This window comes from Monodon monoceros, unplaced genomic scaffold (assembly GCF_005190385.1).
Source record: "Monodon monoceros isolate NGI ecotype Baffin Bay Population unplaced genomic scaffold, NGI_Narwhal_1 Super_Scaffold_4, whole genome shotgun sequence".
Classification (NCBI taxonomy): Eukaryota; Metazoa; Chordata; class Mammalia; order Artiodactyla; family Monodontidae; genus Monodon; species Monodon monoceros.
This window is the reverse complement of record NW_021703781.1, coordinates 49388943-49532473: the sequence shown is the minus strand read 5'-3', so window position 1 is coordinate 49532473 and position 143531 is coordinate 49388943. Positions and strand designations below refer to the sequence as shown.

General features: G+C 39.9%; 2 protein-coding genes across 5 annotated transcripts; one reads left to right on the top strand and one right to left on the bottom strand.

The window, feature by feature from the left end:
• The first annotated feature begins 24508 nt into the window (after positions 1-24508).
• On the top strand, positions 24509-74679 carry LOC114883340 (protein FRA10AC1). 3 transcript variants are annotated; one of them, XM_029201043.1, is made up of 16 exons: positions 24509-24699; positions 29159-29278; positions 33370-33487; positions 34542-34611; positions 36169-36245; positions 37583-37678; positions 37791-37836; positions 41453-41529; positions 42610-42693; positions 43287-43371; positions 55543-55588; positions 57641-57754; positions 58861-58903; positions 60711-60829; positions 71535-71613; positions 73843-74679. In XM_029201043.1, exons 5-16 carry the CDS (start codon positions 36169-36171, stop codon positions 73883-73885), a joined length of 909 nt encoding a protein of 302 aa, XP_029056876.1. In that variant the 5' UTR covers positions 24509-24699; positions 29159-29278; positions 33370-33487; positions 34542-34611; the 3' UTR covers positions 73886-74679. The 3 variants fall into 3 exon arrangements, with proteins under 3 accessions (XP_029056876.1, XP_029056875.1, XP_029056877.1); XM_029201042.1 differs by lacking the exons at positions 24509-24699; positions 29159-29278; positions 33370-33487 and adding an exon at positions 34208-34309; XM_029201044.1 differs by lacking the exons at positions 24509-24699; positions 29159-29278; positions 33370-33487 and adding an exon at positions 34255-34440.
• Positions 74680-78147: 3468 nt separating this feature from the next.
• On the bottom strand, positions 78148-138412 carry PDE6C (phosphodiesterase 6C). Of its 2 annotated transcripts, none has more exons than XM_029245536.1 (22): positions 137795-138412; positions 131338-131490; positions 131142-131231; positions 129986-130126; positions 126682-126756; positions 125619-125683; positions 125449-125515; positions 117856-117903; positions 113195-113344; positions 112464-112607; positions 111190-111258; positions 106257-106403; positions 105912-106019; positions 105448-105557; positions 98105-98192; positions 85756-85856; positions 83932-84039; positions 83783-83846; positions 81214-81288; positions 81019-81102; positions 80489-80642; positions 78148-78482 (listed from the first exon to the last, which is right to left on the bottom strand). In XM_029245536.1, exons 1-22 carry the CDS (start codon positions 138272-138274, stop codon positions 78421-78423), a joined length of 2583 nt encoding a protein of 860 aa, XP_029101369.1. In that variant the 5' UTR covers positions 138275-138412; the 3' UTR covers positions 78148-78420. The 2 variants fall into 2 exon arrangements, with proteins under 2 accessions (XP_029101369.1, XP_029101368.1); XM_029245535.1 differs by having other exon boundaries at positions 78225-78482; positions 83932-84054; positions 137795-138274.
• Between the last annotated feature and the right edge of the window lie 5119 nt (positions 138413-143531).

Genomic DNA, 143531 nt, shown 5'->3' with positions numbered 1-143531 from the left:
ATTATGAGATGAGAGCATAAATGCAGATGTCAGTGGGAGTAATTAGAGGAGAGGGTAATGTTCTAGGTTAAAATATCCTCTGCAGTTTTTACTGTTTGCAGGAAGACATTGGAGGTCAGCATGGGAAAGACTGTTTTTTAACTTGGAACTGTGTACCAGGAAAATGGCAATAAGGGTGTTTTAAAGCACCCATTCTCAAACATGGCTGCACTTTGGAATCAGCTGGGAAAATAAAAAAAAATACTTAATGCTTAGGTTACATCCCTAGAGGTTCTGATTTAATTAGTCTGGAGCATGACCTGGACTTTGAGACTTTAAAAATCGCATTAAATTCTAAAGTGCAGCAAAATTTGAGAATCCTTGTTTTTGAAGGGAAATATTCAGGTGTAGTCATAATGATGAATCAAATTGTGACTAGCTCAAGGAAGCCTTTAAGAAAAAAGAGAGGGAGACACTCTAGGCTCTAAAAGCAGTGGTTCTCAGCCCTGGCTGTACATTAAGATCACTAAGGAAATGTTTTCAAAAAAATACAGATACCTCACCCCAGACCAACTGAACTAAAATCTCTGGGGATGTATTTTAGTGCTGAAGCAACCCCAGAACAGTGGTTCTCAAAGTGTGTTCTTAGATTAGCAGCATCAGCATCACCCAGAAATTTGTTAGAGATACAAATTCTTGGGTCTTACCCCAGGGTTTCTGGGGTGGGGCCCAGTAATCTGTGTTTTCATAAGGCTTCTAGGTGATTTTGATACACTTTCAAGTTTTGAGAACCCCTGCCTTGGGATGTAAGCTCCAGGCAGGAACCTGGTCTAACATGTTCACCAGCAAGCCTTGCAAAGTGTTAGAATGTGCTTTTTTAGTCTGTTATGTTAATGGCGCTCAAGGAACCACACATCCCAGTGTCCATGCCCTGTGCCCCCTCCCCTGGAAGCCAGCCAGGCTGGTCCTCCTTAACCAATAAAATGTGGCAGAAGTGATACTGTTCCAGTTCCAGTCCAGAGTCCCAAGAAGACCCAACAGCTTCTGCTTTGGGGCTTTTAGGAGCCCTGAGGTGCAATGTAAGATGTCAGGCTCCTTGTGAAAAGGCCATACAGAGAGTTAGAAATCCTAAGACTGTAAAGAGAGATCCAGCCACCCTATCATCCAGGCTGAGTTCAGCCCCAAATAGATCTGCCAGGTGAATGCAGCCACAAGAGTGACCACTGGCAAGACCAGCAGAAAAAACTCCCAGCTGAGCCCAGACCAGATCAAAGAGCTGTGAGCAAATAAAATGATTGCTGTGTGAAGCCAGTGAGTTTTGGGTGGTTTGTTAATGCAGGAACAGGAAAAAGAAAAAAGAAAAAAGGAAAAGAAAAAGAAACACTGCTCAATAAATAGTTGTTGAACTAATGGGTAAAAGTGCTATACGGACATGGAGCTGGAACATAGCCTCTCTCCTTTGTCAAAGGAGGAAAAACAGGAGTTGGAAAGAAAGCAGGGATATTCTATCCAGTTGATGAAGAGGGTGGCTAAGACGGGAATTTTGACCAGAAGCCAATAATGCTATACCCATACCCAGACAGCAAAGGCCCACAATGCCCAGCCAAGAATAGAAGAATTAAAGGTACTCTTCTTTTTAAATTTTATTTTATTGAAGTATAGCTGACTTACAATGTTGTGTTCATTTCAGGTGTACAATGAAGTGATTCAGTTTTATGGGTATGTATACATATATTTGTATATGTGTATATATATATATTCTTTTCAGATTCTTTTCCATTATATATTACAAGACATTGAATACAGTTCCCTGTGCTATACAATAGGAACTTGTTGTTTATTCATCCTACATATAATAGTTTGCGTCTGCTAATCCCAAACTCCCAATCCATTCCTCCCCCACCTCTCCTCCCCCTTGACAACCACAAGTGTGTTCTCTATGTCTATGAGTATGTTTCTGTTTCATAGATAAGTTCATTTGTGTCATATTTTAGATTCCACATATAAGTGATATCATATAGTATTTGTCTTTCTCTTTCTGACTTACTTCACTTAGTATGATCATCTCTAGGTCCATCCATGTTGCTGCAAATGGCATAATTTCATTTTTTTATATGGTTGAGTAATATTCCACTGTATATATGTACCACATCTTCTTTATCCATTCCTCTGTCAGTGGACATTTAGGTTATTTCCATGTCTTGGCTATTGTAAATAGTGCTGCAATAAACATTGGGGTGCATGTATCTTTTCGAGTTAGAGTTTTCTCCGGATATATGCCCAGGAGTGGGATTGCAGGATCATATTTCAACTCTATTTTTAGTTTTTTGAGGAACCTCCATATGTTCTCTATAATGGTTGCACCAATTTACATTCCCACCAACAGTGTAGGAGAGTTCCTAAAGGTACTAACTCTCGCTACCACATATTGAGTACTGATTATGTGCCAGGCATACAGATGAAACTTTTTTCCTATATTAGTGTTCACTAACAATATTATATATTTATAATATATATTATACATATGCATTATATAATATATAAATAGTATATTATGTATAATATTATGTAATTACATATATTTGAATTATATATTGATTCTTCTCAACAAGTTTGTATGATAAGTACTATTATTACCCCATTTTACAGAAAAGGAAATGAAAGAGCAAAGAGATTAAATCACTTGCCCAAAGTCACACAGCTACTATTAATTGGAACTCAACCCGTATTTGTCTGATTCCCAAATTTAAGCTTTTAAGCACACAGTAGGGCCAACCTATTCAGAAAAACTGAATAGTGACCCAGATTGTAGAATCTGATAGATCTGAGTTCAAATCTCAGTATTGCCACCACTGGCTGTGGGATCTTGTTCGAATCACTTAACCTCTCTGGGTCTCAATTTCTTTGTGTAAAATGAGATTAATAATGCTGACCTCACAGGCTTTTGACAAGGTCGGGTGAAATTGTGTCAATGAAAGCATTTGATATGAGTAAGTTATCAAATAAGTATGAGGGGTTATTATCCTGTCCTAATCTCATTTACTGAGTTAAATTCCATCCTCCCTCCCCAACTGGCTCTTGTCTCTGATTCTTCCTCCTCTGTTTTATCTCCCTTTGTTGTAAGGGTACCCAAGATTTATTTTAATCAGGTGCGATAAGACATGCAGACATGGAAATAACTGTCATGGAGGAATAAGTTGTGATAGTTTCCTGGAGTGTAAAACAGGAGGCATAGCACACCATGCAGGGGGGCCATGTGGGGAAGCACTAGGGTTGGTCAGGAGGCAGAGGGAGTAAAGAAAAAATGTGGACAAGAGCCTTTATTGCACTAGTTGAATAATCTCAGTGGGCTTTGGGGCACTGGAGCTGTCCCTAATTATCTGGTACCTGCCTCTGAGATGATTAGTGGCCCGGAATGTGAGAGCCCAGCAGAGGAGGTGGTTGGAGATATGGGCTCTGCATTGGTTGGTTTACATGTGAGAGATATGTTCACAGGTGAGTCATTTACTATCTCTAGGAATTGGCTAACCCTGGGAGGGGCAGTCCTTCCAAAGTCAGCAAGGGCCCGGATGTCAAACCTTTAGAATAAAGAAAATAAAAAGACATGCTGAATACATCCTTCCAGCCACTCCTCAACAGGAAGCAACTGACTGTGCTCTAAGAGCACTGGGAACAGCACGGAAGCCTGGGTAACCGCCCATTAGGAGTGGTGGTCTGCAAGGAAGGGAGTAGGAAGGTCAGTGATTCCGGGAGAATTTCAGCCCTGGCACTATTAGTTTACCAAGATTCCAAGCCCATCACAGAGTGGAACCTAGGTAAGCAGGGTGAAAGGCAGCAAGTTGTACTGCTTATGAAAGCCTCCTTGAAGGCAGGACCCACGATTTATTTATCTTTCTATTTCCTTGAATGAATGATTATTCAGTAGGAAAAACAGCTAAAATGGCCTTATAAAAGAGAAAAGATAGAGCTGTGGGCTGGTACTTTTCTTTACTCTAAAAAAAAAAAAGAACTTTGATTTGCTTAATTTTTTTTTTTTTTTTTTTTTGCGGTACGCGGGCCTCTCACCGTTGTGGCCTCTTCCATCGCGGAGCACAGGCTCTGGACGCGCAGGCTCAGCGGCCATGGCTCACGGGCCCAGCCGCTCCGCGGCGTGTGGGATCTTCCCGGACCGGGGCATGAACCCGTGTCCCCTGCATCGGCAGGCGGACTCTCAACCACTGCGCCACCAGGGAAGCCCTGATTTGCTTAATTTTTATTCCCAAAGGTAAGTAAGCTGAGTTTACACATTTTCATAACTCTCTTCAATATTGAGAAGAAACTGAATTAGCTATGGATTGGAGAACGTTGCTTATGTCCCCAAATGAAGAGCCCCTTCTGGCTCATGATGGTGGGAGAAATTGAACCAGCCATGCTTTCTTTCCCTGGTTAAATTTTCAGGTGAGGAAAAAGGATGTAATTGATGATGAAGATGTTGGTGATGATAAGGATAATGACGATGATGACCACTGACACTTAACAGGTGTTTACAATGTGCCAGTCACTGTTGTAGGTGCTTTAGAACCATTACTCCATCTAATCTTAACTAATACACTGTTTGGCTATTATTGACTCCCAATTTATAAATGAGGAAACTGAGACACAGAGTCTAGGCAGCTTGCTCAAGATTAAGAGATTAATCTGGCTTTAAACTGAGGCATTCCACGCTGCTAATCACTCCACAGCACTGTTTCCTTGCTTCAGAGTGGTTTCTTGAAACAAAGATAGTCTCAGCTTATTCACACCCTGGCAGGCAAGAGGTGTGTAAGTGCAGAACCCCAGTGAGGTGACGTGTATTGAGCCTTTGTGCTAGCCTGGGCATGTAACCAGGGTTGATCCTTGGAAGAGCTGTGGCGTATGGGAAGTTTGTCTCTGGGACATGGAAGGAAGAGAAATGGGCTAAGATCTGGTTCTGTCATGGATGAGTTGTATGACATTGGGCACAGCTCTTGAGAACTAGGTTCTGGTTTTCAAAGGAAGCTCTTGCACTGGATGATCTCTACGGATCCTGTCCATGTCAACTGCCCCTGCCAGAAATCCTATTAGAGGCTAGATTATTAGAAAGGCAAGGAGAGTGTTGAGCAGGTTCTTGAACATCCAAACATAGTAGGTAATAGCTATTTGGGTGCCCTGAGGAGGTCTGAAAACCTGCGGCTTAGTTGCCTCCTGCTTCACTTTGTGCCATATGCCGGTAGCTGGCGAATGGATAACATCACTCGTGGCTATTCCTGGATGCTCAGAAAACCTGAAAAGAAGGAAGGAATGATTATTTAGTGAGAAGAATATTACAGGAGACACTGGGGAGGGCAGGGGAGGGAGGGAGGACTTTTCATTATTTTGGTCTTAGAACACCCCAGTGGATATCGACTAAGGGCAGTACTGCCTTCCTGGGAAGTGTTTGGAAATGGATAAGAGCACTTCTGTTCTCACCCTGGCTGCAGTTGTTGGACTGGAAATGCTAACATCCTGAAACTCTTGGGACCTCCACACACAACGAAGAATTGTCCAGGCCAGCATGCTCTGAGCGTTCCCACTGAGGAAGAATAAAAGAAGTTCTCATAGTGGGGAACATAAAAAACTTCTTTGTGCATTTTTCTGAACATTAATCAATAATCCCATTAACTCGGGGAAGCTGAATGCTCTTCACAGAATCCAAAACAAACTGACAGATATCCTCCGGCAAGAACTCTGGAGAGGCTGTGTGGCCTTGGACAAGGCGTTTCATTTCCTTAGGCCTCAGTTTCTCCATCTTTATAGCACTAACATTCTATAACTTCCTAATTCCTCTCCTCAGAAAGGAGAAATACCTTGTAAAAATCGAGGCTTGGAAAGCCTTTGTTTTTCTCATTTTGTGTATGGCAGATACATGTACTGTAGTTAACCGAAATGCATATGGCAAAGCTTAAATCAAAAGTATACAGAAGCATACTTTATTGACTCTACTGACTATAGTTAATAATACAGTGTTGCATATTTGAGAGTAAATCTTGTAAGTTCTCATCACAGGAAAAAAATGTTTGTAACTATGGACGTTAACTAGGCTTATTGTGGAGATCATTTTGCAATATTTACAAACATGGAATCATTATGTTGTACACCAGAAACCATACAATGTTATATGTCAATTATAACTCAATGTTTTGTTTTGTTTTGTTTTCGGTACGTGGGCCTCTCAGTGTTGTGGCCTCTCCCGTTGCGGAGCACAGGCTCCGGACGCACAGGCTCAGCGGCCATGGCTCACGGGCCCAGCCGCTCCGTGGCATGTGGGATCTTCCCAGACTGGGGCACGAACCCGTGTCTCCTGCATCGGCAGGCGGACTCTCAACCACTGCGCCACCAGGGAAGCCCTATACCTCAATTTAAAAAAAGTATTCAGAAGGGACTTCCCTGTTGGTCCAGCGGTTAAGACTCCATGCTTCCACTGCGGTGGGCATGGGTTCGATTCCTGGTCAGGGAACTAAGATCCCGCATGTTGCGTTGCGCAGCCAAAAAAAAAAAAAGGTATACAGAAGCAAATGATCCCAGACTGTTTTTGATAAAGTATGATTTTAGCCATTTAGAATTTTCTCTGGAAATATATTTGAATTTTTCAGAGTCAAACAACAAAAATGTAGGCAAGACCATGGTAGGCCAACCTTCTTACTGGCTCAAAAAAAAAAGGTTATTAGGGAATAAAACAAGCATAATTCTAAGTCACGGTCAAGGTGAACATAATTGGTCAGAAAGCGGTGGCTCTAAGAGGCCTTGCCCCGGAGTGAGACTTGTTTATTAGAATATAAATTTGAAAATATGATTACTCACCTTCCTTCTTCTTCTATTTTATGCGTGAATTATTCCCAAGATAGTTATTAGCAGTCTTTTTTTTCTTAAAAGAGACACTCCTTCATCCTTTCAAGGAGACTATTAACTGCCTTTTTTGTTTGTTTGTTTGTTTTGCTTTGTGACTCTGAAATTAAAAGGAAAAACATGTAACTAGACTGCTCATGCTGGAAACTTGAACTTCATGATGTTGGATTTCAGGCTTGTTGTTTTTGTCTTATCCCTTTAGAAAGGCTCCGTTTTGTTTGGCTTTATATTCTCATTCGGGAAAAACTACGAGCTTTCCATTGCTATCCGTGACTTGTGGCCTTTATTACACTCATTCGTTTCAGTAGAAATGATGACCCAAGAAGGTTGGAATTTGACCCCAGAAAATGACAAGGGAATGACGGAACTGGTTTTGACCATAGGATTAGTGCCCTGCTGGTCCAGGGCAGGATGGGCATCAACAGTGGAAAAGCACTGGGCTTTGACGCCAGCCCCGCTCTTGGCCTCACATTTGCACTGCCCCTACTGCTCCCAGCAGTGGAGCGAGGAAGATGCAGGAATCAGTACTTGCTGGGCCTCCTATGGGCCAGGTGCTCAACTGATCATCTTACCTGGCTTGCAACTGAGGCATTATCATCCTTACTCTGAGGAATCAGAAGCTCACAGTGATTAAACAACTTGCCCAAGACCATACAGCTTGGTTTCAAATTGACTTCTATCAGTTTCCAAATGTTTATCATGTAATTTCTTACTTTTGTTGTATATGAAATTATATAGACAGTTCTTGAGGCCTTGTCTGTGTGAGGCAAGTATTATGTAAAACGTCTGTATGACATTGTTTGTATATATATATATTGTATGAGGCACAGAAGTGACCGAGGCTGACCCAGCCCTGGCTCTGGAGGCTCTCTGGGGAAACCTGGGGGACTCCTTGGTCATCCCAATCCAGTAGGATGCAGTCTAGTGTTGTGGCTACAACTCAAGTCCTAGCTTTGCCACTTACCATCTAAGTGACCTTGGGAAAGTTTTTATACTTCGTCATCCTCTGTTTTCCTCATCTGTAGAATGGAGATAATACTAGTACCCACCTCACAGGATTGCTATGAAGAGGAAATGAGATACTGTAAGATATGTTTAGCATAGAAAGTTATTATCATTCTGATCTGTCTCCTGCTATTCAAGGTACCCTTATAAGAGCCTCCAACTCCTGAAGCTGTCAGAATGACTGAGGGAGGGGGATGAGAGGAAACATCAGGCCTGAGGATGGGGGAGAAGAGACTAGAATGGCAGCCTACCTGACCCAGACTATATCCCTCACCCCCAGGCCTGGGTAATAGGTACCCTAATTCTAGTCTGAGGGTGAATCACAGCCCAGAGATGGCACTTCCTTCTGTCCCCCTCCTAGAATAGAGCCAGATGTCAGAGGGACTCTCAAATGAGAGCATCAACACGCTGAGATGATTGTTCAAGTTTTTTTCAGGAAAACAACACTTTCCCCCTTTTGTCCCTCTTCTGGACCAACATTGAAGTGAGTTGTGATGGACATAGGCTTAAGTGGAGTATCCATCATCTGACATTTGACTGTAATTATATTGCTCAGATTAGAACTAAGTAAACACTGGATTTTTTTTTTTTTTTACTATGGACAAATGAATCTTATTTCTTACTCAGCATATTTGTCTCAGCTGACTCATTCAATAAGTGTGTATGAAGTGTGTTCTCCATATGAGGCACAGCATGGCACCCAAAGAGCTCCTGCCCTCAAACATCACACGGTCTAGGGGAGGAGACAAGAATTAAACAAGAGGAAACAAGTGAGGTGAAGGATGAGTTAGGGGACATTCAGGCTGGTGGGGCAGCAATAGCAGCAATAGAATCCAGACTAAGGTGTCAGGAAAGTTTAAACTAAACAAGGGGCTCCAACTCTGCCTTAATCTATAGCAGCCTCCCCAGGGGCCCAGCTTCCCTGTGGATGTCAGATGGCTGCAGCAGTAGAGAGTGTCTCACTGCAGGCCCTCTGCTCCCAAAGACCTGGGAAACCTCTTCACTCTTTTGCTTCCAAATCCTCACAAAGATGGCCAAGGTTCTAAGAAATAGTTTCTAGGGAAAACCAGGGAACAAGGAGAATAATGCCAAAAAAAAGTTGCAAGAAGAAAAAGTTTTCATGCCTCTGTAGGGAGAGATAAACTTCTCCTCTACTCTCTTAGGTTCAGTACCTAAGACGGTGCAAATTAAACTGACAAAAGGCAGTTTAATAAGAGTGAAAAAAAGTATTTAATTACATACTTATGCACAGGCGTTCACAAAGAAATGTGACTCAAGGAGGTGTAAGAATTTGGGGCTTATATATCTTCTTAATAAAGTATGGAGAAGAGGCTAAACAAAGTAAAAAGGGGTTTGGGCCCTCTGGGGGGGTGGGTAAGTTCTGGGAGGTGACTAGGGCATGTGTGGTAGATAAAAGTTGTTTAGTAAGGTTTGTTGTGCAGATAAGGGTCCTCTCAGGTGATAAGAATTTTCTCCCTAGTAGTTCTTTTCATGGTACTAGAGACAGAGACACATTTAGAAATGGAAATTTATGTTACCTTTACAAAGGGAAATTTATACTCTGCTTTTAGGTAGGAAGGGACAGGGCAGAGAGATAATTGCTCTCAGCTCAAAACAATGCTAAAAAAAGTGGCATATTTTGGGGTTACATACTCTGATCACCTTCATTGGGCCGTGTTTGGGTATTGTGCTTAGAACCTTTCTATCTATATTACATTATATCATTTCTTTTTTCTTCTATTTTCATTTCCAGTTTTATTGAGGTATACTTGACATACAGCACTGCATAACTTTAAGGCATACAACATAATGATTTGACTTACATACATCATGAAACTATTACCACCATAGGTTTAGTGAACATCCATCATCTCATATAGATACATCACATGTCATTTATTTTTCACAACAACTCTATGAGGTAGGTATTATTGATATGCCCTTTTTTTTCAGGTAAGAAAATTGAGGCTAGAGAGGTGAAACGAATAGGTCATAAACCTAGCCAACGGCAGAGCTAGGATTTGAACCTAGGAAAATGAAAAAATTAATTGATCATTTCTTAGTAAGGGCAATTTTTTTGCAGGAGTGGAGATGGGAGATATTATTGTTCCTAAAAAAGGGGTCTTTAGGGAGAATCAAGAAAGGGATCCTTGGGAGGAATTGTAAATCCTTCAGCATCTGGTAGTGCTGGTCACAGAAGGAGCCCAATAAATATGAATGGAGTAAAACAGTGAGGGAGGGCATGAAGAACAGAGTGAAGGAATGAGTCTCAGATGGTCTCTCTCAACTTATCAGGATCCATGCAGCCTTTTCTCCTACCAATCCTAGTCACAGGCCAGCTGGCTCTATCTTCTTCTCTTGCATGTTGCAGCTCCCAGGAATTTGGGAAGTATGGTGGTTGGTTTCCCCCACTCTCTCTGGTCCCTGAAATTCTGACTTTCACAGTGCTGGCTGTGGCTGGAACTCAGTCTCCATGGCTTCTCCAGACGATGCTTCCCTGGAAGACAAGACCATAGGATCTTTCATTTCAAGCATCAGAAGATTATAATAAAGAGCAAATATCAGGAAGTTATAGAGGCTGTGTAACCTTAACAAGATCCTCTGGAAATGGCCCACCTTTAGCTCCTGACGTCCTATAGCATTGTCTTCCCAGAGTCAGACGACAGCCTTGCCACTTGCTACCTGGATGATCTTGGGCAGTTATTTAACCTCCCAGACCACGTCTGTAAAACGCACCCACTTCTTCAGGTTGGAGTTAACACTCAAGAAGTTTGTATATTTGAAAGTCTTAACACAGAGAAACTGCTAAATAAATGTCATATAGACTGAATTGTACCCCCCGCCCTCCAAATTCAGATGTTAAAGCCCAACCTTCAATATGACTATATTTGGAAATAGGCCTTTAAAGAGGGAATTAAGCATAAATGAGGTCATAAGGGTTGGGTCCTAATCCAGTATGACTTGTGTCTTACAACAAAAGGAAGAGACACTAGGGGTACGTTAACAGAGAAAAGACAATTTGAGGACATAGTGGCCAACTACAAGCCACGGAGAGAGGTTTAGGAGAAACCAAATCTGTTGATACCTTGATCTCGGACTTCTCACAGTCTCCAGAACTGTGAGAAGACAAATTTCTGTTGTTAAGCCACCCTATTTGGAATATTTTGTTATGCAACCCTAGCTGACAAATGCAAATGTTAATTACAGTTCTTTTTCTTTCCTTGTTTTTTGAACACACTCAGACATTCAAAGGCAAATCAGAATTTGAACTAGAAAAATTTGACCTGCTTGAGCCCAACTTGAGCCACTAGGACTCAAAACTTGGAAAGACAGCAAAGGGAGGGCAGTCTGTCTTCTCAGTGTCATAGTGAAACACTCTTTACAGGCCTGCCAAGATTACTGAATGATCTAGGCTGAGTAGTGGGCCTTTGCTTGAGTTTCTGTTCACTATTGACCAAAGGCCACTTTGAAGTTACACCAGAACCTATAGACTTGTATCCTGTAGAGATGTAAATGAATCATGAAAGGTAGAAAACATAATCCTCAAGTTATGGCTCTATTGCTTGTAGGACAATCAATTTTTTGTCTAATCCAACCATCTCATGCCAACATCCTTTCTCCAATGCCTGTATAATTCCAGTTCCTCTAATTCTCTTTGGAATCAGTTTTACCACCCTTCGCTAATGAATTGAATAAATCTCCAACATGTGTTCATTCTATACTTGTATAAGAGTTATATTTTTGACTTTTTGAAGAGTATACTTTAAGTGCAAGGAATTCTAGTATTTCTAGAATATAAAGATCATACTTCAAGGTAATAGAAGGCCTTCTTGGATTGTAATTTGCTTTTTTATTTCTAGGTTTTCTGTTTCCATATTAGCAGTTTTAAAGCACTAAGGTTAAGGAAGCATAATAATCTATTAGTTACAGAAGAATTTGATTCCCTCAATAGACAGAGCAAACCTGAAGCCAAATGGTTTTCATCTTTTATTTACTCCTTCTCTCCTTCCCACCTTGCCATGTACTGACAGAGCCCTTTAATCTGGGCTTGTTATTCTAGTTCTTTGTCTCAGGTGGTGGGAAATATCTGATAGGATACAAGGTATAAATGACAGCAAGAGGTTCCTCCAAGGCCAGTTGTATTGAAATAGGGGGTGGAAGCTTTAACTTAGTGGCTTTTGGACTGTAGTTCTTGGGCTTTGCATCTACTTCCCTAAAAGTTCCCTCTCTGCCTCTCCTCCCCATAAATACACGTCAGCCAGAACAACTCCATTTATACACTAAGATTCAGGTAAGATTTCATTTGAACGATCCGTTTCTTAGGAGATTCATTTAACCCAAAGAAATGAAGTTTTAATGATGGCAGAGGCAACTGTGGTATAGTGGAAAGAATCCTGAAGTTTAGGACACATGGTAAGTCCTTGCTTTGCCCTTTACCACCTGTGTAATCTTGTGCCGATTACTTGATTTCACAGTCTTGAGGTCCATATTTATAACCCTACCTTGCAAAAGAATTGTGAGTGTTAAGAGAGATCACGTAAAGTGACGTGTGATTGTGAAGCGTCGCTATGAACAACTTTTCAGGCATTGCCAACATGCAATGGAGGAGATGTTTGGGGACCATAGGAGGAGCCCCTAGAACTCCTCATATCATGCCAATTAGGTGGCCACCTAGTCATATGGCTATTGATTTTAACCTTAGCATATGAGCAATTGCTCCCTCACTAGCTTATATTCCTTTTGCCACCCATCTGGTTCTCCAGTTTCTACTTAAAATTTGGAAGTTTCATGGAAACTCGGCAGGAACAGTTTTATGAAATGTTTTCTCCAGTGGAGCAGATTGTGCTGCTCATCCGAGTCAGTTCTCAAATGAATTTAACACTCAGCCCTGCAGCCTTCATACGGAAAGGCAAGGAAGGCAAAAATGGAGGTGTGATGAACGGTGCCAACTGGGCTGTCTCATGCTTCTGAGTCATTTCAGAACCATTATCATGTCAATAGAAACATCCCCTCTATCCCCTTAGTTTTTGCAAGGAAATGCTATTAGTAAAACAAGGTCGAGAGAAGCAGCTCATTAACACTGTGCTCAGGCTTAAAGACAAAGCAGGGATAAACATACAGAGATACCCTGGTCACTGGATGAAAGGGAAGAAGTAGCATTGGAAAGGTGGGAAGGGAAAAGTCTATGTACATAAAGTAGGGCAGATATCACACAATAATAAATAGCTATTAATTACTAAACATTTACTATGTTCCTGACACTCTGCTTAGACATAAATTATCTTGTTTGATCCTCACGATTGCTGTATTAGTCAGGGTAGGCTAACTGCCATAACAAACAATCCCCAAATCTCAGTAACTTAATAAGGTAAAGGCTGATTGCTTACTCACATCCCCATCCTCCCCAGGACCTTGAAGTTCTTTACTGGACTCGATATCCTCCAGCAGGTGAGGGGAGAGGGAGAGAGTGCTCATGGGGAGGATCCCATGGGAGGGTTCTTTTTTTTTTTTTTAATTATTTTTTTGGCTGTGTTGGGTCTTCGTTGCTGTGTGCGGGCTTTCTCTAGCTGCTGTGAGCAGAGGCTACTCTTTGTTGCTGTAAGCGGGCTTCTCACTGTGGTGGCTTCTCTTGTTGCGGAGCATGGGCTCTAGGCATGCGGGCTTCAGTAGTTGAGGCACAGGGGCTCAGTAGTTGTGGCTTCTGGGCTCTAGAGCGCAGGCTCAGTAGTTGTGGCACATGGGCTTAGTCGCTCCTCGGCATGTGGGATCTTCCCAGACCAGGGCTCGAACCCGTGTCCCCTGCGTTGGCAGGCAGATTCTTAACCAGTGTGCCACCAGGGAAGCCCATGGGAGGGTTCTTAAGGTCGAGGCCTGTATGTGGCGCACATCACTTCTGCCCACATTCCATTGGCCAGAGCTCAGTCACATGGCCCTACCTAACTGCAAGGGAGGTTGGGAAATGTCCACTACGAATATGACCAGGAGAAAAAGGAAACAAGGCATGGTGAACACATAGCGTCTGCCATAACAACTCATCATTACCCCCATTTTACAGATGAAACTTGAGTTTTAGACAAGTGAAGTAACTTGCCTAATAGCACATAGCAAATGAATGGTAGAACCTGGATAAGTTCTTGGTATGATACATTCTTGGTAGAGCCCAAGAACATGACTACAGATTATTAGACTTTGCAACTAGAAAAGAAACTGTCTCTTCTCCTGAGCACTTTCCCTAAGCTTTGGCATTTCCTGAAATTTGCAAGGTAACATGTGGACCTTATGGTTTTCAGGACTGTAATGGAGAGACAATAGTGGGTGAGGACAAGCTAATCCAAAGGTTGTACCTTCGTAATGTACTTGATTCCCTCCAAAGGTGCAGGTCTGGCTCCCTGGCTTGGTCCCAGGTGTTAGATGATAAAATTGAGCTCATCTTGTGCTGCTACAGACCGTGAACCCTTAACCATTGTACATTTTCTCAAAGATTTCTTTAAGATTCTCTTGTTTAATAGCATCTGCTGTGATATAGGTGCAGGGACATCTACCACATTTTAGACTTGAGGACAGGGAATTAGAAGCTACACCACCACTTCCATGTCCCACTGAGCAGTGGTGTCCCAAGTGTGTCACCTGAGGCTTTTACTTCCCTATTCTGTGTTCCGGTCATGTAGAACTATGAATATCTCCATAAACTCACCCTGTTCTCCAGGCCTTCTCATTCATTGTTTCTTCAGCCCAGATGGGTCTAGAATCACTGGGGTGGGCCTAGACATTGGGAATTTTTTTCACTCCCTTGGTGGTCCTATTTTATGGCCAGGGAAGAGGACAAACGAAAGGATTGGTCTAAGCTGATCGTGGCCAGTCACATTCTCCTTGGCCAGATGGACAAATGAATGTACTCCTTATCATTCAAGATAGATAAGATTTTGAGGAGTTCACTCTCATGACCACAATTATTTTTCTGATTGTCCTAGACTGGCTTGAGTATCTTTCCAAGGGCTCCTATAATACCTTTAACCCATTCCTATCATAGAACTAATTAGTCCATATTACATGATAGACCAGTCTAGGAGATGCCACCCTACCAGTTTGGAAGGCTGTCTATTCCCAGTGTGCTTTTGTAGCTCTCTAAGGCCTCCCTGAGGCTACCACTGCTCTACAGAACACAGAAGTGTTGGTGGTGGGTTCTGGTTCCTTGCCCCAAGTCTAAAAGGTGGTACAAATGGCACCTTTCCAGGGTATCTTTATATCCCATGGAAAGAATGACAGCTTTTAAAAATGTTGACCCCTCTATATTCCCCTATGTCTCCCAATTTTAGACCCCTCCAAATGGCCCTGCCTTTCTATGACATCCCCAGCTCCCTACTCCTGCATGAATTCCATGTCCAAATGAATGAAGGTTGCTTGAGGCCAAGATTACCCAGTACCTCACCGAGGAGAAGGCCCAGGCTGGTGCCATCCCCAAGGTCAGCGCTGTGAGGTGTAGATGCCTGGGCAGCCCCCTCACTGGGGAACCATCATATATGTAGGACTCACAGATTTCAAGCCTGGCTACTAGATTGTTGTCCACTATGATGAGCCACCAGAGGAAAATGATGATAGTGTGAATGGGAAATAATTCTTTGAATGCCAGGCCAAGTATGGCACCCTTGTCAAGCCATGAGTTGTGACAGAAGGGGACTTCCCCGTGAGGACTATGGATTGGATAAGATGTGATGCCCAAGAAAGGACATCCCCCTGCTCCAGGTCCTGACCCATCCACTCATTGCCCTTCCCTATGTGTGCCCAAAACCCATTTTTATTTTATTCCCCTTTTTTTTTTTTTTTCAATTTATTTATTTAGTTTTTACGTGGGCCTCTCACTGTTGTGACCTCTCCCATTGCGGAGCACAGGCTCCAGACGTGCAGGCTCAGCGACCATGGCTCACGGGCCCAGCCGCTCCGCGGCATGTGGGATCTTCCCGGACCGGGGCACGAACCCTGTCCCCTGCATCGGCAGGCGGACTCTCAACTACTGCGCCACCAGGGAAGCCCTACCATTGACTTTTGAGACCTATGCATTCAATTTGCCAGAAACCTGGGGGAAAAAAACCTACTGTCTTTGGTGATACTGTTTGTTTTTCTAGCATGCCCACCTCCTCTTCTCCTTCCCAGCCTTGAGGTTCTGTTCAAATGTTATCTCCTCGAACTTGAGCTCAGAGTTTTTAAGCTCTCCAGGGAGAAGAGAATCAAGGAAAGGGTTCTGGGAACATTATAAGGCTGATGCTGGGCCTGCTGATCCAGCTACCAGGTAACGTGGACATGCCTTAGAGACAAGGTGGCTCTGTGTGTGTGTGTGTAAACTGAAAATTCTGGGCGCTGTAACACCAGAAGCACAGGCCTGTTTGGTGCAGAGGTTGCAAGGTGGGCGCAGAGAAAGAGACATTATCTCCTGATGCTCCCTAAGCATCTCTTAGGACTGTCAATGGTTGGCTGTCTTGGTACTGTAGCAATATCCAAAATATACAGAGGCTCACTCTAGACAACTGAACTTTACTTCTTTCACGCTAATGTAAAGCAGGGCAAACAGCAGACAGCAGAGCCCCTTGGTAGACTGACCAGACTTTCTGTTTTCTTCTTCTGTCAGGCAGTATTAACTAATTAACAATTAATAGGTTAACCACTCTGGACTGTGTTCTCCCAGAGTTCTTGCTCTTATTAACGGGACAAGTACACTAGTAAGAGTAGAATAGACTCTCCTGATCAACAAGACGAAACTTTAGAATCGTTATGGTTTGAGCACTGAAACAAATGTGGCTTCATTTTGCACCAAAGGCAGATGAAGCAACACATGCCAATTAAATTGATGAAACAAAACCCCTTTAATGTGATATCTTATTTTCTTCTTCATATCGCCCATGTGCTGAACTCATTCGATAAACGTAGACTGAGTGCTTGTTACGTGCCGGGCACGCTTGTCGGCACTGGAATGTGGCAGGGAACAGATAGAGACGTTTCTGCCCCCAAGGAGCTTCTTGACTGTGAGTGGAAGTTCTTACTCCATTCTCAGAATCTCTCCTTTGCGGGCATCTATCTGTGTTAGAGGGAATTCAAAAGCAGCTTTAATATTTCCCCTGAACAGGTAATCAGTATGGGAGGAAAGGAATTGTGACTTTGACCCCTACGAATGGAAGGATGGATGTCTTTGTTTCATGTCTGTTTTCTTCGTATAAGAAGCAATCAGCTTCACTGATTCTGTACTGTTGAGGGTGACCTTTCCATTTTTCTGTCTTGGAAACACGTTATTTAATGTGAAGCATGTACTGGTGGGCTGCAAGTACAAAGAATTCTCAGGATAATGTGCTTGATTTTCCCCCTTGAAATCAATGCACATTTATTAAGCGTCTTTTATAAAAGCGGCGTGGAACAAGGTGCTTCACATACATTATCTCATTTAGTCTTATTTAAGCCTCCCAATCACCTCTGATGTAGGTATCATTAGCCAGCGTTTTCAGACAAGATAAAAGGGGAACGAGGAAATGTGCACTCAAGGTTCTGAAAAGTGCTAATTCACTTCCAGGGGATGAATACGCTTCCTACCCAGTTTCTATTAGATGGATTTCAATAAACATTTTTAATATTAATACCTGCCTCACATTTGCATAATCCCTTCAACTTTTCAAAGCACTGTCGCCTCGTTCACATCTCATCTGATGCTCATACTAGCCCTGTACTAACAGTCGAGAACTATTTGATGGCATCGTTTTTTCGAGCCTACATCTCTGCAAGGGAACTTGCTTTGGTTGCCATAGCTAATGTTCATGATGAAGCCAATAGGAATCTTGTTTCCAGAAATCGAATCCACATCTTCATTTGCAGGGTCTCCCTGAGAGGGTGTGATCTGCTGTTCAGTACAGCAGTGCACATCGGTACTCTCCTACCAGAGCTAATCACTATGGTTACATCTGCCCCCAACATTCCCTAAAGCTCTAGATTTTAGAAATTTACGTGTCTTTACTACCCTGTCCTTGTCTGGATCTTCCTGCCATTCAGTTTGCCCCAGTTAATGACAGCAAAAAAAAAGAAGGGAAAAAAGAGGTTTGTGTGCTTGTGCAATTAGGTGCATTTATTCTCCAAAAAACCAGAAACCAGCCTAAATGAAGCAGGGAGGGGGTGACAGCAGATGAAGCATAAAGCAGGTGCTTACTTATTGCTGCAGCTGGTGCCAAGTATTTGGCATAATTTTTCTCCTCATTTCCAATTATTGGCACTGGTGCTTATTTAAATTTTTAGCTGAAGCATCTGAGAAGAGTCTAGGAACTGCTCTGCCCCTCTTTTACAGGAAAGCAAGCAGGCAGTTTCCTTACAAATAGTGTAAGTAAATACAATCCTGAGGATTTTTCTTTTTTCTCTTTTTTGCCTCAAAAGGACTCATTGATTATGGAAAGGGAAATTGGTTACATGTCAATGTCAGATTGGCAAGTGGACATTTTATTTGACTCTGCCCAAATTGCCATGGGTTGAATTTTTAATTTGTTTCCCAAGGCTTGATTCCACTGTTCAGACTCATCTGTGAGATTCAGATTTCAGAACTGTGGGTCTGAGCCCACAGCTTCCTCGGGTGTTTTCTTTAGAACTCACGTTGTTAAATTCACCAGTTGATGTGGCACATTCATTTCACTATTGGACTTTCCTCCTTTAAGTGGTGAAGGGAAATGTTGCAACAATATTGAATGCAAGTCATTTGTTGCCCTGTCATTCCACAAATATTTACGAAGAGTGAGCACTGTGCCAAAACCTTATGAAGAACAAACAATTGTGCTCCAACAATACCAAGAACCAGGAGGCACGCAAAGATAAATACAATAAGGTCTTTTCCTTTCAGCGGGTTTGGTCCTGAAAGAAAATGAGACAAGAACAAGGAACAACACAATGCAGTTCTAAAGGGAGGAAGGGTAAAATGATAAAGAAAAGCACGGGGATCAATCACTTCTGATGGCAGACATAGCATAAAGGGAAAAGGTCTTCGTTCCCCCCCATTAAGGTAATTTGACTTAGAGGATGCTATTCAATTACTGTATTTAAGGTGATATTTGATTTCTGTGTGTTTACCTTTATCTCCTTCTATTGGCTCTAATCTGTGTTTGAATATGTATATAGTACAGTTATATACACACACACACATATATATATACACACACACACACAAATGTATGTATGTATACAGAAAAAATATATATAGTACAATTTTGAACTGACTTTTAAAAAAATTTTGGAACTATATTTCAGGTTGCATTTGAGGGAGGGGGAATGAGAGAGGAGAGGAAAGTTGTAGTTCAGAGAAGGCATCAGGAGACGTGGGTTCCGGTCTTCTTTTTACCTGGGTCACCTGTGTTCCTGGGTCCCTGGGGGCTTAGCCTGGGTGACCCCCAAGATGCCTTTCAGTCTAAATGGTCTGAATATGATACCTCTCGTCTCGTGCTGATGGGAGCAAAGGACATCGGAGGCTTGAGGGCATATCAGAGGTGCTGGAAGTGGGACAGAAAGAGTGGTATTTGGGTGAGACACTCTCAGCCTCTCTGCTTCCTCAGCCTCCTATTTAAATGCCACATCATTTGTAGAAAGCTATAAGTTCAGAGCCACTCATAGTTTATAGTGGGCCTGACTCCTTTCAGTTCCCAGTGGGTATAGCACTGGCTCTGAAGAATGTAGAGCATGGCCTAGGAAAACATGTCTAAAAGATCTACAAGCGGGCTAAAGTTTGTGCTGAGCTGTGTCCACAAATCAGCCTTGAAGGCAAAGAAGTGAATTCTGAGGAACAGACAGAAGGAAATTGGGGAAAGTGTGGCGTGAGGGATGCCATGTCTCTCCATAGTTCTTTCCTGTCTCATTTCACAGCCATTAATTGGGCCCAGGCCCTAACTGGCCACATGCCCAGAGGTTGCTGCTGGTTCCCCAACAATCCCCTCCCTTCAGACTCCTCCTGTCCAGTTCACACATTAGTGTCCTTCCTCAGACATGCCACTCACCCTGTTGCTTCCCTGCATGGCGATTTATCATGAGTCCCTGTTACCTAGTGCATCTCATCTCAGCCCAAGTTTCGGGGCCCTTCATCCAAGAAGCATGGTATTAAAACAGGAGCCCTGGGCTTCCCTCGTGGCGCAGTGGTTGAGAGTCCGCCTGCCAATGCAGGGGACACGGGTTCGTGCCCCAGTCCAGGAAGATCCCACATGCCGCGGATAGGCTAGGCCCGTGAGCCATGGCCGCTGAGCCTGTGCGTCCGGAGCCTGTGCTCCGCAATGGAAGAGGCCACAACAGTGAGAGGCTCGCGTACCACAAAAAAAAAAAAAAAAAAAAACAGGAGCCCTCACTTCAGCCTTGGCTTTTGCAGCATTAAAGCTGTGTGACTTTGGGCAAGTGGTTAAAGTTCCCTTGCCTTCATTTTCCTTCTCTGTAAGATGACTGGGGACTGAGGTCTCCAACTGTAAATGATATCTTGGAATTATTGATCCAACGTGATGGCCCTGGTCTCACACAACCCAGGAGTGCCCAGATTCAAATATGCTGACCCACAATCCCAATGGCATCTATAAACTTGGCAGGCCTCAGGTCCCAGGTTTTGGTTTTGGAAAGGTCACCATGCTGGCTTTCCAAGGCCGTCTCCTATTATTCTCCATAGTGTTCCTCTGTTCCAGACAAGTCTGTGGTCTCAAGAGCTCTGAATAAACCTGAATGTTTCCATCCTATCTGCTCTGGCTCTGAGCCACTGCGACTGCCAGGAAGCTGCCCCTGGTCCCCTACACCACCCCATGGCAGTCAACTTCCAGGTTAAAGCCCAGCTAATCCAGAAGCCCTCACCAGTACCTACACCTAACAATGGCCACTACTTTCCATGGTGGCAAACTCAATAGCCATATCCTTGGTCTCAGGGGCCTTTGGCAATCTATGTATTTAAAACTTCCAATCATTCCCCCAAGAGTGCTTTTTTAAAGAAACATAATTGTCATTGTGCAATAATTCAACAATGTATCATAGACGTTTTCTCTCACTGTCTCAGTCTTCAGAGGGTGTTACTGATGCCTTGGGACTCTGCTAATTCTTCCCCTGTTATTTTTTATTTTTATTTTTATTTCTTTTGGCTGTGTTGGGTCTTCGCTGCTGTGCACAGTCTTTCTCTAGTTGCAGTGAGCGGGGACTACTCTGTTGCAGTGCACGTGCTTCTCAATGAGGTGGCTTCTCTTGTTGCGGAGCATGGGCTCCAGGCACATGGGCTTCAGTAGTTGTGGCGCGCGTGCTCAGTAGTTGTGGCTTGTGGGCTCTAGAGCACAGGCTCAGTAGTTGTGGCACATGGGCTTAGTTGCTCTGCAGCATGTGGGATCTTCCCTGACCAGGGCTCAAACCCATGTCCCCTGCATTGGCAGGTGGATTCTTAACCACTGTGCACCAGGGAAGTCCCTTCCCCTGTTATTGTTGGGCAATTGTTTAGTCTTTCAATATCATAACTATCTCAGTACATATGACTTTCTGAATATTTTACATTATTTTCCTAGTGAACTCAGATGCATTGTTATTGTAAGACATAAGCTTTTTGTGGCGTCTTGTAGTTCGGCAACACTTGCACGTATCTCTAGCTGACTCGCGTGCGTCCACCTCTAACAGGTGTCCCAGACCTCCTTCTCTGTGCCTTCAGCCTCCACGTACTCCCCCTGCCACCCTTACACTCAGAAGGTGGCCTTGTCTAAGGCACTGCATGACTTTGCCTCCAAGGTCCCGGCCTCTCCAACTATTGCCTGATTCAGTTGTTCTCAAACTCCAGGTGCATTGAATTGCCTGGAGGGCTTATTAAAACACAGATTGCTGCCCCCTTCCTTGAGTTTCTGACACAGTAGGTCTGGGGTAGAGCTGGAGAGCTGCATTTCTAACAAACTGCTGTGGTACTGAGGCTGCTGGACCGGGGTCCACACTTGGTGAACTCCTGCTCTAATTCTTTCCTCAGATATCAGGGGAAATAGGTTAGCTTCTCTAGCTTGTATCCACCCCACTACCTGTCCTCTGAACCTCCTTCCCATCTTCTCCAGGACTGAACTCCTACTCCTAATCTGTTTTTTTCTAGTGTCTTCAATCTGTACCATTGAAACTTCCCTTACTCCATCCTTCAAGCCCCCTCCCATCACTGCTATTTTATTTTATTATTTTTTTAACATCTTTATTGGAGTATAATTGCTTTACAATGGTGTGCTGGTTTCTGCTTTATAACAAAGTGAATCAGCTATACATATACATATACATATATCCCCATATCCCCTCCCTCTTGCGTCTCCCTCCCTCCCACCCTCCCCATCCCGCCCCTCTAGGTGGTCACAAAGCACCGAGCTAGTCTCCCTGTGCTACGCGGCTGCTTCCCACTAGCTATCTATTTTACATTTGGTAGTGTGTATATGTCAATGCCACTCTCTCACTTCATCCCAACGTACCCTTCCCCCTCCCCATGTCCTCAAGTCCATTCTCTACGTCTGCGTCTGTATTCCTGTCCTGCCCCTAGGTTCATGAGAACCTTTTTTTTTAGATTCCATGTTATATGTGTTAGCATACAGTATTTGTTTTTCTCTTTCTGACTTACTTCACTCTGTATGACAGACTCTATGTCCATCCACCTCACTACAAATAACTCAATTTCATTTCTTTTTATGGCTGAGTAATATTCCATTGTATATATGAGCCACATCTTCTTTATCCATTCATTAGTCGATGGACACTTAGCTTGCTTCTATGTCCTGGCTATCGTATATAGTGCTGCAATGAACGTTGTGGTACATGACTCTTTTTGAATTATGGTTTTCTCAGGGTACATGCCCAGTAGTGGGATTGCTGGGTCGTATGGTAGTTCTATTTTTACTTTTTTAAGGAACCTCCATACTGTTCCCCATAGTGGCTGTATCAATCTACATTCCCACCAACAGTGCAAGAGCGTTCCCTTTTCTCCACACCCTCTCCACCATTTATTGTTTGTAGATTTTTTGGTGATGGCCATTCTGACCGGTGTGAGGTGATACCTTATAGTTTTGATTTGCATTTCTCTAATGAACAGTGATGCTGAGCATCCTTTCATGTGTTTGTTGGCAATCTGTATATCTTCTTTGGAGAAATGTCCATTTAGGTCTTCTGTCCATTTTTGGATTGGGTCGTTTGTTTTTTTGATATTGAGCTGCATGAGCTGCTTGTAAATTTTGGAGATTAATCCTTGGTCAGTTGCTTCATTTGCAAATATTTTCTTCCATTCTGAAGGTTGTCTTTTCGTCTTGTTTCTGGTTTTCTTCGCTGTGCAAAAGATTTTAAGTTTCATTAGGTCCCATTTATTTTTGTTTTTATTTCCATTTCTCTAGGAGGTGGGTCGAAAAGGATCTTGCTGTGATTTACGTCATAGAGTGTTCTGCCTATGTTTTCCTCTAAGAGTTTTATAGTGTCTGGCATTACATTTAGGTCTTTAATCCATTTTGAGTTTATTTTCGTGTATGGTGTTAGGGAGTGTTCTAATTTCATTCTTTTACATGTAGCTGTCCAGTTTTCCCAGCACCACTTATTGAAGAGGCTGTCTTTTCTCCATTGTATATTCTTGCCTACTTTATCAAAAATAAGGTGACCGGGCTTCCCTGGTGGCACAGTGGTTGAGAGTCCGCCTGCCGATGCAGGGGACGCGGGTTCGTGCCCCGGTCCGGGAAGATCCCACATGCCGCGGAACAGCTGGGCCCGTGAGCCATGGCTGCTGAGCCTGTGCATCCGGAGCCTGTGCTCCGCAACAGGAGAGGCCACAACAGTGAGAGGCCCGCGTACCGCAAAAAAAAAAAAAAGGTGACCATATGCATCACTGCTATTTTAGTAATAACCTTTCTCCTACCAACATTACCCAGTTCTAACTAACAAGCCAAATGTCTTTCCTCCTGCTGCAAATTTTTCTGAGCTTGAACTTGATCTTCACTTGCTGCTTCTACTTCTTATCCACGTATTTCCTTTTTAATTCCCGGAAATTTCCCAAGCTCCACTACTGAAACTCTCTGGAAAATTTAAAATTACCCTCTTCCCAAATCCAGTGGCCTTTCTTTATTATGTAATAATAGCAGTTAACGTTGATTGACTTTTAACTGTGCTCCAGGCATTGTGCTAAGCACTGCCTATATATAATATATATATAAAATCTCATATGAAGATTGTCCTTATATCAATTCTATGTAGAAGGTATTATTTCAGATTTTAAGAAGCTAGGGCTCATAGAGGTTAAATAATTTGCCTAAAAGCTGAAGCGAAGGAACCAGAATCAGACCCAGCTCTAATTCTATATCCCACGCCTTTAAACACGACTTGGAACATACATCCCTAAGCACCTATTAAAATGCCAATTCCTGGCTCCAGAGACAGAGGTTCCAAACCAGGGGTGGCTGAGGCCTAGGAGTCTGAATTCTTAATAACCCCCCACGTGGTTCTGAGGTGGGTATTCCCAGAGGCACATACATTCTGAGAAACAGTCCCTCTGTATTGACATAATGGGCCACTTCCTTTCTTTAAACACTTCCCTCGGTTGCTATGATACAACATTTTTCTCTGGCTCTGTGGGCTCTCCTAGTCTGCTGTTCTCAATCTCCTGCTTCCTCTCCTACCCAGATCAATGCCTCAAACTCTGCCCTCTGCCTTCTTCTTCCTCTCCTGCCTGTCCCTAGGAGCCCGTTCACTTGCAGTGCTCCAACTTGGGCAGATGGTTCCCAACCTTGCCCTTCGTGTGCCAGCATCCTGGTGAGAGTCACGGAGCAGCACGACATGATTTTGGAACAGTGATGACCTATTGCCCAGACCCTGGACAAAAAGGTGAGGCAGGTGCCATTGATCCTGGTGCCGCATTGCCCCACACCACCCTTGGACTTTTCCTCTTGCCTGGAAGATCCCTGTGTTTTGCAACTTTCTGATCAAATCAGTTCAGCAAAAGAGCTGATTATTTTACACAGTCACAGTAATGTGTTAATTCTCCCACTCATTTGCATTGTTAAAGCCGTTTTTCTCTTTTTCTGGGTTCAACTGTTGTTTGCATGTTGACATTTCAGGCTTCACTTAGCAGGTAGGGGGTATTTAGAGGAAAACTGGGACCAAAGAGGAAGGAGGGTGAGTTGGTTTGGGAGGGCTCCTTCTCTTCCCCTTGAAAATTTTTGAACCTGAGACTCAAAGGCAGCTGGGAGGGCAGGCTCTGGCCTTTCCGGCCTCCTGCACACCAGGGCAGCGGTAGACAGTAATCGCGGCTGCTGCAGACCTGTCCTAAAAGTGCGGAGGGTGAGGACAGACTGCAGAGCAGCTACTTGGCTGGCTTCCTGCCACACTCCACACTCGGAATGGCTGGCTTCTCTTCATCTTTCAAGTATCAGCTTCAATGTTCTCCTCCGAGAGATCAGTCCTGACCACCCCGCTTACGTAGGCCCCTCTGGGCGATTCTCTGTGATGGCAGCTGTTTTCCTTCATTGCATTTTTCACAGTTTGTAATTATCCTACTTGTTTATTCATTTGTTCTTCCTGTCCCTGTTTGGACAGTAAAGCTCAAGAGGACAGAGACTATTCAGCCTTGTTCCCCGCTGTGCTTGTAGCATAATGCTGGCTCACAGTAAATATTCAGTGTTTGTAGCAGGAGTGGCTGGATAGCTACACCTCCGCCACCTGGCCCTTAATGACTAGTCCTTGAACTGAACTAACTGCCCCCCGCAGCTATCCCAGTGCTGAAAGAGTGGAGGCAGTTGGAGAGCAGCTTGTTCACCTCACTGCTGGGATAATGCTGGGAGTGGCCTGGGGTGGCATCGGGAAAATTTATGGAAGACTTTGAAAAAGGAAAATGGATTACTAGGTATCCTGTCTAGCACCCAATCAAGTTATGAGACTTTCATTGTCTTTGAGCTATTTTATACAACTTTTTAAGTTGTATAAAACTGATAGCAATACAAATGAGTCATGTCAATAGGGACGGAAATGAATTTTGTCTAGTGGAGGTGCAATTGATTATTGCCCTGTGGGTATTGACCAGTTTTGCATCCATTTGTAAATTCATATTAACTTTCCTGATTGCCTATATATGTGTGTTCTCTAAATTCTCCTTTGAACTGGGGGGTAACATCTTGCTGCTTGCCTCATGAATTAGGTAAGTAAAAATCTCTGATGTGCAGTAATTTTATATGTGTACAAGAGTCATGATTTTAGCCTTTTAAAAAAATTATCTTTTTAAATTGGATTTTATCAAAATCAAGAACTTTTGTGCATCAAAAAATACTATCAAGAAAGTGAAAAGACAACTTATAGGATGGAGAAAATATTTGCAAATTGTTTATCTGAAAAGAGATGAATATCTGGAATCTATAAAGAATTAAAACTCAACAACAAAAAAACAAAAAACCCAATTCAAAAGTAGGCAAAGGACTTAAATAGACAGTTCTCCAAAGAAGGTATTAAATGGTGAATAAGCACATGAAAAGATGCTCAATATCATTAGTCATTAGGAAAATCAAATCAAAACTACAATGAGATACCACTTCACACCAATTAGGATGGCTATAAAAAGAGAAAAGAAAAAAAGGGGGGGAAAATAATGTGTTGGTGAGGATGTGGAGAAGGTAGGAATATTAAATGGTAGCTGTTGTGGAAAACAGATTGGTGGTTTCTCAAAGGTTAAGCAGAGAACTCCCATATGACCCAATAATTCTACTCCTAGGAATATATCAAAAGAATTGAAAGCAGGGGACTCGAACAGATATTTGTATACCAGTGTTCATAGCATTATTACTCGCAGTAGCCAAAAGGTAAAAATGACCCATGTCTGTCAACAGATGAATGGATAAACAAAATGTGATATAGATCGATAGATAGATAGCTATGATGAATATTATTAAGCCATTAAAAAGATATAAACTGGGGGCACATAAGCATGTAGATGGTCCTCTGAGCCATGGAAATGGCTGATAGAGTAGGGAGAGAAGAACACCCAGCCCCAACCCTGCAGAACATCAGAGCCTATGAAGGCATAGGCTGAAGATGAGGAAAAACTTGAGTGTGGTATCATGGAAGACAAGACAGACTAGAGACCTTACTCCTGACGTCTAGCGTCTCACTGCCCAGTGACTTGGGGTCACTTCAGTGGCTGCTTAATTCTTGTCCTGTGAGAGGGCATCATTCACCAGATAATAATTCTGTTCATAAACAATATTTTATTTTTATTATTATTTTTTTTTTTGCGGTACGCGGGCCTCTCACTGTTGTGGCCTCTCCCGTTGCGGAGCACAGGCTCCGGACGCACAGGCTCAGCGGCCATGGCTCACGGGCCCAGCCGCTCCGCAGCATGTGGGATCTTCCCGGATCGGGGCACGAACCCGTGTCCCCTGCATCGGCAGGCGGACTCTCAACCACTGCGCCACCAGGGAAGCCCCATAAACAGTATTTTAAACAGCACAATTTATTGTCAGAAATTGTGCAAAATATTTAATATAGGATGCATAAGGACATGATCAAACAAAAAACAAATCTTGACTTAGCTGGGAGAGACGTTTTTCAAAAAAATTTTGCAAGGGTAGGTAGAGGGACTATTGTGAAAAGGAAGGAGGGAGGACAACTGCAACAGGGAGAACCTGCAGGGGTCTCCAGGGTCATGCAAATACAGGGTTTTTTGGCTTGCTTTTTGGTCTTATTTTAATAGAGAGGCACGAACAGGGCTGGAAAGAACCAAATGTGGGAAATTTGAATGAAAGGGTGGTACGATCAGACTGTAGATCAGAGAATATTTTATGCTGAGCCCAGTCTGTTCTCTGTATGCTGGCTCAGGCTGATGGTGGGCCAAAGTTCAGGGGCTTGGAGGGAGGAAAGCAGCTCAACCGAAGTTTGGTTAACAAGCATTTCGATCCACTTGATCAGTGGGGATGAGCAGTTTAGTTCATCATTTATGAGGCAAAGAATGGGAATTTGCGGGGGTCTATGTGTAGCTTTGTCATAGGTTAAACAGGGGGCATCTGAGGCTTATTTAAGTCATACAGGAAAGAGTGGTTCTTTGCAATAAGCTCTCTTCCAGATCACAAAATCTGGGAAATTCCTTTAATTGGCCCTGTTTTCCAGGAGCAAAGGGCTCAGGCAAAATTCAGCATTGTCACTGTGTGCTGGGATGTGAGGTCCATGCCCCCAGTCGGGGTGACACCCTGGGTCTCTCAATTGGCATAGATATTCCTCTCCAGGGACTTACAGATTACCCCTTGCTGTGAACCCCCTTTCCCGAGTGTTTATTTAAGTCTTTTGATTCCTTCCTTGAATGAGTGTCCATGCCTGACTTACCAGGAACCTGTTTTATTCTCACGAATGCATCCAAAACAGGCTCAGAACCTTTGCTTGGAAAACCACCACCGCCGAAGTGCAGTCCTGAGGTCGAAGGATTACCCCTTGGAAACCTGCATCCCATGGGCTGAATTCAGCTCACAGAAGCGCTTTGGCCCAAAGGGTGTTTTGCTTTGATTTTTAAACTTGAATTGGATGCCAATATTAAAAATCAGAATATTGAATCTAAAAATCCAGATTGCCACCTTCTCTAGAAAAATGGATTGCTCTAGCAATCCTGGCCTACATTTCTATTGTATGCCTCCTATACTATTGAACAAAATTCCTGACAATAAAGTATGCCATTGAGAAAGTTCCATTTATGGATCCCAGTATTACTTTGGGTGCTGTTGCTTTTATATGGCCCTCCATCTCCTGTTTACCACTGTTCCTCAGAGCCTATTCAGTCATTTAGCTTATCCCTCTGTGTTTAAGTGTTTCCACTTCCAACTATCAGTTATCACCTTCAGTATCAGAACAGCTAGTCAAAGAGGCTTTAGTTTCAGAGAATATGTTAATTAAGGGATCATTGAGGAAAATTGCTTACTATTTACATCTGGTTGCCTGACCCCATAATAATATGTATCCTTAAATACACAGCAGACCTACCTCACTGGACGTTTCACTTGACTATACAACACACTCTCTACACAGTTAATTCGTGTTCACAAACTGTGAAGTCGTGTGATATGTATTCTTATGAAACCTTGTACATATGTAATTAAATTTGACTTTCTCCTGGTAATCTGTCTCACGTCAATTTAATTCTTAGACCAGCCAGAAGAACTTAGAAAGATAGAGGTTTTCTTTCCTCCTCTATAGCCTCAATGGGGGGAATTATGTCTTTTCCATGATTATAGGCCCAGCCAGCCCTTGAAGAAGGATCCAGAGTTACAGCAGCCAACATCTTTCATTATTATAATGTCTCCCTACTTTGCAGTTTCCTGAATGAGGCCTGAAATCTTGATACCCACAGATATTATATGACAAAAAATAAGTGCCTCAGTTTTCCGGTGACATTTAGAAGTAGATGGCCTCTGCTTCTCATCTCATTGACCTGGTAAGTGTCTCCCTATCTCTTAATCACAAGGCTCCTTCTCCACCACTGCCTCAGAGAGGTGTTTTATAGACATCCTGTCTCTGATCTCGCCTCCTGGGAGCAGGCCTAGAAATGACAGTCAATTCATTTGGCTAACTGGTATATTGCTGTCTCTCTACTTTGCTTCTCAACTTCCATCCAACCACAGTGTTCGTGCTCTGGCTGCCTCTTCCAGGCACTTACACAAGCGAGTGACCAACCGCTGACCAGATCGCAAAAGAAAACAATTAGATTGTGTCTCTGTCCATGGGCTGAGCTGTACTACAGAGGTTGTGGAGCTGCCTTCTGCCAGATCCTGGCTTATAAATGTACAGGAAGTAGAGCTGACCGTGCCAAGTGTTCGAGGCCTGGGCAATGTCAGTCCTTTGGGTGCTGACTAGGGTCTTTCTCAGCACTTACAGAGCCCCCGTCTGCCTCCATCTTGGTGCCTACAGGAAATTTGTCTTTGGCTATGCAAGCATTTATGTGACATGAATTCTGAGACCCCAGGAAATCCCACCTATCTACTCCCTAACTTATTCTGCCATGCCTGAAATCGCTTTAATCACCAACACTTCCATTGATCAATTAGAGTCAAAGTTATAAAAACTCTAGGAACCGTTAAATTTTGTAAAATGTAAATTCTTTATTGAAGCACAGCATACATACATAAAAGTACACAAATCATAGGTAGAAATGAACCACTCATGTAGTGAATGCCAGGGTCAAGAAACATTTTCCCAGAAGCCCCGTCCCGCCACGGCCTCGTGCCCCCTTCCAGTCACCTCCTCTATACCCACCAGGGAAATCATTATCCTGACTTGTCACAGATAGATTACTTTTCCTGTTGTCTTTTATATGAATAGGACTGTGTCATATGTATTCTTTTGCATATACAATGCTTCTTTTGTTCAGCCTTACATTGATGAGATTCATCTGTGCTAATGCATGTAGTTGTGGTGTGTCTGTTTTTATTGCTGTATAGTATTCCATTGTGTTAATAAGTCGTAATTTATTTAACTATTCTAATGCTGCTGAACATTTGGGTTGCTTCCAGTTTTTGACTTATAAATAGTGCTAGTGCTTTCTAATTCAGGTCTTTTGATGAATATATGTTCACTTTTCTGTTGAAGGTATTCTGAGGAGTGGGATATATGAGACATAGAATATACCCACATTCAGCATTAGCAGATACTACTGAACACCTTTTTCAAGGTGATTGTACCAATTTACACTCCCATCAGCAGTATATAATAGTCATAGTCATACGACATCTCCATCAGCACTAAGTCTGTCTTTTCCAGTTAGCCATTCTCGTAGGTGTGTAATGGTGTGCATTGTGTTCTTAATTTTCATTTCTCTGATAACTAGTGAAGACAAGCCCTTTGTTTTATGTGCATTGGCTATTTGGACATCTTTTTTGTGAACTGCCTATTCAAGTCTTTAGCGAATTTTTCTATTGGGTTTCTGCCTTTTACTTATTTTTAAAGTTCTTCATATAATCTGACAATTTGATAAATGTGTCTACTGTAATATTTTCTCCCACTCTGTGACTTAAATTTTTTTCTTTTTTTTTGGCCACGATGCATGGCATGTGGGATCTTAGTTCTCTGACCGGGCATCGAACCCGTGTCCCCTGCAGTGGAAGCATGGAGTCCTAACCACTGGACCACCAGGGAATTCCCCTTAACTTTTCATTTTTTAATAAAGTCTTTTAAATGAACCGAAGTCGGTAATTTATTTTTGTCCTTTATGGTTAGCCTTTTGTGTGTCCTATCTAAGAGAATTTCTCCTGCCCTAATGAAGAGATCATGGAATATCATGAAGAGGTTTTCCTGTGTTTTCTTTGAAGGTGACTAATACGTATGGTGTGAATCAAGTTAGGAGTTGAGGTTTTTTGTTTTTTTTTTTACCGTAATATTAAATTGGCTCAGAACTATTTATTGAGAAGTCCATACTTAAACCTATGCCATTAATCATAGGATTATATAAGTGTGGATCTGTTTCTAGGCCATACTCAAGAAGAAGTTAATTTTTAAACTAAATCACAAGAATTCCCTCAAGAAATGCTACTTTCCTCAAGTAGCATTTATTATATTCTTATTATGAACTATGCATCATTCTAGGCATTTTAGCTGCATTGTTTCATTTTAAACCTCATAACCCACTATGAGATAGTTATTACTGTTATCTCCATTTTATAGTTGAGGAAATAAAGACTTACTCAATTAAAAACGTGCCCATGATCTCCTAGCTAGTAAGTGACAGAGACCTAACTTGATTGTGGGTCAGGCTGATTTTGAAGTGGAGTTCTTTATTGTGCTGTTTCCCAGAGCAGCATTTTTTTTCTGGGGGTGGGGGGAAGGGTGGCAGGGAATAAGGGTGTGTGTGTGTGTGAGAGGAGGGTGATGGCGTGGAGTGGGGACCAACTTCCCTCACCCCCACCACATACCTATCGTAGTATTTTTTTGCTTTATTTGAGTTATATAACATTGGTGTCCATGTAAATTTTCATATTCATTAAAATAGAACATTTTATAGATTGGGAACCATAGGTTCATGCCATTTACCAGGCACTTCATATATGATAGAATATTTTATTGTTTTTTTTCTATACATTCGTTCTTTCTTACTAGTCAGCCTTTGAGAGTAAGGAGTGACTTTTAGATATTTGCAACCCTGATGATTTTGACAGTTCTCTGTCCAGAGCAGGCCCCTAATAAATATTTGCAGTTTTTATAGTTGTTGAGCTGTAATTGCTAACTTGATATTTCCTGATCAGGTGGGTTGTCTATCCTGTATTAATTGTTCTTAGTTCAGATCATGTGATCTATCCCTAACATATATCTTCTATTTTCTCTCTTTCAATAACTGCTGCCTCAAAGGGAGAAATGCAGATCTTTGGCTGAATGATCTGGTAGCAACAGATCTGAAATTCTTAAAGTGTTAGAACCAGAAGCTATTTCTCACACAGTTGATGAGTTAAAAAGAGAGAGAGAAAGAAAGAATTTGGGGCTTCCCGGTGGCACAGTGGTTAAGAATCTGCCTGCCAATGCCAGGGGACACGGGTTCAAGCCCTCGCCCGGGAAGATCCCACATGCCGCGGAGCAACGAAGCCCGTGCGCCACAACTACTGAGCCTGCGCTCTTGAGCCCGCGAACCACAACTACTGAGCCCGTGTGCCACAACTACTGAAGCCCACGTGCCTAGAGCCCGTGCTCTGCAACAAGAGAAGCCACTGCAATGAGAAGTCCGTGCACCGCAAGGAAGAGTAGCCCCCGCTAGCCTCAACTGGAGAAAGCCCGCACGCAGCAAACGAAGACTCAATGCAGCCAAAAATAAAAACAAATATGTAAATTTAAAAAGAAAGAATTTGACAGAGAGAGAGCCACAGAGAGAAAACAGGGTCTTGTAGAGAATCAAGTATTCCCAGTTTCTAGACCCTCACCAGGCCTGTGGCTCTGAGTTCTGTGCTTCTATTTCTTACGTGCAAAATGGGGCTAATAACACTGCATGCAGCACAGGCTTGTTGTAAGAGGAAAATGAAGCAACAGACAAAATATATTAAGAATGGTAGAAAATGCTATTAAAGGTCACATATTGGTAGAAAGGAAATGAATACCAGGTACAAGTGTGTTTGGTTTTATCAATAATAAATAAAAGAACAGAATAGATATTTTAGATATTTACTAAAAAAGGAACTACTTGACAAAATAATTCAATATAGTATAATGTTAAATCGTGAGGCTTCCTACTGCTTTAAATATTTTAATAAACGTTTTTACTGAAGTTTAATCTGATTGCATTTTGAAATAATTGAATTTACAATAATTTAACTTACAGATTTTTAAAGATCATATTTACTGCATTGGGTAAAGCAGGTTGTATCTGTAATTTACTGTCAGGGATAGAAGGAGGGCTTGAACTGGTATATATTGTTATCTACTGTTTGGTGCAAAAGATGTAAAATGAATGTTACGTGCTAAGGTTTTCACTAAAATGAGCACGCTGTGAAAGTCAGTGGCGTGCCAGTTCAATTCAACAAATATTTAATTAGCGCTTTTGATTTCCAGGGAACCATGTTGGGTACCGAGGAGGAAGCAAGGATGAATAGCATCAGCCGGAGGGAGACACGACACGAACCCAGTAACTAGGCTGTAAAGCAGAATGGGGCATCCTAATTTAGAAAAGGTAAAACACAGGGAGAACCCGGCAGAGCTTAAAATAATTTAACTTTTCCTGCCTGCATTTTTTTTCTTTCCTTCTTTCTTTTTCTTTCTTTCTTCCTTTTTTTTGTTTTTAGTAAATCTAAAAAAATTTGGATTTTTTAAATGTGGATCTCTTTTCACCTGTGCCAAGTCACTTGTCTGCAGAGGATTCGCGACCCTGTGAAATCGCTACTATTGCCTCTCCTCGCATCTTCGATGAGCTCCTCTGCCACCAGCACTGCATTTGGAATGGCATCTACTGTGTGGGTGGTGAAGCGATGGAAAGCTATTTCTGTTCTAATTATGAGAACTGTTTTATTGGGAGGAGTGGGGCAGAGGGAGGAGAGGCAGATCGGAGACTGAGACGCTCAGCAAGGTTGCTCCGAGGAGGCGTTTCTAAGGTTACTAGAAAGAGGACGGCAAGTGATATCCAGGCAGGGTTTTTTCTAAAACGAAATAAAATTTCAAACGAGGGGCGTGGGCTTAGTATGAGCTGTGCCACACGAGATTAAATGTTGGGCTTCCCAGAGGGTAATGGAAGAAGGCCCAGGAAAAAACCGAGCGAGGCGACTTCGGTAAAGCTGGGAGCCTCCACCTTCCCTTCCGGCCCTGTTCTCCCGCGGCCTTTGTTTCCCGGGGCTGTTTTGGCTGTAACACAAAGTCGGCGCGCCCGGGAACGGTGTCATTTAAGTGAGACGCGCGGCCGAGCCGGACCGGAAGCAGCGCCCAGCTGGGACCCGTAGGGAGAGGCGGGGAGCGGGCGGCGGCGGCGGCTCTTGTGGCTCTGGCAGTGGCGGCGACTGTGGTGAGGCTACGCAGCCGGGGCGACGGGTTTGGTGCCGCAGCAGCTCGCTCAGGCCGTGGGTCGTCGCTGCAGACGCGGGCAGAAGAGGGAACAACGACTCAGCGGGAGCACTTGGCAGAGGAGGGGAAGGGGTGTGTGAGAAAGGCCATGAGTGCTTGGGGTCGGGGAGAAAGATCTCGAAACTTGTTTCTTATGTGCTACGAGTTGATTTTTTTTTTTTTTTTGATGGCAGATTCAGAAGACACCCCGCGCCTCCCTTCTCGAATTTCTCTTGGTTCTTGTCAGTTGATTCGTAGCCTGAAGTGAGTGAGAACTTTTTAATGCAACTACTGAATTCAGATGGGTATGGGATGGACGAGAAAAAAACGAGACAGGGGGAACAAGGGTAGGAGGTGGTGTCCCAGGGTGTAGGAACATCATGACGGTAATAGTAGTTAAAATTGGGAGGGTTGTACTGTACCAGACGTTGTTCTAAAACCCTTTATATGCGGTAACTCATTTAATGCCCAGTTCTGTGAGACCGGTACTTTCTTTCATTAGCCTCCCTTTATGGAGGGGGAAACAGGCTCCTAGAGGTTAAGGAGCATGCCCAAAGAAAGACATGAAACGTGCAGAGCCAGGGTTTGCATTCTGTCAGGCTGACTCCAGAACTTATCTCTAAGCTCCCCACAGTGGTTGTCCCCCATCAGAATGTGAAGAAAGTGAGGACATAAGACAAGGTGTGAGAGGCTGGTATGGTTTGAACAGATGTGATAAAACAGCGGAAGCAAGGAGTTGACATGATAAAAAGGTGTGCGATCCAGGTGTGACTTAGTGAGAGTAGAGTTGAAAGTGGCCTAAACCTTCGCCTCAACCTTGGCTAGGGCCCGCCTCTCCCGAATTCTGTGGGGCAGGGAAGAGAGATATGCACCCATACACGTAAGTTTGAAAATGGAATTATGAAGATCACAGACTCATAGGATTTAAAGATTGTTTGATGTAGCCACCTTATTTAGCAGATATAGTCAAATAATCCATCCATCCGTCATTAATGTATATCCCAAATTCTATGTAATGCTGAAACCAGGAGCTGCTTTCTAACACAACTGAGTGACAATTGAGATCTTTCAGTATTTCTAAGAATTTTGATTTAAAAATGAATAGAAACAAGATAAAGTTATCTAGAACAAAGGACAAGGTGGTTTACCTTGAAGAAACTGTTTCAAAGAAAAAGGAAATCTTGAAAGAAGATAGGAAAATTTTTATCAGTTGATCGTACTGTTCACAAATCCATTAAGTCTAATGGAATACAGTAATCAAAATGTTAGCATATTCCAGAGAGTCAGTTTGTAGTAGTTGAGATCATGGGCTTAAGAATCAAGTAGATCTGCTTAGCCACGTATTTGCTCTGTATAATTGATTTACTTAACTTTGTCCTTGATTTCTTTATCTCTAAAATGAAGGTAATAGTTCCTAACTTGCAGAATTAGAAGCAGTGTTTGTAAAGAACCTAGCATAATGTCTGGAACAAAGTTGATAAATACCAGCAACCATTATTACTCTGAATCAAATAAAAGTAAAGCATTGCTGAACCTTGTATGCAGTGACATGGCAGCTTCTAGACCTGGTTTTACATGGAAAGGTCAAAGAGTAATCTCCCTTGTTGGTAATTAAAGTGAAAAACATTGATTCATTTTCTGAAGGGTAAGTTTGTTACTTCAAAGTGATTGAAAGTTTTAGATGGCTAGATAACCCCTGATATGCCCACCACAATCCTTTAAAACTATTGTGGCTTTTAAAGATAACTTATTTTTGAACTATTCTGTTTCCTGAACTGTGAGCAATTTAGGTTCTAAGTAACTGACTATACTCCTTTACAGATGCATGGTCATGGAGGCTATGACTCTGATTTTAGTGATGATGAACACTGTGGAGAATCTATCAAAAGGAAAAAAAAGTAAGTAATTTTTTATTGATCTCTGCTTCCGATCCTTTCTAAATTGAGATGAGGTATAAATAATATTTAAAGTTTTGGCATTGTGTTTACATGAGAAGACAGCGATGCTCTACTGAATGAATTTTTGTTTATTAAACTATAATGAATTGACTCAAAAATTTGAGAACAGTTATGTAAAAGATAAGAAAGTAATGTTTGTGCTGTGAAGGGATTTATGGAAAGGGAAGCATAAGGAAAAAACAGAAATCAGTTAAAGTTCTTAGATTTCTCTGTTGCATCTATTTTTCATTCAACTGTCAAGGACTCTACTTGCAACTGTCATAGCTAAGAAGGGGCTTGGTTGGTTGTCCCTTTGCTAGTACTTGACTGCAAAATGGGGTTCCTGTGGAGGATGAGATTGTGATGCAGCACAGTTCTTAGGATTTTGTGAATGAGCAGACTAAGTGGCCAGAGGAAGGAGTTCATGGAAGTCTTTATTTAATGGAAGAGGTAAGAACTCTTAGCAGATAAAGCCTGAACCTTACAAAGGAGACCAGATCTTGGTGGAGTAGCTGTGTTTAGGGAGGGGCATTGTTTTCAGCCTTCAGTGCTTAGAAACTTGATTTTATCCATTAACTTAGGAGTGGTTGACTGATTCATATTAACCAAACTTATAAAAATTGGTTTATTATTTGACACTGAAAACAATATATAGGCATACTAATTGGGGCTGAACATTTTTGTTGGGTACTCAGTCTTCATGGATAACCAAAAGAATAGAAATCATTATATAATAAATGACATTTTTATGTAATGAAATGAAATTAAAATGCTTTACATTTTCAAGGTTTTTCATTCAAAAATATTACTTTGTAAGAATAGAATTTGAGCCAATCTAGTTGGATAGTCTTGTGTGCTCTAGGATTATATCTATTTAAGTAACTAGGGCTGATCACCTAAAGTCTGTATCATCTATAATCAGCCCTTCTTTTTCCGTTATCAGTTACTGAAAGCTTTGTTATCTCTACTTTGCAAACAAGGAAATTGTGGCACAAAAAGATTAAGTAATTTAAGATTAAGATAATGAATGACAGAGCCAAAATTTGAACCAAGGACCCCAGGTGGTGTGACACCAGAACCCATGCATTTGTTAGTCTCGTCTTCTCCACTTTATAGGTATTAAATAAAGTCAAGATATTAATTAAGCTGTTAAAGGAGATGTAAAATATCTCATTGAAGATCAGTGAGTCTTTAAGAGTTGAATTCTTTAAAACATGTTCCAATTATGAAAATAATAAAGAAATAGGAAACACTCTGAGAAAAATGAACTCTTCTAATTTTTCTTCTTAACAAACCAGGACAGTTGAAGATGATTTACTGCTCAAAAAGCCATTTCAGAGAGAAAAACATGGAAAGGTGGTCCATAAGCAAGTTGCAGCAGAATTGCTGGATAGGTATGGTACTTCAATGTACATTACTTTTTTTTGGTTTGAGATGTTGGTGATTTGATTATATTAATTAAATATAGACATTTGAATTTGCTTGAAATAAAATTTTTCTTAACAGGGAAGAAGCAAGAAATAGAAGGTTTCATCTCATAGCTATGGATGCTGTATCCTTTTATATTTCTAGATTTTGTGACTAATACAACTTTTTTTTTTTCTAATACAACTTTTTAAATCTATTTTATTTCATAAAATCTTGTGAAGTCAGATAGACATAAATTTTATATTTAAAGATAAGTGTTTATTGATATGGAATTTTGCCATATATACTTCTGAGTACAATTCTCTTTTACTAATATATAAGAAAGATTTAGAGGCAAAAAATAATAAAAACATATTACTAATCTTCTATAAATAGGTTTACAAAGTCCATGTACTTGCAGATATTTTTTCCAATCCATTTTTGTCAAGCTGTCAGTATTTCTCATTTTTATACTATTATCTTCAGTCTCATTTTAACTCTTACTCTTTTTTCCTACCTGGTTCTTGGCTATTTAATGTCTTTGTAAAACTGTGTTTAATAATAGGTCTGTTTGATCATTAGAGAAATGCAAATCAAAACCACAATGAGGTATCACCTCACACTGGTCAGAATGGCCATCATCAAAAAATCTACAGACAATCAATGCCAGAGAGGGTGTGGAGAAAAGGGAACCCCCTTGCACTGTTGGTGGGAATGTAAATTAATACAGCCACCATGGAGGTTCCTTAAAAAACTAAAAATAGAATTACCATATGACCCAGCAATCCCACTGCTGGGCATATGCCCTGAGAAAACCATAATTCAAAAAGTCATGTACCACAATGTTCATTGCAGCACTATTTACAATAGCCAGGACATGGAAGCAACCTAAGTGTCCATTGACAGATGAATGGATAAAGAAGATGTGGCCCATATATACAATGGAATATTACTTAGCCATAAAAAGAAATGAAATTGAGTTATTTGTAGTGAGGTGGATGGACCTAGAGTCTGTCATACAGAGTGAAGTAAGAAAGAGAAAAATACTGTATGCTAACACATATATATGGAATCTAAAAAAAAAAAGGTTCTGATGAATGTAGGGGCAGGACAGGAATAAAGACACAGACTAGAGAATGGACTTGAGGACACAAGGAGGGGGAAGGGTAAGCTGGAACGAAGTGAGAGAGTGTCATGGACATATATACACTACCAAGTGTAAAATAGGTAGCTAGTGGGAAGCAGCCTCAGCCCAGGGAGATCAGCTCGGGGCTTTGTGACCACCTAGAGGAGTGGGATAGGGAGGGCGGGAGGGAGACGCAAGAGGGAAGAGATATGGGGATATATGTATACATATAGCTTATTCACTTTGTTATACAGGAGAAACTAACACAGCATTGTAAAGCAATTATATTCCAATAAAGATGTTAGAAAAAATAAAAATGAAAAAAAAATAATAGGTCTGTTTGTGGACTGTCTCAGGCCTACTGTGGCTTCAGCTTTCAGGCATGAATTGGGGCTGTCTTTAAGTTATACCTTGTTTCCCTGTGATAGCCATCTCTCAGCTCAACTTTTTGGTAAGACTGTGGCTTATTACACAAGCCGCTACCACTGGCCATCCATATTACTGTTGGGAATATTGGAGAGTGAAAGTATTTCTGGGTATTTATTACTGCGGTCAGGATAGGGAGAAGGAGACGACGTCAATTAGATTATACCCACTATCTTGTAGTCACCACTTTCACTTTATTGTTCCTGATCCTTTTCTTTAAGTTATAGAAGTTCTCTTGTCACCACTTTCACTTTATTGTTCCTGATCCTTTTCTTTAAGTTATAGAAGTTCTCTTGTCACCAATTTTTTTATTCCTCTTATCTCCTAACCCAATAGCTTAGCTGTCCCATGGATCTCATCTGCCACTGCTCCTTTAGCATTTCAACATCTGCTCCTCCTTCTATCACACCACTCAGTTGGGGATGTTGGGGCATCTAGTTACAGCCTGGTGAGGGTGAAAGTCTAGATCCCCTTTTCTTGCATGGCTGGAGGTGGGGCCATAGATTTTCTGGAGTGTTTGGCTGGAATAGAGTAGTTACTGCCTATAAGTTACCTTTCCTGTTAGGCTGCCTCTCTCCTGATTATTTTGTTACAGGGAACAGACTTTTGTTGGCACTTCTTTTGTCTGTGCTTGTTGGTATTTCCAGCTATCCAGCTTCTTCACCTCCAAGTCTGGCATTTATTAAGCAAAAAGAAAACCTGGGGAACTCAGCACCATGTCATACCATGGGTCCTGAGGTCCGTAGCTGGTCTGCCTTCTTCTCTCTACCTTTCAGAGTCTTCTTATGTTTGTTTTATATATAATTTCCAAGGTTTTTAGTTCTCAGTGGGAGGAATAGGGAGAAGTGCAGTTGACCCTTGAACAACACAGGGTTTGAACTGTGAGGGTCCACTTATACAAGGATTTTTATTTTACTCTATTACTTGTGTAAATATGGGTATTTATTTTACTGTAGTACTAATGATCTGCAGTTGGTTGAATCTACAGATGCAGAGGGCTGATTATACATTATGTGCAGGTTTTGGACAATGAGGAGGGTGGGTGTTCTATCCACCCTGTTCAGGGATCAACTGTACATCTTTGCTCCATCTTCCAGGAAGCAAAGTCCCACCTACCAGCTGCTTTTGTAAATAAAAGTTTTATTGGAACACAGCTGTGCTCATTCATTTAGGTGTTATCTGTGCCTACTTCCATGCTAAAGTGGCAGAGTCGAGTAGTTTTAACAGAGACCGTATGGCCTGCATATTTACTATTTACAGGAAAAGTTTGCTGACTTGAGCTCTTGAAAGATTTAAGTGACTTGCCAGTGTCACATGACCAGTTTGTGGTAGACCAAGAGCTAGAATCCAGATCTCTGGGTATCTGGCTTTTCTCTTTTTTCTTTTCTGAAATGTTAATTGCTTTCTTGCTCGTTTCAGAATTATGTTTTGATTAGCTATTCTGCTGGAACACATTGTGATCAATTAAATAACTGTTTGTCTTTAATATAATAGGCTGTAGTCACAGACAATATTATGTCAGTTCTGTTATGTGTGTGTTCAGCTCTAGAGAGAGTACCATGGAGCTTTTTAAAACAAGTAAAATGCTCATGTGTCTTGTTGTATTGCACTGAAAACATGACTGTAGCTTCATTGAATATTAAAAGAGAGTATAAAAAATAACGTGATCTCTTATATTTACTTCTTTTTGAAAGCCTCATGTTAGGATTTAATATAATAAAAGTTACATCTTCTATTTTGGAGGCTTTATTGTTGCTGATGTAGCTAAATTATATTTTATAATGAAGAAAAATTCTCACCTTTAATTTTGGAAACTATAATTTGTTATAGTTATAGGAAACTATAATTTATAGTTATAGGAATAACTATAATATATAGTTATAGGAAACTATAATTTGAAGCTATAAAATGAGTGGTGGTGTGAGGCTGTATATAGGAAGCTGTCCTTCTCTCCAGAGAGTTATTGCTTGAAAATGTTCAAAACAATATAGAGTATTCAGTAGGAAGTGAAAGCCCCTCTACTGTACCGTGTTCACTCTTAACAGTTTAATATTTACCCTTTTTTTAATTTATAAGCATGTATAGTATATATTTGTATATTTTTAAAAAACTAAATAGACTCATACTATGTTTTTTTTTCGCTACTCACTAATATGTCATTGACACCCAACTACTGAACAAATAAAATCCTTAATTTTTTGCATTTCAGTATCAAAGGCATACAAAGTTTGTAAATGACTATATTTTATACTATGGTGGCAAAAAAGAAGACTTCAGGCGATTGGGGTAAGTGTCATAAAGTTTATTTTACATAATGGGAGGTAGGTATGGGTATCTTTGAAGACTCACAGCTACTATATCTTCTGATTCTGTCATGTTCTCCTGCTTTCCATTCCAGTTTTGTTGTTATAAGGTGGAGAGGCCATTCGAAGCTTCTAGCTAAGCAACTCATCATGAACCCTATTTCTCTGGCAACAGGCCTCAGGCAGCCTGCTGATTCTGGCAATAACAGGATTGTGTGAGGAATACTCACATGCCTGATTATGCAGTGATTTTTTTTTTTTTTCCCCCACAAGGATCTTTGAAATAATGAACTCTTTAGACCTCAGGTTTGGGATTGCTTTTTTTTTTTTTTTTTTTTTTTTGGGATTGCTTTTTAAAAGATAGGACAAACAAGAGACCTCACTGTAATATTTCCCACACATGAAATTCCTTCTTATATCTCAGGCTTTTCTGTCAGAGCCTCTTGGTTTTGTGTGGGTTTTTTTCTCTTTACTTAACGATTTTCCGAGTTGATAGTGCCCTAAAAAACTTTATACCAGCTCATCAGCCCCAAACTTAACTCTCCTGAATTTAGCCTGTATTTCTCAACAATCCCTTGTTCTGTCCCCAGTCTGTTATCATCTTGAAAAATCATCTCCTTCAGTTCTCTTCCTTACTCAGTCTTCCTAGGAAGATGTAGTAAAATGAGGTGTGAAAAAATTTTTTATATATTTTTAAAATTAGATCACAATAGGATGGTGTTACTTATTTTAGATTCTGAAACTTATTTTCATTCATCTTCCTTATCCATTTAGTGTTCATTCAGATTTCTCATCCTAGTTTTGGTAATTTAGCACCCTTTATATAATTGAACCAGCTCTAGAGATGGGTGGATTCCTTATCCATTTGTTTCTGTAGCAGCACTCTTTATAACTGCCTTTTGAAAATACTGAAATACTTTTTATAAATATACATACATATGTACATATAAAACTATCTTTGTGTATCTTATTTTTACTCAGGTGCTCAAAAATCTCACACACTGTTTAACTTAAGTTTGACTAATTTTGTTTTCATATTGAATTTAAAATTGTTTTATTTCAGGGAAAATGACAAGATAGACATGGATATTATACGAGAAAATCACAGATTCCTATGGAATGAGGAGGATGAAATGGACATGAATTGGTAATTGTACCCGTGTGAGACATAATGCATCAAATGCTATAATCCTATCTCTCCTGCTCCCTGAGTGTTTTCTTGTTTTGTCACCTGTCCAAAGCATTTGGCCCCTGCATGGAACAGTTCTGAATCGAGAACATAAAACCGTGCCTCAGATTATTGAATCTGGTTCGATTCTTTTGGTAATTTTTAACAATTTTAACTGACTTCTTATTGCTTGACTTTGTCTTTAAAAAATAATTTATAAAATTTTTACAGTATTATTTGTTGTCTAGTAGTACGCTTCTTTTTAAATTTTAAAAATATTTTGGGAAAACGTAAAACCTGAAAATGGTTTTAAAAATTCAAACATTACAGAGAGTAAAAAGTGAAGAGTCAGTCTCCTTCTCATCTTTGACTATTAGTCTTCCAGCTTCCCTCCCTAGAGACCCACTATTAATAGTTAATATTCAGATATTCTATGCACATGTAAGTAATGACCTCTTTTAAAACATTAATGTTTATATCATATGTGTTATTTATTTGACATTGCCTCCAAGTAGCAAACAATGGTTGAATTTCTAAATATGTAAGATTTATATATTTTTTAATGAATCTAGGGAGAAGAGACTTGCAAAGAAATACTATGATAAATTATTCAAGGAATACTGCGTAGCAGATCTCACCAGATACAAAGAAAATAAGGTATGCCTTCCAGATATTTATAGAAGAAGGTTCTTATTCACGTATAGTATTACTGGTTAATATACTATTGTGCCCTGTATTATTCTTTTAAGATGCTAATTCAATTCTAAGTTGTCCTCCATCTATGAAGTATCAATTGGACCATTTAACCTCGATAGCTGTGGAATTTACAAAGGGCCCTGAAGTCAAGGGTGACTCTTTGTGAGCTGAGATATGAAAAGTCTAAAATGAAACACAGGTGGCTACTGAATCTTGTTTTATCCTGACTCTAATCCAGAGCCTCTAGTGATTATGATTTGACACTTTGAATGATGTCTTCTTTCACAAATGATGTTTGAAATTGATAGGCTTTTTTTTCAAATGGATTACCATATAAAGAGGCAGATGCACATCTTCTGTTATGTAAATATCTATTCTAGTAAAAATAGCTCTTATCAGTGCCAATTAGTAATGGCAAATTTCCCTTCCCGCTTTACATCTTACTTTAATTTTTTTTTTAATTAATTTTATTTATTTTTGGCTGCATTGGGTCTTCGTTGCTGCCTGCAGGCTTTCTCTAGTTGTGGCAAGTGGGGGCTACTCTTCGTTGCAGTGCACAGGCCTCTCATTGTGGTGGCTTCTCTTGTCGCAGAGCATGGGCTCTAGGTGCACGGCCTTCAGTATTTGCAGCACGCAGGCTCAGTAGTTGTGGCACATGGGCCCTAGAGCACATGGGCTTCAGTAGTTACGGTGTGTGGGCTCAGTAGTTGTGGTGCGCAAGCTCTAGGGCGCGCGGGCTTCAGTAGTTGTGGCATGTGGGCTCAGTAGTTGTGGCGCACGGGCTGTAGAGCGCAGGCTCGGTAGTTGTGGTGCACGGGCTTAGTTGCTCCACAGCATGTGGCATCTTCCTGGACTAGGTATTGAACCCATGTCCCCTGCATTGGCAGGCGGATTCTTAACCACTGCGCCACCAGGGAAGTCCTATTTTAGTTAATGTTAAAGTGATTTTTAAAAAATAGAAGTAGAGTTGATTTACAATGTTGTGTTTCAGGTGTATAGCAAAGTGATTTGGTTATATATATTTTTTCCTTTTTCTCGATGCTTTTCCATCATAGGTTATTACAAGATATTAAATATAGTTCCCTGTGCTATCCAGTAAATCCTTGTTGTTCATATTATATATGGTAGTGTGTGTTTGTAATCTCATACTCATAATTTATCCCTCCCCCCATATTCCCCTTTGGTAACCATACTTTTGTTTTCTGTGTCTGTGAGTCTGTTTCTGTTTTATAAATAAGTTCATTTGTACTATTTTTAGATATCCACCTATAAGTGATATCATATACTTGTCTTTCTCTGTCTGTTTTACTTAGTATGATCATTTCTGGGTCCATCCATGTTGCTACAAATGGCATTATTTCATTCTTTTTTATGGCTAAATAATAGTCCATTGTATATATATACCACATCTTTTTTATCCATTCATCTGTCGATGGACACTTAGGTTGCTTCCATGTCTTGGCTATTGTAAATAGTGCTGCTATGAACGTTGGGGTGTGTGTATCTTTTTGAATTAGAGTTTTCGTCTTTTCCAGATACATGCCCAGCAGTGGGATTGCTGGATCATATAGTAACTTTATTTTTAGTTTTTTAAGGAACCTCCATACTCCATGCTGTTTTTCCACAGTGACTGCACCAATTTACATTCCCAACAACAGTGTAGGAGGGTTCCCTTTTCTCCACAACCTCTCCAGCATTTATTATTTGTATACTTTTTGATAATAGCCATTCTGACTGGTGTGAGGTGATACCTCATTGTAGTTTTGATTTGCATTTCTCTAATAACTAGCAGTGTTGAGCATCTTTTCATATGCTTGTTGGCCATCCGGATGTCTACTTTAGAGAAACGTCTATTTAGGTCTTCTGCCCATTTTTTGATTGAGTTTTTTGGGTTTTTTTATATTGAGCTGTGTGAGCTGTTTGTATATCTTGGAAATTAAGCCCTTGTTGGTCTCATCATTTGCAAATATTTTCTCCCATTCCATAGGTTGTCTTTTCGTTTTGTTTATGGCTTCTTTTGCTATGCAAAAGCTTTTATGTTTAATTAGGTCCCATTTGTTTATTTTTGCTTTTATTTCTTTTGCCTTGTGAGACTGACCTAAGAAAATATTGCTATGATTTATGTCAGAGAACATTTTGCCTATGTTCTCTTCAAGGAGTTTTATGGTGTCGTGTCTTATATTAAAGTCTTTAAGCCATTTTTAGTTTATTTTTGTGTATGGTGTTAGAGTGTGTTCTAACTTCATTGATTTACATGTGGCTGCCCAGTTTTCCCAATACCACTTGTTAAAGAGACTGTCTTTTCTCCATTGTATATTTTTGCCTCCTTTGTCGAAGATTAATTGACCGTAGTGTGTGGGTTTATCTCTGGGCGCTCTATTCTATTCCATTGATCTGTATGTCTGTTTTGTGCCAGAACCATGCAGTTTTGATTGCTGTGGCTTTATAGTATTGTCTGAAGTCTGGAAGGGTTATGCCTCCAGCTTTGTCCTTTTTCCTCAGGATTACTTTAGCAATTCTGGGTCTTTTGTGATTACATATAAATTTAAGGATTATTTATTCTAATTCTGTGAAAAATGTCATGGGTTATTTGATATGGATCACATTAATCTGTAGATTGCTTTGGGTGGTATGGCCATTTTAACTATATTAAGTCTTCCAGTGCAAGAGCATGGTCTATCCTCCAATTTCATTGAGTCATCTTCTGTTTCCTTTATCAGTGTTTTATAGTTCTCAGCATATAAGTCTTTCACCTCCTTGATTAGGTTTATTCCTAGATATTTTTCTTTTTTTTTGGATGCGATTTTAAATGGGAATTTATTTTACTTTCTCTTTCTGATATTTCATTGTTAGTATGAAGAAATACAACAGATTTCTGTATATTAATGTTGTATTCTGCTACCTTGCTGAATTCATATATCAGTTTTAGTAGTTTTTGTGCAGAATCTTTAGGGTTTTCTATATAGGGTATCATGTCATCTGCACATAATGACAATTTTACCTTTTCCCTTCCATTTTGGATACCTTTTATTTTTCTCATCTGACTGCTGTGGCTAGGACTTCCAGTACTATGTTGAGTAGAAGTGGTGAGAGTGGACATCCTTGTCTTGTTCCAGATTTTAGCAGGAAGGCTTTCAGCTTTTCACCATTTAGTATTATGTTGGCTATGTGTTTGTCACAAATGGCTTTTATTATGTTGAGATATGTTCCCTCTATACCCACTTTGGTGAGAGATTTTAATCATGGATGGATATTGAATTGTACCAAATGCTTTTTATCTGTTGAGATGATCATGTGGTTTTTGTCTTTTGTTGATGTGATATATCAGATTGATTGATTTGCATATGTTGAACTATTCGTGTGACCCTGGAATGAACCCAACTTAATTATGGTGTATAATCCTTTTTATGGGTTGTTGGATTCGGTTTGCTAATATTTGTTGAGGATTTTTGCATCTATATTCATCAAAGATATTGTCCTGTAATTTTCTTTTTTGTTAGTGTCTTTGTCTGGTTTTGGTGTCAGGGTGATGGTGGCTTCATAGGATGGCTTTGGGAGTGTTCCCTCCTCTTCAGTCTTTTGGGAGAGTTTGAGAAGGATCAGTATGAGTTCTTCTCACTATGTTTGGTGCAATTCCCCAATGAAGCCATCCAGTCCTGGACTTCTGTTTGCAGGGAATTTTTTAAATTACAGATTCTATTTCACTTCTAGTGATAGATCTGTTCAAATCATCTGTTTCTTCTTGATTCCGTTTTTACAGGCTATTTCTAGAAACTTGTCCATTTCTCCTAGGTAGTCCATTTTGTTGGCATATAACTGTTCATAATATCTTATGGTTTTTTGTATTTCTGTAGTGTCGGTTATTATTTCTCCCTTTCATTTCTTATTTTATTTATTTGGGTCCTCTCTCTTTTCTTCTCGGTGAGCCTGGCCAGAAGTTTGTTCATTTTGTTTATCTGTTCAAAAAACCAGCTCTTGCTATTATTGATTTTTCTGTTGTTTTTTAATCTTTATTTTATTTATTTCTTCTCTGATCTTTATTATTTCCTTCATTCTGATGACTTCAGGTTTTATTTGCTCTTCTTTTTCTAGTTCTTTTAGGTGGTAGGTTAGGTTGTTTATTTGTGAGTTTTCTTGTTTTTTGAGGAAGGCCTGTATCGCTATGAACTTCCCTCTAAGGACTGCTTTTGCTGCATCCCATAGATTTTGTATGGTTGTGTTTTCATTGTTGTTGTCCCGAGATATTTTTTATTTCCTCTTTGATTTCATTGTTGACCCATTGGTTTTTAGTAGCATGTTGTTTAGTCTCCATGTAATAGTTTTTTCCCTCGTTTCTCTTTGATTTCTAGTTTCATGTGGTTGTGGTCAGAAAAGATGCTTGAAATAATTTCTATCCTCTTAAATTTGTTGAGCCTTGTTTTGTGTCCTAGTATGTGGTCTATCCTAAAGAATGTTCCATGTGTGCTTGAAAAGTATGTGTTTTCTGCTTTATTTGGATGTAGTATCCTGTAGATTTCAATTAAGTCTAACTGTTCTATTGTGTCATTTGGGATCTCTGTTGCCTTATTGCTGTTCTGTCTGGAAGATCTGTCCATTGATGTGAGTGAGGTGTTAAAAGTCTCTTGCTATTATTGTATTCCCATCAGTTTCTCCCTTTATGTCTGTTAGTATTTGTTTCATGTATCTAGGTGCTCCTGTATTGTGTGTGTATATGTTAACCAGTGTGATATCCTCTTCTTGTATTGATCCTTTTGTCATTATATAGTGTCCTTCTTCGTCTTTCTCTATGGCCTTTGTTTTAAAGTCTGGTATGAGTATTGCTACCCTCGCTTTCTTGTCATTTCCATTTGCATGAAATATCTTTTTCCATCTCCTCACTTTCAATCTATATGTGTCTTTAGCCCTAAAGTGGGTCTCCTGTAGGCAGCAATATTATAGGTTCTTGTTTTATTATCCAATCTGCCACTCTGTGTCCTTTGATTGATGTTTTTAGTCCATTGACACTTAAAGTAATTATTGATAAGTGTATTTATTGCCATTTTAAACCTTGTTTTCCTGTTGATTTTGTATTCTTTGTTCCTTTCTTCTTTTTGTTTTTCCTTTTGTGCTTTGATGGTTTTCTTTTGTATTATGCTTGAGTTCCTTTCATTTTGGTTTTTGTGAATCTGTTGTATGTTTTTGATTTGTGTTTACCCTGATTTTCAAGTATGTTAACCCATAACTCTATCTACTTGCTTTAGACTGGTGGTCATAACAGCTCAAACACTTTCTAAAAGATCTACATTTTCTTACTCCCCTCCTCCACATTTTGTAGTTTCAATGTCCTGTTTCTCATCTTCATGTTTATTTTTTTGCTGTTCATTGTGATTATAATCGCTTTCACGGAATTTTTTGATTGTTTCTTTAATCTATGTACTGCCTAATTTAAGTAGTCTTCAATCTTTTTATATGTTTACTTTTCCTATTGTGATTTTCCATTTCTTATAGATTCCTGCTTCTTTTCTATTTAGAGAACACCTTTCAGTATTTCTTTTAGAGTAGGTTTAGTGTTGCTGTATTCTTTTATTTTTTTCTTTGAGAAATTCTTTCTCTCTCCTTCCATGCTTAATGATAATCTTGCTGAGTAGGGTATCATAGGTTGCAGGTTTTTCCCTTTCAGGACTTTAAATGTATCTTGCCACTCCCTTCTGGCATGCACAGTTTCTGTAGAGAAATCAACTGATACCCTTATGGTGGTTCCCTTGTAACTGACTCTTTGTTTTTATCTTGCTGCCTTTAGAATCCTCTCTAACTTTTGCCATTTTCATTATGATATCTTGGAGTAGGTCTGTTTGGGACCCTCTGTGCTTCCTGTATCTGGATATCTGTTTCCTTCCTTAGGTTTGGGAAGTTTTCAGCCATAATTCCTTTGAATAAATTTTTGATTCCCTTTCCTCTTTCTTCTTCTGGGATTCCTTTTATGCATAGATTGGCATGCTTTATATTATCCCATAATCTCATATGTTGCTTTCATTTTTTTCTTTCATTTGTCTTTCTGTCTGCTGTTCTGATTGGGTGATTTCCATTATTCTGTCTTCCAGATCACTTATTCATTCTTCTACCTTATTTAGTTTGCTATTTATTTCCTTTAGCTTGGTTTTCATCTTGGCAGTTGGGTTGTCTAATTTTGATTGGCTCCTCTTTATAGTTTCTAGTTCCTTGTTATGGTGATCTGCATTTCTATCAATAGTCTTTCTTAATTCCTTCAGCATTTTTATTACCTCCTTTTTGAGCTTGGGGTCGGGTAGACTGGAGAAGTCTGTTTCATTGTTCTTTCAGGGGATTTCTCTTGTTCTTTTAATTGGAAATTGTTCCTTTGTTTTTTCATTTTACTTATATTTCTTTGACTCTATGAATTTAGGAGAAACAGTTATCTACTGTGGCTGTTTTTATGTCAGAGCGACCCTGTGTAGACTGTGGGAATCCAGTATTCTTGGTGCAAGGGTTGTTTTGGGTAGGATTCTTGCCATATCTTTTCTCAAGGTGTGTTGGCCCTTGTCCCCTTGATGGCAGTGTGTTTGGTGGTGTTGTGATCAGAGCCTGCACTGGATGTTGAGTAGGGCCTCCTCTTTGCTCTGTGGTTGTCACAGCCCTGTCAGGGGCAGGGTCTGCTTCCCAGTTGTAGGAGTAGAAGCCCCCACCCAGGTCAGGTTCTAAGCTGCAGTGTGAGGTAGGTGGGACTGGAGCACTCTCTCTGGGAAAGGAGCTGCTGTGTATTCTTCCCCAGGAGCTGTCCACTGGGACATGCAACTGTGATGCTGCCTGCCACCTGGTGCATGCGCCCACAAAGATCAGTGTTGTTGGCCCTGCCTTCAGTGGCTGGTTCCTCTGTGGGAGCACTGGTAATGGGCTTGGAGGTCCCTTAGGCATGTATGCATGCTTACAAAGCCACTGATGGAAAACCTCCTGAAGGTGTGCGCACTGTGGGAGCTCCGGTCACTGGCTCAGACTTCAGCCCTGCCTCCGCGTGCGTGCACCCACAGAGTTGGCAAAACCCGCAGTGGCCGGAGCTATGCCCCATTGCAAGCATGCTGATAATGAGCCTGCTGTGGCAGAACCACTCTCTGTCCTGTGCACACCCCCAGTTTTGGCCCAAGCCACACTCCTGGCCCTTCAGGCTGTCTCCACGCAGCCGAGCCAAGTCCTCTTCCCAAGTCTGTCCACTGAAGCCCAAGTTTCACTACCCAGGTGCTGTGCACTTCAGGCACGTGTCTCTGGCTAGGAAGTGCAGCGACATGGCGGCGACTGTCTATACTGGTCTTTCTTTACCCTGCAGGGCTGCAGACCAGCTCCCATGCTCTTCTCTCGAGCCTCTGAAGCTCCCTATCTGTCCCAGCATACCTCCCAGCTGGTGAAGGAGGTTCCCAGGGTGAGGGGACCTTTCCTTTTTCACAGCTCCCTACCAGGGGCGTAGGTCTCATCCCAATTCCTCTTCTTCTCCCTGTTCTCTTTGTCTTCCCCAGTTATGTGGGGATCTTTCTTTCAGCTCTGGTTGTATAGGATCTTCAAGCTTTCAGTAGGTATTCTCTGAGAATTGTTCTACGAGTAGATGTATTTTTGTTGTATTTGTGGGAGGAGGTGAGCTCCGTGTCTCTCTGCCATTTTGATCGCCTCCTCTAGGATGATTTTTGTTCCTATCTCATTTTTCACATTTTTACCTACTGATAGATAAATTGACCCAGAAACAAATGATCTCAGTTTGAAATGGGAGGGGAAGGAATGTTGCATAAATCTGTATGCTTTGGATAGTGTACATCTGTATTGTATTAAAGACAACCTATTTAAAAAGTTTTTTTAAAAAAAAATTAATTTATTTTTGGCTGCGTTGGGTCTTCGTTGCTGCTCACAGGCTTTCTCTAGTTGGGGTGAGTGGGAGCTACTCTTTGTTGCGGTGTGCGGGCTTCTCCTTGCAGTGGCTTCTCATGTTGCGGAGCACAGGCTCTAGGTGCGTGGGCTTCAGTAGTTGTGGCTCTCGGGCTCTAGAGCACAGGCTCAGTAGTTGTGCACATGGGCTTAGTTGCTCTGTGGGATCTTCCTGGACCAGGCCTCCAACCTGTGTCCCTTGCATCAGCAGGCGGATTCTTAACCACTGCGCCACCAGGGAAGTCCCTAAAAAGCTATCTTAGATTTGTTTATCTGAAGGATTTCTTTTCATTTTAATAGTTAAATCTCAGAACCATAATTGGTTTAATAATTTTTCACTAGTGCCTTTAACATGTGGATTGCTTCACAATATTCTTATAGATAGTAGTAGTGTGCATTTTTATAACCCCGTTTACAAACCCCAGCACTTCGTGTATCCCCAAAACTTCCTCAGTTTCTTGTAAACTAGCTCTCATCTCTAATAGTTATTGACCATATTGAATCCAAAAAGCATCACAGCAGTTGGAGTTACTTGAAGGTATTATACTGCAAGTTGAGGGTGAAGTATAAGTCTTTCAAGGAGCACATAACAACACTTTTTCAACCCTGGTTCATTTGTTGATTGTCTTCCAGTATTTATAGAGGACTGGGCTGGGTGCTGTGGGTTAAAGCATGGTGTCTGCCCTCAAAAAATAACTATAGTTGAGGGAAGAAAGTGGATATAAATAAATAGTTAAATATTTGTATTCCCCATTTATTTTGTTTTCATTTTTGTTTTTGCGGTACGCGGGCCTCTCACTGTTGTGGCCTCTCCCGTTGCGGAGCACAGGCTCCGGACGCGCAGGTTCAGCGGCCGTGGCTCACGGGCCCAGCCGCTCCGCAGCATGTGGGATCTTCCCAAACCGGGGCATGAACCCGTGTCCCCTGCATCGGCAGGCGGACTCTAAACCACTGCGCCACCAGGGAAGCCCTGTATTCCCCATTTATAAAAACACAGTATATTACTGGAAATCATACTTTATAGTGCATAGGGACTTCCCTGGTGGCGCAGTGGTTAGAATCCGCCTGCCATTGCAGGGGACATGGGTTCAATCCCTGGTCCGGGAAGATCCCACATGCCACGGAGCTACTGAACCCATGAGCCACAACTACTGAATCCCGCGCGCCTAGAGCCGTGTTCCGCAGCAAGAGAAGCCACCGCAGTGAGAAGCCCGCGCACCGCAACGAAGAGTAGCCCCCACTCGACACAACTAGAGAAGCCCGCGTGCAGCAGCAAAGACCCCATGCAGCCAAAAATAAATAATAAATAATTTAAATAAATAAAGTGCATAATCTTGAAACAAGTTGTGTTTTTCTATTAGAACATGATGAGTTAGTTAGATACCAGGGTAAGTGCAAGTAAGAAATCACATATGACTTGCAGGTTTTGAGTATAGATCCTAGAGAAATAGGAAGTATGGAGAGAGGGACATCTTTTTTCTTAAGGCTGTTTTTTAGAGCAGTTTTAAGTTCACGGCAAAATTGAGGGAAAGGTAGAGAGATTTCCCATATCTTGCTCCACACATACCAGGGGGATCTTCTTGGCAAAGATAATGATTGTTTTTTTTGGCATAGTATTTTGGAGAAAGAGTAATGCTGTTGACTTTCTTGCTACTATGCATTTTCTCATAGTTTTACTTACACAAAGGCAGTGTTTTATTCATTTTTAATTAACAAGCTCCTAGCTAAGTGCCTAATATATATATAGTAGATACTTAGGGCATTTTTAGTGAATTCCAGCCTTTGTTTCACACCCCCATTTCCTTCTTTGTTGCTTTTTCCCTTTCATCATTGAGAATTTGGTTGGATCATTGTATCAGTTAGGGTAAGATTCAGCTACAGGGACCAGCAAGCAGTTCCAAATAACAGTGGCTTAAATGAACTACAAGTTTGTTTTCCTTTCCCATAAAAGTCCAGGTGGATGGTCATGGAACTTTGTGTTGTCAGGAAGTCAGGATACTTCTCTTATTGCTTGCATGTGTGACCTCCTTGTTCTAGAGGGTAGAGTGAGAAGAAAAGGAGGCTAAGCACCACACCCTGAGTAATTCAAGTGTTTAATCCAACGTGTCAACAGGAGTATTTGTCAGGAAAGAATAGAAAAACATATTGAGGCAAAACCTCTATGCAGTCTTTAACTAGTAGGACATATTGTAGTTGTTACATTTCTTATCCGCCATAAGATTATAACCTTCTTGGTGACAGACACTTATTTTAATAATCACTTTATACTCTCAGCAGAGTGCCAAGCCAGTAAGTAGTTGCTTAATAATTATTTGTTGAATAGATTAATGAATGAAAGAAAAAGTTTGGGAACTGTTGCTGTACACATTTGACTATGCTTCAGTAGACATTCCAACATCTGTTGGTTGACAAACAATCCTCACATAGATGTATGGGCTTAAAAATAGAATTAAATACAGAGTTATTTTGAATTTTTTATTTCTTTTTTTCCTAGACTGGGGGATTTTATTTTATTTTCAGTTAGAATATTTTGAAATATTTCGAGCCCTTATTTGTGTTTAAAATACAGAATTGCCTAATTCAAATAATAGATGATTAAAAAATAAAATAAAAATAAGCAAAGTTAACCAGGCATTGAACGCTTCATCTGAATTATCTTTCTTAATTACAACAACCTATGAGATTAGGATTTTACTCATAGAAAGGAAATAGACTGAGAAATTAAGTAACTTTCCCAACCTCACAGCTAGTTAATAAATGATAGAGCTTGCATTGGGTCAGCATGATTCTAGAGCTGAGCTTTTAACTATATGGTAAATTGAATAGAAAACTAAACTATTTACTAAAATAGTAATTTAGCATATGAATGTGAGTCTTATAAGATAGTGGAGAAAACATTTTAACACTGTATCATTTTTAGCCAAAAAGCAAATAACAGTTGACCCTTGAACAACATGGGTTTGAACTGTGTGGATTCTTTCACTAAATACGTACTATAGTACTACACAGTCTGTGTTGGTTCAGTTTGCAGATGTGGAACCCTGGATTTGGAGGGCTAAGTGTAAATTTATGCTCAGATTTTCAACTGCGTAGTGGTCAGTGCCCCTAAACCCCATTTTCAAGGGTCAACTATAAAGTTACGTTTAGGAATCTGGAGGGAAATTTAACAGCTTTCCACTTTAGGGCTCCAGACTGGTACCATTGCTCTTTCCTGTTCATTACTATTCTGTTGTAGTGGGAAAAGAGCTATACACAAATGAATGGTTGTGGTTGTGTTCCATTAAAACTTTATTTATAAAAATAGGCAGCAGGCCTGTAGACCATTATCTGCTAACCCCTGGTGTACTATACACCAGATACTATTATAAGTATTTTATATGTATTATTCCATTTAAACGTCTTAACCCAAAGCAGTAGTACTCGTGTTATCTCTGTATGAGGCAACTGAGCCACAAATAGATTAAATAACTTGTCCAGTATTACATAGCTGTGAAGCGATGGAGCTAAGACGTAAACCCAAACAATCTGACTCCAAAGACTGTACTCTCATAGTATACTGCTTCTTTATTGTACTAGAACTTCTTTTTTTTCTGTCAGTGTCATAGAACAGTATATATTTTTTGTTAATTTACATATCTTGTGCCTGGCACCTATAACTTTTAATAAGAAGTCTAAAAGTAAAGAGGATCGGACTTCCCTGGTGGCGCAGTGGTTAAGAATCCACCTGCCAATGCAGGGGACACAGGTTCAAGCCCTGGGCCAGGAAGATCCCACATGCCACGGAGCAGCTAAGCCTGTGTGCCACAACTACTGAGCCCACACGCCACAACTACTGAAGCCCATGCACCTATAGCCTATGCTCTGCAACAAGAGAAGCCACTGCAATGAGAAGCCTGTGCACCGCAATGAAGAGTAGGCCCCACTCGCAGCAACTAGAGAAAGCCCGCACACAGCAATGAAGACCCAACACAGCCAAAAATGAATAAATAAACTTTTTTAAAAAGTAAAGAGGATTGTTCCTTAACAGAGAAGTTGGTAATTGTTCAGATGTACTTTTAAGTACCTGGAATCCTATAAGGAGAGAAAAAACTATCATGAGGTGAGTTAGGTTTACTTTTTAGATTAGTAAGTGTCATTATGTTAATTGTTGGCTCCATGATAAGATTTATCTACAATTTAAATATTGTTTAAATTTACTCTGGCATAAATGTATTTTTTTTTTCTTGTCAGTTTGGATTTAGGTGGCGAGTAGAAAAAGAAGTAATTTCAGGGAAAGGTAATTCTTTTTTTTATTTTAGTTTTTAATAGGATAAGGTTATTTTGTTATATTATTGAAGTCACTGGGTAAGATTATTCCTAATGTATACAATAAGTGATTATCTACAAAATACAAAGTAAAATTAGAGAAGGTGTATTAATGATATATTGCTAACAAAGTTCAGAATATAATGCTTTAATGGTTTTTACGTTTAGAATTTTTGCTTCTAGGATATTCAGTTGCAGATAAGTAGAAAATGTTCAAAGAGTTAAAAGTTTCCTAGGAAGGAAACTATCAACAGATGAATACTTGAATTTTTCTCTTTATTAATTTTTGGAATAATGTGTTGGTATTACTGTATTCCAGTCAAATCCACATTTTGCAGATAGAAATTAAATATTACTTTGAGCCTAATAATTTTCAGACAGGCTAGTTCTTAGGGAGTCACTGAGTTTGAGCCCAAATATTTAGTCTTACAGAAAAAGAACAAGCATTTGGTAGACAATCAGTAAATGCTTTTTCTATGCAATGTAATCTATTCATAAAATTTTTCTGAAAATTTAATATTTCTGTACTGTCTCATGCTATAAAATTAGCTTTGTATTATTGGTGATTGCATTTAAGTGTTAATCTTTATACTGTCTCACGCTATAAAATTAGCTCTTTATTGGTGATTGCATTTTAAGTGTTAATGCTTCTGAAAACTACATAGGAACATTAAGGAAATAATTTTAAACTAAAAACTTTTAAAAATCTTTGAAAATAAAAGTTTCATTTTTAAATGATTAAACATTTATGCTGTCAGTATGGCTCATATACATCTTCCATAAATTAAGATCAGCCCTAAAGGTACTATAGAGGAGAAGGAAAAAGAATAATTTTAAAGCTATTTTAAACTTTTCTTAGCATTACATTTTAGTTTGTGCTTTTACCTAAGACAATGAGAACTGTTGAAATGTCTATCACAATTTTAAAATTTTATACTTTTATTGAATGGAATTTTCAAGTGACAGTAAGTAATGCTGCCTTTAAAAAAAATTGATGGACATTCTCTAAATTCATGTAATTGAAAAAAGTTTTAATTGAGAAGGGGAAAGAAAGCTATTTGCTGTGACTGAATCTTGGTGCTTTTTTAACAATAGAGCCATTGCTAAACACATACAGATTTAATGAAGTATTTATTTGGAATGAGTAAAACAATGCCAATTTAGAAAAGTTATCAGCCTTTGAACTGGTAATTTTCAAAATTCATTTTGACAGTTTCATTTTTATGAAAAAAAAGCAGTTCCTGTTGGTGCAAATTATTGAGATATAAATGCTTTTTTTAGTTTGTGCAAATAAGTTTGATCTTGTCTTTTTCTGTTGAAGTTAATAATTGTTGAGCAGTTGTTTTTTTTTTCCCCTCTTGGATCATCAGTATTAGTCCTTTTTTGCATAGGTTTTAATATACAATGGATATGATAATAAGGCATTGATTTTAGTGTCAAGTGATTCTAAAATTTAGAGCATCAGGTTTGATTACCCATTCTACTTAATCTCAAAATGCTAGTTAAAATGTGTTTTAAATGTCATTTTATGCTGGTACTTAAATGCCATATTAAAATTTTCAATTTTTATCAATTTTAATATTATTAAATATTGAAAAAGATTGTCCCAGTTGTAAGTGCATGTACTTTGGAAAATATACTTATTCTTTTAGGGTATTAGTGAGTACACTTTTCTAGTACTTCCATCTTCCAAAGTGTAAGATTCCCTTACACGGAGTCACTAAAACTCTGTATCTTAATATAAACAGTCAACTTGATAGGTAGTCAACTATCTATCAGGTAAAGAATTTTGGAACTGTTTTTTTTTTTTAAACAGTTCATTCAGCAATTTGATTTGATTGTTGAACATACCACAATTATTGTGGTCAGTTTTTTAATGATTATTTTATAAAGCTAGGAATTTATATATGTATGTCATGTATGTTATGTATGTATGTTGAGTAAATTTCAGAGGTAATACCAGATTGTATAGATAAATATTGTCACCAACCATCATAGCTAATATTCCTTCCTTTATTTGCAGGCCAGTTTTGCTGTGGAAATAAATGTTGTGATAAAAAAGAAGGCTTAAAGAGTTGGGAAGTTAATTTTGGTTATATTGAGCATGGTGAAAAGAGAAATGCGCTTGTTAAATTAAGTAAGTTGACTTTAGGTGGGGTATGATTGATTTCTTCAAAGTTTATCTAGTAATTTAGATTTTAAAATATATAGGCTAATTTAAGATCCAATTAAAAATTTTTAATGTATCTTCTTGGGAACTCTTTTTTTCTCAGAGCTTCTGAAAGTTGCAAGAGTGACATTAGGGGAAATAGTTCTAATGCCAAAGGTAAACCAGTAATTCGTGAAGTGAAGACCTCTTTCCATTAATTTGAGAATGTCACCAGTGCAGAGTGAGATGCAAAGTATCAGAAAAGGCAATATAAAATCTCGCATTAGCTGATAGCCATATTGTTATGGTGTAGACTTTATTGACTGTCAATAAAGAAAAAATTTTAGAAGGGTAGATTTTTCTTGATATTAGTCTTAAAAGCTTAGGATTATAACCCAGAATACAGAAGTTTCTCTTAATATACATGTTTTAGGATCTGTTGCTTATTCTTTTTTTTTCTCCTAAGCTAGTCTTTTATGTGTCAGCTTCTTCTCTGCCTCATGTTAACAACCTTCTCTGGTTCCTAAATACGTGTGCCCTTAGAGTGTTTGCCCACTCCGGGTAGAAATCAAGGATTTCCCCATATGCTACTTGGTACACACCAATGAAGGTTGGTGTCTGAGTTCTTCCTGGAAGTGCTTATGAGGAAGAGTCAACTAGTGTGAACTGAGATTAAAGCAAAAAAGAGACCACAATAGAGGAACTTTTTTGAAAGTTCTTTTACATTTCAAAACTCTTAGAGTACTTCAGAGGAAATGACTATACCCACACTATTGTTATTAGATGTCTTTGATGTGAGATACAATTCTGCCTGTGAAACAGTTTGCTTTTAGAATAACTTGACAGCACCATTTTCTAAAGCAATGGCAGAATATTTTCAATTTCTCAAGCATTCTAATTCAATTTTTATTATATATATACATTTTTTGAGGTGGGAGAGAATCAGATTGTTTTCTTCAGATTATTTGTTTCCCCTCTTACAGTAAAGGAATGTAAAGAAAAATGACAATTTATGATATTAAAAGTAAAGTAGCAGTGCAGTTATTAAAATTTAGCAATTCTGTGCTGTTACTCTTTTTTTTTTTTTTTTTTAGGATTATGCCAAGAATGTTCCTTTAAATTAAATTTTCATCACAGGTAATATGATCTTTTAAAATGTGGTTGTTAATTTTAGTACTCTTGGACGTAGTCACCTGCACTGGATGTCTAAAGTAGACTTGAGTGGTTGATGGTTTAATTAGTTGGTTGTATATAAAATCCGCCATTACCATATGACCACATAAACCAGGGAACTGGAAGTTCGTCATGCCTAACTCTAGTCAAGCAGTTTTAAATGTGAAGGCCTGTGCAGGGTGGTAGATAGATGCTAGAATTTTTGGTTTGGAATCAGTGTTCAGATACTGTAATATTCTTAGAAACTATATTGTAAAGCAGGTCTTCATAAAGTGATTCCTATGTCTCATTCAAGCATTGTTTTAATTAGAGTTTGTCATTCTTACAAAGGATTATACCTCTATACTCATTTTAGATGTTAAAGTCAGGCTCCTATTGAATGAGCTAGACTGTGTCTGCCATACTGAATGGGGAAGGAGTATCATTGTTCTGCATTGTGCAGTATGTATAGATAGTAGGCTTTCCTATGTATTCCTCTCAGCTAATCCACTTGCTAGTCTTCTTGGGCAAGCTATGTAACCTCTGTAAGACTCAATTTTATTATCTCTAAAAATGAGTATACTAAGGTTATTGTGGGGATTAAATGAAAATGCATATAAAACGCTTGACACAGTGTCTGACGTATGGTAAGTCAAGCATAATGAAGTCCCTGGCGTTGCAGATGTTCAGACAAAATCTGTGTAACCTGGCATGATTGTAGTGGTCAAGTTTCATGTCCTGAGTAACACTTGAAAGTCTTAACAGTAAGATTCTGCAACTTTATAAAATGTATATATTAGTATATTAATTTAAAATCAGCTGTGTTCTAAATGAGCCTTATCTAGTATTTTAGCTATTAAAAATAAATAAAAAATTTTAAATTCTTAAAATTAGCAAAGTTTTTAGATTACTTGATTTCCCCTCTCTATCAATGATACTGGAAGATAACAAAGTTTTATTTGACCTTGAGTTTCGAGCTTCATTTCAAGATTGAAATTATTCTTACAAGAGGCAAGAAGTTATTACTGTCTTAAACAGTATTGTAGTATTTGGTGTATCTTAATTTGAAAGGTCTGATAAGCAAATTTCTTGAAAGTAATCCACTCTGTTGTCTCTTCATCCTCTTTCCCAGTCCCAGTTTCAGCATTATCACCTTTTCCTATTTCGTGTTTCTTTTCTTAACCAATTAAAATCAGTTGTTTGCCAGCTATGGCACTGACAACCTTGTAAACTTGGCCTAGAAGAGATAAAGCTACAGCAGTAAAAGGATAAGTGGTCTAAAGTAGATATATGAGTTAACAGTAAGCTTTTCCATCCTCTTTCTATTATACCTTTGCTGTATTCCTTTATTCTTAAGAGTAGAATTTTCTATTTACTGGTGGTTGAGAACTGTTAGAGTGGTTTCTTCTTGTATGTGTTTTTTCAAAGTGTAGGTAGATATGAATTATGTGGAGGAAAATGAGATTTGATTTTGTAATTTTTTTAGAATGGCTAAATGATAAAATATAGAAAAGAAATGAGTAAAAGCTGTGATTTACATTTACTAAGGTTTGTACACAGAACTTATAAAAAATAATCCTTTGTGTCAGAGTGTTCAGGCTTCATAATCTTACAGAATTGTTTTAATTAATACACTAACCTAAAATATTTACAGACTCATTTAAGGGTTCCTTATTATGTAAGCTACATTTTAAAAATGAGTACTTTAACTGATTTGACTTTTTTACCCATTGATATTTATTTTTTGTAAAATTCAGTTGAAAAAGTTAACTTTATATTATTCAACATAAAGGAGAAAAGAAGTCAAGTCAAAAAAAAGAAAGGATAAAGCCAGAAAAGATTGTGAAGAGTCATCACATAAAAAATCCAGATTATCTCCTGTAGAAGAGTCCTCTAAAAAAAAGGATAAAGGTAAAAGGGAATTAAAATAGAATATTTACTCATATTTCTGAACATGAAGTATAATCTGCCGTATGTCACAAATGTTGAATTTAATTAGTAAATGCATTTAGAATTCTGTTTTATAGTAGTTGAAAGGAAACTGGTTGGAGAATTTAGATATGAATTTACAGTAACTTACAGGAGTTTCAATAACAAGGTTGGTTTTGATTCATTTTTGGCAGATGGTATAATATTGCAACAGCATTCTAATTTCTGGATTTGTTACTTACAGACTTGTTACCTTGAGCAAGTCACTGAATTTCTTGAGTTTCACTTTCCTCGTGTACATAGTGGTGATATGAATACCTGCTCTCTATACTGCTGGTGCTTATTGTGGAGAATCAAATAAGGATGTGAAAGGCACTTTGAACACTGTAAATCAGTACATAACCTATAAGTCAGTTTAACATTGTAACACTATGATTTCAATTATCATGGTCTGTGTGATTTTTCTCACTAGCTTATGAGCTTCTTGAAATGATAGAGGTTGATATGTATGTGTCCTCAGAACCTAACATGGTGCTGTGCACATACAATTAGTAAATAACTGTTACATTCAAATCCAAGTCAACTGCTACTTCTTCCTCAGCAGTCCTTAAGCTAAGCCTTAGTTTTCTCATGTGTAAAATGGTCATGATAACCTTACCTAGTAAGTCATAGGATTTTTCAGAAGTTGAAATGAGATAATGCATGTAAGCAGTTTGCATAGTACTTGGTACATAGTTAGCTATTACGAAGGTTACTGCTAGTTGCTTTTTTAGTCCATAATAAAGTAGAGTCAAATTGACTATAACTTAGAGTGAATTGGACTTAAATTAGGTAGGTAATGGTAGATTGAATTAGATTCCAGCCTATGTTAACATAATACTTGAACAGGAGAGGGCTGCCTTGCTCCAGCTATGAAGATCATTAGATATGTTACGTTCTTACGTACACTTTTTTCTTCTAACATGTCATGATACATTCAAGTATATGTATTGCCAGGTTTTTGACTTGGTAAAATCGATAGATGTTGAGAGGAAAAATACTGATATTCTATTGTTTATTGAGAAATGGTATTTGAAACAGAATACCTTTTTTGTCTCTAAATCATGTTTCAAATTTCAAAATAAATTTTAATTAAGTGTGAGAATCTCATTTGAGTTTTTAAAAATTTTTATTTATCCTCATGTGCCAGTAAAATATTTAGTGTATTATATCTGGAGATTTTGTAGCATTTACTATTATATAATATATTTATATCATAGTATGATACTATGTTAATCATTGCATATTCCAAATTAAAGAAGTACTAATCCCTGCCTTATAAAAGTTTATTCAGTACCTCCAAAACAGATAATTAGGTAGCTGGATACTCAGGACTAGGGATGGGGTTGCACCCCTCAAATTATAATATATATATGCATGTGATCTTCCTTATAGATGTTTTTCCTTTAGTGTTCTATATTTTGGTAGGTGATACCTCTGTCAACCTAAAAACTAATATCGGAAATTGGGAAATTATCCTTGATGCCTTCTTTTTTTCTCGTTACTTATGTAAATACTATCAGTTTTACCCCCAGGGTATGTATTTCTCATGTTCTCTCTAGTCTAGTTCAAACTACCATGTTTTCTCATCTAGGCTACTACTATATTATCCGTACTGATTCTAACACTGTCTTGTCATCCCACCTCCCTCTCCTTAATCCATTCTCCGTCTAGTAGTGATTTCCTATGTTCTTAGGATATAACCAATATCTGGACAAAGCCCAAAGGCTCTATATGATCCAGCATACAAGGCTTGTTTATCACTACTCTTCACCTTACATTCACACTCCACCCACATAGCCTTTCAGTTTCTAGAAAATGCCAAACTTCTTTCTGTTTAAGGACTGTATAGGTGCTGCTTCCTCTCTAAAACCTCCAGTCCCATCCTAACTCATCCTTCAGATTTAAGCTTAAATGTCACTTCCTCAGGGATCCTTTCCTGACCATGAATCTAAATTAGGACTCCCATTTATAATGCTTTCACAACCTTGGAACTTTTCCTTCATTACACATATGACAGTTACATAAAACACAAGGAGAACAGGGGTTCTGTCTGCTGTGTTCATTGCTTTATCCCTAGCACCCCACTAGCACAGGTAAGGCATAAATAATAAAGAATAAGAAAATGAAAGACTTGAAGATTGTTTCAGGGCAACTTCAGAGATAGAAAACCAAAGCAGAGTGGAATTGAGACATCTGTGCCTTATATACTCTTTATTCAGAGCACCTTTCATAGCAGAGAGCACAGGGTATAGTTCTTTTTCTCAGCTTCTTTGGTATAAAGCAGAAAATGACAACATCTTAGCAAACTTTTAGGAAAACCATGTAGACCTCTTTAATATCTTCTCATCTGGGATCGATCATCTGGAATTAGGTTGATCTTGATATGATACTTTCTTGCCAGGCCACCTTAATTTGGCCCAGACTTGAATAGTAATTAGTAAATGCTTAATATCGCAGCTGCATTTGGACTGTTGGCATTCCTCAGAACAATTACTTTCTTGATCTTTTTCCTATCTTTTCAGCCTCTCCTCAGCCTCTTGACTATAATTCCTCCTCCATCTTACCCTTGTTGGAATTGCTCAAGGCTCTTACAGAGCTTCTCTTTATTCTCTCTGTTCTCCCTGTGTGATCTCATCAACCCCAATAGCCTTAGGTTACCATCATACCTAATGTTAAATGTTAAATGTTAAATAAGTGGATGGATGGATGGATAATTGGATGGCTAGATAGCTGAATGGATAGAGAGGAAATGTAAGAAAGATCAAAGCTTGACTTTGAGGACCAGTCTGCTTTGGCAGGTGTGAACAGAACAGGATATTTAGGTAAATTGTCTTGGCAGGAAGTTCAAGATCTTACCCCTCCCACCTCCACCCTGCCCCCAAGCTCAGTTCCTTGGGTAGGCATTTTCTGACACCCTTCACCCCACTCCTCCAGGCAAGATTAGGTCCCTCTTAGCACATTCTGATAGCATCCTGCACTCTCCTTTAGAAATACATATCACTCTTGGAATAATTTTTCTGTGAAGGAAGGGACTGTGTGACTTGTTTAATTCTCTATCCCCAGTTCCTAAGCACAGTGCTTGCCCCACATAGTAGGCATTCAGTAAATGTTAGGTGAGTGAGTCAGTGAAATCAACCAATTTCTCAATGTTGAAAGGAACATCAGAGATCAGCCCTGGAATCATGATCAAAAAGATTTTCTGTGGTTTCACCTTTCAAAATATGGTCCTTTGCATTGTCATCACTTGGGAGCTTGTTAGAAATGCATAATTTCAGACCCTTCCAGATCTCCTAAATCAGAGTTGCACTTTAAGTTCCCAGAATGATTCATATGTACAATAAAGGTTAAGATGCACTGCTCTTTATCATGTATTTGTTCTGCTTTAGCTTCAACACCTCCAGGGAAAAGGTACCCATTATCCAAAATACCCCTTTACATTTCAGACAGCTGTAATTGCTAGCAGGTTTCTCTTAACATTTAGCCCAAACGTACAACTTCTTCCTTCTGGTTCCAGTTCTGTCCTTTTTTTAACCTATAGACACTTGGAAGCAGGTATCATTGTTCCTTACATGACAGAGAAGATGACAGAGAAGAATACATTTCTTTTGCCATTGGAAGTTTAGCTGTGTTTTTATTTGCTCTCTGATGACTAGGAAATAAGTAGGAGTGAAGAAACAACATAAAGCAGTTGTTGCAGTCCAGGCCTTGGCTTCCTTTGGAATCTTGACCCCTGTAGTTCTCACACCCTCTTGTCTGGCCTTAAGGGGCCATTCATGCTACAACTTGGGCTAATTATGAGACCTGTCCAGGGAGGTTGGAGGAATTGTTACTCTCCATCTGTTTTCTGTTCTTTTTTGAGGTAGCAGCCTTCAGAAATATTTCCCCTGAGGTCTTACTGCAGGAGATTGTATAATGATGATTTTTTTAGATTAATAGATCTTCAGTACTTTTTCTGTTTCCCTCACTGGGTAAACCATTGTAGAATTGAAAATGTTTGTTTTATGACATAATTTTTTGTGTGATTTTCAATTACAGGGAATTCTCACCTGTATATGATCTTCAAAAAAGATTAAGAAAGATTTTTTTAAATCTTTTTTTTCTTAAAAGATTAAGAAAAGGCATTTATTTGTAAACTGCTTTCAGTTGTTGAACATCTGTAGATAAAATATTGTTTGTATTGCAGCTAATCTATGAGGGTTTTTTTGGCTTTTTTTGTCCTAGCAACATGAGATTTTTTTTTTTATAGGTGTTCATTATTTTTTATGTTTTGTGCTAGGTATTCCAGGCTGTACAAGAGCATAAACCACCCCTCCCTAAAAGAATCTAACATTTTAATTAGGGAGATAAGTCTAAGGAACAGGAAAGATTAGAAGACAGTGAAGTGCTTTCCTGCAAGTCTATACACTAGACTATTGGGAAGAATTCCAGTTATAGCTATAGCTGTTACACCACTGCAAGATGATTCTTGACAAAACAGTGCTGGGTTTTTTGTTTTTGTTTTTCATCACATTCACTCTCAGTGAAATCAGAAAATTCTATCAACAGTATCAAGTTTTTATTTAATAAAAGTATACAGATTCACGTTATTTACAGTTTAGGTTTCCCACAAACTGTAACTTGTTCTGATGTAAATTTTTGTTGTTTTTGTACTGTGTGAGAAAAATCATAGAAAAAAGAGCAAAAGTGTATTTCTTCCCCATATTAGAACATTTAAAAGTTTCTTATGTCAAGTATAGAAGAGCATAAATTTCTTTTTTCAGTAAATACAGTGGATAAACATTTTAACCTCACATCATGAAGTGTGAAGGAAGAGAACAAGAGGGATGAAGTTGGGATAGAAAAAGAATTGGGGAGGTGGATTAAAATTTAAGAAATGTTGCTTATATTGCACAAGACTGAGTGATCTCTTGTCATTTGGTGATTTTGATCGATCAAATTAAATATATGGTTTGTACATAGAAAGCAAATGTTAGCAACGGTTGTTACTGGTCAGTTTTTAATAAGTCCTGTAGTTTTCATCAGATTGGATTTCATTGAATATTTGCTACAAATTTTATTGTTTCTTCCCTGCAACATTCCAAAAAGTATTCACAATGACTTACAAAAATATATACTATAAGATTTTTTTAAAGGTGAAATCAAAATAATGGAAAAATAAGATAGAATAGGAAAGTAAAGCTAGAGGTAAAATTAATACAGACAAATATTTACCAAAAAGTCTTGCATAATTGCAAAAGTAGATCATAGATTTGTCACTGTCCTTCCTAACAACCAAACCAAAGAAAGGAAACCACCAGTAGAATGATTAATTGTACCCATACAATATTAAAGAGAACTCGCAGGGTGTTCAGTTTTTCCAGGCAGTTTTGAGAGCAGAATCTACTGTGGATTCATAAAAGGGGGTATCCATTTGTGATATAACAAACAGTAACCTTGTATCTCAACAGTAATATGATGTAGAATTTCTTAAAGAACTTGCAATAAATAGGGTCTAACAAAGTGTAGTTCAATAACATACCTAATTTATGTTATAATATCTGGACTTATTTATAGAAATTTAGAGATTTGAGACTTCTAGCCTTACTTGTAAATTTATAAACTTAAGAGTTAATTTTTTTCTGATTTTAAAGTAATATATATTTATGTGGCAAACTCAGGAAAATATTTAGTAATTGCTCCAAATCACCATTCAATTTAAACTTTATTAGCATTTTAGTATATAATTCTTAAGGAGAATTTTTAAGTGTTTAGTAATCAGAAATTTTAGAGAAATAGAATTTTAAAGATATTTACTGTTTAAAAATTTAATGAAGAGGGAGATATCAGTGGAGGTATTCCTCTACTTTAGGAATACAACGTATTCTTTATGAATTACTTTACTCATACCATTTTGTTTTCAACATATTTGAAGTGTCCTTAAAGCACTGACACTTCCTTTCTCCCCATGTGAATCCTAATCTATCAGTAGCTCCTTCTTCGACATTAGGTTAAGTTTCCTGACAGTTTATAGAACATAGCCAGGCATGAGACAATAGACTTAAGCTATCTGAGGATGGGGTAGTAAGTATATATAGTTTTAGAAAGCATACACAGTTTAAAATGGGAAATTTTATAGTTTTTGCCAATTTCCAACTATATGTTGCAGTGAGAGGTGTGAAGGCCTATTTAATGCAAAAAAAACCCATTGCCCTTCTCCAATTCCAATTTTTTTTAAAAAATCTTTTGGGGAAAGGGCTTGACTGACTTGTTTATATTAATTCTTTCATTTGCTCTTCCTTCCTTCTCCCTCCCACTGTTCTTCCCCCAGCCCTCTCAAACCTCCCTCATTTCCCGGAAATAATCTTAAGTCAGCTAGGTCAAACTTCTGGTGGTAGGGAGAGGAGAATACTGTAGCCAACCTGAAGAATCTCTAGCTTAGATTGGTTCTTGAAGTAGAACCATTTCAAGCAGGGGACATGTACCTTGTTATAGTTTGCCAAACCCAGATATCTTCTCAGGTGGTCAGTGACCTGTCTTAGGTGGTCTTGGCAATTTTACAACTCAAATTCTGCTGTTTCTATTATATATTTCATTTCCATTTGGATAATATTCAGTTACCCTTTTACCCTCATTTAACATATGGATTATTTACACCAGATCCATAAAGAAAAACCCAATTTCTATAGGGAAAAAGAATTTTAACTTGCTTTTGTTGATTGTCAGCCATAATCGCAAGTGGTTTAGTTGTATACCTCACTTAATCGTAGTAATGGGCATATAATATCCCATTTTGCAGATAAGAGAACCAAGACCAGAGAATTTACATAAATTGCCTAAGGTCAAATAGTTGGTTAATGGCAGAGCTACGATTAAACACAGGTGTATAACTCCAGAGTCTGCTCTTTTACTTATATCATCAATAACTGTTCATCAGTGAATCAAAAGTTAGTCTACTCTTTTTTTTTTTTTTTTTTTTTTTGGTGATACGCGGGCCTCTCACTGTTGTGGCCTCTCCCGTTATGGAGCACAGGCTCCGGACGCGCAGGCTCAGCGGCCATGGTTCACGGGCCCAGCCGCTCCGCAGCATGTGGGATCCTCCCGGTCCAGGGCACGAACCCATGTCCCCTGTATCGGCAGGCGGACTCTCAACCACTGCGCCACCAGGGAAGCCCCTAGTCTACTCTTTATACCTCAGTTTGGGCAGATATATTACACAAATCCACATTAAATGATTTGATCTGTGTCTCAGTTCTATCTGTAAAATGGGTATAAAGAGACTTGACTTCATTGGATTATTATCAGAGTCAAGTGAAATAAACATGTAAAGCATGTGTCTTATATGAAGTAATCTTTGATAACCTGTAGCTATTATTGTTATATCAGAGAAAAGGAAAATACTGGACATTAGATTTTGTGTTTGTTCTTCACAATGGGTCAGATCAAAAGTTAAGTCTGTAAAAGTCTGACCTGTGCATTGTTTTCATAATTGGAGACTTGCCACTTCTTCAGTAGGCCAAGTTATTTAGATATGTAATATCCAGAAAAACCAAGATGGTGGACCTACTTGCATTATTCAAAGCATATAGGGAAAATTACATGCAGTTTGCATTACATTCTAAAAGGAACATTGAAAACTTAAAGCAGGTCAAGAATAGAAGAACCAAAGTGTTCTCAGAACTTGAAATGTTGTTATAGGAGGAAGGTTGAAGGAACCGTAGATGTTTAGCTTAGGAAAAAGTGAAGAGGGAAGGGGTAAGGAGGTAGACATGGAAACTGTAGATATTTTCAAGACTGCTACTATGTAGGAGACTTATTTTTGGTGGCTGGTTGGCATAACCAGAGTCTATGGATAAAAATAGCCCAAGGACAGATTTTTGCCTTAATTTAAGGAAAAATTTGTCAATTAGAACTATCTGAAGAAAGGAATGGGCTGCTTCAGGAAGTAGTGAGGTGTTTAGATTGGACAGCCAGTTGTTATTGGAAGTATTACAGTAAGATGTTCATTTATTGGATAAGGGCTGGACCTCCAAGCTCCCCTTCCAGTACAGAGTCAGTGACTTAAATTCTGATCCCCGCTTGTCAATAATTACTGTGTAGATTTGACACTGATACAAATGCAAGCATCATTTTGTGTTGCCCATTGTTCTAAATGCAGTACCCTTTCCACCTCTGGCAGGTTGTAGCAGTTATCAAAAAAATGATTTGTAGTTACTGTCAACCTCATGGAATTAGGTATTATAGATTCGTAGTTAAATATTAATAGATTCATAGGGTTGTAAGGGACCTTAAAGGTCATATAATCCAGTCTTGTAGATTTGATTCTCTAGGGATATTTGATCACTTTTTCAGCATATCCTCTTTCAAAGAGAGTTATTTTATAATGTTATTCTAAACTAATTGTACTTTTTAGTAAAACTGGATCGTCCGTTATCAGAAAACTGGTGTAGGAAAGCTGGCATGTGGGCAGTACTCTTGAGAGGGAACAAGAAAACAGGTGGTTGTAAGGCCTTTTGAAATCAGCTGCCCACTTTCAAAGGCCTTGTAGGTTTGTTCTCTGACATCATTGACAGGATAACACCATGGTGATAACTTTACTAGGCCTAATTAGTTTTTCTGTGCTTTCTTTATCTCAGTTAGTGAATTTTCATAAAAATAAGAGCAGAAGACTTTTTTGTTTGTTTTGTTTTTGTTTTTTGTTTTTTGGCTGCATTCGGTCTTTGGTCTTTGTTGCTGCGCACGGGCTTTCTCTAGTTGTGGCAAGCAGGGGTCTACTCTTTGTTGTGTGCAGGCTTCTCATTGCGATGGCTTCTCTTGTTGCAGAGCATGGGCTCTAGGTGCACAGGCTTCAGTAGTTGCAGCATGCGGGCTCAGTAGTTGTGGCTCACGGGCTCTGGAGCGCAGGCTCAGTAGTTGTGGCGCACGGGCTTAGTTACTCTGCGGCATTTGGGATCTTCCCGGACCAGGGCTTGAACCCGTGTCCCCAGCATTGCAGGTGGATTCTTAACCACTGTGCCATCAGGGAAGTCCCAAGCAGAGTACTTTTTTCTTTTCGCATATTCAGTTTGGGACACTGGCAGTTCCAGTGCTGGCTGTCGTTGAGTGGGAATCTTATTCCCAGAGCTTTATAATTTTATCATCTTTGTGTGTAGATCATTAGAAGCACAACCCCCGTTCCCTTTTTTATTTTTTTGCTGTTTTTGTTAGAATTTGTGCTAGAATAGATTCAGTTAGGACCAAAGTTCAGACATACATGTTGATTCAAGGATCAAAGTCCAACAGGAAAAAAAGGCTAGAACCATCAAGGCAAATCAGTACTGTTTTATTTTTGTGTTGTGTTTAACTAAGGTGCATTCTGTATTGACAGGCCAAATTTGTGTCACTTCTTTTCCAGATTAATGGTCATTATTGGAGAGGAATTATTTGCTAACATAATTACTTTGTGGCATATAATTTTATTGTCTCATAATACATGTTTCAGTATTTGATAATTTTTAGTTGACTAATATAGGGTGATTCATTTGAAACATGTCTATTTTATGTTCTAAAAATAAAATTTATTGTTTTTACTGATGTTTAAAGGTAATACATTATTATTGTTTAAAATACAAAAAAAATTTGGAAATGCTTAAAGAGTAAAACTGTCCCAGGCCCACAGGTAATATAATCACTGTTAAGTTTGGTTGGTCCTTACAAACTTATTTATGTGTGTGTGTGTGTGTGTGTGTGTGTGTATTTATATACACAAACACGCATATATAAATAATAATATATATATCTATATGTAGATCTGTTTTAATACAAATTGTATTATACTATGCCTGCTTTCTGTAACTTTTTAAAATTTTGATATAGCATACACATTTTTCTATGGTAATTCAGGTGTGCTATGGAGTTTTTTTTAATAGCTGTATAGTATTTATTTAACCAAGCCTTAATCCCTAATTGGTGGGGATTTAACTTGTTTTCTTTTGCTGTTGTTGTTATACAATGGACATCTTTGTACATATATCTGAGTGCTCGTTTATTCTAAGTAAATAATTAAATTCCTAAAAGCATTGCTGGTCAAAGGGTATCTATATTTTAAAGTGATCTATATTGCCAGATTTTCCTCAAGAAAATGGTATTTACTCCTAACAATGTATGAGAACATCCGTTTCTTCTTCTAGTTAATGTAATCAGCATTAATTTTTTTTTAAGTCTGACAAATTTTTTTTCATAATTTAACTAGCTAGTCCTATATACTAGTTCAGTTCTTAAGGTCTTGATCCTAATGTAAATACTCTACAGAAATCTTACCCTGCATGTCTTTTGTATGATCAATAAAAATAAGAAACTAAATTAAAGACAACTGTATTGCAAGAGATAATTCCTTTATAATATAGAGTTAATATTGGAATTGTTACTTTAACTCAGTATAATTTATAGAAGTTTCCCATGAGACTTTAAATCTTTGGTCTATTTGCTGAGGCTCTTTGGTATATATCAGCTTATTATTTTTCAAAAGAATTTATTGGTCTGGAAAAGTGCATTAAATTTTCAGAGAGCCATAAAAGTTGAAGCTAAACCACAGGTAAATCTGGAATTTATTTAATTGCATTGGTGGGTAGTTCAAAATGTGTTTTAAATGTAATGTGCACATTTAAAAAAATCTCTTTTAAATGAACAGGAAGCTCTGATGAGGAAGGAAGTACTTCAGAATCTGAACTTTGGAAGGGCCCACTGCCAGAGACAGATGAAAAATCACAGTAAGTCCTGATAATAGTATTAATAGACAATGATAATGCATACCTTCTACATCAGTCTAGGAAGCTCTGACTACAGCCATTTTTGATAACAGTTAATGAAAAACTTAGCATCATGAATGTCTTTTTAAAGCCAAGGAACACCTAGCCTGCTAAGGTCAGAGTTTATTCCCAGCCATTGTTTATGGCCATAAACAGCCAACTTGTCCAGCTCCCTCTTGGTGAGTAAATCTTTCCTCAGCTCACATTGACAGATGACCCCCTAGTCTTTGCTTTTATTGTTTCAGAGAGATACTGTTTACTAGCTTCCAGAGCAGCCTATCCATGATATTCTGATTATTATAAACCTATACAGGGGAGCCCCTTGAAGATATACACAGGTGTAAACGTTTTCTTGCCAACAGCCACCTTACACCCCAGAGATACACAAGTCAACACATGCATTGTTCTCTGCTATTGGTTGGAAGAGCTATCTGCATATAGGCTGGAATATTATCAGTTCTTCTCATATACTGGGATGTTCACCACTTGAGCTTTATCTGTTGAAAGGGGATAAAATAATACCTACTACATAGAGTTTATTGTGAAGATTTAATAGAATAAAGAATGTAAAGCACCTGGTCTGGCACAATACCTACCGATATAGTAAGTGCTCAATAAATTTTAGTCCCATTTTGTTACTCTAGGCATATTGGTTCATAATAAGAGACCTGTTGAATCAATCATAATTCACTAATTTAAGCTGATTATAAAACATATTGCTAATTATATAATATGGTCTCAGTGTAATAGAATTCAGGTGTGTTGGAAAGTTTTTTTTTTTAAAAAAGATTAGTTTTTTTCTATGACCTTAACCTTTATTTTTGTCAGCCAAGTAAAGAATTCCCAAATGAGTCGTCATTATAGATCAGATTATAAAAAAGGTATCACTATCCTAGTAAAACTATCAACTGAACTTTTGACCATATAACTTTCCCTTGAAGAGCTGAAAATGACAGAATAGGTCTTGGAGTCAGCTCACCTTTTTGGCAGTAAAGATACATGAATAAAGCCTAAGAGGGGTTTCATAATCCAAAGCTCTTTGTGACCTTATAAAAACTTGACATCAGGTACTGACATCTAAGTTCACACAGAAATTCAGCTAATTTCATATATTTAAGTTCTTACTACAATTTTAAAAATTCTACTGCATTTTGCTGTCATGCTTGGGAAAAGGGACAGTAGCCAGGAGAATACCAAATTGTAGGTAATTTTAAATCAACTTTATCTGATTCTGGAATTAATTTTTTAAAAATTTGAACATGGTTGTGGTGGCTCTATGCATTCACAATTATTTAAAGCCAAATGATGGAGTCCTATTGTGAATCTCTGATCTAAAAGAACATTTTCTGAAGAGACTGGTACACAGAATTTGTCCAGCTTGATTCTCTGTTCCCAGAAGGGAGAAAAGCAATTGTACATACATTTAATCTTTAGAACAGCTCTATGAGGAAATGTGATGTTCTTTATTTTACAGATAAGGAAACTGAGCCCAGAGAAGTTAAATAACTTGCTTGCTCAGCAAATAACTGACAGAGCTAGGACTTAAAAAACACTGTCTCACTTGAAAACCTGTGCTATTTCCATTGTACTACTGTGGCTCCTAGCACTAATGTTTATTTAGTACTTTACAGTTTTCATAATATTTTAACACATTATAGTTTAATATCTCCTTTCAGAGTTCTGTTCTTTGTTTTAGACATAATCTTCACTGCTACAGATACATATTTACTCTTCTCAGAGTAATAAAATCTGCAGCCTAAGCAGATTTTCCCTATTCCTAGGAGTAAGACTTGTATTTTTCCTTAAAATAGTTTTTTTCATTCATTTTTTGATCAGGCTATAATTTGAAATGAGAATGAACAGAGTAAGTTATAAAGTTAACCAAAAAGTAAAAAGAAGCAATGACATTTCACAAAGTACTTCAAAGTAAAATCTTAGGTAATAAGTACATTTAGGGAGACGTGCCAACATATACAGCATTTTCAATTTAATCAGTCTTGGTATAGTTATGATTATTTTAGAAGCCAAGAATTATTTGATACCTGAATCATGAAATATATTGCTATACAAAAGAATCAGCAAATATATTGGATTAAAATATTTTTATTAATCTCATATAATGTGTCACCTAGTAATTTTCTTCTCTAATTGTTGATTTTAATCAAATTGTATACTTTTTCTTTTAAATAGGGAAGAAGAATTTGATGAATATTTTCAAGGTTTATTTCTGTGAGATGGAAGAGGGATGCGTACATTCCTTAATGTGAAAGTATACTTTGAAACTCTTCACAAAATTTTGTCTACAAGTTGCAACTTGAGTGGTTTGTCTTTGGAAATAAAAATCCAGCTACTCTCAGGATGTCAGATGCTTTGGAAGTTTTTCAGTTTTATTGGAGGCACTTTTCCCTGTATATCTTTTCAATTGTTTATCTACAACTCTGTTCCATCTGTAGCTCCTAAAGTATGGACCTAGTACATCCTCTATTACAGAGATCCATTGTGCCTATATTTTTGTAGGGTTTTTTTTTCCCCCACTGATTCACATTTATGTTCCCTTGCCTCAGCTTAAACTTTTAGGATTATTGGGGTTTCACGAAATTACAAAGTAGATTATGTCTTCGAATACCCCCCTCTTGAGTACCTATTTTGTCATTAGCTGCCTTTTCTTTTTTCCTTACATTTCTCTTGCTTCCATCTCACCTCTACCACTTAATGGAGTTTGTTATAATCAAATTTGATTCCCCAGTGTATGGGTAATTTTTATAAACTAAATTAATACCACAGGGGCCCAAATGAGATTCCAGTAGTCTAAAACAGCAGATGTGTTCATGAAACTTGACTCTTAGCAGAGATTATACAGTAACATAATTTAACTGAACAATACTGTGTGCATAGAGCTTGTCTCAGATACAGTCATACAGATATGGATATATTTATATGCAGAGATATATTGTAAAATGTAACTTTTTTTTATAAATTTATTTTTGGCTGCATTGGGTCTTTGTTGCTGCACGTGGGCTTTCTCTAGTTGCGGTGAGCAGGGGCTACTCTTCGTTGTGGCGCGCGGGCTTCTCACTGCGGTGGCTTCTCGTTGTGGAGCACGGGCTCTAGGTGCACGGGCTTTAGTAGTTGTGGCACTTGGTCTCAGTAGTTGTGGCTCGCAGGCTCTAGAGAGCAGGCTCAGTAGTTGTGGAGCATGGGCTTAGTTGCTCCGTGGCACGTGCAATCTTCCTGGAGCAGGGATTGAACCCATGTCCCCTGCATTGGCAGGGGGATTCTTAACCACTGTGCCACCAGGGAAGTCCAAAATGTAACTTCTTAATTTGGGGTTCATACCCACAAGAGTCAATGGATGTGCTTCAGGAAATCTAAACGCTCCTAGAATCTATGTGTAAACTTCTGTAATTATGTGTGTGTTTTGGGGAAAGGGTCCATAGTTTTCATCAGATTTTCAAAAAGATATATTGATTTTTTTTCAAAAGGTCAGACCCATTTTTATAAACAGCCAGGAGATGAATAGAGGAGAAGATGCATGATTTGGTGAGTAAGAGAGGACCTGTAAAAAATGATTGTACCATTCCAATTATTTTGTTGAAGATATGCTATTTTAAATGACATTTAAACGTGGAATGATTGGCATTAAACTGTAAAATAGGCAATTATAGTATCTTATTTTTAAATAGTATCAGATTTTATCTTTTTATTAAACAGTTGTTATTCATTAAATATCATGCTTCTGTTATGTGTGAGACACTGTGCTACAAAAGTATCTAGGAAATAATTATGCAGTCATTTCTAAACCATCAGAAAATAGTAAATCAGTGTTGGTTTATTAACCAACAGATAAGTGAACAATTTTGTTTTGTCGTTTTCAGCTCAACTTTTAGTGAAAAAGAATCTTGATTTCTGAGGAAAGTATTGAAATGTCCAGCAGCAAAACTGATATTAGTAATAGAATATATGAAGCTAAAACATTTTATGATAAAAATAGTTTATTGGTCATCAGAAAATAAAATTCCTGCAAAACTAAACAGTGACTAGGAAGAATATTTAAAGACCCTTTTAAAATAGATCCATATATTTGGTATTGCAAGTATGGTTTATGGACATTAAGTTCATTTATAAATTTAGATCATTATATGTAATCAGTGTTTAATCCATTCATACACAATGGCAGATAATGGGAGTCATATTTTAAAGGAGTCTTTGAAAAGGCCTCAAGATGATGCGTTTAAAGATTTCTTTTAATTTAATTTTTATTTTATATTAGAGTATAGTTGACTTACAGCACAGTGTTAGTTTCAGGTGTACAGCTGAGTGATTCAGTTATACATATACATATATCCATTCTTCTTCAGATTCTTTCCCCACATAGGTTATTACAGAATATTGAGTAGATTTCCCTGTACTATATAGTAGGCCCTTGTTGATTATCTATTATCTAGAGTTTAAACATTAATTCTCCAGCAGACCTATCTTAATCTTGGCTGTAGTGTAGTCAGTGGTGTTCAGCGGACCATAGGTTTGGGATATAAAGTTATGCTTTCTTACACTTGCTCTTAAGCAAAGTTCCTATTTTTGCAGACCTCCTCATCTCTGCCCCTCAGTTCGTTTTCTAGTGAATGAGCAGAGGAAGTTGTTTGAGATGACTGGTATTTTGGGGTCTAAAATTATATAAGGCTTAAAGGAAGAGGGTTTCTTATACAGTTTCTAAAATAATCCTAGAAGTGTGGTTTCAAAATTATTTTAAGCAATGAAAATAAGATGTACATATATCACCAAAGGTGATAACATACAGACAATGATCATTTGGGTGTATATATTGCGTTTTTTTCTCCCTAAAAATATTAACTTCCAGGCACTCTTCATTTATATCTGTTTGTTACAGTATTTATTCAAAATATTATTCATTCATGTTTACTGAGTGCCTACCTTGTGCCAGGCACTACTCTAAGTGTGAGCATAGCAATGTGAACAAAGCAGACAAAAAGAGGCAAAAAATCTTTCCTCTCATGAACCTTATATTCTAATGTGAGAGGAAGAATCTTATAATTCTAAAGTAACTGACTGACTTGTAAAAATATAACAAATGGTGATTTATTTCTCAACTGCTTAAAACTGAACACTATCTTCTCTATAACAAAACATTTGAGGTTCAGAGACCATTATAATTTAGATATGTTTTACAAGGAAATCTGTGGTATAATATTTGGTCTGTTTTATAATTTGGTCATTACAGATAAGAAAGAAATCTTCTCTATCTTCTCTGATGTACAGATGTGTACCATGTAGTAGAAGTAGTTGATTAGTTTCTCTTGACAAGTCAATATTTAGAATTCCTGGTAGACAGTCCTAGTAATCTTTTTTTTTTTTTTTTTTTTGCGGTACGCGGGCCTCTCACTGTTGTGGCCTCTCCCATTGCGGAGCACAGGCTCAGCGGCCATGGCTCATGGGCCCAGCCGCTCCGCGGCATGTGGGATCTTCCCAGACCAGGGCATGAACCCGTGTCCCCTGCATCAGCAGGCAGACTTTCAACCACTGCGCCACCAGGGAAGCCCCCTAGTAATCATTTTTAAAAGTAATCTGTGTTAAAAGTCCTCCTGAACTGTTTTTGATAGTAAAGTTTTTGCATAATCAAATCACATGCTTCTTAATAATGAGTAATATTTATTAGCTGATTTAACTTGCATTAGGATTATCCAGGTAATGTCTTATAAATTGATAATTCTTTCAGTGAGAAGAATAGTTCTGAATGTAAGAATGTATTCTTAGTTACACATAAAATAATTGATTTCAGACTTGGGGGAAAGGATGGGTGTAGGATGACGATGTACTTTTAAGCTGCTACAAGTGGTGTGGTCTTCACTATTATCAAGGGTAAAAAGTGGAGGAAAGAAGCATTTCAGATGGAATAACATTTAACATCCTTTTTCTTTGTTTCTTATATAGTACTTGCATACGTTACACATTCTATACTCTATTTACTCTTATATTAAGACATGTTGACGAGAGACTTTTGATTCGGGAAGGGATGTGAGGTGTGAATCATTATTATTAATGTTATGGGTTGAATTGTGTCCCATCTGAAATTCCTATGTTGAAATCCTGACCACGGTACCTTAGAATGCAGCTGTATTTGTAGATAGCACATTTAAAGAGGTAGTTAAGGTAAAATGAGGTCATATGAGTGGGTCCTAATCCTATATGAGTGGTGTCCTTATAAGAAGAATGAGGACACAGACCCACAAGAGGGAAGACTGAAGACCAGTTGAAGACACAGGGAGAAAGAAGATGGCCATTGACAAGCCAAGGAGAGAGGCATCACGAGAAACCAACTCTGCCAGCACCTTAATCTTGGACTTCTAGTCTCCAGAATTGTGAGAAAATAAATTTCTGTTGTTTAAGCCACCCAGTCTGGGGCATTTTGCTGTAAGTAGCCCTAGTAAATGAATACAGTTAATAAGAACCTTTAAAAAAAAAAAAATTGGTGACTAATTTCAGGATTATTTTTAATTTAAAACAAATTGGCACCAACAATGCACTTATTTTTGTCTTATTTTGCACTTCTGTTGAACTTTATTTTACCCTCAGGGCTTTTAGGCTAGCAGTATATTTTCTCATGCTAGTCACAGGGTAGCTTTTCTGAAGATTCTCTTACTCTGTTACTTGACGGTTTGATGAATGAAATTTGCTGATGTTCTTTTGAATGTTTTCTTGTTGTCTTCAAATGTAGAAACAATATTTGAAATTTAGACCAGTTGGACTGTATTACAGCATTAGACATGTTTTGGACTTTTTGTCATCACCACCACCTCCTGAATCTTCTGCAGCTAGTAAAAAGGAGAAAAGCAGTATTATTGGGAGTCAGTGGATATACAGTGTTTTTTCCTAATATTAGTGTAACTTTATAGCCTACTTCATAGTTTTAACCTACAGCAAGTACTAAGGGTTTGACCATTTAAAAACTTGAATTCATATTCAGAATTAGTCCATTTAGAAAATAAAATCTAATAAATGATTAGCCAATTAACGTCTCAGTTTCACAGAAGAACCACTGAACTATGCAATCCGGGAATCTGAGTTGTTGCTTTGTGCCAAGCACAAAGCTTGTTGCCTGGAGATAAAATAATATTAGTTTACAGAGACTTCTCAGTGTAGTAGGAAAAAAATTTGGAAGTAATTTTTTATGTAAATAAGGATAGAAGATCCATATCCAATATACTAAAAACTTTAAAAAAAAAGTTAGGAGCCACTTAAAGGGCTTGATAACCTGTTCATCATAAAATTGAGGTAAAGATGAATTGTACTAAGAAATACCTTTTCTTTTCACTTGCCCAGTAAAAATGACCATTTTTGTTACCTTTTTGAAGTGCAAATCAGATGTTATCTCTTTCCTGTTTAAATCCCTTTAAGGATTTCCCAGTGCTCTCTAGAGGACAAATCCTTAGCAAGGCCTTCAAGGCAACACACTGTCTGGCAGAGCTGCCTGTATTCCCAGCTTCATCTGGCACTTTGCCCGCCTTTGTAGCTCTCTAGACTCCAGCTACACCAGTTTTTAAGTTCTTTAATTGCACCAAGCTTATTTCCACTTCAAGGCCTTTGTGCACATTCTGTTCTTTCCTCTCCAACTCCTCCTCCTTTTTCTGCTTAGGCAAAGATTACGTAGTCTTACGTTTTTAATAAGCATCCTTTAGGAAAGTCTTCCCGGTTAGCATAAGCATCCTTTAGGAAAGTCTTCCCGGATGCCTCAGGTACATACCTCACGCTTCCTCTGATAGTTATAGTTAGATAATCAGTTGTTCATTTGATAGTTTGTCTAGCTCCCCCACCAGGTGGTACAGACTACACACCCAATAAATATGTAAACGGATGTATATCCCAGAGTCAGTAACTCCTGTTTTTATTCTGTTGAAGGATATCCTTAACCCTTTAAGCAAAATGCTTTCTCCCTCTATGAATTCTTTAAAATGCCACTAAATATAAGAACCATCTAAAAAGAATGTTGCATCTTTTTTTTACAAGGCCTTTCCAGATAGAGATGATTTCTTTGTTAAACAAAAATTTCTTACAAAACCTTTTGAGTGTTGAGCTCTTGAGACAAAATATAAAATCATGATATTAGTATTCCACTTTCCAGATGACGTTTGAGGCATCTGATGAACTAACAGGTGATCCTAAGCATCTTAACAGAGGCTTTCTGAAGATTATCTTCAACCTAACTGAGTGACTTTAGGAGTAGAAATTTCATCAGGATAAACAGCACTAAGTAGAGACATCTGAGGCACAGGCAAAGTCTCGGGGTACCGGTCAAGTCACCCCAATCAGCTGACCAGCTTTACATCTCGGGCTTCCTTAGGTCTGGAAGTGAGGCTGGAGATCTGTAAAACCTTCTCATTATCTGGAGAGGAACATTAAGCTCAGACAGGTTAAGCAAGATGCCCAAAGTCTCACAGCTAATTCGTAATGTTAGGACTAAAATTATTTTCTCACCTAATCCTGATTGATCCCACTGATTGTATGGTTTTCATATTATTTCTAAAAACTCAGTATTCTGCAGAGGTACCTCAAGAGCCATATTCTAGAGTGGATGAAGAAACCTACCCCTAACCCCTACTTCAACTGGACCAATCAATTCCATCTGGAATTACAAAGTAAGATCTTGTTTGAGGGGGATAAAAAACCCCTGAAAACCACTAATCAACTTCTTGTAATTACCAGTCTGTGTGCAGTAAAGCAAATTTCCTGTTTGCATTTACTTTTTATGCTCTTGTCGTGAGATTAAGCTCCGCTTGACTTTCAGCTACTTTACAAGAAGTCAAAACAGATTCCATCTTACCTTTTTCAGTCATATTTCCTTCTTCCTGCTTTTTCTTCTCTTCAGTTACCTTCATCTTTGCATCATACTCATCAGCTAGGGATTTCCATTCCACTCTGTTATTCTGAAGACCATTCAGCATAGGTATGATTTCTTTGTGAAACCGTGAGAACTCCTAGATAGAATTTTAGGTCAGAAACTTAGATCATACAGTTCATTTTTAGTACTTTTCATGTGCAGAGAAGGAGCCCTAAGGAATTATTACAGCGCTCAGAGCTGCTAGGATGAGATTAACTCAGTGCCTCAGAAGTGGGAAAGGTAGCTGTTTTCCTTCCTGCCTAAGTCTGTTCCATTTGCTTACATCTGAGTTCTCACCTTTCATTCCACCCCTGAATGAGAGGTTAAGGTAATACCTCAAACTACCTTGGAGAAACAAGGACACCCCTAATGACTTTCCTTGAGGATGACTTTGATTTTGGTTACAGTTTGAAAGAAAAATTCTCATCCAGAAGATGATATGTTTCACTCAGATAATCAATTTGTTTACTTACCTTATATACAAAAGTACAAACAAAGTCAATAAATCCAACTTGAAGTTTAGGTAGTTCATCCTTTTTGTTTCTGTCCATCATAGGCTAGAAAGAGAAATAAATTCTTTAAAGATCTTTTTCTGAGATTCAGTGAAAAAGACTGATTTGTACTGATAATTTTAAATAAGTAGTGCATTTTTATGTCAAGGTCTTTACAATTGGTTGTTGCTGCAGCACTGTTCTCTCCAGATCTCCTTGTTCCCAAAATTCATTTGCAACCAGAAGTGCTACCTGAAAAGAAGGACATGATTCATGAAAGTGACTTGTTTGCATTTTATTGTGACATTTAAGGATACAATTTATAATTAATGCTTGAGGTGTTGTCATACCATGAGCTCTTTGGTTTTAAAAGGATGTCATTTACAGATGATATTTAAATGGGAAAAGGGTATTTCTCTTCCTACTTCACTGTGGTAGACTTATTCCAGGAGTGCCTGTCTCCTATTTGCTATTGCCACCACCTCTCAACAATAAAAAGGGGAGATGGGAGATTGTAATTCCATTACATTCTGCCTCATGCTCTAAAGCTTCCCAGATCCTCCTCTTGTCCTGCTTATCTCTTAGCATCTAGCATGTATCTGCGTGTGTGTTTGTGCACATACGTGCACAGTTTAGAACACAACTTCACCTGATTATGGTGTGAGGATATTTGAGGGTTCATTTATAGTTTTTTAAAAACCAGGTTTATTGAACACCTACTAGCTGCCTTACATTGGCATGAGCCAGGCTTACAAAGAGGAGTAACATGTGACCTTTATCTTTAAGATGCTCACAGTCTAATGAAGACAGTCATGTAAACGATGTGGTAAGTGCTGTAATAGTAACAGTATGAACTGCTGTGGATCAAGGAGAAGGGAGAAAGATAAGGGAGGTTGCATTTATGCTGTATCATCAAGGATTACTAGTAGTTTGCTGATAAAGAAGAGGGGGAAGACTATGTACAGATAAAATTCAACATCCAGCTTTTTTTTTTTTTTTAAGTTATTTTTGGCTGCATTGGGTCTTCGTTGCTGCGCGCAGGCTTTCTCTAGTTGCGGCGAGTGGGGGCTACTCCTCGTTGTGGTGCGCGGGCTTCTCATTGCGGTGGCCTCTCCTGTTGCAGAGCACAGGCTCTAGGCGCGTGGGCTTCAGTGGTTTTGGCTTACAGGCTCAGTAGTTGTGGCGCACGGGCTTTGTTGCCCCGCGGCATGTGGGATCTTCCCTGACCAGGGCTCGAACCCATGTCCCCTGCATTGGCAGGTGGGTTGTCAACCACTGTGCCACCAGGGAAGTCCCCAACATCCAGCTCTTGTGTGAGTAGGAGCTTAGAGTGTGAGGCGGTGACATGGGAAAGAGTGAAAAGAAAGAAACTGGGGAGTAGGAGTTAAGGACAGGTAATGACAGGCCATGTAAGCTCTGCTGGGAAGTTTAACCTGATTCTCTGGGCCAGTAGTTCTTATTCTTGAGCCATAGGGTCCCTCCAAAGTGCATGAGTGGCACAAAAATGGATGCCAAGAGAAATTTAAGCTAAAGTAACTTTACTTTTTTCTCTTTTATAAAGTGATCTTTGTACAACTTTTTGTGTGAGAAAAATAGACTTTCCTTCTTTCTTTAAAAAAGGTTGAAAACCTCCAGCACTGGGGAGTTTAGAAGGCTTCTAAGCAATGCTGTGGCCAAGCAGAGGTCTATTTATAAGCAGTCCCAGCAGCAGCTCAGAGGAAGGTTGGAGAGTTCATGGTAAGAGAGGATCACTTAGGAGGCTGCCACCATAGTTCTGACGAAAGAGGGAAAGTATTAACTAAGGTGGTAGCAAGAGTGATGGACAAGAATGGTTTTGAAATGAGGGAGATGGACTCAAGCAAGACCCCAGGTTCTGGCGTGGGTGATGATGTCAACAAAGAATAGAGAAGGAAGAGCAGGCAGTCAGTGCAGAAGGAGCACAAGTGTTTGGCTTGGGGGTTGATGGCTCCGATTATTCTGTCTTTACAAATAAAATCCACATTTATAGTTGAACCCAGTGAATCCTGGCCTCTTCTGCTTAGGGTTTTCCCTGTGAATTAACTGAGGGAGAAAGAGAAGCTTCTTTCATTGATTAGTAAGAAACCAAGTGGTAAATGAATGGCTCCCACTCTCACTCCCCAAGGTTGGGGAAGAACTTCCTTGGAAGACGCCCTTAAATATGACCTCACAGATAGTGCCATCTGGTAACTGACAGCACACTGAAGAGGAGACTGTAAGTGCAAAGCCACCCTTGACAGATGAAGGCACTAATGATTCATCCTTGTCTCGTCCTTTATCTCCTCTGTTAAAAATGCAGACACTCCCTGAATAATTGTATATAAACTTCTTACAGCCAGTCCAGTGATAAAGGAATTCTTTTCAGAAAGCATTTTCTTTCTAAGGTTCCCTCTATTTGCCTTGTTCTGGGCCTGACCAAATGACCTATTGTCCCACTGACATTTGTGAGCTCTTGAAAGCTGTTTGCTTTTCTTCACTAACAGAAACCCAACAGGGAACATTGTACTTTTGTCTTAACTTCTTAAATTCCTTTTTTCTTCTTCGTAAATTATAAACCTATTGTTTCAGAGGACAAGACCAGGGTGATGAAGATAATTGCTTACAAAATATATAGTCATATAACTGATAGCTATCATTAAATTCTGAGGTTGCCTGATACCTTCATGTTCTCTTTCACATGGGACCTAGACAGAGCCCGAGTATGCGATAGAAAAGGGGAACTACTCGCCTGACTTTGTACCTCCCAGGGCTTGGTTATAGCTGACAGGTCACACGCAGTCATCATCATTGCCCTTTAAAAGAAAACAAAAAGTGTTAAAATAGAAATATAAAACAAGTTATTTTTGCCAAAAGAGAAATAAAATTCTGACTACTCACATGATAATCTCTTTTTTGGTTGGATCAATGGTTACGTATTTGATGGCCTCTTCTTCAGTTTCCATTTTTTCACAGGCATCAACAATTTTTTGAAACATGGTTCTCTTCCTAAAAAAGATACAGCTGTGCAACAATTTTAGCATATAAGACCAGAGATAAAAAGTGTCTTTAATGCATGCTTTTCAGGTTTTATGTTCCCAGTTTTCATCAAATGTTCATGTAGTGGATCAAAGGGGCTAGGGGAGCAGAACAGGGAATGGCTGTGTAACTTTGGCATAGAAAGGGTTTAAGACAGAAAAAGCACCAGCCAGAAAGGGGAAAAAAACTGTTAAGTTTGAATACATTAAAACTAAGAGTTACATGTGACAAAAAAAAATAACATAAAGGCCACAGGCTGTGATGAAACACTGTAATGCATAAAACCAACAAAAAATTAGAAGCCAAAAGATATGAAAATACAAGTGTGAACGGTAAGATACCATCTCACACTCAGATTAACATAATAAATAGATTTAAATAAGCCCAGATCAAGAAGAGTCCAAATATGGGATAACAGGGACTCTTGTATGCTGCTGGTGGGAGTCTAAATTGGCATACCTACTCAGGAGTGCAGCAGATTTGCAATGTGGTATAAAATTTAAAGTATGCAAACGCTACAACAATCCCATTTCTAGATATGTACTTTACAGAAACTCTCATACATATACAAGGATATACAATGTAGGCAGTGATGAAAAATTGGAAATAATCTAAATGTCCATGAATAGAAGAATGGCTAAATTATGGTATATTCACACAGGTGAATATACATTTAAAAAGAATGAACTGGATTTCCATTTACCACCAAGCTAAATCTTCAAAACATTGTGTGAAAACAAGCTGCAGAAAGGTATACACGGTATGATACCATTTATGGAAAAATTTTAAACACACTTAATGCCATATAAAAACATGAATGGGAAGGATGAATACACAGCAATATCAGGATGGTGGTATCTGCGAAGGAGAAGGGGAGAGGGTTTTCATTATAGAGTGGGCATGGGATGCCTCAATTGCATCAGTTTTTCCCCTTAAAAAAAAAAAAGATGTAAGACAAAATCTTAGCATTTGTTGAATCTGAGCTATAGCTATTTGGATATCAGTTATGTATTTCTAAATAATCTGTCTTCATGTTTGAACTATTTAACATGAATTTTTAATGAAGAAGGATCAGAGAAGCACAATTTAATACTGCCCATCCAAGTTGTTAAATACTTAGATCCTATAACTAGTTCACCTTGTCCTAATACATTTTAAACTTTATAATTCACCGACAAGAAATTGTGCGGAAGCCTGGAGTATCTAGCCTCCTTGGTAATCATTATTATTATAAATAGGGTAGCACTCTGCTGTATAGAAGTCAATATTTTTTGAGTTTGTTAATGTGCATCAGTATCACCAAGATTTTTCATCTCTCGGACTCTGGCAGGATCAAATGTCTGAGCCTGCAACTCTAAATACCAGATTGTGGACTACGATGAATTAATTCACCAGGACAAAAGTCACCTCGTAAGGTTTTGTAGCGTCGCTCTTCTGGCAGTGCACCTACCTTGCTGCATATTCTTTAATTCAAATTTCTTCAGATAAACTAATATTAGGGGCTTAGGTTTTTAAAATATGTTTCCAGATGTCTAGTAAATTCATTATCAGGCATCTTAAGGGTATTCTATTGATAATACAAAAAGAAAAGAAGTGTGTGTGTAAATAAATACCTTTTAACTTTAAGGCAACAGACCATTTACGGAAGGCAGAACCACACAGAGTACAAGGGAGTTCTGTACTTACTTGAAATATAAAGCCAGGTCAGTTGCTATTATTGCAACTTCAAACAAATGAATAACTGTTTCAAACTGGCGTTTATTTAGGTTCTGGAAGATGTTTAAACTCTGTAAGATGAAAATTCACAATAAAGTGCCATCATTAATTTGCCTTTGATTCAACATACAAACCAAACAATGCTTAATAACATATAGATTATCCTATTATAGAAAGAAGAAAAACTAGGTCTTTCACTTTTTTTGCTTTCAGTTTTCCCTCTTGGATTAGGTTACCCCTCTACTGTACTTTGAGTAAGGTAATTTAAACTATAAAAACGGGTATCATTAGCAAATATTCAGGTAATCAATGTATAAGATTTTGGAGTAAATAAAAGTGTTTTCTTCCAGGACCATTTCAACAAAAACAATTGATTTTTAAAAAATTTTCTGTAGTAATTGAGGAACCTTAATAAAGCGTATCTGGTATTTATCCGATTGTTAGACATGTTGAATTACTTACTAGATAATTTCAGAGTGATTACAGAAATTGCTGGAAAACTTTCAGAAGCTGCAGATTACAATAGTACTCACACACACATAGGAAAAAGTAAATTCTTCCAAGTTGTTCTTAAAATGATGTCTTGCGATTATATTTTACAAAGACTTAACTATACCTTCCTTCAAAGAGTTTCCCACTAATAATCTCTTCATACATGGATCAGCCTCAATTTTTAGTGTTCTAGAAAATGACAGTGTAAATCTGGGAGTGTTTTTTAAAAGGTATGATATTCCAAAAACACCATTTTAGGAATACAGGCCAAAGGACAAATGTATAGTGGGTTTTGCCAAATGAAGTTAACAGTTATGAAATACAGAAAAATTCCACTGGAAAGGAGGAAACAGTCTATTCACCTATGTGGAGATAGAGGCAGCATAATGTAGAAGAGAATACTGGGTCAAGCACCAAATAATAATAGTGAACACTCACCTAATGCTTACTGCTTCCCGGGCACTGTTGTAAGTGCTCTATGAACACTCTTAATTGCACAGCAAACCACAGCATAGAGAGGTTAGGTAATTGCTCAAGGTTAAACAGCTAGTACACAGCAGAGCAGATATTCAAGCCAGTGCAGCAGGGCACCACACTGCCTCTCAGCAAGGAGCCCAGGTTCAGCTCCCAGCTTCCCCACTCGGTAGTTGTGTAATCCTGAACACCTCACTTAACATCTGTATTTGTTATATCAAATGGGGATAATAACAGCTGCCCTGCTAACTGCCTAGCACTCAGTCTGTGATCAATAAATATTTATGGAATGTTGATGCAAATGAGATAACTGGGAATGCATTTCAGAACTATAAGTTGCTACAAAATATACTTAAATTATTTAATTATTATATATCAGTATTACTGTTATATAAAGTTTTGAGGTAATTTCCAGGTAAAAATAGAATTGCAAACCCAAGACCAAATACAGCTCTGTCATTCCAGAAGATTGAAATATTAGCAAGAAGTAGACTAGAATTATGTGTTACTGTATACATAATACAAACCTCCATTTAAGTCATCTTTTTTTTTTTTTTTTTTGCGGTACGCGGGCCTCTCACTGTTGTGGCCTCTCCCGTTGCGGAGCACAGGCTCCGGACGCGCAGGCTCAGCGGCCATGGCTCACGGTCCCAGCCGCTCCGCGGCATGTGGGATCTTCCCGGACCGGGGCACGAACCCGCGTCCCCTGCATCGGCAGGCGGACTCTCAACCACTGCGCCACCAGGGAAGCCCTAAGTCATCTTTTTATAACAGCTTCCATGACGAGAAAAATGGTATTGTACACAGCAGATATAAGTAGTAGAAAAACAAGTTGTAATATTTGTTAAAATAATGAGTTCATAATAGCAGCTATATTTTTAAATTGATAGAAGGAAGAAATGGCTGTTGGACACTATAATGAACAAAAAGAAAGTTTGTCTAGATCAAAATTAATGTCTTACTTGAGACAGTGCACAGCAGCCCCTTGGGCATAATCTCTGCACCAAATTGTCTGGATACAGGTTATTTTTAACCTGGTCTGGATTGACCAGGAAGAAGGAAGAGTAAGTGGGCCATTTGTCATTTTAATCCCACTTAACCTGCCCCTGATTTTGGTACACTGGTGGCCTGCCCTTGGACTGATGGGGACCCAGTGGCATATTTACATCACTGAGTCACTGCCTTTATCTGTTCACTGATACACGTTATCATGTTCCCAAAATAATGTGTATTATGTAATTCCGACACATACTCCGTAGATCCAGTAGCACTTAAAGTCATCCTTGACTGCTGTACTAAGGACAAAAAGTTGGGGTCGTGTGGAAATGCCTTAAACTTTTAGACAAATTAATAGCACATGAAGTCATTTTAATCATTATATACTGAAAAATTTGCTAAAAGAGTGGATCTCAGGTGTTTTCACCACACACACACACACACACACACACAAAGGTTAATGTAAATTAATGACTGTAGTAATCATTTTACTATGTATGTATATCAAAACAGCATGTTGTATACATTAAATATATGTAATTTTTAAAAATTAAAACAAATATAAACTTAAAAAAAAAGAGCCAAATAAAAACATTATAGAATGGGGAGAGGGGGCACACAAAGCAGGTTGCTGAGTTTAAATAAATAATCCCTTAGGATAGAACTTGAGTCTACCAAACGCCAGACTGTACAGACTACACAACCATCAACCAAGTAAATCAGTATTTTTTATGCACCAGTTACTTTAATACAGGTACTTTTATTTTTAAACCTGGATACCTGTTGCTATTTGCTAAATATATGTGAGAGAGAAAAGCTATATATAGAGATAAAAATAAATATGACTTAATACTGTTAAACTTCATTTAAGTCATACCTTTTTCTAATCCAAAATAATAAAACAGCTATATTAAAGCAGACAGATTGTCAAAAGGTCTTTCACTTTACAAAGTAAATCAATACTGGATTTTTTAAAAAGATTAATGTCACACTTTTAAAATTAGTATAATTAAGAAAAAAGTGTACACTCACCCCTTTTCAGTACTGCTTCCTTTGTTGATAGCACAATACTCCTTATTTTCACTCTTCTCACTCATTTTCACTTTCATCTAAAAACACTGTACAGGCCTCTAATTGAAAAACCCTTTCTTAATATTCTGTTTTCTCTTTTCCTTCTCTCACAGCTAAGGTTCTTAGAAGAGCTTCTAAGTGGTTTCTTTTTCAGCTGTGGTTATAGATTCACATAAAAGATCCTGTTTCTGTTTTGTATTAGTTGCTAGAAAGCTCTTGACCAAATCTGTGGCCCATGTCTAATAAATGTTTATACTTTTCACCGTATACATTTTGGGCCTTCACCATACGTCATCTTATTTTTATATTCCCATTAGCCCTCATTTTTTTTCTTTAATGTTATATTTTTTGGACACTCCATTAAAAACATTTTGGAACAAGTTGAGGATTAAATATATATACATGCATGCAGGGTTTTTTTGAGTAAGCAAAGGCAGAGCCGGTGATCTTTTAATCAGAGCAAGAGGCCTTAGGATGTGGACAGCACACAGAAGGAAGGAAGGATGTCCCTCAAAAATCCAGTTTGACAACAGAGCAGCAGCAGAAGAGGAATTGATGGGAAAGCTATGCTGACATATATCTGCACTGACTCCTATTACTTAGTCGCCTGTGCCAAAGAGAATGCCCTGGGTAACAAGAAGTGATGGCAGGAAGTTTGGCATCGATGGCCGGATCCTAACACACAACCTGTAGCTTCAAGGGCTTTGGTTAACATGAGCCTTCCCAACTTCTGGAAAGCCCAAATTAAAGAGGTGTGTTCCCCAGACCAAAGAAATAGAATCAGTGAGGCAGTGTTTGAGACAATAAATAGGAAGCTGGGCTGTCCTCAGTGCATTTCTGCCCTTCCTCACAGGATTCTTCGGCAGATGGCAAATTCCATTAAGGAATGAGTCGTTTTCAAAACAAACGACTGCATAAAACCTCTGCATAAAGACCACAAGAACACAAAATCTATGGACTCAATGCAATTGCAACCAGAATACCAACAGGTTTGTGGATATGTGAATGTAAATTGACAAACCGATTTTAAAATTCAAGTGAAAATACAAAGGCTTAATAAAAGCCAAGGCAGAGGCAAACTTGAAGCAGAACAAGGCTGGAGAATTTACACTGAAAGAAATTAAGATTTATTATAAAGCTATAGTAGTTAAGATGGTATGATACTGACAAAGGAGAAACTGATCAGTGGAACAGAATAGAGAGTATGGAAGCAGTCCACCTTATTTTATAATCAGTTACCTGATTTATGACAAAAGGTCTCACTGAAGTGAAGTGAGAAAAGGGTGGCCTTTTTTTTTTTTTTTTTGTGGTACGCGGACCTCTCACTGTTGTAGCCTCTTCCGTTGCAGAGCAACGGGCTCCGGACGCGCAGGCTCAGCGGCCATGGCTCACGGGCCCAGCCGCTCCGCGGCATGTGGGATCTTCCCGGACCCGGGCAGGATCCCGTGTCCCCTGCATCGGCAGGCGGACTCCCAACCACTGCGCCACCAGGGAAGCCAAGGGTGGCCTTTTTAATAAATGGTGCCGGGTCATCTGGATTTCCACCTGGACAGAAAAATGTATATTGATCTCTACATCAAACCATATATAAAGATAAGTTGTGGACTTCCCTGGTGGCGCAGTGGTTAAGAATCCGCCTGCCAATGCAGGGGACACGGATTTGAGCCCTGGTCCGGGAAGATCCCACATGCTGCGGAGCAGCTGAGCCCGTGCATCACAACTACTGAGCCTGTGCTCTGGAACCTGTGAGCCACAACTACTGAAGCCCGCACAGCTAGAGCCCATGCTCTACAGCAAGAGAAGCCACCACAATGAGAAGCCCACGCACCGCAACAAAGAGTAGCCCTTTCTGGTTGCAACTAGAGAAAGCCTGCACACAGCAGTGAAAACCCAACGCAGCCAAAAATAAATAAATTTATTTATTTAAAAAAAAATAAGTTGTTAAAAGACTGTGGATCTAAATGAGAAAGGTAGAACAATACCAGTTATAGAGAAAAATACCTTCATTACCTTGAATAGTCAAAGATTTTTAAGATGAGAAAAAACAGCTAATCTTTAAAAAATTGATCAAATGGACATTAAAATTAAGAACTTCTATTTATCCAAATCCAACATTAAGAGTAAAAAGGCAATTCACAGAAAGGGAGAAAATATTTGCAATACAAATTTCTGACAAAAGATATATAAACCAGAATAAAGAATTCCTACAAATCAAGTTGAGAACAAAGCAACCCCAAAACAGAGAATTTCAAAAGGTTAATAAACATAAACTGTAGTTCATGTTAATCAATGCTATTTAATTTGACACATTAAATTCAGTGCAATGTCACTACATTCCCATCAGAGTGACTAAAATGAGAAAGATGGAAAGTACAAAGCGTTGGAGAGGATGGAGAGCCACTGGAACTGTTGGTAAGAACATATATTAGTACAACCATTTTGGAAAACTGCTTGTCAGCATTCACCAAAGTTGAACATATGCTCATCCTTTGGCCAAGCAACTCTATTTCTAGGTACATACCAAACAGAAATGCACACGTGTATTCACAAAAAGACATGCACTAGAGAGCCACAGAACACCACGCGTAACAACCCTGAGTCAGAAATCACATGTCTTTCAGTAGTTGACTGAGTACATAAATGTCGTGTACACACACACACACACCCCAACCCCAAACTAAGAAAATAACAACGGAAGAAAGGAACACAAAAAGCAAATGAAAAATATATCGAAGGAAATACCCAGTGGAACATGAAAAATTCACACCAGTAATATCCACAGTTTCAAAACCATAAGAACTTAAAGAGGAGACTGCAAGGCAACAGTAGAATTAAAAGTGAACTAGCAGAACTAGTAGTAGAATGAAAAAAATGGAATTGAACATAAAAGCAATATAATTGATGAAATCCACATTAAAGCTATACTCAAATAGAATAAGCAAGTGAACTGCAGCAAGGGACATAGTCCACAGTCTTGAGGAAATTAAAATGGAAAAGAATAAATCTATGAAAATATACAGGCACCTCCCTGGTGGTCCAGTGGTTAAGAATCCGCCTTCCTATGAAGGGGATGCGGGTTCAATCCTTGGTTGGGGAACTAAGATCCCACATGCTGTGGGGCAACTAAGCCCGCACACCACAACTACTGAGTCCGTGCGCCACAACTAGAAGGCTATGCGATGCAACTAAGAGCCCACGCGCCACAATGAAAGATCCCATGTGCCGAAACTAAGACCTGACGCAGCCATAAATAAATATTTTAAATATATATATATAAAGAACATAATAGAAATAAATGGTAAGAAGACTCAATATATACATAATTGGTATTCCCAGTGTATTAGAAAAATGTTCAAAGATACAATGAAAATAAAAAACTTTCCTGAAATTAAAAAAAAAAGAATTCTGTGGATCATAAGTGTAACCCATGACAAGGAAAAAATAGATGCAGAATGGTCAATACCCAGACATTCAGACAAAGTTACTAAAATATGAAGAATTAAGAATCATATGAAAAGATATACAATGGAGAAAAGACAGCCTCTTCAGTAAGTGGTGCTGGGAAAACTGGACAGCTACATGTAAAAGAATGAAATTAGAACACTCCCTAACACCATACACAAAAATAAACTCCAAATGGATTCGAGACCTAAATGTAAGACCGGACACTATAAAACTCTTAGAGGAAAACATAGGAAGAACACTGACATAAATCACAGCAAGATCTTTTTTGATCCACCTCCTAGAGTAATGGAAATAAAAACAAAAATAAACAAATGGGACCTAATGAAACTTCAAAGTTTTTGCACAGCAAAGGAAACCATAAACAAGACGAAAAGACAACCCTCAGAATGGGAGAAAATATTTGCAAATGAATCAACGGACAAAGGATTAATCTCCAAAATATATAAACAGCTCATGCAGCTCAATATTAAAGAAACAAACAACCCAATCCAAAACTGGGCAGAAGACCTAAATAGACATTTCTCCAAAGATGACATACAGATGGCCAAGAAGCACATGAAAAGCTGCTCAACATCACTAATTACTAGAGAAATGCAAATCAAAACTACAATGAGGTATCACCTCACACCAGTCAGAATGGGCAGCATCAGAAAATCTACAAACAACAAATGCTGGAGAGGGTGTGGAGAAAAGGGAACCCTCTTGCACTGTTGGTGGGAATGTAAATTGATACAGCCACTATGGAGAACAGTATGGAGGTTCCTTAAAAAACTAAAAATAGAATTACCATATGATCCAGCAATCCCACTACTGGGCATATACCCAGAGAAAACCATAATTCAAAAAGACACATGCACCCCAATGTTCACTGCAGCACTATTTACAATAGCCAGGTCACGGAAGCAACCTAAATGCCCATCGACAGACGAATGGATAAAGAAGTTGTGGTACATATATATACAATGGAATATTAGCCATAAAAAGGAACAAAATTGAGTCATTTGTTGAGACGTGGATGGATCTAAAGACTGTCATACAGAGTGAAGTAAGAAAGAGAAAAACAAATATCGTATATTAACGCATGTATGTGGAACCTAGAAAAATGGTACAGATGAACCGGTTTGCAGGGCAGAAGTTGAGACACAGATGTAGAGAACAAACGTGTGGACATGAAGGGGGGAAAACTGTGGTGTGGGGATGGTGGTGTGCTGAATTGGGTGATTGGGATTGACATGTATACACTGATGTGTATAAAATTGATGACTAATAAGAACCTGCAGTATAAAAACAAACAAAAAAGAATCATGAGTATCTATGCAGAAAAATCAAGTCACATGAGAGGGAGAAAATCAGGTTGGCCATTTATACCTCTCAGGGCAATGCTTCAATGCCGAAAGACATTGGAGCAATTTCCTACAATTTCTGAGAAAAAGAAAGTGACCCAAGACCTTTATATTCTGCCAAACTGACTTTCAAAACTAAATGTAACAAACAGATCTTAGGCATGTACTTAGCTTAGACTCTCTGGGAAAAACTACCAAATAAAACAAATCGAGCTAATCAAGATAAAATAAAATACAGAGGAATGGACAAGCCATGGTAGAAAGACTGAGGTTAAGTATCAGGCCCATTTAAAAGTAGAATTAGGAATAAACAGTTGTGCCTCTTTGGTCTTGGCCACAGAAAAGAGATGACAAAGGGAACACTGTCATTTGGAAAGCATCACAATGAGACGCACACTGTGGCTCTAAGGCCTCCCACCTTCAGAAGCACACCTGTGACAAATGTGGCTGCCCTACCAGGCAGAAGAGGAAGTGTGCCCGGAGTGCCTAGGCTGAGGACAGAACACCACTGGAGCAGGCAAGTGAAGCACCTACAGATTGTATACTGAAGCTTCAGGCATGGATTCTGGGGAAAACAACACCTAACCCAAGAAAGCCACTGGGGTAGAATCCAGTTCATCTTAGGGATTTCAACCATTAGTCATGCAATAAATGCTCTGGTTTAAAAAAAATAGACAATTGTGGAAATTATAGAGCAAAATGAATTTTATAACTACTGATAACAGTAAAAAAAAATACTTTTAAGGATAATAAATACCTTACAAAATAGAGGTGGAGATGCTGGAAGCAGTATAAGTATTCTAATTGTTTCACGTTTCATAGCAGGGAGTTCATGGATGATGTAAAGTTAACAGGTATGGTCTAAAATCAAACATCTAAATGTTTGTTATAGTTTTTCACACTTTCCCGTAATCACCGGTTATTGATTTTAGGGTTCTCTTTAAGAACTAATATCTCTTGTGATAAGAACACAGTCCTCTGAAGTTCTGTAATTCTTTCCATTAAAAAAAAGTTTCTTCTGTTAAATTCAAGTAGTAGAATTAAAATTTTCATATAAAATAAATGGACTACCACTCAGCAATGAAAAGGAATGAATCACTGCTGATTCATTCATTCAACACGAACAAATCACAAAATTATTATTCTGTATGAAAGAACCCAGCACAAAAGAGTAATTATTGCATGATTTCATTTATATAAAAATCTAGAAGATTTAAACTATAGTGACTGAAAACATTTCAATGGTTGCTTCAGGCTGGGAGGAGAGAGAGGCATTGACTGCCCGGGGGCAAAACGAATCCTTTGGGATGACAGAAGTGTTCTGTATCTTGAGTGTGGTAGTTCCCAGGTGTATGAATAGAATTCATAGAACTTTTATGAAAAACAAATTAAAGGGATGCCGCTTATTGTACATACATTACACTTCAATAAACTTAATTAAATAAAAACTCTAACCAAAAAAATAGCTTGGATAGTAAGATCCCATTTTTCTAAAATTGTTTCTGTCCTTCTCCCTTTATATATTCACAGAGGGCTACAATGAATTTCATTAAATGTTAATGAAATGTCTATTTCTGAGTGATAGGATTTAACGTGATTTTTTAATATTTATCTTTGGAATGTTTCCTATTGCTTTAATTTTTATAGCGGGCATGTGTAATTTTTACAACTATTGTCATTAATTTAAAATATAGATAAGTCTATAATATTCCATTTGTTCTTCCGGGGAATTGTGCTGGACACGTGATGTAGAGACAGGTGCACAGAACAAGAGAGGAGACCTCTGTCCCAGCCCCACTCCAGCTGGGCCCCCATCTGCTCAGCTGGTTTCACCTGCCCACAGAAAGAGTCTAACTTTGCTCCCCCCTCTACCAATAACAGGCCATTTTTGTTCTCCTAGTGCCACGAAAATGGCAATAAAATATAAGCTCTGCGTAGCACACCAAAATAGAAATGGCTCCAATTCATCCTGATGAGGGCACTCAGGGGAGATGAGTTCTAGTCTTCAGTGTGCTACATGTGACACCCATAAGAGAAGACTGCCAACATGTTTGTGGTTTGCTGGTGACCATACGCAAGATATTTAATTTCTTCTTCATTTCTTCTTTGTATAATACAAGGTCAGTGTGAAAAAGCATAAATAAAGTTCGTGAAGTGTTTTGAATAATAAAAGTGGTGTTATTTATGCTGAGCAATGCATTTTGTCATTCCGACAGTACATTGTAGTATGAAAGTTTCTATTCTGACAAATTTGGCTAACAAGACTTTTCCACCTATTCATTAGGTTAAAGGGTGGGTTTCTGACTAGTTTAGAATACAGATGGTTCTGTCCTCAAAGCAGGGAATCCAACTCTACTGGGACATAAAGATATTTTAGTTCAAAGCCTGATAATATACAAAACAAAATAAGTAACGTCCACAATATGACAAAATTGCTAGATAAATCATAAGGATTTCCCTTATGTAAAAAAATTAGTTTTAAGTGTAAATATTTTCTTTATACAATAAATAAATAAAAGAACTGTATTGTCTCTCAAAAAATGTACTGAGACAACTGTATTGTCTCAAAAAAGAACATCTGATGGTTAAAATTTCATTTTTTTTCAGCATTCAATTTGCCTGCTCATAAAATGCTCTGTGATTGCATTTATTGCCTAGCGACTCTATTTACAGCCCTTAAAAGTCTGCAATTAGCAGGTCGAATAGCACTGTAGACAGGTCCTCGCCAAGGTGGTACAGATTACTAAGATGCAATATTCCTTTTTAGAAAGAATTATAAGCCTTTATATAGCCATCAAAACCAGTTCAGACTGCAGAGTAAATAACATTAAAAAAATTAAGATGGAAAACAACAACTCTATTATAAACTCTCAAATCCCAGAAAGGAAAAACATATGAGCTACTAGGAGCCTTCCAAAGTTAAGCACTTAAACATTTGGCTGTAAAGGTTTAAAAATATATTTTGCGTTAGTAGGTAAACGTAAAATTAAATAAATTATTTTTGATACTACCTGCCTGTGATATACATAATCAGTGGGATGAATGGAAAATTCTTACTCAAAAATACAAGACTGTCCCAACCAGTAAAACAAAGACTCATAACAAATTGGATAATAACAATTTACTCTTATCTTCCTGAAGTACTTTCAATTCTACTCTTTCTAATTCTCATAGGACAGATATTATCATCCTTTTTATGATACTACTGCAGGGACAGGTCCTGGCTACACATGAGAATTATGAAAATTCTTATTAAAAATGCAGATTCCTGGGTCCAATCCCCAGGGAGCCTGGTAAGCGCAAGATGAAGCCCAGGATGTGTTTTTGAAAGCCTGCCCACCTCCGCCCTGTGAAATCGATCACTCTGACGCAGATGGTCTGTGTCCCCCTGTCTGGATGCAGCCTGCAATCACAGGCTGTTGAAAACATTTAAATCATGTGTTTATTTGTTTTGTTTTTCCACTTTTCTGCCTGGTTGCCCTGTCTTACAAGTTTTCCCACTTGGCTTTTGATTATCTAGAAGAATGTAGTGTTATGTTTCTAAACTTGGACATATTTCCATATACCCGTGTCCCCTGAGCCTAAAAAAAGATTATTATTGAAACTGAAAAAAGCTCCACTCTCCCGAAGGCTTATTTATCCTAATGAACTCGTACGAGTCTAGACAGTTTCTCTGTCGAGACAAAACAGTATTCCCATCCATCTACTAATGATTCATTCTGGGTTAGAATTTTCTCAAGATATATTTTTTTAAAGTAAAACTAGATTATATTCACCACCTTTCTCACAAGCCTCTATACCCCTCAAATAAAATCAGTAAAAAGAATAATGACTGCCTTCTACAGAAGGTTAGTAGTACATGATATTGCATAAACCAAAGTGAATTCAAGACCAAGCTTAAGCCACTTCCTGTGAAAAGCTTCCTGATCCCACCCCTCTTCTCCCCTGTGTCCTGCCCACTCCTGAATGTGACACCTCCCTCTGGAACTCTTGGGAGATTCACTCAGTGCCTCTGATGGCAGTTGTCCGATCTGTCGTACAGCCTGATTTCATGCCTACCCCTCAACTACCAAAGCTTGACTTTCTCAGAGATACAGACAGCGCCTTACAGTGCATACCACATGAATCAGAAAAGCAGTGGCTGTGCAGCCTCCTTTTCTCTTCACATTCATACATACCCAGGGTGCGTAGAGCCCTCTCACATCCACCTTAAGCTTTTTCTTCTTTCTTCACAAACCCACAGACATTCTGTGACTTCCCATGGCTCTTTTCTCCTCTATCTCAGCTACTTCCAACTTGGCTGTTCAACAACTATTGCAATATAGCAATTTCTATCAATTGACTTCAATAAAGGTATATACTGTCAACCGCCAGAACTCAAGGCCGTCCTCTTTCTAAGCATTTTCTGTGGGTTAGTGCTTTGATCCAGAGCTTGTGAGCTGCCCTAGAGAGAGAGAGAGAGAGAGAGACCCACGTACCTCATCCTGCAGGAGAGTCTTACTGTACTCCAGGTGGTGCCTCTCCAAGATGGACGATCCATGAAGCCTTGCTAACGGAGATGTGGATCTAGGAGGAAAAGGATAATTTTAGCTACTTAAACATTACACATAAGGTTACATGATGCAGAATCTTTACAATCTGAGGATTTTTTTTCATTTCTTCCCTCTCCCCTAATGCCTGTGAAACAGTTGGAAGTAACATATTGGAAAAGAATCTTTAGATTTAGAACAGGAGAATACGCTCTTTTTAAAAAGTCCTTTAAAAAAAAAACAACCCTAATTTGTTAAATGCGTAAAGTGATTGACTTGTTTAAACTACGAAGTTTGGTTCACTCCCTGCATCTAAAATTGTTAGCTTCCCTGGAGCTTATGGAGGTGACTATGACTTATAGAACATGTAGCAAACTTGTTGAAGCCCATAGTTTATTTGCACAGAAAGTGTATATTAAGAATTTCCAGGAACCAAAATGAAAATGATGATAAAGTAACATTTCTTTTCTCCTCTAAGACAGTGACATAAATTTAAATTTCCCATTTGTTAGTGGTGAGGTCACAGCTTTATGTAAAGTGGGGACTTTGGTACCCTGTCTTTCTACAATTCTTCCTGTTCAAGGAAGGGGAAGCAACATTGAAAATAAAAAGGTGTGCACAGGGACCTCTGTTCAATATTCTATAATAACCTAAATGGGAAAAATACTTGAAAAAGAACAGATACATGTATATGTATAACTGAATCACTTTGTTGTACACCTGAAACTAACACAACATTGTAAATCACCTACACTCCAATGTAAAATAAAATTTTTTTAAAAAAAGAAAATAAAAAGGTGAAAAGAAAAGATGGAGAGAAGCCGAGGTGAAAGGTCTAACAGATAATATGAAGACTTTGTTACAGAAATATGGAATAAATAATTTTAAGGAAGGGAGAAATCGGAAATATGGGTGGCAGTCTTAGTAGAGTTTCACTTAATTTCAGAAAGAACAGAACTTTAGGGAGGAAAGGAGTCATTAACAGGTCACTAACAGGTCTGGTAAACCAAGTATTCTAGTTAGGGAACAATCAGACTATGTCCGATCCATATTACAATTGATCATAATTTTAATACATATTCAAATACCTAGACACTGTGTCAGCACTGGAGATTTAAACAAATTAAAAAAGCTCAATTTCAGTTAGAAATGAGTGGTATCTTAGTTCCTTTAGGTTTAAAAACATTACTCAAGAAAGGTTACTGGGGAGCTAGATATTCAACCAGTCTCAAAATAACACCTCACAGATTACGTATTAGTACAAAGGAGAAAATGTACCTTTGCATAAAGAGATCTGCTGAATATTACTCATAAATAGTTTAACTTAACCTTGTAGTTAATGGAACAAATTGATATCATGAGCCTCCTGATGCAATGCACTGAGAAGGACACAACATCACCTACGTAGAATTCCCACCAAAAATGTTTACCCTGAATCTAGTAATCAGAAAACAACTGGACAAATCCAAATTGAGGGATATTATGCAAAACAACTGGTCTAGACTCTTCAAAAATGTCAACATTCTGAAAGATCCAAAAAAGTTAAGGAACAATTCTAGATTAAAGGAGATTCAAGATATTTGACGACTAAATGCAATGTGTGAGCCTTGATTGGACCCAAAACAGAGAAGAAAAGATAGTTATAAAGGACATTATTGGGGAAATTGGAATAAACATTCTATATTAGATAACAGTATTGTACCAATGTTAAATTTCTTGAGAGTGATCATTATACTGTGTTTATATAAACAAATGTCCTCCACGTTCTCAGGGAATACGTGCTGAAATATTTTCGGGTAAAATGTCATGCATGAGGCCTGAAACTATCTCACAAATGGTTTAGTAAAAAAAAAAAAAAGAAAAAATTATTTTTTATACACACACATCTGTTAACCCAGTTGAGTAACATCCCAACTTCCTGAAGGAATCTGAAGATGCGGGGTGGGTGTGGGCGACTATTGTCAGTATATTCTGGGAAATTTTGCAGTGGTAAAGATGATTGAAGACTGGATACAAGTAAATTTTACCCTAAAATTTAAGAAGTAGAAAATGGTATAATCTGTAGATGACAGAACAGGGAGATTGACGTTAATCTATGAAACAGTTTAAACTGCTTCAGAGCTTGCAAGCACTTACAGAATAACTACTAGGAAATTCCAGAGAAGGTTTAGAAAGAGAAAATGATGCTGAATTGATGTTATGAACACTTTTGTGATATGGTTTGTGAGAGAGGAAGGCCAGAAACAGTGTGTGTCTGGATTTCAGCAAGACAGCTGAGAAGAAGCTTCAAGATGTGTTCTGTATGAGCTGGAATATTGAGTGTGGACAAATACTGAACAGCACCACCCAGTGAGTGCCGCTTAATTAACTATCTTCCCCAGGGATAGGTTTCTAGCCCCAAGTCTCACAACTCTGCCCTGGCTTTGTCCTGATGCACAGTTTTATCAATGACTTGAATGAATATTGATGGAAATCATGCCTATCTAATTTTCAGATGATAAAAAAGCTGGAAAAAATATCGAATCCACTGGCTGATAGACTGCTTTAAAAGGCAATTTCAATTAAGAGTGGAATAAAGAATCAGATTAACACAGCAAAGGAAACCATAAGTGAAGTGAAAAGACAACCTACAGAATGGGAGAAAATATTTGCAAACAATGTGACTGCCAAGCGATTAATTTCCAAAATATACAAACAGCTCATACAGCTCAATATAAAAAAAACAAACTAATGACCCAATCAAAAAATGGGCAGAAGACCTAAACAGACATCTCTCCAAAGAAGACATACAGATGGCCAACAGGCACATGAAAAGATGCTCAACATTGCTAATTATTAGAGAAATGCAAATCAAAACTACAATGAGGTATCACCTCACACCAGTCAGAATGGCCATCATTAAAAAAATCTACAAATAATAAATGCTGGAGAGGGTGTGGAGAAAAGCAAACCCTCCTGCAGTGTTGGTGGGAATGTAAGTTGGTGCAGTCACTATGGAAAACAGTATGGAGGTTCCTTATAAAACTAAAAATAGAGTTACTATGTGATTCAGCAATACCACTCCTGGGCATATATCAGGAAAAGACAAAAACTCTAATTCAGAAAGATACATGCACCCCAATGTTCATAGCAGCATTATTTACAATAGCCAGGACAAGGAAGCAAACTAAATGTCCATCGACAGATGAACGGATACAGAAGATGCGGTGTATATATATATATGGTATATATACCATACAGAAAATGTGGGAGATATATATATATATATATATATATATATATATATATGTATATGTGTGTGTATATATATATATGTGTGTGTGTGTGTGTGTATATGTATATATATATATATATATATATATGATGGAATATTACTCAGCCATATAAAAGAATGAAATAATGCCATTTGCAGCAACATGGAAGGACCTAGAGATTATCATACTAAGTGAAGTAAGTCAAAGACAAATATTATATGATATCACTTATATGTAGAATCTCAAAAAATCATACACATGAACTTATTTACAAAACAGAAATAGACTCACAGACATAGAAAACAAACTTAGGTTACCAAAGGGGAAAGAGGGAGGGAGGGATAAATTAGGAGTTTGGGATTAACACACACACACCACCATATATAAAACAGATAAACATCAAGGACCTACTGTATAGCACAGAGAACTATATTCAATATCTTATAATAACCTTTAATGGAAGAGAATCTGAAAAAGATAGATTATATATATACATATATATGTATATATATAAAACTGAATCACTTTGCTGTACACCGGAAACTAACACAATGCTGTAAATCAACTAAACTTCAATTTTAAAAAAAGAACCAAATTAAGAAGATGAAATTTAATTAGGATTAAATATAAAGTATTTCAGATCATGTTTGGATTATTATGTCAAACCCCAAGACGCACATTTTTTTTTTAACATCTTTACTGGGGTATAATTGCTTTACAATGGTGTGTTAGTTTCTGCTTTATAACAAAGTGAATCAGTTATACATATACATATGTTCCCATATCTCTTCCCTCTTGCGTCTCCCTCCCTCCCTCCCTCCCACCTTCCCTATCCCACACCTCCAGGCGGTCACAAAGCACCGAGCTGATCTCCCTGTGCTATGCAGCTGCTTCCCACTAGCTATCTACCTTACGTTTGGTAGTGTATATATGTCCATGCCTCTCTCTCACTTTGTCACAGCTGACCCTTCCCCCTCCCCATATCCTCAAGTCCGTTCTCTAGCAGGTCTGGGTCTTTATTCCTGTCTTACCCCTAGGTTCTTCATGACATTTTTTTTTCTTAAATTCCATATATATGTGTTAGCATACGGTATTTGCCAAGACCCACATTTAAGGAATGACATAAAAACACTGGAGTGGGTTCACAGAAGAATAACAGATAAAATTATATGTATAGAAAATATTATATGAGAAATGATTAAAACAAAAGTTCAACCAGGTATATTCAGCCAGGAAAAGAGGAGGGGAAAATAATAATTCTCTTTAATATACGAAGGAATAGCCTGTGGATGAGAAATTATACATATTCTAACACCTTCAGAGACTTGAACTAGGACTAACAGAAGTTATAAGGAGACCAATTTCAATTTGGTACCATGAAGAACATTCAGCCATTAGAATCATTCAAAAATATAAGAGTCCCTTATGAGCCATCATAAAAAATAATGGAATGTAGACTAGAGAACTCGGGAAGAAATACAGTAGGGAAGAGGCCTGCGTTGAATGTGGGGCGGAGGAGGACGAGATAAATGCTAAAGTTCCTCAGATTATTTGCTGATAACCACATCTCATCAGACACAAAACGGAGGTGAGTAAAGGAGACTGAAAGATGAGAGAATTGAAAAACTAGCCAAGAAAAGGGGGATGAAAGGAACAAAGAAAACTATGAACCTATGAAAGAATGAAGCAGAAAACAAAATGGCCAGAAAAGTGAACAAAGAGAACAAAAGAACTCAAGGGAATAATAAAAATTTGAAAATGGCAAGGTTTCTAGGGCATTGCCAGAGGGCATAGTCTAAAGATGGGAGGTAAGGATGAAAACCAGAACCCAGGGGGTTGGACATTCTGGAGACAAGAAATCAGACCAAGGACACAAGGTCAAGCCAGGAAGCTGTGTTCAGCTTACACTGCACAGCAGGCTGACCGGTACCGCCAGTATGAGAATAATAATTCAGTCTCCCTCAGTCTTCTGTTAACTGTTTCACCAGTGTAATGTCTCCAGATCTCTGTGGACTCCTGAGCAACTCCCCCAGCACAGCAAAGGCACATAAGGAGATTCATCAAGTAAGACGGGAATAAAGACGCAGACCTACTGGAGAAGGGACTTGAGGACATAAGGAGATTCATCAAGTAAGACGGGAATAAAGACCCAGACCTACTAGAGAAGGGACTTGAGGACATAAGGAGATTCATCAAGTAAGACGGGAATAAAGACGCAGACCTACTGGAGAAGGGACTTGAGGACATAAGGAGATTCATCAAGTAAGACGGGAATAAAGACGCAGACCTACTGGAGAAGGGACTTGAGGACATAAGGAGATTCATCAAGTAAGACGGGAATAAAGACGCAGACCTACTGGAGAAGGGACTTGAGGACATAAGGAGATTCATCAAGTAAGACGGGAATAAAGACCCAGACCTACTGGAGAAGGGACTTGAGGACATAAGGAGATTCATCAAGTAAGACGGGAATAAAGACGCAGGCCTACTGGAGAACGGACTTGAGGATGTGGGGAGGGGGAAGGGTGAGCTGTGACAAAGCGAGAGAGAGGCATGGACATACATACACTACCAAACGTAAGGCAGATAGCTAGTGGGAAGCAGCCGCATAGCACAGGGAGATCAGCTTGGTGCTTTGTGACTGCCTGGAGGGGTGGGATAGGGAGGGTGGGAGGGAGGGAGACGCAAGAGGGAAGAGATGTGGGAACATATGTATATGTATAACTGATTCACTTTGTTATACAGCAGAAACTAACACACCATTGTAAAGCAATTATACTCCAATAAAGATATAAAAAATAAAATAAATAAAATAAAATGGATAACTGGGACTTCCCTGGTGGTCCAGTGGTTAGGATTCCATGCTTCCACTACAGCGGGACACAGGTAAGAATCAATACACGTATATGTGTAACTGAACCACTTTGCTGTGCACCTGAAACTATCACAACATTATTAATCAACTGTACTCCAACAGAAAATAAAAAGGTAAACAAAAAAAATAAAGGGCTGGAACTCTCAAGACGAAGACGTTGCTTACCCGGAACCCAGAATGGAGATTCCCGTTTCAAGGCAAAGCCTGATTGGTAGAGTTGCTGAAGGTGAAAAGTCACTGCTCACGAGGTGCATTCCATTCACTGAGTATATTTCTTCAGCATCTACTATGTTTCACATATACAATTTCATGTGGTTCTCACAGCAGTCTTTAAGAGGTCAATATTATACCCATTTTACAGTTAAGAAACAGAATCTCAAATAGATTAAATGATTTGCCCAAGATCCCTCAACTGGGAAGTATCTGGATCCCATAAAACCAGACTCCAAAGCTCATTCTCTCTAAATTGTCTCACTCCCTCTGGTACCTCTGGAGAGGGGTAGGTCATGTGTCACAGATGAAGATACAGTGTGGCCAAGGCAGACAGAGCTTCTTAAATGTCACTATCAAGGAGTTAGGCTGGCTATGGCATTGCTGATGAATTTTGACAAGTGCCAATGACACAATAACAGTAATAGTAATAATACTTAAGAATTATTAACTTCCAAGAGCCAACCATGAGCTGAGTGCCTTATATATATCTCATTTGATCTTTACAACGACCTTAAGTGTTAGGTACCATTACCATAATTATTATTTTCCCAATGAGGAACTCGAAGCTTAGAAAGTTTAAATAACTTGTGAACCCAATAAATCCAAATCTGTCTGAGCTGAGGGCCTGTACCCTTATAATTGCACTTCTTTTCTTGGGCAAGAGAGGAAGATGGTGATGATGTTAAGATGCAAGGTCAGCTGAAGGTCAGTTGGTGGAAGTATAAGGACCAGGGACGTGAGAGTAGTCAGCCGAGGGAAAAATGTTCTCTAGCTTGAGCTGGTGGGGCGCTACCCAGGTGTGTACAGGTGTAAGCCAAAGATCAATGCTCTTTAATGTATGAATTCAATACTTTGATGAAACAAAGTTGAAAAAAGAAGGAGTGAAGGCGTTTACAAATAAGGGGGGGGGGCACCAGAACACGTTGATGTGGCCACATGTGTTCACTTACTTCATCTGATACAAGTTATTGGTGCCTCTGTGGTCAATGTCATGGCAGAAGGCAGCAGCAAGCATGGCAAAGGCTTCAAGATCCGTGTAGTATTTCTTCAGTCTTCCTGTCTAAAACAATAGACATACATATTTACTAGGATTAAGGCACCTCCGCGGCATGTGCAGTGAGGCCGGCCTGCAATGGAGAAGGGGGTCTGCTGTGTTTTTAGAGCAAGCTGGCTTTATTTCTTGAGGACTGTAGCTCATTCTGGGCAGTTACAAACCCAGCAGGTAACTGAATTTTCCTTTATGGATATAAGGACACGAGTGTCAGAGTGATAATTCAGCCAAACGCCCAGGGATACCCCCATACCCTGGCATCGTCTCCAGGGGGGTTGGGGGTTTATGGGACTGTATCCATTTCTCAGCACGCTCAGGAGGGAGATGCACAGGTTCATGATGACCCACAGGCTCTGTACCTACCATCAGCAAAGTGAACATCGTCTGCCCCACATTGAACCCGTGTCGCCAGTTGTGGTAAGTGACGGCACGGTACCCCTTCCTCACCGTGTACATCCATCTGGTGAGAACCTGCCACCAAAGGAGACACCACCACTCAGACTTTGGAGTAGAATTCTAAAGGTAAGAAGGTCTGTGACAACCTTATCTGAAAAGATAGGTTGGCCTTGTTTACAGGGTTTAAGTGGACAAACTGACGAAGTTAATGATAATTTAAAATCCACACTGCAGGGAATCTTCTGAACCACAGCAAATTTTAGTGGAGTACAGCCACAGAATCACAGCATTTTAAATTAAATACCATCTGACCTCTACAGGTACTTTGAATTTCTCCACCACATTTATTTCAAGAAACAGCCGAAGTCCACACTTAATCAGTTCGTGCTCTGTGATGGGGAAGTCGCTGAAGCGGAATTCATACAGGTCTACGGCCTGTGGGTCTGGTAGGTCCTCTTTCTGTTGAAACAAGGACCAAGTTTACATTCATTTATTTCCTTTTAGTCTCATATACCCGACACTGGACATAAAACAAAATTACAATAAAAGGATGCCACATGCAATTCACTGAGCCTCTACTTGCCCAATACTGGGTTATGCCTTATTATCCTAACAAACCTACACAATGATCCTCAGTTTCCAGATGGTGAAACTGAGGCCCAGCTATACTAAGAAGCTTTCTAAGTGAAGGCATTCAATTCTAAATCAGACCCCAGTGGCTATTTTCTTTCTTTGATGCAAGGTAAAATGTTTACTTGCAGCAGCCTAACCCATTTTCAATACTCAACTTTTTTCCATTCCAGAAATATTCAGTAAACAGTAAACAATGGCTTAATTCGATTCTATCGTATTATCTTTACCTATTCAGTGATGCTTTCCTACTCGTCTGTGGGCTCCATAAGGATGGGATCTGGTCTGTTTTATTTGCTGTGGTATCTCAGAACCTGTAGGGCCTGTCCCATGGAGGTGCTTGGTAAATGTCTGTTGAGTGAATGAATGAATGAATGCCCCGCACTGTACTGGTACACTTGCAGACATCTCATTTAACCCACCCCCCTGTCAGGATTTAGGACTAGGTGAAAAAACAGTGAATTAGTCCCATGAATATTAACATGGCTTGGGAGATAAAAATATGCATCTTGGCCTTAAGGAATTTAACTTACTAAAATGGTTATAAAATACAGACCAGTGAAAGGTGAGAGCTTAGAACATTCCCAGAGCACAGAGTCAGTGCCAGGGCTGGGAGAAATTGCAGGCAGGCTGGGGGAAGTGAAGGAGGAGAGACTCTGGAGGGCTGTGTATTCAGCTGATCTGGTAGAAGGCAGGTCAGAGACAGTCCCACGGGAGGAGAGAAGCAGGCGAGGGCTGTGTGGGTCCAGCAGATGCAGGAGCAATTCAGTTCAGTGGGTATTTACTGAGCCCATTATAAATCCTTAATACTGTGCTAAGATCACGTCCCTCAGTAAGTTCAAGGTTTCCCAGAGGATGATTCATGCTCTATTTGTACAAATGTCAACACCAAATGGTATATGGCTCTTTTAAGTACAATTATGGTTTCTGTTCCCCTAACCCCCGAGTCTGGGCTGGCCCCTCAAACCCTTGCCCTTCTCTTCAGGGAACTTCCTCGTCCTCCTGTGCCCCCTTCTCTTCAAGGCCACTCTCAGACTGTCACTTTAGGCAGAGATCTCTCTCCTACAAAGCTATGGCTTGGAGCCAGGAGACTAGTATTCAGTTCTGGGTTGGTATTAGCTATTGGGTTGGCCAAAAGGTTCGTTCGGGTTTTTCCGAAAGATGCTACCCAATACATCAATGTTCTCATCTGTGAAATGGGAGTGACAAGAGTAACATTTTTGTCTTCGTTGTTTTAATGAAAAAGCAGTGCCAATTTTATTTGCATGTGTCAAAGAAAATTAGAGGGGATTCAACCCATGGCCCCTAGTAACACTTCACAAAACTCCTTTCTCATAGGACCTCCTGTGTCCTCTGCCAAAGCCTTCTCATCACTTTCTCTCTCTTCAGACCCTCCCAGATTCCTTGCCCAAAGGGGCTCTTTTTCTGCATTCATTTTTATTCATTCAACGAACATTTATTGGTTCCTATCTGTGTTGTAGGCATTATGGATAAAGCAATGAAGAAAGCAGACATTGTCACTGCCCCTGAAACACACATTCTCGTGGGGAGAGACAAAAAATAAGCACATCTTTTAAAAAATCAGACTAAGAATTACAGGGTACGGTGAGGGGTGCCCAATGCCCAGAACCTCCCTGCTGGAGGTCGCCTCAGTCCTGCTGTTCCCAGAGTTTATGGAAAGATCAAACGTGAAAATGCTTTTTAACGCGTTATCAGGTCAGTCACACTAAAGCGTAAATGCGCATTTCAGCAGGAAACAAAGTAAGAAGTTCTCAGAATTATGACTCCCAGCCCCCATTTACAATTACAGGTGAACCGATAAAACAATACTACAATATGGCAATCACAGGTTTTGAAAAACAGCAGTCATGCAGCAGTGATACAGAGAGGCTGATAGAAATAAAGGCTTTTGATTCATCTGATAAGTAGGAACTCAGGCCCCAAAGGCTGGTCTTCCCCTCCCTGAAGGAACCCACAGCTGAGGTGGAATGAGAGGGGGGAGGCTGCTGCCACCCCACGTGCCATAACATGGCGCCACCCACCTGCTGCATCCCGGCTGGCTGACTCCCTCTGCTCCAGGAAGAAGCCCCTGGGTATCTGATCAGGTCCCTTCGCAGGTCCCAGTGTGCCAGGCTGCCATGGTCTTGTCCCACCACCCTGCCAGGCCTCACGGGCTGCTCCCCTCTTCCGCTCACTGGGGCTCCAGCCATACCCAGCTGTCTTCGGTCTCCTGTGTCCCCACGCCCTGGTCTGCACTGTCCTGCTTCCCCTTCCCATCTCCAGCCATCTCCAAGCCCCCATTGTCAATCTCTGCCCAGCCGATTCCTGCTTTCCCTGCAGGCCTCCATGCCATGGCCTCATCTCGCAGTCTATCATCTTCTGTGAGTAGAATCAGGCCCTTATCCTCCCCAGGGCCCTTGGTGCTCACGCCCTGTGAACCCATTCATTCAAGGCAGTGTCACTGCTTGTATTTTTTGTCTCCCTAATAAACAGGCGGCTTCTTGAACCAGGTGAAAACCAGACCACACTATCTTTTGCCCTCGAGGCTTAACAGTTCCTTGTATCATAGGACGTTTCAGTAATTACTGAATGAATGAAAAACAAAACGGAATAAAGGAGGACTGAGTGAGGTACTTCTCTGGGACGCCCTGTCCTCATCTCCCATGGTCTGGTAAACGTGAGCTGCAGGGCATCCGCGAGTGAACTGAAATGTCCTGGGAAGCAGAGGGGAAGATGGGAGGACGACTTTCCCTACTTCCTTTGCCCAAGTCACTGCACTGCTACCTCAGTGCTTCCCAGCCCAGCAACGTGCACCTGCTGTTATACCTATAAAAGAGGACCACACCTTCCCTGAAATGAGAGTTAAAATGCATCCCTGCAGAAAATCATGGTTAAGTGGAGATGCATAAATATTTATGTAGCTTGGAAATTACGCCAATAGTTTTGGAGAACCCCTCTGAAATATGGTTGTTTCTTGAGTTAAGTTTTATGCGGCAATGATTTGGGATGAGCTTAGAGCACATTTTACACTCAAAATAGGCCGTTTTATTGTAAAGCTACTGGTTCTTTGCCCATTTTATTGCTTCTCCATCATAAGACCCTTCCTCCTCCAAATAGAGAACTAGAAAATTTCCAACATGCCATGGATGTCAATTAAAGCTTTTTTTTATAAGAAGATAAGTTTTGTTGGGGGTAAATGAGGAGAAGGAGTCATCTTCTGGGCCAAGTGTGAGAGGAAAGTGCTCAGAGGTAAAGCCAAAGAGAGTGAGAGGAGGAGGAAGAGCCTCAAGTGACATGAAGACATAAAGGTGGGAGCAGATCCCTCAAAAAGGGGTCACAGGCCACTGGCTCTGTGGTGGTACAGCCAAGGGCCAGGATGGGAGGACAGAGCCCATAAAAATGGGAATGCAGAAGGTGAGATATTCAGTAATCTTAGTTCAGAAAGAAGAACATATGTCATGGATTGGAAAGGGGCAGTGGAAAACAGGAGGAGGTCGTTAGGCAGGGAAGTAAGTGTGATATGATTTCAATTTCGAGCAGATTGTATTCAAGCCTCTGAAATTCAAGGTCTAGGGGCCTTGGTAATCCCGGGTTCTTAATTGGGATCCCAGAAGGGCCACGCTCTAGAAATAAGGGCTCTACCCTAGTAGCAAGAGCAAAACTGAAATAGACCACCCCTAACAAAATCTAAAACCAACTCCTTCACCTGCCAGAAGAAACTCTAACCCTTTGAACAGAAAGATAATATCACCCAGAGCCCCTACAAATCCTAATCCACAGTGTCTGGTTTTCAATTTAAAAACTATGAAGTATGCTTTAAAATGATCAAATGACTAAAACCCAAGAGTAAAAATAGACAGTAGAACCAGACATATAGGTGATTCAGGTATCTAGATGGAGAATTCAAAATCACTATGGTGAGTAAATTTAAGAAGACAGAGAGATAAAGTAGATTAAATGATGGAAAGTTTTAGCACAGAGTTGGAATCTTTAAAAAAAAGAATTAAATATACATTCTAGAACTGAAAAAGATAATCTCTGAAATTAAAAATTTACTGGATGGGTTTAACAGTTGATTGTAGAACATGTGTTTGGGTGGGTTTAAACAGTAGACACAACAAAATACAGGCTTAATGACTAGAAGAGAAGTTATTTCAACTAGATATAATAGGGGTGACCCAATGGCAACAATAGGAAGGAACTGAATTCCTCCAGGATCCAGAAGAGAAGCTAGCAATGTCAGCTGATAATGGTGCCTCTAAGGGTCTATCTACACTCTATTGTAATTCTGCCGTGTCTTCCAGGGTGGCCAGGCTGTAATCCAGAGCTATTAAAATAAACCAGGCCATGCTACCCCTAGAGTCTGTGCCTGCATTCCCTTATGCAGTAATCTAGTTTAACTATGATTCTAAGTTACCTTTGTGGATTGTACTGTAGGGGACAAACAGAAAGAAAAGCAAGGACCCAGAAGATCACTCTGTAGAAGAAATCTCTTTCCTTTTTAGCTTTGAAAGGTGCCAGAGAAGAGGAAACTCAACACTAACTTGAAAAATGAGAACAAGTGTCCTACTATATTTTATTTAAAAGGCATTAAGGATAGAAGTAAAACACTTACCAAAATTGTGACAAGTTGGTTTTCTTCACAGTCTTCAATTACATCTATATTTAACTTCTCTTTAAATTTCTAAAATGTAAAAGCAAAGGAGGTGTGAAATTGCTATAAAGTTGATTTCTATCTGATTCCTTTACTCTTAAAATCAGTTAAAATAAACTATGTTGTAATGAGTTCCATGAAAGATGCATTCTGGATACAAAGAAGATCTATAGCACTTGATTATTTAGAATTTTCTCTAAAAATTAATTAATCTCTCTTTCTCCCCAAAATGTAACAGTAGCTGTCTCAAAAAAAGAGAGAGAGAGGGAGAGGGTGAGGGAGACGTCAGTTGTTTGCATGTAGGCGAGAAAAATGAATGGCTTACATCTGTTTTTCTTTAGTTTATAGCAATTTCCCTTTATTCTCCCCAGACATTTTCATCTTCAACATCTCAAACTCTCAAATCAAATTTCTTTTAAGTCTCAAACCACCCAGCAAAACCAAAACCAACCAACCAACCAAGCCATCAAACAAAAACACCCCAGGAAAACTACATCCACACACACTCTGAAAGCTTTTGAAATAAAGGAATAGAGACAGTGGGTGTGTTATATTTTCCCTTCATTTGGTGGTGATTAGAACACTGTTAGCGAATATCTACTTGCTCTCCAATCATCCATGATGCTGATCTTGGTCATGTTTGTACCTTGAAAATTTTAGTGAATTTGATGTGAGGAAAGAATTGAAACGAGCTTGCACAGCTGGGCTTGCTCTCTTGTACTTGTCATCACCATGAGAAGAACATCTATCAGGTAGCTGCTGATCAAGGATGATAGATGCAGAAAGCAAACCAGACGCACAGCTTGGAGCCCAGCCCAACCAAGATTAGTTGAAATCTGGTCAACCCACAAACTCGTAAGTGAGAAATAAATGCTTATTGTCATATACCACTGAGAGGTTAGGGTTGTTATACAGCATTACACGGCAACAGCTGACATTTCGCTCCCTAGAAATATTTTTTTCCTTGCTAACACTCTTGAATCTAGACCTCACTACTCCAGCTCCTACAGAGCTATTTTTAACAAAGTGCTATTCCAACCAAGCAGCCTGGAAATTCAGTAAGGCTCTGTGTACTGTGGACCACTCAGGTTCCCCTCAACCCCTCCTTCTTTGTTTCTCCCCTCCTAGCCCAGGACTAAACCTATTCTCATTTGTCAGACCTCCGGGTAATTAGGCGAATTCCAGAGGCCATGGTTAGATAGCATCTAATGTCACAGGACGAATTCCTCACTTACCAAAATGGACTTGATTTCATCAGGAGTAGCTTTGGTGTGGTTCATGAGCATTTCCTGGGCTATGTCCTTTCTGTTTACTAGTTTATTCATTTTCTCATAGGTGTCAGTATTTAAAAGAGACCATCCAAGAAATTGTGTGAGAGTCTGAAATAGATACAATGTGATTCGATTCTCTAAACCTAAAGAAAAAATGATTTGGAGGCAACAGTTTGCATGCTTTCCTATCAATCAATCTCCCTTCCGCCATCAACAACCCAGTTCCTTGTTTTAATCTAAGGAACAAAAAGTACAATAATCAGCGCCAGACAAAAAAACTGGCTAAGCCCTTGCTTTTCAAAGTGCTCCATGCACCGTGGATATTTTATTAGAGGAGAGGAATTACAAAAATCCATAGATAAAGCATGACCTGAAAATCAGAGAGGGCTGGAGGTGGCAGCAAGGGTGAGAGGTGATAGAAGGGGAGTAGGGAGAAAGGAGAGAGAGACCTTTCCCCAGTTCCCTAGTACTGAAAAGAATTTTGATTAAGCCAAAAGTTCACTTTGGTAGAAAACGGTACAGTTTACGGAAGTCAGGAAACAGAAATGACGCAGTAACAATATATTGACTGCAACCATGTGTGACTCACGTCTTAATTGCCCTTCAGAAACATCATTCCAGAATAACAAATAATTATGCATCTTCTATTATTTCATGCATTTCATCTACCTCCATTATTTTATAATTGCACTTACCTCAGTGATGTGTTCATCATACTCATCAAAAGGCTTTCCATCCTTCCTGTTGTAAAATGTAGCTACACCCACGATGTCTTCTTTCTTGTTGACAATAGGCAGGGACAAGACATTTTTAATGACCCAACCAGTCTCATCTACAGGTCCTTTCTACAAACGATAAAGACACTAAGGTTATTTTTTTAACTTTTTTTTTTTTTTGAAATAACTATAGGTACACAGCAGGTTGCAGAAGAAATGTACAGAGAAGTCCCATGTACCCTTTACCCAGTCTTCCCCATAACATCTTGTGTCACTATGGTACACTAACAAGACCAGGGAATACATATTGGTACAATCCATGGAGCTTATTCAGATTTCACCAGATTTATATGTATTTGTGCACGTGCGGGGGTAGGCAGGAGTGTTTCTATGCAAATTCATCACATAGGTAGATATGTGCAACCTCCACTAGAACCAAGATAGAGAACTAATCCATCATCACGGGGCTCCCTTGCCCTACCCCTTTATAGCCACTATAGCCCTCACTATTCCCCACTTAGGTTATTTTCAGTTTAAAGAAAGAATAATTGGGGGGTGTTAGATGCACAATTCCTATGTTGTATCAGAACATGGCTAGAACTATACAGCCATAAAAGTGCTGTAGTACATTTAAGTGTCCTAGAACCAAGTGTCTGTATTGTGACAACCCTACCCTCTTCTCTTTGACCTCTCCCGCTCCAGCCCTAGGGATAGGAAGCATTTACCTGTGTTACCTCAGTGTTCCCTGTTTATTTCTTCTGTCCTTCAAAACCTGTTTAGCTAAATTCTGCTTTCCTGACCGATCCATCAAGATCGTTTTTTGTTCTGTGGTGTGGTTCCACTTAGTAAACATCTGTCAATCCCCACGATGTTTCAGGACCTGGGCTAGTTGCTGGGGGTGCAAAGGTGAATAAATCACAGTCCCTAACCTCAAGATAACAGTCTAGTAGGGAATGCTGACACAGAAGTTCAGGAGTGTTTCTCAAAGTGTTGCCCAAAGATCAAGGGCAACAGATTTTTTTTCTTTTTAGCTCGTTTCATAATCTCTGGGCATGCATCTTAAATAGGCTCCCCAGGTAATTCTAAAGTCCTCCGAAGCCTGAGAACCATGGTGTGGCACCTGCACAGCATGCAACAAGGCAAAGGTAGCCAAGCACCCATCACGCCAGGCTATTCCTTCTTCTGCCTGTCCTCGGCTTAGTCATCCTCAGAGGCTCTGGTTAAGTCTCACCTCTCCCTTGAAGCCTTCTCTAACTTTTTTCACCCATATGGAACTTTTCTTTTTCAGAACTCCATCAGCACTTCTAGACTTGACCGTACAATTTAGCATTTAGATAATTTCCAAATGCTTTGGAACTGTTGACTGTTGTCTCTGAGGCTATTTTCTAATCTTACCAAAGAGCTGTTTCATAAACTGTTCAATTCTACCTAAGTGACAGGACGGTGCTGGGCATATAACGGATGCTCAATAAACAACTGCTTATTAGTTGAAGAGCTTGCCTTTATACTTAGAATGAAAAGCAGAGAAACCAAACCTCAATTCATGCTTCCTAACGGTCAAAGCTTTGGGGGAAAGAAAAAGCAGTGCACAGTGGTTCTCAAAGTCTTCATTTTTGGAAACTACTATGAAATGTTTATATACTTATATCCTCACAAGGATGAGAGACAACATCAATAACAGAAAATAATACCTGTGTGCAAGGTAAGCACCTGTGTATTTATTTTTAAAAAGCTTCCAAAATAAGCTTTACTGACTGCCTCTGTTTTTTCAGTACATATTCAGTTGGTACCTGTTCATGTTCATGTCTCTTGCTATTAAGTTAGAGCTTGTTCACAGAAAAGTGATAGAAGGAACTTAAGATTTAAGAAAAATAGGACAAAAACTTAAGACAGAAAATTCTATGTACTTTTTCTTCTGTGAATTGGGATCACTTTAATTCATGTTAAATGAAGGGCCCCTTACACCCTGAAGATGTCCACTTCCTCATCCCTGGAATCTGTGAACAGGTTACTTTAAACGGGGAAGGCGTATTAAACCAGCAGATGGAATTCAGGTTGTCAGTCAGCTGATCTTAAAATAGGGAAATTATCCTGGATTTTCCAGGTGGACCCAATGTAATTACAAGGATCCTTAAAAGTAGAAAAGAGAGTCAGGATCAAAAATCAGAGAAGGAGATATGACAGCAGAAGCAAAGTCAGGGCGATGTGACTGCTGGCTTTGAAGATGGAAGGGAGCCATGAGACAAGGCAGCTTCAGAAGCTGGAAAAGACAAGGAGACAGGTTCTCCCCCCAGATCCTTTAGAAAGGAACACAGTCCTGCCAGCACCTTGAATTTAGCCCGGTGTGACGCATTTTAGACTTCTGACTCCAGAACCGTAAGATAACTCAGCTGTGTTGCTTTAAGCCACTAAGTGGTAATTGTTACAGCAGCAACAGGAAGCTAATATGTACACCCTGCCCCCAAGAAACGCAGCTTGAGAATCATTGCCTTTGCAGGTTTGTTCTGACCACAGTTCACTTTGAATCATTGGTTTTTTCATTAAACTTCTCAGGTGCAAGAGGGACTAGTGAGAATGGAGGTGGGTGCAAGCAGGTGGACAGAATGAGAAGGCCCAGCAGGGTGGAGGTTTGCGGAGGATGGGCACCCTATCCTGAGTCTGCCTTTTGGAATGATCCACAGGGGCAATGCCTGTGAGGGAAAACAGAGAGGGAGGCTGAGAGCCCATCAAGATGCAGTCCTGGGCTTCCCTGGTGGCACAGTGGTTAAGAATCCACCTGCCAATACAGGGGACACGGGTTCAAGCCCTGGTCCAGGAAGATCCCACATGCCGCGGAGCAACTAAGCCCGTGCACCACAACTACCGAGCCTGCGCTCTAGAGCCTGTGAGCCACAACTACTGAGCCCGCATGCCACAACTACTGAAACCTGCGCTCTAGAGCCCATGAGCCACAACTACTGAAGCCCGCGTGCCTAGAGCCTGTGCTCTGCAACAAGAGAAGCCACTACAATGAGAAGCCCGCACACCACAACTAAAGAAAGCCCACACGCAGCAACGAAGACCCAATGCAGCCAAAAATAAATAAATAAATTTATTTTTTAAAAAAAGATGCAGTCCTGACCCCGGGGCTAAGGACAGAAGGAAGGATGGAGAGCTGGGTGGGAGTGTCTTAGACCACAGTGCAGTTCTGAAAGAGTTTGCAGGGCTGAAGGGGCTTCCTAGGACCAACAGTGCTGGTCAGAGGAGTCTGGCATCTCCCAGGAACTGGCCTGTGTTAGTATCCCGGCCCACAGGAAGTGCAGCCTCCGCGCGGACAGTGGGTTTCCCAGCCCAGCAGCCATTTGATGGTCATCCTTCCTACAGTCAGAGACCTGAGAAGCATGTTTTCACGGGCACTACACTGATGTTTCCTAGGGAGCTGGCCAATTCCTATAGGCTGGAGGTTTACCCCAGGTGGGTGCCCAGCCTCCTCTGCGCCGTCAGAGCCCTTGTGTGGCTGCTCCCACGGGGGCCACACGAGGACCCCACACACACAGAAAGCACAGGCCCCCAAACCTCTAAGCACGGCCCGATTCTTCTGGGCCAGCTCCCTGCCCTCCCTGTTCAGACACCTTAGAGAGTCCTTGTCCCTTTTTCCTGCCTGTGCACTCCTTCCTCGCACCCAGTTGCCATAAACAGAGGGGTCATGGCTGGGCACAGTGTGGTCACAATTAGGCCTTCGGAGGCAAGGAGGAAGGAGCTAGAGCAAACGCCATGTGGTGTCCGCACGCTTCCACGGTGGTGAGCAGAGAGGAGCGCGGAGAGCAGGAGGAAACCTGCCCCGTAACTGGGCGAGTGAGCACAGGTTTCCCAGGCCTGGGGGCCCCTGCTGCTGAGGGTGCACCCCTCACCCCACCCACCCCAGGCCGGCTTCGGCTGTGCCACGTGGGCAGAGATGGGGCTCTGTGGGCGTGTCGGGGTGAGACCAGAAGACGGACGCTAGTGGCCCCCACTGGGAAGGCCATCTCCACTCCCGACTGGGGCCGGGCTCCAACTGGATGTCTGCTAAAACAGGACACAGAAGGGCAAGGGCCAGAAGGAGGAAAAGGAGAGGTTGCCGGGCCAATGGGCAGGTGGGGAGGGGGTGGAAGAGGCGACAGGTGGGGAGGGGCATCTCTGGATGTTGGAGGAGGAAAGATAAAACCAAGAGTCTGACAGCAGGAGGGGCTCCCAAGAACCCAACAAGAAGTTCCTTTTCCTGATAACAGTGGCAATAAGCCTCCGGGATGGGCCCGAGAAACCTCCAAAGGGCTGAACCCAGGTGGTAGGACGTATCCTGCTAATCATTCAGGCAGAGGCCATTTACTAAGCACCTGTGACATGCCAGGGCTGTTTTAGGCACTGGGTGGGAGAGAACGGAGAAGTGGCAGCCCCCCCGCCGAATGCTGGGGTGACAAACACCCTTCTCTCCTCCCCCCTCTTCTCCTTTCCCTGAAGAACGTGTTACTTGGTGGCCACCAGCCCAGCCAGGGTGAGTGGGACATAAGCCTTGCGTGTGCCTCCTGGTCACCCCCGAGCATAAGGCAGCCTCTGGGGATGGAGAGGGTCAGTGCCGCCCCCCTCCCCGCACTGACAGGGGAGGCCTGGCAGAGGGCAGTTACCTGAAATGTGAAGTATTCATCCGCTGGGGCGTTCAGCATGTTGCAGATCTGTTGCAAAGCAAGAGGAGCCATTAAGCCACAAAGCTGAACGAGAAAGAACGCAGGGAGCAAGGGTTTCCTCCCTGGGTCTCCACAGCTCGCAGGCAAATTATTCACCCTAGACCTCAGTGAGGCCACATGTGCTAACAACACGCTGGAGTCGAGGTGGGCTGGGACCTGGGCCCCCTTTACTGGAGTGCTTGCATCTGAGCAAACATCTCCTGGAGCAACAGAATACAAAGAAACTATAAGGGACTAAAAACAACTGCGTGCATGCCCAGTTGGGGCAAATCATGAACGATAAGACACAAAAAAGCCACAAACCAACTGCCACTTCTGAGGTGCCAGGAGCAAAAGCAGAGAACTGCGTGTGATTCCCACACACAGCACGGCCAAGGGGGTGGGCAGACTACTTAAACCGCCCCTCCGGCCCGACCCACCAATCCGCCCCCACCCTCGCCCCTCCCAGGAAGCAAACAAGGGCACCTGTGTCCTGTTTTTCTCCCTCAAGCTGCTGCGAGTGCCAATAAAGCCTCGCCTGAATTTCTCCTCTGGCCTCTTACCAATTGCTATTGATTAAAGACTCCAAGGACCTGGGTGGGTAACAAAGTTAGCTTCTCTTCTACTAATTAAGTCACTGGATGACATTTAGCCCCATCTCTGCTCCTTCCTACTCTCTCAGCCTCTAAGGATTCTTCTTCCAAATTCAAAGCAACTAGTTGTTCAGATCGAGGAGAGGAGGAGTCTAAGCAAAAGGGCCTTTCTGCCTGGGCAGGTGTGGCAGCAATGCTGGGAAGGCTCTGTTTGCCTTCTTTTTTTTTTTTTTTTTTCTGATGTGGGATCCGGGTTGGAAGAAAGTGGCTAAGGGGCAGGAGGGAAAAGCCAGACAGCCTTTTAGGTACGCCAAAGTAAATATTCATTACGAGACATCACTTTAAGTACTAAACTCAGAGACTATTGCTCACATCCAGAAGGACAAGAAATCATTCCATTTTGGGGTCATTTCGGATTATCTTTACATCAGGTCAAATCACAAGTGGGTCTTTTTTTTTTTTTAAGTAACAAGCAGTGGATTTAATTTTTGGGGGGGAGATTTTTTTTTATTCAAATGGAAAGTCACAAAAATTATAATCATCCTCATCAGTTCACTGTCCCATGTAATTAATTTTTTTCATCTTGATCATTGTTAGCACTTTTACGAATTCATCAGTTTTCCATTGGAGTTCTGAAAATGCTTATTCATTCAGTTCAGCAGTATAGTCGGTGACCAGAAACCTGTACTTGTCAGAGTCTTTTCCATGAATTCCTTGAAGACGAAACCCTTTTATAGGAACATATTTGCAAAAGCATCAGAGTAAACCCAGAACTGTCTGAAAATGACAAAAGACTTAAAAATGACCACGGTTAAAGATGTGATGAAAGTTCATAATAATGCAATTGACAAGGAAATTTAGTTATTTCTGAGATATATAAAGCAATAACTAGAATTATGACTTATAACATTATACCAGAACATATAAGTTTAGAAATTTCATGTAATGTCTGAAACATTTATATTAATGTCTTAATAAAAGACAATATCTTTCTTTCCACCAAAATTACATTAGATACTTTATTTTTGTTTGTTTGTTTTTGTTTTTCCAGCATCATGATTTAATTAAGGGAGCACATTCATCATAGAGAATATATTGATGACTGTAAATGTGACTCCTCATTACAGCCTTAAAATTTTTGAAACACCAAAGCACAAAGATGTCAATTACATATCCAGACTACAGGTACAAAACAAATACATGCATTTTCCATGCTCCAAAACTGAGTACACACTGTACTGTCACAGGGAAGGGGTTTACCAATGAAGACCTGACAATGAAGTACTCAAGATTGATATACCAAAATAAAATATAACGTAGGAGTTTATAAAAACAAGTTTGACAATAGCAGAGAGGACCTTTTGCATTTCTGAGCAAAAATGCATTTCATTATATGTACTCTCACCTAAAATGAATAAACTGGTCACTTGAGAATGCTCTGTTTATTTCTTCTATTATACTACAACATTCTCCACGTGTTGGAAAAAAAAGTATTGTGCAGGATCTGTGGGATAAGCATGCATGTGGATGGAACAGCACAACTGCACTGGTTCTTACAACTCACTTCCAGATAAGGAGAAAGTGTTATTCATTAGTATGGCCCAGTCTTAGCCAATATTCAGTTTGGAAAGACACTGGGTTAAGATCAGAATGATCTGAAATTCCAAGTTCTAGAATTGATGATTTTATATGCCACTGTATTAGCCAGGCATCTTTTCTTTTTATTTTTAAATTTTTATTGGAGTATAGTTCATCTATAATGTTGTGTTAGTTTCTACTGTACAGCAAAGTGAATTGGCCACACATACCCATATATCCACTCTTCTTTACATTCCCCTCCCATACAGGTCATTATAGAGTATTGAGAAGAGCTCCCCGATAAATTAGATACTTTAAATCATAGCATTTTAAAGTTAGAAGGCACTTTAATAATTGTTTAAGCTTTTCTTTTCAAAGATGAGGAAATAGAAGCCCAAAGAGGATAAGTGATTTTGTTCAAATTCATGGGATGAAACGAGAACTGGGATCTCCAGCGAGGGTGCTGGTGGAATCACCTCTCCTGCTAGGGGCTGGGGAAAGCCCTGATTTGTATCATTAACCAATTCCATGTTGTAAATCCTCCCACCATGGAGGATTTCAAGTTGCCAACAGTTTAACAACCTGCTTACCAAACTCCCAAAAATCTACCAGTCTGGTGAGTAGGTAAGAGAAGGCCTCTCCATCTAGTGCACTAACTGTGCTGGCCCCTCTGGCCCAAGGGAAGTGCTTTCTGGGAGTGCTTGAGCCAGGTCTACTGTTTTTGTACTATCTTACAAAGCAAATGGGACCATCTTTCAAAGTTTTTGTTAGTATATACAGTCTAAGAATTTAAGGACTCATTTGTGCTATCCATTCATTTTTATAATCTAATTTGAATAAATAACATGAACTGATTGGCTGAGCATCCTTCAGGTGTGTGTAAAAGAGACAAAAAGCAGTTTAGTTCTCTTTTCTGACCTTTCCATCAACAGTAACTGCTTTGGTCCAGGCTTTTCCAGCCTTTCGAGAACATCTATAGATCGGTCAAGGTCCTCGAGGCCAAGTATTTCACTCAATATTCAAAACTCCTAGGGCTTCCCTGGTGGCACAGTGGTTAAGAATCCTCCTGCCAATGCAGGGGACACAGATTTGATCCCTGGTCTGGGAAGATCCCACATGCCGTGGAGCAACTAGGCCCGTGTGCCACAGCTACTGAGCCTGCGCTCTGGAGCCCGCAAGCCACAACTATTGAGCCTCAGTGCCACAACTACTGAAGCCCACAAACCTAGAGCTCATGCTCCACAGCAAGAGAAGCCACCGCAATGAGAAGCCCGGACACCGCAATTAAGAGCAGCCCATGCTCATCACAACTAGAGAAACCCTCACGCAGCAACGAAGACCCAACGCAGCCAAAAATAAATAAATAAATTTATTTAAAAAAAAAAATCCTCTCTACCCTCCCCATCTCTCTCTGTCTCTGTTTCTGTCTCTCTGTCTCCCTCTGTCTCTCTCTAAGTTTACAGGTCATCTTGATTCCAGCTTGGTTTGATCCTGTATTTAAGGCCTCCAATTCTATAAATGTAATTCTACAAACTAATTTTCATTTTTAATATCTCATGTTTTCAACTCTAAAAAGTCACTCAACTTAAGTCTGCCGCTTCCCAGTCAGAGCTGGGATTTACTGGTTTGATGAGAACTCTGTGGGCATGTGTTCCCCAAGTCCAGCAAGGTCCAGCTGAAGGACCTCTGAGACTGCTCACCTGAAAGCCTGCCTTTACTCTATTAGAAAGGGTTTGCGAGAAAATTATCAAGGGAAAAGTTTGAAAAAGCTAAAAGGAAAAGTTTCAAGCAGTCTAGAGGAGCATCATATATATACAATTAATTATGATTTAAATGGCACAGCATGGACTTCCCTGGTGGCGCACTGGTTAAGAATCCGCCTGCCAGTGTAGGGGACACGGGTTCGAGCCCTGGTCCGGGAAGATCCCACATGCCGCGGAGCAAGTAAGCCCGTGTGCCACAACTACTGAGCCCATGTGCCACAACTATTGAAGCCCGCGCACCTAGAGCCTGTGCTCCGCAACAAGAGAAGCCACCGCAATGAGAAGCCCACGCACCACAACGAAGAGTAGCCCCCACTCGCCACAACTAGAGAAAAGCCTGCGCACAGCCACGAAGACCCAATGCAGCCAAAAATAAATAAGTAAATTTATTTTAAAAAATTGCGCATCATTTTTACTATCCAGAAAACAGCATTTAAAGATTCTTGAAGCCCCTGTCACTTAAATAATTAGGTCAACAACCTCATTTTACAGATGATGGCATTAAAACCCAGAGAAGTCAAGGGATTTGCCAATGGATTTGCTCAAGGCAGGACTGAGTCATTGCACCCAGGGATCCTGAGTCATAGCCCGTTGCTCTCTTCACCAAAACCCACCATCATATCACAACAGTCCCCCAAGAATGGCACTGCTCTGGCTGGGTCTGCTGAAATGTTTGATATCATCCTCTAGACCAGTGGTTCTCATCCATGGGTGATTTTACCCACCAGGAGATATTTAGCAACGTCTGAGACATTTTGGATTGTCATAGCAGGGTGGTGCTACTGGCATCTAATGGGTAGAGGGCAGGGAGGCTGCTAAAAACCCTACAGTTCAGAGGACAGCTCCCCACTACAAATAATTATCTCGTCCACAATGTCAGTAGTGGCAAGTTTGAGAAATCCTGTTCTATACACAAAAAAAATGTTTTTAATAGATCCTGCCTTTTGTAAGCACATAGTATAGGATGACACATTTGGGAGTGAAAGGGAAGGCTGAATAACTCATGAGGACAACAGGTGTAAATGGAGGTTGTCCCATACAAACTGGGAGGTATGTTCACCCCAATTCTGGAGTCCCAGGAAATGGCTCAAGGTCAATTCTCTGAAAATCACTTTGGGAATGCTAACTTGTCTAATGAGCAATTTGGTGAGAAATGCCTTAAACTAGATTTACACCAATTTGCCATCTTGGGCTTGGGCTACCAGCAGAAAGGATAGCAGCAGGGGTGAGGCCAAGGGCAGGAGCTGAGAGGTGAAAGGCAGCAGTAAAGCAAGTGCAATGAATCTGTGATAGAAACAAAATCTGGGGGGAAAATGTCCTCCACAGCTTTGGAATCGACTCTGGCAAGTTGGTTATATGGCAAATTGATGATTTGGCAAATGAACCATTCAATGAGTTGGTTTTTGATGCATTAGCTCTCTCCAAATTGATTTTTGGACAATAACATGTTTACCTAGGAAACACCTAGGAGAGAAGAGGTGCTTAAAAAGTGGGGCATAATAAAAAAGAATAAAATAATGCCATTTGCAGCAACATGGATGGACCTATAGATTATCATGCTAGGTGAAATAAGTCAGAGAAAAGATAAATATCATATGATATCGCTCATATATGGAATCTAAAAAAATGGTACAAACGAACTTATTTACAAAACAGAAATAGAGTCACAGATGTAGAAAACAAACATGGTTACGGGGGAGGGATAAATTGGGAGACTGGGATTGACATATACGCTCTACTATATATAAAATAGATAACTAATAAGGACCTACTGTATAGCACAGGGAACTCTGCTCAATACTCTGTAATGACCTATGTGAGAAAAGAATCTAAAAAAGAGTGGATGTATGTATAACAGATTCACTTTGCTGTAGTACAGCAGAAACTAACACAACATTGCAAAGCAACTATACTCCCAATAAAAAAAAAATTTTTTTAAGTGGGGCATAAATTTCTTTATACTGGCTACAGCAGCTTTGGGGTATCAAACTTGATAAAAACCCTAAATAGAGCCTGGTAGATGGGATGCTGGGAAACCGAGGACAGGGGCCAGTGGTCAAGCTATTTGGCTATTTTGGTGAGGCTGAAAAATTGTGGTATCTGTGGATTCAGTTAGGAATGAATTGGAATATTTTGGTCATTACCACCAGGTCAGGAAGGACATTTAAAAATATTTCAGTTATAAAAAAAAAGGGGGGCGGGAATTCCCTGGTTGTCCAGTGGTTAGGACGCCACGCTTTCACTGCCAAGGACCAGGGTTTGATCCCTGGTCGGGGAACTAAGATCCCACAAGCCACGTGGTGTGGCCAAAAAAAAAAATTTGTTTTTCAAAAATTTTCAATTATTTTGGGGCAATTTTGAAAACATGACATTTGTTAGTATATATTACTGTTTACTCCTAACAGACATAAGATTGCTTCTCCCTTCTTTTTCTTTCCTTCCCCTTTGGCATGTCTCTACACTAAGAGATCATGTCACCTGGTAAGGCCACCTGGTCCTGTAAACCAACTAAGCCCAGAGTTTGGGCACCCTCCTTGAAACCCAGGGTAAATCATCCCCACACAGAAAGATTATCTTGCAGTCACAATAGAATTTTCATTACTCTGTCACCATTCTGAACCCAGAAATGTTCACACTAGGCAGAGGCAGATTTATGACAGTAAAAGAAAAGACACTAGACAACCTAGATTTTGTTTCACTTCTCCTATGACCCTTGGGTGACTCTTTTAGTCACTGTAATTCACATGCCCCTATACTAAATAATGAAGATGCATGAACACTAGCAAAACACAATGCCAACACTAAAGAAGAAACAACTATGCAAATAAATGCTTAAAAATTTTTTTTTAGAAACTTGGGTTTGAAGGGGGAAGAAGGAAAAATGCCAACATAAAGAAACGTTAAAAGCACCGAACATTCTTGCGGGGAGGAATCTTGATGCGAAAAAAAAAAATGACACAGATGGTGGAACAGCCCAACTAGGGAGAGAAATCAGCCATGAGAAGGAAGGAAAGTGTGGTCAAGGCCGAGTGGGAAAGCTACAGAGACCTGGTCCTCTGGCCCTGAGGCCTATGGGACCTACCGGAGACCTGTTGTTTGTTGTCTTCCCACCCCTGACCTTTCTCAGCCAGACCTGGCCTACTGTCCCCCCATCCCACCCTCCCCTGAGAGACCAGGGCAAAAATCTTCACTTCATCTATCAACTCACTACATTTTGCATTGCAATCAGTGGCAAAGTTCTTTCTTTATATATATTTTCCTTTTTGTCAGTAATTTTCCTTGTTTCAAAAGTCTTGACCAAGGGAACTATATTTAAGATCAAATTAAACCCAGAATGAACCATAGTCATGAACTGCCAAAGGATGTCTGAAATTTGTGTGGCCGCAGAATAAGAGGTTGGGGGATGGATTAATCTTTCTCATGTTAACTAAATATTTTCTTGTAGAGTTTAGGAGTTTCTAGTTCACTTACATTTGACTGCCAAGATTCCTCTCTCCTATGTCCTGTGCCAAACCTCACCCTTACCTGGTGCATTCTTACTTTCATAATTGTTCCCATCTCTTGGCTAATAAAACTTTCATCCAATGTTATGTAAGATTTGAATTTGTTCAATAACTTACAAATCCATTTTCAGCAACGTATGTTGGCAACCCACTAATGAGAGTCCAGTGGTCCGCAGGAGGCGTCCTTGAAGAAGATTAGAAGAAAGAAAATCATTGCTATACAGAGAAATGCACTGGATACAAAAATAAAATGGCAACTTCTGCCGCTGCCTCATGGCAATACTCACGGAATGACTCTGATCTCTTCTTTTCCGTGTAAAATGTAATCGATGATTTTATAAAACACGACTTCCTAAGAGGAAAGAAAGAGAATATGAGAAAAATCTTACTTCCCAAAGAAGACACTTTTCCTTAATGAACTTATATTTTAAAATTTAAATAACACCTTATTTCCCAACCACATTTCTCTGCATAACATAAATTACCAAACTACTCATGTCCTAATTATAAGCCTGTAATAAGACTGGAAATATCACTGGCCACTTATCTATATGAATAAGCCTATTGAACTAATTTTAGAAAGTTGAATTCAGCCTAACAGCTTCTAGGGGAATCTTGGGTTTTCTTTTAATTTCTTTCTATTGTCCAGAAATAACCGACTAATCACTCCAGTGCAACGAGTCATGGAATTTCTCAACCACAGTCAATGTTTTCCCTTCCCAGCTGTACAGGGGCCAGTGGTCAAGCTTCCAGCACTTGCTTATCTGAACAGGGTGCCTCAGAAGCAGGATTCAGTGGATACATTGTCAAAGCTGGAAGCAACTTGAAAACTAATCTTTCTACTTCTTTGGGCAGATGAAGAACCTGAACATTCCATCCCATGCCTTCCCTTTCCTGTGTGCTGGGGATACCGTGGTAGAACAAGCTTCCTATGAAGCTTGCAGTCAAGGGGGAAAGTAAATCTAACCCAACCCTTCCCTGGAGATCCCAGTCCAGGGTGTCAGAAGAAGGTCCTGGGCTCAGTGTGTTTAAAAAACTGTGCAGAAGGCTCTGATGCATCCCTCCCTATTGAGAAGCACTGATCCACCAAGCCTTGGCTTCACAGAAAACGAAACTGAGAAGTTAAACAATGAGTGAAGGCGAGAGCCACCCAGCTGGTTTGGGGCAGAGCTGGGACTTCAATCTCAACCTCCTTGTCCGGTGCTCTTTCTACTACTCCAAGGCCCCCCAGGAAGTGACAGGACTAGAACCTTCTAGTCCTTCTCGAGCCAGCGCTCTTTCCTTTACGCACGGCCTCCTCTAGTTTTAGCACCTGGTACAGATATCATCAACAAAGATGTCTGCACTCACTCTGCCATCTGGTGTCTTTGGACCTTTATAAGGCTCGACTTCTCCAAGCTTGACAGGCCACTCATCATAGAATTCCTGGAGGCAATTATATTTAAACATTATTAAGCAAACTGTTCCGTGACCTACCATATCTTATACGAAGGTCATTGGTTTGCATGTTTTATGTTAACTTATAATCCTGGAATTTTAAAGCTCTTTTTCAGCAATACCACTTATGAACTTGTGACTGTGAACAAGTCAACCTTTTTAATCTGTAAAATGGGGACAATAATAAAATTTATACTATAGGGTCATTGTGTGGATTAAATGAATAATACAGAGCACCTACCCTGACACATAGCTAAAAGTACTTAATAGATGGCAGCTCTTTTATAGACAATTAAACTAAATCCAGATAGGTTAAGAGGCTTGTCCAAAGTCATGCATAATGGACAACAGTGTTGCTTGCCTTACCCAACATTCAATTCCCCCTCTTCCTTGCTAACAAAACCTGATTTTATTTAGTTATCAGGTGGTGATTTGTTCAGGGAAGACGGGCCCTGCACAGCTCACGAGTGGTCTATGTAAGGTGCCTGGAATTAGTTTGAGGGCAGGTATGTGGCCTGGATATGGACAGTGAAGGAGAAGTCTTCCAAGGGCCTTCTGAAGAAAGCTTTTCTTCAGACGAAGGGTGATGAGGATGACATTTGTAGGAAATGTCTCCCAATTTTGTCATGTCTATGAACCAGGTCTTGAGCTGCAATAGCCATCTTACCACCACAAGAAGAGACCTCACCAACAATGCTGAAGGGAGCAGAGGCTTTACCAGGAAAAAATGAAAAGCACCTGGGACTCTGATGCCTGTACTGAGCTCTGAATTAATCAGCCATAGAACTGCCCTACTTTGGGACTTCTTGTTAAATGAGATAATAACTGTCATGTTACTAAAGATGCTTTTAGTTGGGTCTGATGTTACTTGCAGCCAAAAGCATCCTAACTAATACAGTCAGCTAGAAACTTCCAGAGCCAGGATCAGAACTCAGCCCTCCTGACACTTGGTCCCATGTTTATCCACTTAGAACAATTATTGTGAAAAGATAATTTCCAATCACATGGAGAGTAATAAATATAAAGATATGGTACTCATTGGTTATGTTGAACTAGAAGAGCTCCAACAGAATTAACGAAGCAAGATGAGAAATCAGCATTATATTGTGTGTGAGTAATATTAAATATTTTTTAATTTCTACTTTAAAATAATTTTAACTTTTCAGAATATAAATCCTCAAACTGGTAGTAAAAATACACTTTATTTTTATGCCCTAATATGTGCTGGCCACTATATAGATATAGATTTAGACATTTAGCTATAGATAGATAGATATGGATATATAATTTCCAAATAATCTCAAACCCTCACAACTGATGAGAGAAGTCCTCATTTTACAGATGCATAAACCAAGAATCAAGGAGGTTAAAAGAACTTGCTGAAAAGAAGCACAAAGTCAAAGAACTGACACTACCCGACTTCGAGACTTACTATATAGCTACCATAATCAAGAGAGTGTGACACTGGTGGTAGAATAGACAAATAAATCAATGGAACAGAATAGAGAGCCCAGAAATAGACCCACACAAATATAATCAATTGATCTTTGGCAAAGCAGCAAAGGCAATGGAGAAAGAATAGTCTTTTCAACAATTGTACTGGAACAATTGGACAGCCACATGCAAAAAAAAAAAAAAAAGAATCTAGATATAGATCTTATGACTTTCACGAAAAACAACTCACAATGGATCACAGACCTAAATGTAAAATGCAAAATTATAAAACTTCTAGAAGATGACATAGGAGAAAATCTAGGTGAACTTGGGTTTGGTGGGATTTTTTAGATACAACACCAAATAATGGAAAAATTAGACTTCATTAAAATTAAAAGCTTCTGCTCTGCAAAAGATACTGTTAAGAGAAAGAAAATATAATACTCTGGGAGAGGATATTTGCAAAATACATATCCAATACAGGATTTGTATTTAAAATACTTAAAAATGAATGATAAGAAAATAACCCAATTAAAAAGTGAGCAAAAGATCTGAACAGTCATCTCCCCAAAGAAGACATACAGATGGGAAGTAAGCATTTGAAAAGATGCCCACATCACATGTCGTCAGGAAATGCAAATTAAAACAATGAGATACAACTACACACCTATCAGAATGGCCAAAATCTGGAACACTGACAAAACCAAATGCTGGCGAGGATGTGGAGCAACAGGAACTCTCAATTATTGCCAGTGGGCATGCAAAATGGTACAGTCACTTTGGAAGACAGTCTGGCTGTTTCTTACAAAACTAAACGTAGTCTTATCATGTGATCCAGCAATAGCCCTTCTTGGTATTTACCCAAAGGAGTTAAAAACTTACGTTCACACAAGAATCTACACACATTAACAGCAGCTTTATCCATAATTGCCAAAATTTGGAAGCAACCAAGATGTCTTGCAGTAGCTGAATGATTAAGCAAACTATGGTGTATCCAGACAAGGGAATATTATTCAGCATTAAAAAGAAATGAGCTATTAAGCCATGAAAAGACATGGAGGAAACACAAATGCATGTTGCTAAGGGAGATAATTTAATCTGAAAAACCTACATGCTCTATGATTCCAACTATATGGCGTTACAGAGAAGGCAAAACTACAGAGGGAGTACAAACATCAGTAGTTGCCAGGCGGCTGGGGTGGGGAGAGGAAGGGCTCAATAGGCAGAGCACAGAGGGTTTTTGGGGGGGGAAGCTATGCTCTATGATACTGTAATGGCACATATATGACACTATGTATTTGTCAAAATGCATAGAACAGTATAACACAGAGAGATGAATGTAAACTGTGGACTTTAGTTAATAATGACATATCAATATTGATTCAACAACTGTAACAAATGTACCGCATCAAGGCAAGATGTTAGTAACGGGGAAAGGGTGGGGGTAGGGAAGGAAGAGGTCACGTATGGGAACTCTCTGATCTTGCTGCTCATTTTTTCTGTAAATCTAACATTACCCTAAAAGAATAAAGTCTATTAATTAAAAAAAAAAAGGCTTGTTGAAGACATATAGCCAGGAAGTGGAAAAGCCAAGCTTAGATCTTTTTTTGCTCCAAAAACGTACATGTTTACCTCTATACCATATTTTCTTGGCACTGGTTCTTATGATCTACCGTGACTAGTAGTTTACATAGCGTATCCATTTTTTTTTAATGGATTGCATTTCATGTGATGTGCATTTTATAGGTGATGTTAGGTGAGACCAAATGTACGGAACAGTGACCTTCTCCTTGGTCATGTCCAGCAGTCCAATGGAGTATCGTTCACAGTTCAGGTATGTTCTAACAGTGTAGAGAGCTTTGTGAAACTGTCGCTCAACATCTGTGAGCTCTTCAAATACTTTGTTGGCTGACCACATGAGGATCTGAAAGTAGGTATTAAACAGAAAACAATTAGAACAAAATACAGTACGAAGAGGAGCATTAGTCAGAAGAAAGCAGGAGGTGCATCAGATAAAATGAATTGCATTGCAAACAACGCAATTCCATTTTGGCACATGTACATGTCCAACAAATTACTCAGATTTTCTGAGTGGGATGATGAGTAGACCTTTTGCAAGGATGTGGGTTTATGAAAGGGGAGAAGCCATGATTGGTCCCCATGTCCAAATGTTTTGGCTCAAAGGGCAAGTGATCTAACAATAAATGCAGAGACAGTTCCTGGGCAGAGGGTCCAGTATTGGTGGCCCACTGGTCCTGCCGGTCCCTATGGGGAGAAAGCCACACGCCTCCTTCCGTGCATCCAAAGCTGGTCAAAGGTCTCCTTACCCGGACAGTGAGCCCAGGACGGGACCTTGGAAGTCCTCCCTCCCAACCGCCCTCCCACCATCGTACTCATGAAGAAACAGAGGTCCACAGAGCGGTCCAACTCAGGTATCCTGGCTACCAATGTGGTTCTTTATCCCTCTGGCTCAAGGAGGCAACGGAGGAGTGATGTGCTTCTCAAATTAATACCTTTACTATGTACTGGGTCGGCCAAAAAGTTCGTTCGGGCTTTTCCGTAAGATTTTACAGAAAAACCCAAACGAACTTTTTGGCCAACCCAATAGTTCTGCTAAAAGCTTTATGTGAACTAATTCATTCAATGACCATTTAATAGCCACAACAACCATGTGGGGTAAGTACTACAATTATCATTGCTATCTCATAGAGGAAGAAACCACAGCTACCAGGATACGGACTGAAGAAAGCAAGCCAGCTGTACCTACAGATAGAGGGACAGGAAGATGGGGTGGGGGGAGGGGACATAAGAGGACACTGAGGATAGAAGTTTGGGGATCTTATCCATGTGGTGTGGATAGGAAGGGTCTGGGCTTGTTGCCTCTGGGTTGCTTTGTCAGACAGGTCAGCATGGAGTGGTTAATGTCACCTTCTCTTTACCTGACTTCTTCGGGATTCAATACTGTACAAGTAGTTGGTATGATGAAGCTTTAGGATGACAGAAACGAAGCTGAGGTATTTGGAAAAGACCTACAGATGGCAGAGAAAAACAAATTAGGTGTGACATCTTTCTTTCAGTTATACAACAAATAAATTTCCTGAGCCTCCTATGGGATGCCCAGGTAGTTAGTGTTACCTCTTCATCCCGTTTGGAAAATTCAGATGCATCTACTTTGTTAACTGCCATAACCACAGCAAGAACCTCCTTGCCCGTCACGATGGGGGCTGCCAGCAGGTTCCTGGTGACATACCCGGTTTGTCTGTCCATGAAGTCAGAAAAATGGCTGTTCTGCAAGATACATTCACACATTTGCCAAAGCAGCATAGGACCATGAGTGTAGATGTAGGAATGGTAACAGATCGTCCTCTCTAGTCCAAGTCCTACCAACAGATAACCAGGGCCGCTGCACAGTGGTCCCGAGCAAACAGTCCCCACCCACCTCCCACCCTCAATTAGAGAGAATGAATGAAGCACAGAATGAAACTGCCCGTTTCCGAATGAGCATTTCCCGCCTGAACTATGGTCTATCCCGGTTAGGCTGAGGTTGGGCTGGGAGAAAAGAGGTGATGCTGTGGCCAAATGGAAAGTGAGGTTCTAAGAGGGAGGCGGGGGGAAGATGCAGGATTACAACAGGCAGAAAGTGTGTGTCAGAAAGAGAGCACAGCTGGGATTCCGTAGAGCTCTTCTTTTTAATCACAGCAGTAAAATGTGCACTTGAAACCACCCAACCCATCGTAACACAAAGAAAAAATTATTAATCGCCCAAACTCCTCCTCCTTGAGGAAATCCATGTTCCTGCTTAGTACATCTCCTTCTATGCCTTCCTCTCTGCTCAAAGGGTTTACTTTTCTTTTTTTAAATAAAATTTCCTTTTCTAATTTTATACAATCCTTTCGTCACTTAACACTACCTTACGAACTTCCGACGTGTACGATGTGAACCCATCTTCTGGATTCTTGTAGACCGCTCCACAGTGTGGGGGCCCCGGATCTGCTCAGCCAGCCTCTACTGATTCGGTCTGTTGATAGTTTTCCCCACTGCAAACAATACTGCGCTAATCACTCTTGCTTTTATTTTTATGTGATGGACTCCCCAAAGTGGAAATTCCTTTTGCTGGATCAACAGGTATATGCAGTTTTTACTTAACGCTAAGGGCTTTTACAGATGGTTGAAATTCTTACCTCTCCTGGTCATTTATGAAAGGACCACCCTCTTGCCAGCACCAGATACTTATCAGTTTCTCAAAGTTCTACCAAGTCAATGTCTCTCATTCATATTTTTTATTTCTTTCCTTGGGGAAAATGAAGTGTATCATCCCAGTTACAAACTTCAAGGAGTAGAAGCAAGAGCTGACTCTAATACAAGAACCACGGAAAGGGCAGAGTGATGAGTTTGGAGAGGCACACAAATGGAAGGGCTTGGGAAGAAGGTCAAGGACAGCAGTTATCTTATTAGCTGTAATTGAGAGGAATACCCACTCTAGTTGGGTGTAGACTCAGCCTGCTGTGGGTCCTGACTGTCTCCCCTTTGAGTCTTCTTCAATTAGAACTGAACTTTCCACCTGACTTTGAGCCTCAGTGGCCAAAATTAATGTGGTGTTCCTTTCACAAGTTGTATTATGTTCATTTCTGCATGTTGATGGTGCTTCTAAGAGCAGCACAAATCGTGGAGGCTGGACTCTGTTCAATTTCCCAAAGTAAAAATGTGAGAGTCCACTGGTGCGTGACTTCCAGGCCAGAGTTTCCACCAGAGAACAAGGGCTGCTTCGTCGACAGAATCACAGCTCTGCTCAGAGCAGTAGACCCGGGCTGTGCCTCAGAACCACCTGCAGACTGATGCAGATTTGCAGACCTCACAGCAGACCTACCAAATCCTAACTGCCTACAGTGGAATCTGTCTTCACCAGGAATCTGAACTTCTGGTGGATGAATCCGTTCTGTGGAGGATCCTTAGAGACGTGAGATGCTAAGGGATTCAGATGCAGCCCTTGACCCCAGATGTCTTCTATACCTTCCCAAAGTGGAACCACAGGAACCAACTGCTTATGTAGGAGGCAGCATTGCATAAGGGGTGAAGAAGGTTCTGCAGTCAGACCTCCTTGGCTGAAACCAGGCCCAGATTTACTAGCTGTGAGACCCTGGGCGTGCTACTTAACCTCTGCATCCTCATTTTTTAGTCTGAACATGGGAACAATGAGATCATCTACTGTCTAGAGTCCCTGATGTGAAGAGAAGAACATAGTGTGGGCAGAGCACTTAGAAAAGAGTCTGACACATATTAATAGTAGGTGCTCAATTAATACTAGGAAGAGAGACCTGGGACTTTGGGGGCCTCCCTGGGTGAGAAGTCATTCTGATTTTGTGTTACCATTCTGCTTCTACTTCTAGCTTTTCTAACCCATTCCAACCACTGAAGAAATTAGATGCTCTTAGCTGATATAGGCCTCCTATGCCCAGGAGCACGCTCGCTCCTGAGGGCTGAGTCTCTGCCCCACGCCAACAGAAGCCCCATTTTTTTTGCTAACTGCTTTATCTGTGACTTCTCTCTACCTCCTGCAGAACCTTCACTCAGTCCAGAATAGCTCCAGACTTTGGGAGGTTCTTTCTCTTAATCCACTGCTATAGCCCAGGCTGGCTCACTGTCCATCTTCCTCCTAACCCGTTATCCATTACAGAACATGATCACTTTCACTTACTCCACGATGCTGGGCACTAAAGGAATAACCAAAACGCCCCAAACATGCAGCATTTCTTGGCAGACGCTCTTCACTCTACAGCTTCAAAACTGGATGCTAGTTTATTCTAGATTCTAAACACAAGGAAATGTTCTTACATTCAATTGGCTGTTTTGAGAAAATGACTTAGAAGTTTCAAAATTTAATGCTTGCTTATCATGGCATCTGAAAATCCTGGATAAAACCATCTGTCAAATTACAGGGTATTCGTGCCCCGGTCCGGGAAGATCCCACATGCCGCGGAGCAGCTGGGCCCGTGAGCCATGGCCGCTGAGCCTGCGCGTCCGGAGCCTGTGCTCCGCAACGGGAGAGGCCACAACAGTGAGAGGCCCGCGTACCGCAAAAAAAAAAAAAAAAAAAAAAAATTACAGGGTAGGGTGAGGCAAGGTTTTCCAGCTTTGTATTTTCACTGGTTCAAGCAATCCTTGGTGATGTTGCTTTGAGTAAATCCTGTATCTTTCAGACCGACAAACTCCCCTTGGTGGTCATTCTTCAAAGAAGCCAATGAAGGCAACTGGGAACATGGTTTAGAGCAGCGGGCCACCTGGATCCCTCAGCCAGTCTTAGCATTGCTAAATTCTGATTAAACATCTCAAGATCCAGAGTCAGAAAGAGAGAAGGGCAGAAAGGGAGCTATAAGCACCCTGTTAATTATTGAAAACTTAGGATTCTCGCATGGCTTTCTTTTAAACCACAGTCAGGAGAACCACCCATAGAGTTAATCACCAGCTTTCCCAATACAATAAGAAATGATTAACCTGTGGAGGATATGTCTCAGTTTCCTGTTATTAAGCTTCCCTGCCTTTAACCTGTTTTAAAAACAGGCCATAATCATTGACCCAGTTTTGGCCACCTATACCCAGCCCCCAACTTCTCTTGGCATTAATATAATATTACCATAGCTGTCATTTATTGAGCACCTATTAGGAGTCAGGCACTTTATGTACATTTCATCTGTACATTTGGTTACTCTGTTTCTCAGGTGCAGAAACACAATCCATCATGCAGTTACCTTGTCTCAGACCTGGATATACGCCCAGGTCACCTGATTTCAAACCTCTCACCCGACACCATGTGGCTTCTCTGTTGCCAAAGCTGGGAGTATCCAGTTCTGCCTCTGGTCTATGTGTGAGAAGTCCTTCCCTCCCTGTGCCCACACTGCCAACCAGGGAGGAGTCCTGTGTGGTCAGGGCTATGGCAAAAAAAAGGAGGCCTTGGAAGACCTGGTTTAGGAGCCCAGACCCAGCACCTCCTGCCTAACTGACCTTGAGAGGATTCTCACATATACAGGATGGAAATAAAAATACGGTCCTTGCCCTCTGCACAGGGTCTTGGCCAGAATCAAGTGAGATAAAGAACAAGAGAAATCTTCACCAAGTGTCAAGTGCAATGAAAAGGTGAAGCGTTAATAGAAATGTCACTTAAAACATTTCCAACTCCATTCTCTTTGCAGATTTTACCACAACTTAAGTGCGGTGAAACTGCAGGGCTGCGGGGTGGGATGAGGGTGGGAACAGAGCGAGGAGGCCTCATCCTCTCCAGCCCCTCTCAGTCACTGACCAGACCCTGGACTCCAGGAGAGATGCAGCCCCCCTTGACCTCAACTTCCTGTCTGCCCAAGGGAATAAACTAAAGGCTCCAGGAGCCCTTTCCATCTAATCATCCACAGTTGATTTGAAATTTACTTCCTCCTCTTACATCTGTTCATCCAATAGACCAGCGGTTTTCAACATTGGCTGCATATTAGAACCACCTGGGGAGCTTTTAAAACGTACTCCTGGCTGTGTCCCAGCCTCTGAGAGGCTGGTGTAATTGGTCTATTGAGAGTCTCACACATCCGTATTTTTAAAAGAGCTCCCAGTTTGATTTTAATGTGCGTCCAGAGTTGAAAAGCACCATTCTCCGAGGGGAAAAAAAATGCTTAGAAGCAGTAGAAACGGAGAGCAAATGAAGTCTTTGTCCCTCCTCTGAGCTCAGGAGGGTGGGATGGCGTCTGACTTCACACATACTCAGAAAAAGGGAGAACAGAGCGAAGTGACCCCGCCTCCCCCCCATTTACTGCCCTGTGCATATGGGGTGCCCATCATGGACAGCAACACACCCAGGCCACCTGATCGCTTAAGCTGCTCCTTTCTATCATCCTGTCCTCAACAGAACTGGGCTCATTCATAAAGGAGCAGAGCAGAAGTCATTTTATCCATCTCTTCTTTTAAAAAAAAAAACCTTTTTTCCGAAAAAAACTCTTGCGTGTTACTTTCTTAAGTTTGCTGTCCTAGTCATTTTGGAGATGGTCTCAGTCGGAGACTGGCAAGAAGCATATTCCTGTGAGAAAACCTCAGGGTGTGCAGGCATAGCCTCCTTGCTGGGGATCCAAGAACTTTGCCTTAAGGGCCTTTAGTCAGCGGAAGCGGCTGCAGTGGGCCCAGAATCCTACTTAAACCAGCTGAAACGTACTGCAGGGAGGGATGGTAAAGAGAGAGGACTCTCCGGTGCCCAACAGCAACCCTTGCCCCTCTGGGCTGTCCTGTGGCTGTTTGCTGAGCGTTGCTAATGTTTGACAACTTCTGCACCTTCTGGATCCGCAGGGCCCCCCCTGTAATCAGCTTCAAGAGGCATGTAGGGGATTATCCTCCCGCCTGCGCCTGCGCTGCCCCTCCTCCACAAGCCGGCAGTAAACCTCTACACAGTACGCATTTCAGGGCCAGCTCCCAATCAGTTTTGTTCCATCATCGTCCAACTCTCCCCTTTGTTAACAGCAAATCAAAATGGTGGGACGTGTGTGAAGGAAAAGTGCAGGCAGGAGAAACTCCAGGCTGGGACCTACGGCTATTGCTGAGGAGGGGGATTATGGGTGATTTGCATTTCCTTCTTTTTGTTTATTTGTATTTTCTAATTTTTCTAAGATGAACAAGCATTACGTTGGTTAGGAGAAAGTTAACTTTTCTGCTTTTAAAAGAGCATAATAATTTATGCAATATACAATTAGTCTTCAGGAGGGTCCAAATGTCCCATTTACAAAATTGGAAATTCTTGATAGATCTGAGTTATGAGGGGTTGAGATGGCCAAATGTACTTAATCATCACCTAAATTCACATTTTTAAGGATCCAGATGGCAACATCTGAACTTTCGGAGGGTACCTTTTTTCTTTTTGCACCTTTGATCTATAGGTGAGAGAATCATTCAGGAGCCAATTCACCCCCAAACAGCTGAGTGTCTTCAAAGGATCGTGGGTGAGAAGCGGTTCAGGGGTCTTGGCATCTGGTGTATTGGCTGATCATCTCACCAGTGAGCGGCCTGCTTTGCCCTGTTGGTCAGGACAGTGCCCAGAGCACAGAGGAGGTGCAAGGGAGCAGATGTGGACTGTACCAGGCCCAGGTAAGGCTGCCCAATAAAACACCCACCATTCCATGGGGCACACATTATCCCCTGTTGATCTCAAATTCAGATAGAACTGGAAATCTTGTAATTTTTTTTGCAGTACGCAGGCCTCTCCCTGTTGTGGCCTCTCCCGTTGCGAAGCACAGGCTCCAGACGCACAGGCTCAGCAGCCATGGCTCACGGGCCCAGCCGCTCTGCGGCATGCGGGATCTTCCCGAACCAGGGCACGAACCCGTGTCCCCTGCATCGGCAGGCGGACTCTCAACCAACTGCGCCACCAGGGAAGCCCTGAATCTTGTAATTTTATTTGCTAAATCTGGCAACTCTCGGCCCAGGTGCTCCTCTTCCCCACCACCCACTCCCCAGCCAAGCCAATGTCACGAGGATGGCCCCTGGACCCACGCTCTCTTTCCCAGTGTTCCTCCCCGACACCACCAAGACCTCCTCTCCGCTCCACTGTCACCATCAGGCCACTTACCTTTTTCACATCTGGGACATTGAAGGTTTTCTTCGTGTGAGCAACCCAACCCACTATCCCGACGTCCAGTGGAAAAACAACTTCTCTGTCGGGGACCACCAGGTTGTCCTCGAACTTGGAGGTGGAGGTGACGTCGAGCAGCTTGGAGGCCACCTCGGGCGAGCCGTTGCGCGCCCGGCACAGGAACATGCTGCAGCGGTCCGCCCGCAGCAGCCGCGCCAGCCTCTGCAAGGCCTTGTGCGCCGCCAGCTCCACGCTGCCGGCCTCCTCCCGCAGGGCCTCCAGCAGCTCCAGGCACAGGGCCGCCTCCTCCACCAGCGTCAGGCCCAGGAAGGACGCGCGGGCCGGCGCCTGCGCACCACCGGGCTGCGAGATTTCTCCTGCCGCCTCCCCCCGCAGTTTCCGGTCGAAATACGCCTTGGCAAACTGAGGGTTGTCCTCCAGGTATTTCTCCACTGTCTCTTGGCTGATCTCACCCATGGCGTGGCTTGCTTTGCTGCTCTTGTCCAGGATGGAAGACCCTCAGAGCACCACCAGAGGCAGAGTGCCAACAAAGAGGTACCTCCTGGTCAAAGATACCGAGAAAGCCCTAAGGGGCACCTCACAGGACCCCCAAAGGCTGAGCAGAAAGGTTGTTTAGCAGAGCTTTCAAACGACTTTTAACTCTTGGGATATGACAGAAGGTCCTGGCTTAGAGTGGGATTCAGGAAGCATGGGATTAAAGAGTTCTTCAGGACACGAAATCCCTAAGCATTATTAGCTCATAAGTCCTCAGAGAATCCGCAGAGCGTCTTAGATCAGCCAGCCAAGTAGCAAGTCAAAGTGACCATTCCAGAAAAACAGCTGAACCGTGGCTGCTGTCGGCGAAAGAAGAATCATGGATATATCCATTAATTATATTCCATAGGCATTGACAATACCACTTGTTCTTTCATGATAGCTCTATGAAATAAAACTATTTAGACCTCGGAAATATCTGTTTGTTTATATGGCAACTTGAATGAACATTTGGGGGAGATGGAAGGGTTTAGCATAACACAACATAAAATCGAATATTAATCTTTCCTTTTCTTAAAAGTCCTATGATCAGCCAGATTGCTTGGCCTACTCTTTTTTTAAAATCCTCACCTCTCAGTTCCCCTCATTTAAAAACTTGACCTTGGAAATGTTTTAAGGGAACAAACCTTTGGCTTATTCTAGAGAGGTGAACATGGAAAAATATTTGCCCACGATTCAAGCCTAATCAAGCCGCAATTTATACAATAATCCTTGTCAAAAGACATGATCATAAAAGGCAACCCATGCAGCTGCCAACTAGGTTTTCCTGCTAAGCATATTAATTTGGATTTTGTTTTCCACAGTAATAGCCAGACCTCATGCCTTTTTGCTCCAAGGTACAGTCGGTTAAATCTACTGGATAATACCTGTCTTGTCTGTTGCTAAGATCTTTCACATCTCGGGGGCTTCTGGCATGGAAAAAACACTTGCCACTACTTACTTTTGTTTAATGTTCAGGTTATCAAGCTTTTACATAGATTAAGCACATTTTCCCAAATATTTAAACACTATTATGCAACTAATAAGCCTAACTACACATTTCATGAACCAATTTCCTTGAATATTTACAGGCTGATTTCAAACTTAGTCAAAGGTCTTTTAAGCATTTCAATAAAGCTACAAACTTTATATGGAGAATTCTCTTGAATGAAAACATACGTAACAGTTACAGTGACTCCAAAAGTTACTATTTCACCCACATTTAAATCCACTTCAAAAATAGCAAGGCTATGGGTTTCATTTATTTCTCTAGACCTAGTGCTTACCTGGCTAGAGTGATAATGGTCTTCTTAGACAGAAAAGAAGAAGAGATCCATTGAGGCTTCAGGTTCTTGGTCATGAGATAAGAGATTCTTGATGGGAACATGGTTTTCCCAGGGGAACAGAACCCACACTTGCATTTGTTGAACCATGTCACTTCCTATGGTTGAGTCCACTTGCTCCCTCAAAGGGTCTTGTCAAGCACACACCCTTTCTTGCACCTCCCTCTGTCACACCCAAGTCTACTCTCAGGAGGGTCCTCCTGAGATTACTGTTTACTTCATAATATCCTAGTAGCATCTCATTATAATTAGAATAATGCGCAGGTTTATCTCCTAAGAGAAAGGAGTTGAGTCAGCTGAGTCACACCTATGGGACCACCATCCATCTTCTTCTAACACAGTTGCAGACACCCTTTCTCCCTGGTAGTTCTGTGTGACAGTGCAGTTCCTACTTCTCTCAAAAGCATGTGTGTGCTCACAATTCCCATCCTCTCCTCTTTACACACAGAGAGACAAAAACACATACCCATATCCCATACACAGATTTATACTTGAGGTATAAATCTGTGTATGGAAAAAAACAAAATGCCCATATATGTTTACATTCCTCTACTTATAAAAATGAAAATGAATTTTAAAATGAAGCATATTCTTTTATAGTCAGCATTCTGTGTTTTGAAAACTGTTTAAATTTATTTTTTGTCTGAGTTGGGTCTTTGTTACTGTACGCGGGCTTTCTCTAGTTGCAGCGAGTGGGGGCTACTCTTCATTGCAGTGCGTGGGCTTCTCATTGGGGTAGCTTCTCTCCTTGCAGAGCACGGGCTCTAGGCGTGCCGGCTTCAGTAGTTGTGGTGCACAGGCTCAGTAGCTGTGGCGCATGGGGTTAGCTGCTCCGCAGCACGTGAGATCTTCCCGGACCAGGGACCGAAACCGTGTCCTCTGCATTGGCAGGCGGATTCTTAACCACTGAACCACCAGGGAAGTCCACTAACTACTTTTAGATTCATTCATTTGTTTGTTCTTCCAATACGTGTCTAATGATGGTCCACTATAAGCAAGACATAATACTAGCTCCTGCGGTAGAGACTCCATGTTCCCCTTTTTTCTGATTTTCCTCTCCTCCTAGTTGTATGGGAAGATTATTCTTCTCTGCCCTCCTCCCCCAGTAGGGCCATGTGACTAATTTTGACCTACGGGTTGTGAGCATAAACGTCTCTTCCAAGTAGGAACAATCAATTCCCAGAGTGAGACCCTGGAGCTCCCCCTTCTCCCTGCTGCCATGCCAGTTCCAGATGTAGGGGCCTCATGAATCCCTGAGTGAGGATGTCATGGAACAAAGCCCCCTGCTGACCTGAGATGGACATGTAGCATGAGTGAGAAATAAACCTTTCTTGTGTTCAGCCTTTGAGATGTGAGGGTTGTTTGTTACTGCAGCATAACCAAGTCAATCCTGACTGAACACGGGATGAATGAGCCTCGGCTGCAGCTGTACAAGCACTAGCGGTGTAGCAAAGAAGATACTATTAGGACACAAAAGTCATGAAGCACAGAACAGAATAGGATAAAAGCCAGAAGTGAGGTACACACATATAGCTATGAGACTTTACGTAATGTGGATATGGGATCATATCTAGACTGGGCAGAGACGGAGTAGAAATCGAGTGTGAGCCAGGTGGTGGTAACAGCAGAAGCAATAGCATGGAATGCAGAGTAACAGGGGGACTAGTGAGAGATGAATCTAGAAAAGTAGGTTGGGCCCAGATTAGGGCCTCAAAGGCTAGCTGAGGATTCTGAACCCTGGAAACTCTTAGGGGTAAGAAATGACATTAGGGTTCTTCTCTACAAACTTAATCTGGTCGTGCTTAAAAAGATGACTTGGAAAAAAGAAATACTGGACATTAGGATACAAATTAAGAAGCTATATTGCATTTGGTTCATTATCAAATACCCTAAAAATGTGTACAGGCTTTGACCCTGCAACTCTTCTTTCTTCTTGATTACAAAAGTAATTAAGGCTGTATATGATTAATGTAGTTACAGGGGCATTCATCAAAAACACAACTATAAATGGAAAAGATTAGAAATAGCCTAGGAGGTTGAGTAAATAAATGGCATTATAGTCATACAATAGGAAACCATACCTTAATTATAATCCTATTGTAAAGGTCTGTTTATTGATATGAACAGATATTTATTATGTGCAATAAATTGCAAGATACTATTGCAGTATGACTCCACATACACACATACATATATGGAGGTGTGTATACCAAAATGTTAACAGTGATTATTCCAAAGTGGTGGAATTCAATGTAATATTTTTTTTCTTCTCTTTTGCTTACCTGATTTTTCTAAAGTATCTACAATGAACATATATAATTTATATAGTAAAGAAATTCATTCATTATAAACAAAGTTTTTAAGGCTATTCTCACAGGCTATGGGTGAGGGTGCTTGGGAATGAAACAGGAAGGGACAAATGTGAGACATAATTTCAGGCAACAATCAACAGGACAAGGGAATTGATTAGTTAGAAAAGGCAAGCAAGAAAGAGGGATCACTTCTGACTACTCTGTGTATTGGATGACATTTGATAAAGACAAATATTTTTTTAAGGGAAATACTGGAACCCAGCCTTTTAGTGCACTCACAAATATCCTTCTCCTCCTCCCCTGTCCTTGACTGAATCCCATCATCCCTGCTGCTCTTTTTCTGGGGTAGTCCTTGCAGAGTCTCTGTCCTGTGTTGACAAGACTTTTGTGTCTCTGTCCTAAGCACTGAAAAAACAAAATTTAAGAAAATGTAATATTTTAAAAATGATGAAACAGACACTTAGAATAAATTTTTAACACTACAAAATAATTGTTGACTTTGTTAAACTTCACCATTTATATCAGCATTTCCAGTTCGTTTAAAGAATAAGTTTTTAAAGAATAGAACAGTAACTAGTGGGAAGAACGAGGAAAAAGACCAATATCTTAGATGTTACAGACACTGACAATCATTTATTTAGACAAAGCATCTCAGAAACAATAACTAAATTGATGTGAAAACTCCATTCCATTTACACAGAATATTTTTAGAAAGATAAGCCACAAGTAATGATAATTAAAAAGTGATCATAAGAATAGCTAACTTTAACACAGACAGAGAATGAACTTGAGGACACGGGGAGGGGGAAGGGTAAGCTGGGACAAAGTGAGAGAGTGACATGGACATATATACACTACCAAATGTAAAATAGATAGCTAGTGGGAAGCAGCCGCATAGCACAGGGAGATGAGCTCGGTGCTTTGTGTCCACCTAGAGGGGTGGGATAGGGACGGTGGGAGGGAGACACAAGAGGGAGGAGATATGGGGATGTATGTATATGTATAGCTGATTCACTTTGTTATACAGCAGAAACTAACACACCATTGTAAAGCAATTATACTCCAATAAAGACGTTAAAAAAAAAGAATCGCTAACTTTATAATATATAATCTGTGCCAGGCACCCTTCTAAGACCCTTATATATATATCATCTCATTTCATCCTAACAATAACCTTATGAGGTGTGTATATTATTATCTGTATTTTACAGGTGAGAAATCGAAGCACAGAGAAATTAAATAACTTGTTCAAGGTCACACAGCTAGTGATAGTGACCTACCCCAAACTACGAGCTTAAATAGGAATAAATTTTAAAATACACCCATGAGGTGTACAAGATACCATAATAGGTGCTATAGGAGAACATACAAGACTTTTCCTTCAAGGAATTTAAAATCTAGGCCTATATAATAAAATGTTAAACACCAATACAAGAATTAAATTAAAATTCCAGGAACTCATTTTAAAAGCCTACAGATATATCAAAGAATGGATTAACTTCCTTAATCTTTCTGCTTAACAAATTTACATTTTTCAATAGTATA

Bases quoted from the DNA above. Each gene is read 5' to 3' on its own strand.
- LOC114883340 (XM_029201043.1), top strand. From the start codon at position 36,169: ATGCATGGTCATGGAGGCTATGACTCTGATTTTAGTGATGATGAACAC. The intron at 41,530-42,609 runs GTAAGTGTCATA...GTTTTATTTCAG, and splicing joins GAAGACTTCAGGCGATTGGG to GGAAAATGACAAGATAGACA. The intron at 43,372-55,542 runs GTATGCCTTCCA...TTTTCTTGTCAG, and splicing joins CCAGATACAAAGAAAATAAG to TTTGGATTTAGGTGGCGAGT.
- PDE6C (XM_029245535.1), bottom strand. From the start codon at position 138,274: ATGGGTGAGATCAGCCAAGAGACAGTGGAGAAATACCTGGAGGACAAC. The intron at 126,757-129,985 runs GTCACTGTTCCG...AATTGCCTCCAG, and splicing joins TGGACATGACCAAGGAGAAG to GAATTCTATGATGAGTGGCC. The intron at 112,608-113,194 runs GTAAGTGCAATT...TATCTATTTCAG, and splicing joins ATGATGAACACATCACTGAG to ACTCTCACACAATTTCTTGG.